This window comes from Furipterus horrens, unplaced genomic scaffold (assembly GCF_987537825.1).
Source record: "Furipterus horrens unplaced genomic scaffold, mFurHor1.1.pri manual_scaffold_17, whole genome shotgun sequence".
Taxonomy (NCBI): Eukaryota; Metazoa; Chordata; class Mammalia; order Chiroptera; family Furipteridae; genus Furipterus; species Furipterus horrens.
The window spans coordinates 112087086-112231264 of NW_028327187.1; the positions used below are offsets into that span (position 1 = coordinate 112087086).

Below are 144179 nucleotides of genomic sequence, written 5' to 3' on the forward strand. Positions count from 1 at the left end.
CAAGACACCAGCGCTGACTTTGAGATTCGCGACATATTAGGAATTCACATAAAAGGTTAAACCGAAGAGTAATGCTATCAATACAGAGACAACAATTGTTCCGTTAACAACGTGGAGACACGTGCACGCGCGCTCATGTTACATCCCACGCTAAAGGGCGGGGCCTGAGCGCCGCTCGTGCACGTGATCCCAGCGTCTCTTTGTTATTGGCTGCTTCGGGGGCGCGGTGCTCGGGCGCGGACGCCCGGGGTTGGTGTTTGGGAGCAGCGGGGTGGGACTCCAGCCGCTACCGCGGGAGGTCCGGACACTGGCGGCCATAGGACTCGCCGGTAAGTGCGCGTTTGACCTCTCTGTGCAGGCGTTCTCAGCCGCTTCCGGTTTGGAGTGGACTGCCCCCATGGGAGCGTGGCTGGCAGTGGAGGGGGTGAAGCCGGCCCGTCTTGAGGCGCAGAAGTCGGGGCCGAGGGTCTCTGGTCAAATAGGACTGAGGATGCCCCGGGGCGGACTTGCTGGAGCGGGGTCATCCCTTCCGGGCACTGGTGCTCCCCGGTGTCGTCCCAGTGAATGGAGCCGGGGCAGTGCCCAGGGGGTGGTGGGTGGAAGCACCGTCCTCTTGACCACAAGCTCCTGCCGCGTCTCCCTCGGGCACCTCGGGAACCTCTGCTGGTAATTACTGCTCAGGGACTTCTTAATCAGGGTCGAGAATTTTACAGCCACTTACGTGGCTGGGTGGGCACTTTGGACAAATTGCTCAACTTATCTGGCTTTTGATTTGTGGAATAAAAAGTGTTTACTAGATCTCCTAGCCTCTCTAGCTTTTAAAGCTGAGGTTTTGTAATTGTGCCGTTTGTTGAGCTCTTACAACATAAAGATGTTAGGTGTGATAACGATGAAAGTAGGCAGACTCCTCACGGAGCATTGCAGGTCGATGAAAAACTGATTTCATTTGGTTCGTTACTCACTTTTCATTATCGTTTATCTTTTTAAATTGACTAGAACTGGAAATTAAGGTTTAAGTAGCAAACCACAGTTAGTTAGTGAAGCCACTTAAAAATGCAAACGTGAAGCATTTCAATATTTGATAATGTTGAATCGGAATTAGTAAATCCAGGTCAACAAATATTATAGAATATTTCTGAGAATATATTTAAAATATAGGTGAATTTGTTGGCGAGAATAAGCAAGACTTTACCCTGCAGTTCATTTGCATTTTCTGAGTTTGCAGGAGAAATTGGAAACAGACAGGATGGCTTCCCATTGTGTAGTTGAGTTTCTGGATGCATGGAAATCTCATTTGTAAAGCTGAGGAGGAGTTGCAGTAGGTTTTCAATACTCTAGCTTTAAAAGTCCAAGTATTTAGTAGTACTGAATATTGAGTGGGCATTTGCACTGATAAGAACCTAGGAGTCCCCTGAGATAAACATTTCCTACTTTAGATGAAGAAAATGGCCCCCGATTCACCCCATCTCTAGTACAGTCTTTTATCTTCAGACTCCAGGACACTGGAGGGACACTTGTGGCACAAAGGCCCACGTAACTGAAAGAAATGTCAATAAAATGAAGGGAGCAGCTTTATTATCACCATGCTTGAATAAGGAAGGAGAACGTGGATGTCTGCAGCATTTGCCACCAGTGGCACTTGAAAAAGCTGCTCTCAAAAAGACAGCTCTTAGTTTGGACCACAAAGATAATACTAGCAGGACTTCATGAGAGCCATGGAATCAGTGGCTAAGTTCTTGAGTGAGGTTGCCACACTTTTTCTGTAAAGAGCCCTAATAATGTAATTATTGAAATGAACTGGTTTGCTAACATGGAAAATTATTACATACTCTGGTATTTTTTTTTAATAATTTATTTGTTTGTTTATTTTTAGAGAGAGGGGAAAGGAGAAAGAGAGGGAGAGAAACATCACTGTGTGGTTGCCTCTCACTCATGCCCCCAACTGGGGACCTGACGTGCAACCTAGTCATGTGCCCTGACTGGGAATCGAACCAGCGACACTTGGCTCGCAGGCTGACGCTCAATCCACTGAGCCACAGCAGCCAGGGCTTATACTCTGGTATTTTTTGAAATTATATGTAACTGCCTTTTTAAAGCAAAATTAAGATATAAGGACATTCATTACAGAATGTAGTTTTGTTATATGGCACATAGTAAATGCTAAACATGTAAATGTCAAATGAGTACATTCATGACATACTTTGTTTTATTTCTAGGGGAAAAGCTAACAAATTTGCATTAACGTTAAAAGTGTATATCAGGATTTGGAATATGGAATGTATTTTCTCTGAGCTGAGATCTTCTTTTCCTCTCTTTTTCAGGTACTAGATGACACATATCTTACGTGAGTTGCTGTGAGGACTAATGCCTGAACTGTGTCAGCATGGCCTGTCGAGGCCGAAGTGGACATGGTCACAGTCCCTCAGCTGTGCTCTCCCACATTAGCCTTGGAAATGCTTTCACATGTAGAACTCGGACCCATAATGTATGCATGGTGTCGGACTTTTTCTACCCGAATATGGGCGGCGTGGAAAGCCACATTTACCAGCTCTCTCAGTGCCTGATTGAAAGAGGACACAAGGTTATAATTGTCACCCATGCTTACGGAAATCGAAAAGGCATCCGTTACCTCACTAAAGGCCTCAAAGTCTATTACTTGCCCCTGAAAGTTATGTACAACCAGTCTACAGCCACGACCCTCTTTCACAGTCTGCCATTGCTCAGGTACATATTTGTTCGGGAGAGAGTCACGGTAATTCACTCACATAGTTCTTTTTCTGCCATGGCCCATGATGCTCTCTTCCACGCCAAGACAATGGGGCTCCATACAGTCTTCACGGACCATTCCCTTTTTGGATTTGCTGATGTCAGCTCGGTGCTTACAAACAAGCTTCTAACTGTATCTCTTTGTGACACAAACCACATAATCTGTGTTTCTTATACTAGTAAGGAAAACACTGTGCTAAGAGCAGCACTGAATCCTGAAATAGTATCCGTCATTCCTAATGCTGTAGATCCTACCGACTTCACTCCAGACCCATTTAGAAGGCATGATAGTATAATAACTATTGTTATTGTCAGCAGGCTTGTTTACAGAAAAGGTAATGAAACATTAGTTACAATTGCACTGCACAGACTTTTTTTCTTGTAGAAACCTGTTGTATACGTGTATATAATAATTGTTTGGCTTTTTAATTTTGTTTTATGGTTTTATGACTACTTTGGCATTAAATATAGCAAAGAAAGATCGAATGTTTTATACATTCAAAAAGAAATTTTTGGAACTGGTGGATGCTGCCTCCCCCCCCGCCCCCCGCAACCTTTGATGCTTTAATAGTGACTTAAAAATAAAACCAACCTGATGCCCTTTAACAGGTCAGGTCTTTTTAAAAGTAAAACAGACCTGCGCATGATGTAAGAAGTACAGGGCTGAGCCCACCACCAATTTCTAATTGCAAAAGTAATGTCTTTGCAGATATTTTGAAAACTTAAGAAAAGCACAAAGGCGAAAACTAAAATCAGCTGTTACTGTACTATTCAGGGCTGACTGTAGTGAATATTTTAATTCATAGCTTTCCTGTTTTTAATGCATATACTCAAAATCTTGGAGCTTGTTCTGCACATTACTGTTTTGTAGCTTGCCTATTTCATTTAATCATAGATAAGACATTAGTAACACAGTGGCAGGTAAGTGATGAAGGAACGGGCTAGCTCTGTCCCGTTAGGTGATGGAGGACAAGCTACATAACATCTCTGGGTCTCATTTTTTAAATTTGGGCAAGAATGGGGATCTTGTGAAGGTTCAGTGATGGTTGCTATAAAGTACTTAACGCTGCCCTCACTGCCGTGGCTCAGTGGATGGAGCGTCGGCCTGCAAGCCAAGTGTCGCTGGTTCGATTCCCAGTCAGGGCACATGACTAGGTTGTATGTCAGGTCCCCAGTTGGGGGCGCGAGTGAGAGGCAACCACACAGCGATGTTTCTCTCCCTCTCTTCTTTCCCCTCTAAAAATAAATAAACAAATAAATAAATTATAAACATTAAAAAGTAACACCAGTTTGTGCTAGGTGTTTGTTATTAAGAGGGACTTCTTTTAGTGCCTCTGCAGCACTTCATGGACACTGCAGTAGAATTTGTCTGAAACAGTTTGGTTAGTTCAAACATAAATGTTCTGGATGCTCTTTGTAAACCTGTCTAGTAATCAAAATTAAGAAATCACTTAAAAGATAATATATAACTTCTAAATATTTGAATTCAACTCAAAATTATTATTTTTAATCCTCACCTGAGAATGTTTTTATTGATTTTTGAGAGGAAGGAAGAGCGAGAGAAACATGGATGTGAGAGAAATATTGATCAGTTGCCTCCGGTATGTTGCCCCAACCGGGGATGGAACCTGTAACCTTTTGGTGTACAGGACGGTGCTCCAACCAACTGAGCCATCTTGGCCAGGGCTAAGTTCAACTCAAAATATTAACATTCACCAAATTTGCCAATAGTTTGATGTAGGCCTGGAGGCTTAAGAGCACTGATCCACTTATGTGAGCCTCATCATCTTTCCTGCACAGGTACCTTCAGAAACCATCATTTATATTTTCCAATTTAGTTCTTTTAAATGGGGTGAGAACCTAAAGCCATATGGAGTAACGTGCTTCCAGATTTTCGTTTGTTTTTATGTGCAGTGGTTTAGGATACCTGCTAGCAAGACCTTTTTTCTGTGACTTTATTTTCTTCAAACTGTTGTGCTTAGTTTCATAGAAACTCATTTTGCCCGTTTCTGCACTTTTTACTTAAATTACCCGACTTAGTAACAAGTGCAACTGGTAGCAGACAAATGTGTACACAACACAGCCAATAGTGCGATCAGAAGTGTACCAGGGAGTGTACTATGGAGCGGCCGGAAATCTGCTTTGGCTGTTGCAATGGAGAGCTGTGGTTGATCAGGCTCGTGAGCAGAGGTCGGTGAGAAAACTGTTACTGAACTGTGTTTTATGAGGCGAAACAATAACACGCTGTCATTCTCGCATCAAGGAGATGTAACGGACCAGCATTCCGTATTCTGAATCCCTGGGGATATTGCTGATGCGTCTGTTGTAACTTAGAAAATGTGTTTAACATGTTTTTTTTAATCATAGTATACCTCTGTGAGATACCTAGCTAGGAAAGTACGATGCATGCATGGTGGAGGATCAGAGCAAAATTCACTATTTGTAAATCAGTTAAACCTGTACCTTGTTAATTATGATTTTTTAACCAGCTGAGCTAACCACCACCAAGGGGAAGTTACAGCCTTTCTTGTTCTCAATTCGATAATTTAACAGATACTTACTGAACCCTCTCTATATGCCAGGCACCATGCAAAAAAATAGCATTATGAAAAGGGGTGGCCACATCTGTAGCCCCAAAGTTAGTAGTTGTATTAATGGTCCATTAATGATTAACAAATTAATTTCCTTAGGTGTTCATTTGGACCAAATATCAAAGGCCCACTGGAATGTATTAAGGGACAGGATAAATCAAAATTCTTATCACCCGGTTTTCCAGAATGGCTTCTTCCCTCTCTTGAGCCCCTTCTTGTGCAGGTAGGGTTTCACAGAGCTCCTGTGAATGCAGGCATGCCCCACTCGCTGTAGTGGTAACGACAATTTACATTTATGTTCTGCAGTTGATAAACCCTGTGCATGCCTCACTGCTTCACTTGACCCTCCCAACAACTGTAGGGTGTATGTTATTTGCGTGTAACAGGCAAAGAAACTGAGTCTCAGAGAGGGTAAGTAATTGCTCAGGTTACACAGTAGGTAACAGAGATGACAAACATGAGTACAGCTCTTCCTGAGTGAAGGTCTCCTGGTCCTTCCACCCCCCGGTCCAGCCACCATTTTCTTAGTTACAGATTCAGAAGATTCTTTAAAATATTGTTAGACTTAACCTTAAAAGCGGTACAAATCAGGGATTTTCCTTGTCCATTTGGGTGACTATAGAGATTGAAAGTTTTTGTATGGTCCATTGTGTTAAGACTCCTTACAGGCACTAGAACATTTTCTGTTGTGGGTGACAAAACCCTTATTTTTAGAATAATTTTATAGATAATTAACAATATTAATCAGTTTCACTTTGTATGAGGTACCAGTCAGGGCTAAATGACATACTGTATTTAAAGTATATTGCCTGAGTTAGTAAGCGCTCAGTAAATGCTGGCTGTGATTAGCAATTATGATTATTACTGTGTGTGTTGTTTTCATTGGAAGAATGGGTTCTTAACCTTTGTATTAGAAGGGAGAGAGGAGAAGAAAAGTAGAATGAAAGCGCTAAAGGATGATAAATGTTAAAAGTCATTAAGGCTTTTATCCAATTGGTAGAATAGGTAATAGACTTGAAAAAAAAGATAACTAAGATTTTAATGAGAAGTCTTCATAATTCAGAAAAGATGCACATGGATTTATGTTTGCTAATGGAATAGTTTTGAAAATACTAGCAGAGTTCACACTTAAATCCTGTCTTGAATTATTTAATAGAAATGACCTGTATATATGATACCTTCCACCATATTTTTTGTGATTGATTTGCCTATACTTGAGTGGATTTAAAGTGCAGTTCTCGTGTGTGTGTCTGTGCATTTTCTTAAATTAATAAACTAACTGGGTGGTTTTGCATTTTGACTCTATAATAGTTTGTAATTGTTGATGAGTTAATCTTGGTGTCAACATTGCTGTCACTCTGGATAGCCACTTTCAGACCAATAGGACGTGATTTATTGTTTCCCGTTACCTGAGTATGTATTTAAGTGTTGTAAGAAATGTGTTTGGTTAGAAAACAAGGAACAAAGATGCATTCTGTTCTCTGGAATGTAATGGCCTGGCTGATGGGTCCTGCCACCTTCATTACCCTCCTTGAGGGAAGTGGGCTCTAGTGGACTTGGATGGACATAATGTTTTGCTAATACCATGTATTCACTGCATAATCCTCTGTATAAATTGCATTCTGCACGAAGTCTTGACAGAGTTGTATTTTGTTGCATAGCCCTTTTCTGTGGCAGGAAGTGGAGTCATACGTAGTAGAACTTTCTAGCTGACCTTGGACTCCGGGTACACAGGTCTCTTGATATTCTTTATTAGGAAGCTTTCCCATCAGAAAGAGCTTGCTTGTTAAAATGCTGGGTGGGACAAGATCTAGATTTCCAGTCAGCTGTCCTGCCCTGTAGAAAACTTTTAACTCAAATGTTAGCTACCTCAAATACCTTTTCTACAAGTGGCAGTGTGTAAACACAAGCGAATAACTTAAAAGAACGTGATGCTGAAATGAAACAAAAGAGTACACATATTGGGAGGGTAATAATGGATGTCAGTGTGTGTATCTTCAAGAACTGCAACTCTTGGGGGACCTCTGGCAGTTTGTGAACATTCTACTCCCAGGAAAGGTTTTAAGAGAACTCATTTCTCTACGTAAGGGGGGGTAGGGCATAGCTAATACTTTTCAAAGTGAGTGGAATCTCAGTTCTGATGATTTTAAGAAAAGTTTAAGTTTAAATATCTCCAACATTTAATTTTTATTTTCTGTTTACAGGTACCGATTTGCTTAGTGGTATAATACCTGAACTCTGTCAGAAATATCAAGACTTAAATTTCATAATTGGGGGAGAGGGACCAAAGAGAATAGTTTTGGAAGAAGTACGGGAAAGATACCAACTACATGACAGGTATTGATGGATTCCATATCGTCTTGAGTGAGAAAATACCAATTGCCTATTCGGTTTTAGCTGCGTGCCTACATTAAGTGGGCTGCTTCTCCTGCATGTATTTGATGTAAAAATGTAATGCAAGGCCTGTTTTTAAATATTTTATATAAAATGGGAAACCCTAGCTAAAGAATTCACAATTTTATTTATTTTTTTGTTAGCCCACTATTACTTGGCTCTATGGGGCAGTGTTTGCAAGCACTCTGGAAGGTACAAAAAACCAACTACTTTGATTGGAAAATTTGTAGATTTTCAAGTTATACTGAGTTGTGATTTAAATAGCATGGCCCAAATCATGTCAGTTCCTCTTCACACACAGATTTGAGCATTTCTCTTCCTTAGTTACTGAGATAACATGTGAGGGTCGGGCCTGTGAAACAGCAGTTGAAAAGGGGGCATTCTCCTATTTTTAAATGGCACTAACATTTATTTACTTATCAGAGTATTAATATTTTCATTAAATTGCAAACTCATTTTGGAAACAGTGAAATTTTCTGTGTGTGATAAAAGTTAGAACTATGTCGGCTATATGAGTTGTAACCAAGTAGCTTACTAAGACTGTCTCTTTCACATCAGTTTGGCAGTACTAATCTTTTGAGGTGGAAAGCATTAGAACCAGTAAGAATCTTAAGTATAATATGAATGGCACACTTGGCTTATAAATTATATTTCTTTTGTAGTGTGATTTTTCACTGTCCTCTTTCTTCTCTCATTTCAAAAATCAGAGTGCGTCTCTTGGGAGCCTTAGAACACAAGGATGTTAGAGATGTCTTAGTTCAAGGACATATCTTTCTTAATACTTCCCTTACTGAAGCGTTCTGCATGGCGATTGTTGAAGCGGCCAGTTGTGGTTTACAGGTAAAAAGCTTTGAGGGCTTACATTGTTGGGGTTTCTGTACATGTACTTTGAAAACTAATCAGACACATTCTGTAGTAATTTTTTAAGTTGGTTTTGCTTATTTTCCTGAGGCATGAATTGTTCTTTTCTTTCTCTTTAAGGTTGTAAGTACCAGGGTTGGTGGGATTCCTGAAGTACTTCCAGAAAATCTTATTATTTTATGTGAGCCTTCTGTGAAATCTTTGTGTGAGGGATTGGAAAAAGCGATTTCCCAGCTGAAGTCTGGAGCATTGCCGGCTCCAGAAAAAATCCATAACATAGTAAAGACTTTCTATACCTGGAGGAACGTTGCGGAGAGAACTGAAAAAGTATGTCACCTGCCAAGAAAAGGGTATTTGAAGATTGTGTCTGAATTCCTGATGTTTCATGCACATGCTAGCTTTTTCTTATAGAGGGTTATCGTTTCTGTTCTATTGCTTAAGTTTATAAAGTCTCTTCCAAAAGAAAAGAAGTGAACTGTGTGCTTTTGGTATGTGGTATACTGTACATTTCTTATCAAATCATTGCATCTGACACCTGAAAGGAGCAGTAATGCAATCTACACCTTTCGTTAAGCAGGGCAAAAAGAAGTGACAGAATTTCCCAGAAGTCACAGCTATTAGGGGCAGAGCTAATATTAAACCTACTGTGAGCCATTTTCTTGAGGCTGTTTATAATTCTAATGTGTATAGGTCTGTTAGAAAATGCATGGATTTACTTAGTCTGATTGCAGCAACTCTTTAACTTGCAAATACTTAATTCAGACTTATTTCCTAAAACCCTTGCATCACTTTTGCTAACTGCTGTGATTTTCTACAGGAAAAGGATTTTTGCACCTTTGGGTTGATCGAGAGCATAATAAGTTAGAATTCAAACTGCACATGACAAATGTCGGAAGTGTGATCGCAGATAAAAAGCAGCAATAGAGAATTTCCAAAAGGCCAGGTCCAGGACATAGATTAATACCCTTAGGTGGGAGAGTTTGATTGTGGGAAATGCTCTCTGGTTTCAAGTTAGGGACTTCATTTATTCTACTCGGTTTTGTCCTTTGTTTAATCTCATGACTTTGTCTGCTTCATGCCTCTTGTTAACACTGGATGGAAACGCTCTACTTCTTAGTATACAGAAATCATGAAGCAGAAGGTCATTCCGTTGGGAGCATGGAGACAAGAAGGGAGGAGTTTAGACTAGTGCTTTACGCTCTCTCTGTAGGTAGCGGAGCAGCTCATTTCTAGCCAGAAATAGAGAGCAGGATGGGGTGGCTTAGTGTGCAGAGTAGCTGTTTACTGTGAGGCTCTCTGACTCGTTTTCAATTCTAAGTCCCGTATGTAAGATGAACTCACATTTGAATATAAGTGCAGCAAAACTCTTTTATCTCTTCTTTTTCCACTGAAATACGAAATATTTGAGGGAAGAGTTTTGACTGAAACATCTTTGAGACACACCTAGATGTTTTGCAATATCTCCACCCATATGAAATAACTACCCTTTTTCTTTGGAAGTTGGAGTGTAGTGCTCACTGCCTGCTGGGAATACGTGTCTACGTGTCAGAATCACCTAGGAAACCTTTTCAGGAGCTGTTCATTCCATCTTCCTGTCCTCCTGCCCTGTCCTTCCCCACTCCAGCCACTCCCTAGATTCTAATATGACCCTTTCGGAGCAGAGGTAGAATTTGGGAACGGTTGGTTAGACAGGTTTTGGGGGTTTTTTTTAGTGATACTCTATCTGCTTGAGAACCATAGCTCTGTGAGTTGTAACTTCACCTTCTTGATCGATATCATGTGAACCTTGGAAGTCTGAGCTACTATAGATAATTCAGGTTGGGTCAAAGAACTCTGGTGACGGTATGTTAGCATATGTTAAAGGGGCCGATTAGGATTTTGTAACCACCAAGTTTCTTTTAGCTTTGCTTCAAGTAATAGTAAAACATCTGCATTTTTTTCTGTTGTGCTCTGGTGATTTATACTATACATTTCAGAAAACAAGTTAATCCTTATCTGTAATGGGTTGTTACACCTATCATTCTTTTCACAGTAGTAAGTTATTTTGTCACTAAAGGTCATAAATTAATTGACCTAGCAATAAAGGTGGACACACGGGTCAGTTTGTAGTTGCTTTTTTAGTTGTACCTGTTCCACACAGGACATTTTGATTCTTTTGAACCCCTCCACCTTAGTTCAACAGTGCTCAGCATCATTCTCAACATAATTCTGATTAAAAGGTATTCCAGATGTCTTCAGGGTTAGAAGAACTAAAGGAAAACATCCTGGACCTTTCAAAGGCCAGTGGCCTACCAAACGTGCACTGCACATTATAACTTTCTTGAGTTCAAAAAGGGATTGTTTGCAGATCCGATACACGAGAATGAGCAGAAGTAACGGTCAAATGCAATTGAAAAATTAATGCTGGTCCTTTTGATATATTCCAAATAAGTATGTTTAAAGATCTTTGTTTTTTAAAAATATTTCTGAGTTCAGTGCTTAGCAGTGCTTTAAAGAGCAAGCCACCTTCTACCAATTATCAGCAATAAACTGTGTTTTCTTTGCCAGTGTTTGATCTCCGCCATCTCCTAAGAGTTCCCCGTGTCTTTTCCCTTTCTTTTATGCGGAACTCGTGAAAGGTTTCTGTACATTCTCACTGTCTGTACTCAGCAGCACAGCCTCATGTGGCTGTGGAAAGAAGAGCCGCTTTGTAGCCAGAAAGAACCACACTAGATTGTCGCTGATTGTGGTTGGTGTCTACTGCACAGCAGGGAGAGCTGCTCGGCCAAGCCAAGGAATCTTAGAAGGTCGGTCCTGCTTCAGGGAGTCACTCCTGAATTAATTGTGGCCTCCACAGAAGGGACCTGAGGAGCGGTTCCAACCTCTCAGGTCTTTCGAATTCTCATAGTTGGGCTAAAACTGATGGTGACCGCCCCTAGGAGACAGGAGCCGTGGCATATTTGCCTTTACACCACATGGCGTCTAGCCTAGTGTTTTTGTCTAAAATAAGCACTCCATGAATGTAGAATCAAAAGGCAGTAACTAATGTAATGAATTTATTAACTACATAATTCCTATAATAACAACAATGAAATGTAAGCGACTTCTGTTTACATTTTTAACACGTCCCTGGTCGTTCTCTATTGTGGATTAGAGTGCTCATTCTCGGCCTCTCTCCCACCAGGTATACAACCGCGTGGCAGGAGAAACTGTGTTACCGATGGACAAGCGACTGGACAGACTCATCTCTCACTGTGGCCCAGTAACAGGCTGCATTTTTGCTTTATTGGCTGTATTTAACTTTCTTTTTCTCACTTTCCTGAGATGGATGACTCCAGATTCTGTCATTGATATCGCAATAGACGCCACAGGGCCAAAGGGTGCCTGGACTCATCAACATCCTTATAGTGGAAAACGGGGCAGGAATAACGAGATGTTTAAAACCAGATAGAAAAAAGCCTGCATTGGACTATTTTAAGTACTTGCAATAGTTCCGTTGACACAATTGAAAATAACCTTGCTTTTTTCCCCTTTTTTAAAGTTAATTTAGTAAGTTATGCTACCTCTCTATCATTCGATGTTTTATTTTGAGGAAAGATAACTTATGCAATTCCTGAGTGTAGAAACTCCTTGCACTTATTTAAAATTTAGGAGAGAACCTATTTAAGCTACTCAGGTATGACATTTTTTCAGACTACTGAAATCCCTCTAGCAAAGATGTTTTCACATATTTTGGGAGCTTTAGGTGCTGAAGGGCCAAATGTTTTCTGGGCATTTTTTTTATTTTTATTCTTGGCCAATTTTAAATGTTCTACCATTAATGAGATAGTCACCAGATGTTTACACGTTTTCTTTAGGGAAGTACAACAACACTATGAACTATTTTAAGTCGTGTACATGGACCCTTATTATGTATTTAAGTGATGTTTTTAAACATTTATTGGGTACATTCAGTAAGCTGCAGGTTTCTTGAGTAAAAAGGTCTGTCAGTTACCAGCATGCTTTGAGCATGTATTTTGTGTAGAACATGGAACTACATCCTTCCTGCCACGAAGGACCAGGGTGCATTTAAGTGTTCATCACTGAAATGGCTCACTTCACTGTAGTCACAGTTGATGTGAAATTGTAAAATATTCAACATGCCAAAAATGCTCCTGCTTTTAATGCCAGGAAACAGTTGCTGATATGCTCCAAGTACGTACTTCTCTGAGCTCATGCGCATTCTCCTAGTAGAGCCTTCATTTTTGGTTGTGTTTATGAAAATGCTTTTTGTCTTTCTAATTACCAGGGACCGATATCACTGTTGATGAGAGTGCAGAGAGAAACCCTCCACATCTTTCAGTGCATAGTTTAGTTCTCTGTAAATGCCTTCGTGTTTTCTGCGCAGAATGTATGAGGTGTGCCATCTCAAACTCAGCTGCTACTCTGTACCTTTGAGGGATGTCATGTCCCTTCCCCTGTGACCTAGCTGATGTCTGATAAGTATTGTCAGAGTGCAGAAAAAGTCTTTACCCCAGAACGTTTTATTCAGTGAATTGAGTCTGAAAATTTTAGGAATATAAGTTTCTTGGTGGATGAATGTGTTATTAACTGTAATTGTTGCCTAGAGCCATGGGTTTTTAAACCCCAAATTATCCACATGGTTTGTCTTATTCAACTCCTTCGAAGAAGTTTGTGATCAAGGACCGACATCAAAAGACTGAGGAATGTGTGGGTGCACTTACATTCTGGCAGTATTGTAGTTCTGTACAGGATTTTTTTAATGACAACATTTACAAAACTTTTTAAAAAGTATCAACATGCCTATTAACCAGTTGCCACTGATGTAAAGAAATATACTTGTGTTTCATACTAAAACACAAATGAAAGAGTGCAATTTTTAAAATCTAGAAGTTAGGAGTTCTTTAGTTAAAGAAAAATGGACTGACCCAAATCACTAAATCTTACTGGGATTTTTATGCACAGAAATCAACTTACATAAAAATGGAATAAACAGTGCCAATAGTCACGATGAAGCAAGAAACAGACATTTGCTTTTATTTGGCAATTTTAGAAGGGATACTATTTTTTCTTAAATTTTGGTTTCTTGGCATTTTTTTCAAAATATTATTAAATCGTCATTTATTTTCAATGGACATAGGATTTAAAGTTCTTTTTGCATGTAAAATATGTAATTTGCAAATTAAAATTATTTTTTTAACTAATAGAAGTAAATTTGCTTGTTCTAGTGAATCTTAGGTTTCAAGCTTCCTGGCTACGCTACTTGTAACTGTCAGTGTTGCACTGGTCAGTATGCGGAAGCGCATTGTTCTGCCCTGGTAATTATGTTTATTTGAAAGTGAACTTGAAGTGATGAGGAACTGATGAAAAATGTATTGTGTTTCTTTTGATGTTACAAAAGTAGCACATGTAAAACTGATTTATGAAAACATGCTACATGCCCTATAAAAATAAAGACCAAAATGACATTTTGACCATTTCCTGAGTTTGTCTTTTTTACGACCAGTATTTTACCTCCTAGTTGATAGCGCTCCTCCCTCCTATGCTTTCTGGTTTTAAATTTCTTATCGAATTTATTGGGGTGACATTGGTTAATAAAATCATAGAGGTTTGAGGTGTGCAATTCTGTAATACATCATCTTTTCAGTGCAATGTGATGTGTTGCTAGGTCTCTTAGTAAAACAGGACATATCCTTCTGATGATGAATTACTCTGTTGTCTTTTCTTTCTAGAATACATTCTCTCTTACTCGTGGGATAGCACGTTCAATTGTGCCTTTGTTTCCTAATGCAAACAAATCCTTGTTTTGTATTGTGCTTGAGTTACCACATGAGACAAATGAATACATCTCTTAATTGTTGTGTATGTGAATTACTTAATTATACTTTGTCTAGTGAGCTATTTTAAGAGAAATTTGAATTTTGATTTTTTTTTTTACAGAAGCCCAGCTTCTCCCACCCCTTGTGTTGGAAGCAATGGAAAGCTCTCACCTACGTTGGTACGTTCTGATTTACCGTACACCAAAACTAATTTTTTGCCAAGTTGGTATAATTGGTGTGCATGTACTTTTTTGAAATATTTGTAAAGCCCTCTTTATCCTCTCCATTCCCAAAAGAATTGCCTAGATGTGGTTATATTATATCATCCTGTGGCTGGGTTTTTTAATTATGATATTCTGAAAATTAAAGTTCTATACAGAATTTGATTTGTAGTTATCAGTGCTTCGGGGAGTTGATTTTTCTCTATCATTATGTATTGGCTGTGGCTCAGTGGTTCTTAGCTGGATGTGGGCGGCAGTGGAAGCGGTGGTGATTTTGTCCCTATGGGGACAAATGGCAGTGAGTGAGTGGAGACATTTCTGATTGTTTACAGCTGGATAGCAGTAAGGCATTGGCATTGAATGCATAGAGATCAGGGTTGCTGCTAGACACCCTACAGCGCTCTGGGACAGTCCTCAACAACAACGAATTATATGGCCCAGAATGTCATTGGTGCTGTAGATGATTTCATCTCCTGTAAAGACTGTGAATTGAGTTCTTACTTCAGTAGTCTTACGCCCACCTCCAATGTAAAGATAGTCTCTCAGAAATAGCATATGGGGGGAGGAGCCCCCCCAAATGGAATTTATTTATAAAAAATGTGTATTTCTTCTTACAGGTTTAAACTTCCGTCACCTTCAAAGTCCTCTGCATTTGCTGCAATACCCAAATGGAGACCTTTTTCCCACCGCTCAAAGCAGTTTTTGAACTCGTCAATTCTGATGCCTTTTAGTGCTTCTGTCATTTTTTGATTCACCTCTTCCACATCGGCAAAACGTTTCCCTGTGAGGACCTGTTTTCATCTGGGGAAATAAAAAAAGTCATTGGGGGTAATACTGGGTGAATAGGGAGGGGGGGCACAGGGGTCATGCCGTTTTTTTGACAAAAACTGCTGCAGGGTGGGGCATAGCGGTCATGCCATTTTTTATCAAAAACTGCTGAACACTCAGTGTGGTGTGGGCAGGTGCACTCATAAATCACCCATCATGAAATGGGCAAATGGGTTGAAAGAGTCTTCAGAAAAATTCATTGAAGCCAAACGCAACCTCTCACAACAATGCCAGCTGGTCCACTGATACAGATGGGTTTCCAGAACACCCACCTAGTGGGGGAGACCTGTACTCTAAGGGGCCCGCCCTCCAGAAGGTAATTCTGGGTTTTTTGGATCCCCCCCTCATAGACATCATTTGAAGCTTTAAAAAGTTAAGCTTCATATGGCTGACTTTTGTCATATGTAAAACAAAGTACAGCCATATTTTAAATAAAAACCAAGACCAAATAATGTTATACAAGATAATATACATCACTGGGATGACATGAGTAATCACCTTCACAGGGTACAGTCGAAGAAAGAGATATGGAAAGACCTAAATTACTTGTGTTCGTCCATGTGTTTTCGTACACTGGCCCTCTGCTAGGTAATTAGTGAAAGCTTGGTAAAGCCAACCCTCTGTGTTAATATCTATTCTTGAAAATGGAAATGACACAAGACCTTTATGGTTCTCTGACATTGAAATGATGTGCTGTGTATTAAGTGAGAGTCGAGACTGTATTCTCATGCATCAGCCTTTTAACCAAGCAGAGGGAAACAGTTCTTACATAGGTAATCATTCTAATTTGATTTATAGGAGAAACTCCCATATTTTTGCATAAAACATTTCTTATTTCATCTGGGCCTTATGATTTTTTTTTGGCTTGCCTTTTCCGATTGGTTGTAGAAATTTAGAAAATATAGCCAAGAATGAAAGAGGAGACCTAATTTTCTTATGTGTGGAAAATTAAATTATTTTCACTTGTATTGGCCAGCTGATGCATGTTCAACAGTTAGCCTTACAACTAACCAACTAAGCAAGATATTGATTAATGCAATCTTTGGGTAATCCACCCAGAACCTAGGGCATCTTCATCATCCATTTCATTATGACTCTTCCATGATCAAGGAGAGCCTATGTTTCCCAGTAAGAGTTACCACCTTTCGTGACACTTGAAATGGGGAGTGAATGATCAGAAATTTTACTGGAAGCCTTGTCATGGATAAAATGATCACAGTACATCGTCTAATGCTTCCAATATGACACTTGTACGTGGTGAGGCATCCAAGCTTGGCCTCTTACAAATACTGCCTTAGAGTAAATGATCTTTTTAAATGAGTCATAGTTTAGATTTTGGCTTTATCTCCCATTAACCTCAAAATGAAGAAAAAAAGGAAGTGCTCCAGGGGCTAGTACTTCCCACCAAGAGCATAGGATATATTTGTACTTCTTTGCATGAACTTCTGAGAGGTTGGTTTTATCTTTCCAGTCCTGGCTTCCAACATCATGTAGCAGAAGTTGGGATTTGGGAATAAAAAAGGTTTGGATGTGCATCCTGTTCGCTAGGTAGCACCGAGCAATGCAGGCCTGGAATTATCGGGTGTTTTCTGGTTGGAAGGCAGTTTGTTTAGTTCGTTGAAGCTTGCTGTGAATGTCAGCACATGCGGTCACCAAATCACAGTTAGCTTAGAACCTGCAAACTGAGTTCTGGTGACAGGACACCGAGGGCTGGAGAGTTTAAAATAGATGTCAGATGATACCGGTAACTCAGTGAAATTCTGCAGTCGTGAGAACCTATACAGAGGGTGAGCCCAAATGGAAGGTGGCCCTGTTTTCTGTGGCTTTAAAACCATTTTCATGACCACGTTTGCTACTTTTTTTTCTTCAAGCTTTTAATTAAAGTTTTTTTTTGCTCTCCTAACCCATTTCTGTATTGTCAAAGGAAATGGAAAAGAAGCAACTAGGACAGCAGAAGAGATCTATGGTGGAATTTCAGGTAAAAAAGGCAACCTTTGTTAAAAGGCTGATGCATGAGAACACAGCCTTGAGTCTCAATATACATTTTTTAAAAACCTGGGTAATTTATGTGAATAATATTTCTAGAAGGCAGATTTTATTTATACTTTGGATTTGAGTGGGTGGTTATAAAAAATTATTTAAAGTAGCAAATGGTGTTGACTATATTTTGTGAAGGATTTTTAGCTTTATTTTTTGCAAGCTAGTTCTTTAATTAGGAGTTATATAAGAAGCAATGGAAGTAGTGGCTTTCTAAAAGTATTTTGAGAAACCTTATTTTTTTAAAAAGATTTTATTTATTTATTTTTAGAGAGAGGGAGAGAAACATCAATATGTGGTTGCCTCTCACATGCCCCCAGCTGGGGACCTGGCCCACAAACCCAGGCATGTGCCCTGATGAGGAATCGAACCTGTGACCCTTTGGTTCACAGGCTGGTGCTCAATCCACTGAGGCACACCAGTCAGGGCAAGAAACCTTATTTTTACTAAAGTAAAGAATTACTTCCCTAAGATTATTGTTGTTAATAGTTTCAATCAAAGTTTAACAATGCTTTCTAGCAAGACTGAGTTTCCTCAGGAAATGGAATGACCAAGAAGTTTGACATAAAGCAGCAAATGTGGCAAGCTGTATTTATTCTGGTGCTGTCATCTGCAATTTGAATTGATTAGCCACTTGTCGCTGTCAGGAAAAACCTTTTACTAAACCCATTTATATGAGGTACCACTCAAAGCACTGCGAGCAAAGGTTATTATAATACGAAATGCCAACATTGGGTAAAACATTTTGAAGTCTCCTGCTTTGGAGAACTTAGTTTCAATTTCTTTCAAGAAACAATTCCTCTTAATTGTAGTGAATGAATCAGACAGCCTGTCTGCCGGGATCGTCACTTAATAGAGGGGTATTTCTTCATAGCAGAATTCAGAATTGCCCTCTGTGTTTTTGGTGTTCATAGGGCTTCCAAGATTACATTAGTCTATCTAATATCCATTTCTATTTGCATCCAGGATTCTCTTTCAGAATAAACTGAAGCTCTGTGATTTGAGTACACTAGCTGACTTTGAAGACACTGGATAACAGCAGTCTTATTCACGAAAAAAAGATAAGACCTCCAAAGACAAAGCGTCAGAATGCTTCAATTAACTGGGGAAAATGAGAAGAATCTTGACGTTTCAGAAAGTATAAGAAGGCCTGGAGTGTGGAAGGAGATTTCGTTTGGGGATTACATTTGTCACACATTTCAGGGAGGTATGTTGCTTAGACTGGTTAAAAAAAAAAAACAACTTTTAGTTTCAAGTTAAGCATGATTTGAAAAAGCTATTTTTTAAAATTTGATTTGTAAATCTGGGCAGGGGCTTTTTAAATGTTTCGGTAACAGTTTTGATGTTCTCATAGATATGTCATCCTCATGGTTGAAATTAGGTAAAGTCCAACAAAGTCAGTGTTGGCAAGAGCATTAAAAATGTTTCCTGTTGCTTGAGTGCATTATTTTTGTCTTGGTGGCTCTTAGTTAAGTACACTCTTAAAAGGGTTTTATAAGAGTCAGAACCTACATAAGCATGATTTAAGTCTGGGGCCATGATACAAATCTCTTAAATTGAGCTCATTTATTCTTTAGCTCAAATATATCTGTTCAAGCTCCTAGGGTAATATTCATTTAATTTTTAAATAGCGTGGTGTTTAAAAGTCAAAACATTGTTTTTTAATTCTCATTAACAAGAGGCAGCTGGGAGGAGAGTGCATGCTTATTTCTCAGTTTAATTTCTCATGTATATATACGCATATATGCACATACACAATAGAATATATCCAGATATGATAAATAAGGCTTTCTATAATAATACAGGTAGTAACCTACCGGACACAGCAATTTTTACACGATTCTAACGGTGTTTCTTTAGACATTGTTAACAGTCAGGTACTAGATACTTAAAGCTAGACATATTGAAAATCAAGAACAAATTTTTGTGCAAGTGTTCGACTCAAACCAGAAGTTCCCTTTACTGTTTATTGGTTGGACAAATGTTTGTTGCGCGAATGTGTGACATTTAATTAATAAGTTAGCCAATTAACTTAGAAAAGTCTCAGGAAGGTTATATTTCTTGATTTCCAATAGCATATTATGTTCCTGTAAGCTGTCAGTCATCGGTGCTGTCAAAAACAAGGGGAAGGCAGTAAAAAAACTCAGCCAGGACAGGACAGAGTTTAGCCTGTCATAGGTACTGGTTCTCTTCCTTTTGGAAATAGCACCTCCCGTCATATCTTTCCTTAAGTATCTTTTTTTTTTGGTGGGATGAGGGGAAGGGTTTTTTACCCCTGGAATTCCATTTTCTGGAATACTTCATTCAATACGTCTTTGTGGTTTCAACTATTACACTTGCAGGTAACTCATCAGGATTGAAACAAGCTATGGTTGGCTTATTTTTATTTTGCTTTTTTTAAGGCTACTTTGCATAGTTTATTAGTTAAATATATATATGAAACTTTGTCATTGGCTCTTGACATCACATCTAGAACACCAGACAGATCACTGGAATCATTGGATCCTACTTTGAGCCATAGATTTTCCTTTCCTCAGGCACTTTCTCCCCAGAGATGTGGTGTATGATTTTTCAACCTTTGCTAATTTGGCCAGAATTGAAGCTGTAATTTAGTCCAGTAACTTGGTTATCAAACTTGATAAATAAAGTGTAGATACAGGTTGATAATCTGTTTTCACAACCCTTGAACCAGATAGGATTCAGGAGTTTGGATGCATACTAGGAAGATTATACAGAATGCATACTGAATATTACTTAGCACTCCCAGCAGGGCCCCTCCCATCATCAAACGTTTGCCATTTCCAGGGTGAACATACAATATTCACACCAAGTGAAGATACAAATTAAAAATAATAAGTTGCTTAACCTGAGCCTTGGCCATGTTTTGCTGCCAAAGGAGTTTGTGTCAACCTTGGGGAAAACTTGGTTTATAGAATTTGAGGGATTTTTGCAATGGCAGATGTGAGATTGTAGAACTATCGCACCCTCCCCCCAACTCCCCACCCCCTGTTTTAAAGGGCTGTTTTGAGCAAAATCTTAAAAGATTGATTCTGTTCTAAGTGTTGCATTTAAAATTAGTTGTCCTTGTTCTAAATTCAAAGGAGTGACCTTGATTTGATGGCCATGTCTCTGCCTGACTCATCAGTCCTACTCCTTCTTCCTATTTTTCCCATTTGGTTAGGAGTTTCCTGCCTTGGGTACATTCTTGCCCAGTCCTCTGCCTAGCCTTCTCTTTTTGTTTAGTTTCTCTGGCTGTTTCCTCAGCCTTGGCCCAGCCATCCTCTGAGTGGTTATGTATCACTGCTGGCTTTCCCAAGCTGGGACAACCAGTCCTCAGCAGGGACCCTGCCACCCGACCTGTAACCTAGTTCAGCTCTCCTTCTTTCTAACACGCTACAAAAAGGTGTTCATCTCCTGACCAGAGCTGAGTGTTCTAGAGAGTGTGCATGTTAACTCAATTTTATTATAATATTTTAGATGTCTCAGGAAATTTATTATAATAAGTTTTTTTTTTTTAAATAATGACGTTTGTGTTATTTAACACATCATTAATTCTGCTAGGGCCTTGCCTGTGTTTTGGATCAACATTGAAATTCCTTTTGAATTTTCTTTCCTTTGATAAATGCAGGAGAAGATACTGCTTTGTATGATTTTAGGACTTGACTAAAGAGAATAAAGATAGTACCATGTGCACTAGAGATTATATAACCAGTTAGTGGATTCTTAAAAAAATAACAAACCAGTAATCTCAAATGCTTGTTGGAATTAGGAAGGGTAAACATTGCAAAAACTCTTAAAAAATGTAATTGATTTTTATCTTAAACAACGAACCCATTTTGTTATTGAAATCTATGGTTTTCGGAGTTGTCATGAAATTGTTATTCGGAATCTGAGAAGTAGAGAGAGAAATCATATTCTGAGAAAAAAAAACAAAAGCGGGGACCGAGAAGCGCTTGAACATTTTCCATACACCTCGTCAGGAACAAGTAAACAGATTCACAGAGTAAACTATCCCTGTGACATGCTTGCAGCCCTGTGACATAGGCGTTCTGCCAAGTCATTAAAAATAGGCTGCCTTAGAAGAGAGTGACTGATTCCCACTTAAGCATTCATTGATTTGGAGAGCTGGCTTGCATATTTCCTGAAAGGAATGGAAAAACTCTGTCGCTGCCAAATAACTTCCATCCTGAACTTCTCACAATTAGCTCCAATTTTCAAAACAAGAATGAGAAGAGAGAGAGACTGTGCGTTGGGCATAAGAGTTAGAAAAACAGGAGAGACCCCATTGGCAGAGTTTTCTGGAAAACGGATATGTGTGAAAGCGCTTCAAGGTCCTTCTGAGAGAGTGCTGAAAAACGTGATCGGAGAAGTGAGTTCCTTGAGAATGGTTTTGTTTCCGCTTGGGAAGCAAAAATGAGTTCTACGTGGAAGGCGATACAATTGGTTTAATTCACATGAGCCATAGGGAGGAGGTAGATATTAGTAAAACACTCTAGACAAGTCAATCTTCCGTGAGGACAGGCAGGATTTAAACACCAGTAGCTCTTAACAGCGGAAAAGGCTGTGTTCTGAAGTCTCAGCCCTTGGATTTCAGTCCTGTTTCTCCCACTTACCAGAAGTGAGATCTCGTCGTGTGGGCTAAGGGGGATGTCATACATTGGGGGTGCTGCAAGGCTCTTCCCTCGTCCCTTGAAGCCAAGGGATGGGGGCTCCAGGAGAAGTGCAAGTTCAGATAAGGGGTGCTGGAAGGAGGGGAGCCTGGTGTTTCACTCTCAGGCTGAAGTCTGCTTAGGCCATGTGAGGAACTGTCCCCTGTCTTAGTCAATTAGGGGCAAGGAGAGCTGGAGAGCAGTGGTGGGTGAGTGAGAAACCCAGGACAGCCCGCCATTCCCTCTCGGTGGAATGGAAGATGGCCCCGCAGGCTTGCCGTGACCTCAGAAACATGGGGTGGCAGTAGGGGACTTCAGAGGATGCTGCATTGATGGGGACACTAGGACAGGTGCTCAAATGACAGTGCATAGAAAGGGTCCCGGAAGTGAGACCTTCTGTTGAGGCCCGGTGAGCAGGACAGACTCCTCTTCCAGTTAATCGAGGAGACGTTTTCCCTGTCCCTCTCACTTCTCCCCACTCCCAAGGCAACAGAGGAGCTGGCACGTAGAAGAACAAAGTCGGGACACATGTGGGAACATGCCGATCGTCCGCCTCCTGCTGCTGGGGCGGCAGAGAGGGCCATGCCGTGTCCGGGGGTTGACAGAGGAGCAAAGAGTGCAGCTTGAAAGCGGATTGACCAGTAGACTGGTCATTTCTAAAAGCCTGTATGGAATTCTGATGTAAATACAGACAAGTGCTCCAGTCCTAAGGGAACAGTTGGACACGTTTTCACAAAGCAGACACAATAAGCTACACCACCTCCCAAGAGCAACAAACTGCATGTTATGAGCATGGCCTGCAGCAGGCCGCCTTCCAGTCAGCTCCTGCCCCTCCTCGGGGCACTGTGGAATCCTGTCAGCCAAGGTGAGTTTGGCCCTTTCTTGCAATGAATGGAAAGGAATCACACTGCACACACCCTTTTGTGCCTGGCTGTGTGCGCACAGCAGGTCTTAGAGGACTGATCAATGACAAAAGTACTGAAAATAGGAGGCAGATGTGGTGATGGCTCCTGCTTCCCAGGAAAGGGGATGCCACAGCCCACATGGAAGCAAGATTTAGAAATAATAAAGCTATTTCATATTGATATTCTAATTTAATAATGCAACTTACCACTTGCATCTGATTTTTATTTTTGATCAAGCACTTATAGTACGTTCAGGTGACTTTGGTTGACTGGCTATTGTTAGAACAAAAGAATAACAAATGGCTGTGAGTTTGCTCCTTACACTGGTCAGGGTGCTTCTGCATTGCCATCCAGGGGTGAACACTGTCCTTGCAACCTAAGTGCCGAAATTCATTTCCAAGAGCAGTTAGGCAAGAGGACAGCATGTAGCATGTGTGATGCATGTGTGATACATGCATCCCATTGAATGAGATGCAGACGTGTTAGAAGAAAACCAGGGCTGACTAATGGAGGATTATATGTGCACATTATGTCATTCCCAGTTGATGCAAATTCAAAATGTCCAAGAGATTTAAAAATACTCCACTCGTTAACTTTTAACTGACTCCTGAACAAGGGGAGATGCAAACAATTTTATCTGTTTTTCTTTTTTTATATCTGGAATGTGAAAACTAGTGATTTTATTTCTATGTTATATATACATACACTTTTATTTTGAAACTAATTTCAAAATGACAGAAAAGTTACAAATGGTACAAAGAATTCCCACTACTCTTCCCCCAGAGAGCACATTCATGCTTACCCAACAGTTCCAACATCCTTGATAGCAAAAAGATCTAATTCAGGTACATGTTGCCTTTACAGCTTATATCTCCTTCACTCTGGGACGGTTCCTCAGTCCCTCAGTCCCTCTTTGAACTTGTTCCAGGCCAGTTATCAGTCGGTTCGCAGCGTCCCTGTTAGATTTGGGTCATGCATCTTGAGCAGGAGTCTATATCACAGAGCGCCGGTGTGTTCTTTCTGCTGCATTGCTGCCCGTGGTGCATGACGTTGCTCATTGCGTCCCATCAGATGGCTCCCTGCCACTTTGTTTCCATCGCGTCTGATATTAACTTGCATCCCCTGGGGAAGGTGGTATCTGCAATTTTGTTTTACTGTAAAATTACTCCTGTTCTCTTTCTAATTAGTTATTTTGTGGGGAGAGAGTTTGAGGCAGGTTCTGTTATTTCTACATTTCTAAGTTGGAATTCTATTCTAAGGATGAACTTTCTCTTTTCCCAGTTTATACTCATTTATATCAGTGAGGACTTACAGGTTCCTATTTTATTAAAAGCAATTAAATTCGTATTTAATCTCTTATAATTATTTTGATGTTCATATTGTTCCATACTGGCCAGTGGAAGCCCTTTCAAGCCAGCTTATGTGTCCTTGACACTTTCCGTCATTCATTGGTCACTTCCTTCCTGGTAGGTGTCTGAGGCTCTGAGGCCCTTATATTTTTCCTCGTCAACCTTGGAGTCAACCATTTCTCCAAGGAGCTCTAGTTTAGGTTTTCTCAGTGCACGTTGTGTATGTATGTGTGTTTGTATGTATATATACAAACATACATACACATACTTATCCACATTTTCATACCAGTTGCTCCAATTTCAGTCCAATACTTTAGAGTTCATCCTAGCTTTTCCCCTATTTATGTATAAAAATTGAATTTCAATGTAAGAAGAGAGCATACTGAACTGGTTATAGCCCTGGATCTCATCAATTAGAAAAGGTGACTGAGGCCTCAAGCTATTTCAAATTTAAATTAATTCCATCTTTGGTGGGATCGTTTTTGCCAAGGTTACAGGTGTGGGGGAACTGAATTCTCGACACCATCAGGATCAGCTAGGGAAGGTTGGTAAGATGGACCCTTTTTTGGTTAAATCCAAATTGTATTACATCCTATTCAGTGCTTGACGAGCACAGTTATAATTTGAAGAATGCCCAAATTTTGCCCTTTGGCATGTTTAACGGAGGTTATTTTTTTTTAACTTTTTATTTATTGATTTTTTAGAGGGAGGAAGGGAGGGAGAGAAACATCAAAACATCGATGTGTGAGATCAGTCAGTTGCTTCTCACATGCCCCAAGCTGGGGACCTGAACCACAACCCAGACATGTGTCCTGACTGGGAATCGAACTGGCAACCTTTTGGTTTGCAGGCCAGCTCTCAATTCACTGAGCCACACCAGCCAGGGCTAGACGGTTATTTCTTAAATGCTCACTTAAGCTCGTTAACCTTGTTTGCTGACTAACAATTACAAGATAAATATGCTTCTAAGGCAGTTCTGAGGCTGTTCCCATATATATTTATTAGCAAGTTGTCTTGAGCACCTACCATCATTGGGCGTATATTATTGACCTCCTTAGAGACCAAAGCACTTGCTAAATACTAGGTTACTATACCCTCGTCTCACAGATCAGGAAATTGAGGCTCACATGATTTTAGCAACTTGCCCATTTTGGCAGACAAAGCGGTCAAGGTAGGACTTGAACCCAGGCAGTGGGGCCCCACTGCTCCCATGCTTAGCTGTCACAACAAAGCTGCTGCTCCCAACAAAGCTGGTTAGGGAAAAACTTTTGGAGGATTGCATCATCTTTAAAAAGGTATTCTGCATTATGATAATAGATATGCTTCATTACCAAACCAAAACAGACAATTACCTCAGGAGTTTGGAACAAGAACATTTCCCCTGCCCCACTAGAGTCTTCATGGTGCGTGATAAGCTGTTGAGAGTGAGAGGCGGGAGAAAGATGAACCTAGGGAAGTTCTTTATCCAGCCTGGCCCTTCATTTTGCTTTATTTAGAGCCTTGGATTCAAGCACTAGACTAGATCTATTCCTTGGTAAAACGGCCCCCCAAGGCCACAGAAAGTTTGTGCACTCTCTCCTCACCTACCAACAAACTAATAGGCTGTACGCTCAGAAGCTTGTCGTCCTCGAAGTGTCTGACAAGAGAGCCTGCTGCTTGGTACAAACTTCTGCTCTCTTCCCCCAAACCGCCTCTCATGGTGGGCGGGTAGCATGACTGAGTAGCTGCAGGAAGGAGACTCCAGACCTTGACTCTGAACTTGATTTGTGTTTCAGACTGTTGGGCTGATCGATCCCCACTTCATGAAGCTGCGGCCCAGGGGCGCTTACTGGCCCTTAAGACTTTAATTGCACAGGTAAGTAAACTGAAGACTCTGTCCTTTGTGTTAGTGTTATAAGCAAGCACCGTCCTTTATTAGCTTTGCCTATAGCAGAGGTCTGGCTTGCTGGGTCTCAGCGCAGCCGTTCCAGGTGTATGTGTCCTCTTATAGCTCGCCATCTCTTCCTCCTGCCTCTCCTTTCCTGGGAAGCTGGCGAATTTTCTGCCCAGTTCCATCTTTCCTCTTCCGGGCCTTCCTTGATCTCACAGGAAGTTTCCTTGTAAGGCTAATGGGGAATGCCCTCAAGTTTATATTGCAGTAACTCACCTTATACTCTCCTGCTGTGCCTTAGTGACAGCAACCCTGAAGTTGCATAAGGCAGGTATTGCTGTGTTATAAATTACCTCAAAACGTCGGGGCTAAAGCCCTGGCCTGGTGGCTCACTTGTTTGGAGCATTGCCCCATGCACCGAAAGGTTGCGGTTTGATTCCTGGTCTGGACACATACCTAGGTTGTGGGTTCGATCCCTGGTCAGGGCATGTATGGGAGGGAACTGATCAATGTTTCTCTTTCACATTGATGTCTCTGTCTCTCTTGTCTGTCTCTCTCAAATCAATGAATATATCCTCAGGTGAGGATTTTAAAAAAACATAGGGGCTGAAAAAAACAAGCACTTAACGATTCTCACAGATTGGCCAAGGAGTAGCTTAGGTGGGTGGTTCTGGCTGTGAGTTTCTTGCAGGCTCCAAAGTATCAGCCAGGCCTGCAGTCCTCTCATAGCCTGACTAGGGGAGGGTCTGATTCCAGCCTCACTCATGTGGTTGTTGGTCAGCCTCAGTTCCTTGTGGGCCTCTCCATAGGTCTGCGCCTGCATCGTGAGGTGGCAGGTGGCGTCCCCCAGAGAGAGCACGAGAGAGGGCCCAAGAAGGAGGTCTGAGTAGAACCTAATCTCCGAAGTGGTATACCATCACTTAGGCCAATAGATGTGAGTCAGTAAATCCAGCCCACGCTCAAGGAATAGTACAAGTGAGCAGTACCAGGAAGCAGAGATCGCTGGGAGCCATCTTAGAGGCTGCCTTCCCCCAGTGATACATCTTTTACGAGTAAACATTAAACTAGGTTGAGAAATGGGTAAGTCTTACTCCTTTGGGAAGATTTCTTAAAGTCTTAGTTATTAAGGCTACTTTGTTTTCATTTATGGCCGTATCCCTAGGACAGTGAATAGCAGCCTTGTGAATATTTGTGCAATGAATGAAAGCACACATGTTGCATTCACTTTGTTTATTTTAGCATCTGTGTGTGTACAGAGGAGGGGAGTCATTATTTCTTTTTTCCACATCCTGACTAATACTGACCCTGGCTTCCTTACCATTTTGAATTTAAACAGCTGGTCCCACTGCTCGTTTTGTGTGCGTGTGTGTGTGTGTGTGTGTTTGCCTTCTTTTTCTCTCCTTTATGAGTTGTATTAGTTCTCAAGAAAGTAGAGACAAAAAGAAAACAACCAGTAATTATGAAATTTGTACTTGATTTTATCAAATGCTTATTTATTTTATGTACTTTAAATTTGATTTGATTAGATTATTTTAAATATGTAATATATTCACATAGTTCAGAAATTAAAATAATATACAAAGGTACATAGTGAAAAGTCTTACATCCACCTTCTTCTCCCTCTTGGCCTCCCACTTTAATACTTTTATTAGAATTTTTAATAAACTAAATTTTAGAATGGTTTTAAAGAAGAAGTGCAAAGGTAGTACAGTGAGTTCCCATATACCCTTCACTCACCTTCCCGTGGTGTTAACATCTTACATGACCGTGGTCCTTTAGTCAAAAATAAGACGTGAACATTGGTACAATGCCATCAACTAAACTACTGACCATTGGGATTGCACCAGTTTTCCCACAGGTGTTTATTTTCTCTCCCAGGATCCAGTCCAGGAAACCACATTGCATCGAGCACATCTTTATTTTTAACTCTTCTGCATCAGCACGTTAGCTTCTGTAGCGTGCTTCAAAGTGTAAGGGGCATTCTTCTTTGAGTTTACCTTTTCCTTAGCACACCTCACTTCCTTGGCTTTACTCACTAGCCAAAATGTATTGCCCAGTTCTACTTTACATTAAGATAGCGTGGTGTGCTGTAAAACATTACACTCAGGATCAGGAGCTCTTGATTAGCACGCTGGCTGTTACCACCAGTTGGGGAGCCTCAAGTCTTGTGAATAATTTGAACTTCATGCTTCTCCATTTTCTCATGCACAGTGAAGGTGATTCACCCTCGATATTCCTTCAGGCCTGCCTGGTGTTGCATTTCCACAATTCCAGGGATTTTGAGTTTGCACTGATCATTTATTTTTTTCTAGCACGGTGCTGCCATCTTTTGGACTAACTTGTTTTTCTTTCCTTGAAAACAAATCATATAGGGGAAAAGGAAATGGGACTTTTGTAATTACATTCAATACCCAACTTGAAATATATAGCACAGCTCTGGAGTAATGATGTTACATTTGGAACATGAAAAGAGACAGGTCTAAGGAGGCATAGAGAGGCCCCAGCATGAAGGGACAGGCAGTAGTGGAAGAGGAGAGGTAGCACCATGGAGGTCTGGCAGGAGGCAGTGGGTACTGAGGTTGGGGTTTGGGGTCTAGGGTCATGCACTAGGTTTTGGGAGCTTTCAGCAGGTCAGTTATAAGGCAGGGAATCACAACCACCTCAGCTGGGAAGCATCCACCAGGGATCTAATTCCTTTGGCATATAGAAAATGGTAATCCTGGGGGGAAATGGTAAGGGCCAAGTTAAAATCGGGGCATGAAGTCAGAGGCGGCCAGCAGCTGGGCTGGTCCTGTCCTCTGTCACCTGGACTGTGAAATGAGGAAGGTAGAGCATGGCAGTATGGGGAGGGGATATGTGCTTGGACTGGACAGAGCCGCTGGGAGCTGAGTAAGGAAATGGTGTTAGGACAAGCTCCTGGGCCCAGAGCCTGGCACTGAAGACTTCTGCTCACAGTGGGGCAGTGGCAGACAGCAGCCCTGCTGCTCAGACCTAGGGGCCCTGGGAGTGCCACTGACTTGACTTTCTACTCTTTAAGCCTGGGGTCACCCTTCGTGTTCCCAATCCGATTCCAATTCCAGTACTGTAAGTATATTTTCTCTTCCTCAGGATTCCCTTAATAACATTTTCTTTTCTCTAGTTTACTTTATTGTAGGAATACAGGATGTAATGCATATACAAAATATGTGTTAATTGACTATGTTATCAGTCGAGTTTCTGGTTAACAGTAGGCTATTAGTAGTTAAGTTTCGGGGAAGTCAGGTTACAACAGATTTTTGACTGAGTAGGGTATTGGGGTCCTTAACCCCTGCATTGTTTAAGGGTCAACTATGTTCTTTTTTGTTCCAAGTCTTAGCTAAATACTACCTCCTATGCGAAGTTTTCTTTTACTCCCCAAGCCAGATTCAAGGATACGCATGCTCCCAGTGGAAATTTGAACATGCTTCCTGTAGAGCAATATATTCTTGCTGCTTCCACCCCCCATTTCTGTTTCCCCACTAGGCTCTTGGAGGAGAGAGACCTGTGTCAAAAACTTTGAAGACTCAGCTACCAGCACATTGCCCGGCTCAGAATGCTGAATAAGCCTTTGGTGACTAAATGAATTCAAGGCTCCCCTGTCATATTTCAATCCCCGTGGTCATGACCTCTTCTTCTTCTTTCTCTAGGACCCCTTGGGGCTTCTAAAAGCATGTCCAACAAGGTTGCTTTCATTGCTGTTGCTAATGCAGCCTTTAACCCACTTCTCTCCAAATTGTAGGGTGTCAATGTGAACCTCGTGACCATTAACCGGGTCTCTTCTCTCCACGAAGCGTGTCTTGGAGGTCATGTAGCCTGTGCTAAAGCCCTGCTGGAAAATGGTGCGCAGGTGAGTACTGCTCCTGCCTGGCAGGTCTGTCTACCCAGGTGCAGCTACTACCGTCTAAAGAGACACGGCCTTCCAGCCTGCTTACCCACAGTGGGTATGCAGGTCTGGCCCCATCCTTACCCACACTTCCGAATGGTCAGGAAGATACTGCTCCTTGCTCCTCTCTTCAGCCTCTGTGCCCATGTATGTATATTCCAATGAGAGAATCCACAGGAATCTCAACATGGTGATGCTGCCTTTAAAACAAATCAACTTGAACAAAAGTAATCTGAAAACTGATCTTGGGAAACTGATTGTAAAACATTAAAGCAGAACACATTTTAAAAGAACATCAACAACAAAAAAATCCCACCTTTAATTTCAAAACCCTAGACCAACAACTATTTTTTGAGCAAAATTATTAAACTAAATGAGCTTTTAATAAATAGTACATTGAAAAAACTACAAAATTATTTTTATTTTTAACTTTATAACAAAACATTTTTTTCTGTTACAGTTGACATTCAATAATATTTATATGAATTTCAGGTGTATGCATAGTGGTTAGACATATAATTTACAGAGTGATCCCCTTGACTATCACTTTTAAATTCTCCTTTTTTTCATGGAGTGACTGAAGTGCTATATGTAATCATATATCAGAATAGAATTATAAAATTAGGACTTCTGAAAATCTCAGTGACATTTGGTTGCCAGACACTTTTGTTGATAATTTCATTTTTAAATTCAGTCCTTGTGTTCTTTATTTCACGAGCTGTAATGTGTTTAAGAACTTAACGAAGACGTTCTTTAGATTTTATATGAAAGTTGGGTTTCTACATGTAGAACCGAAGAACAGACCCTCCTGTGGGCAAAGTGATTTTCCTGATGCCATGGTGGTGGTGTATTTTCATTATGTAGTGTTTCTTTAAGTTACCCTTAGTCACCTCACATGTCGTGTTTAGGGCAAGGCTGGGGGAGGGCCATTTCCGTTCAAGCTAGATGACTGGAGTCCCAAGCAGGCTGTGGGTGGGAAATATCAGAGGACAGTGTGCTGATACAACTGGGAAGTTCTTTGGGGAACAAACGCAAGAGGAAGACATGGTCCCTTGTCTTTGGCAGACTTAGGAGGAAACAGTCAATAACTATTATTTAATGTTTAAATCAGAATGACAGACAGAACAAGAGAAAAGTTGGTCAACCAGTATAAACTTCCTCAAAATTGACAGTCCCATGGGTACCTCTAACTCAGTGCATCCGAAACTCTGCTTATTATGTTCTTCCCTCTGCGATCGGTTCCTCCTCTTGGATTCCCAGCCTCAGTGACCAGGTGAAACGTAGTCCTGCTTTCCCAAGCCCCAAACCTGGGATCATCTTATTTCTTCTACCTCCTCATCTTATTAATCACAACATCCTGCTAATTTTACTTCCTAAATATCTCTCAAGTCTATGCTCTCCTCTGTCCTGTTCCTATACTCATGTAAAGCATTTATTATTGGATCCAAACGATCCCATGATCTCTTTTTGAGTTTATCTTCCCCGGAAGAATTCATTCAACCTATTCAATGAGAGGAAATAGTCTTACCTTTGTTTCTAAAACATTGGCACCTAAAAAGTGCTCAATAAATGTTTGCTGACCTGAACTGAGAGAGAAGCTTATATATAGGAAATCAAGTTAGAAGACCTCCTGGACTAAGGAAGAGAATAATACTTAGTAATAACAAATAAAATAAGTTGCACCAAATATTTATTAGGAAAAATGTAAGTAGGTTAGAAATCCTCAGAGTATAAAGTTACACACATGTTCCCCTGTCCTTGTCTGTCTCTGCCATGCTAGCATCTCATGTTTAACTTTCCAGTGTAATGAGGCTGTCCTTGTTTGTTAAACAAGGAATTCAGGATCCTGATTAGTGGTTGAAGCAATATGATTTGACATCAAGCCCTTCATTGTCCTGCATTTCAGTCCTATCAGAGCAGAAGCTTGAACTTGCCACTTCAGCCAGGACCCAGCAGAGGTGGGTGCAGAATTGCCCATAGCTGCTGGAGAGAAGCAGGACTTTCTATACGTGTCATTTTTAGCATGCTCGAGGTTGTGTATTAGGTTGCCATCGAATGTTCCAATTCTATTAAATAAAGGATTTGGGAGAGTTAAAAAAATAACATAATCCTGTAATGATGCAGTTTGCTCACTCATTCATTAGCACGGGAACCCTTTTCTCCAGGCAGGTATATAGGAATGCAACTTGGAGATGGTGATAAATAGCAAATCTTTTGGGTCTCTCTTTGTCCGCCATTAGGTCAATGGAGTGACGGTTCATGGAGCCACCCCCCTCTTTAGTGCTTGCTGCAGTGGCAGTGCCGCATGTGTTAACGTGCTGCTGGAGTTCGGGGCCAAGGCCCAGCTCGAAGTGCACCTGGCTTCCCCTATCCACGAGGCAGTAAAGAGAGGTAAAGGAGCCATCACTTTACACACAGAACATTGGTGGACTCACTCCAGTCTGCATGAACCAATGGTATAGTCTTCACCATGCAAGGATCCCCCAGCTCTTCACCAGCAGACTATGTGTGGTTTAGAAATCCCACAGCAATATCTTCAATTTGCCTAGATCTTCAGGGAATACCACTGGAGCACGAAACAGCTCTTCTTATAACCTGGGAATGGCTTTCTGTCTCAGATGTCCCATTTCATGGGGTCAGTCTCCTGACAGGCCTTTCTTGAGGCTCTTTGCTGGTGATTTGGTGGCACCCAGTACAGTCAAGACTGCAGGGGTGACTTCCATGAGTTGTACTGTGGTTATGTCTCTGTCCTTACTAGAAAAGAACCCTGAGCCCATAAATCATCAACCCATAACATAAAATGAATTATGAAAGTGTCTGAAAGCCAAGGCTGATAGTCTCTCTAATGGAAGATCAAACGTAACTGTTCACAATAGGCCATATCCTCTAGATGAGCTAATGACTTTAAGGTCATTAGTTACTGGGAAAAAGTTGCAAATTTAAAAAGCATGGCATTGGAAAACTTGAAGTGGACTCTTGCCCCTTGCATCCTCGTTACTTTTGAAATGAGAGAAGAGAAAAATTAAGGAATTCAAAAATTATATGCATAAACTAAACATGAACAAGAAGGTGCCATTGCAAGGCCAAGGTCATTTGTCAAAGATTACACTTAAAGACCAACATTTTTGTGTTATGCAGCAGTGGGTTTATTCTCTTATATTGAGATCAGAAATACAATGGAGAAGCTGATATAATTGGGAACGAAAGGCTTTCTTCCAAAAGGCAGTAGTGAAATATTTACCCCCGGGTAATTAAACGTGTCACTTGGTAAATTTTTTGGAGTGGATTACTTAAAATGATACAGAAGACCTAAATCTCAATGTATCTATGGTTTTGATATCCTATACATTTTTAATAAACATTTATTAATTAATAACTGATGTTGACCATTTGTCAAACTTCAGATAAGTTCTTTAAGTTGTAGGGAAATAGTCTACTTTGGAAATGATACAAAGGTCTTTAAATTTTTAAAAATATTGATTTGAAGTAAAAATTAATCTATTATTTGCATTTCATCCAAACATTTAAAAATAGATTACTCTGGGAATGGTTTGAATTAGTTAAATAATTCTGTAGTGCTTAGGTGGTTACATACAGAGTGTTTGGTATCTATATGTCATATATATATATATATATATATATATATATATATATTGCCCTGGCTGGTTTAGCTCAGTGGATTGAGCGTCGGCCTGCGAGCTAAGTGTCGCTGGTTCGATCTTCCAGTCAAGGTACATCAGAGAAGGAAAACTCTGACTCCAAAAAACCTCCGCTGCCTTGCGGCATACCTCTTCTGGGGAAAGGCTAAGGGAGTAAACCCCGACAGAAAATCCGGAGCCGGAGTCCCTAAGGCGGTTTGATGTTGTAGTCAACACCGGCAACTCCTGCGGCGCACCTGAAGCCAAGCTGTATCGACTCCGTCTTTCCCTTGGACCCTTCAGCTGCGAAGAGAGGGGGGGTCTGCTGCATGGGCAACAGCAGACCCTCCATATCAACCTGCCCAGGCTCTGTAGCTTCAGCTCCACTGGAGAGGACACTCCAGCGTCATCGCAAGATGTCGATTCAACACGGGAGGAGACAGATACCGTGTCACTCCCGAGTCGGACTGCACAGCCATTCTCGGCGGTGCAGATAGACACTTAAGAAGCTACACCATCGTCTCTCGAGATGGACGGCTGCCGACGATATATATATATATATATATATATATATATATATGTATGTATATATATCTTAAAACACATGAATTCAAATCTGTCTACATATTTTCTCCTGCCATAAAAGCATATTAGGCACCAGTGTCCACAGAATGGAAGGATTAATAGCAAATTCACTATTTTGGTTACTGTTATAGTAGTGCTAATGATTTGACTTTTATGTATTCACTTTTTAAAAACTTTCTGAGAATACTTAGATTTAATTCAAACTAGGCTCAGTTTCTTCTGTAAAAAAAAAAAGGACAGGAATTATTCAACAATGTGATACCGTGTATTTACCAGGCAGTTTTAGGTACTGATTAGATACTATTTCTGGATTCTTACTGCTCTATACCTTTGTGAACAAGCTAGGTCAGTCTGGGTAAATAATTTGACACATTGTCATCCAGGCATAATATTTACATATGTGAACAAATAAATAGTTTCAATCTATAGACTCCTTATCTGTATATTTTAGTCCATATTTATACTTAACTCAGAACTTGTGATAAATCAAGCAGGTTTGAAGTGAAGCTTTACTTTTTTGTTATCTACAAAGAAAATCTTGCTTAAGTTAATCAGTAATGATAAGATTTTTTTAAAGGAAACATTTAAATCTTCAAAGAGAACAAATTCTGTATTAGCTCAATGGATACCTCCGAAGCATTTGTTCCTGAACAAATCATTCGTACGCTGCAAATTAACCATGTCTATGTGTTCATTGGGCAGACTCTCTAAGGAGAGTATTTGTATGTAGTTCTTGTTAATCATTGAATTTGAAAGTGCATTTAAAAAAATATATATTCTGTACTTGAGGTTTTAAAATTAATTCTCATAGGTATCTTCCAGGTCAACCAAAATAAGGAGCTTTGACTGCATGGTGCAGTCATACCCCTGGCCTTGCATGCATGGGCGAAGAAGAGGAGAGATTTGCAATGGAGAGGGACCGGGCCTGGGCCTTGCATTTGAGCCCTAGCTTTTCACACTACAGTATTCCTTCACTTATCTTAGGCATTATGGTCTAGACCCCCCCGCCCCCCGCGCCCCCGCCATAGGTGAAAATCCGCGAAGTAGGAACCTTCCATTTATTTTAGTATTTATATATATTTTAAGGCTTTATAAACCCTTCCCACACACTTATAAACTGTTCCCGGTCCCTTATTAACCTTCCCCACTCCCTCGTTAACCTTTTCCACACTTTTATAAACACTACTTATGTTCTTGAACATACTCTACACTCTTAAACCTATGTAACTTTAACAACATATGTATACAGTACCGCAAAATCCCGCGATATAGCGAAAAATCCTCAATAAATAATTAAATATAATATTTTTAAAAATCCCGCGATACAGTGAGGCCGCGATAAGTGAACCGCAACTGTACTAACTGCACGAGTCATTTACCCCTCTGGGTCTGTAGCCTCTGTCTGTAAACTACTGTAGTGGCCTCATTCTAGAGGGTTGCAGCTGTGCTCCTTGGAGCCCTTAGTTTAGTCGGAGGTACCTCAAAGGCTGCAAATAGGAATTAAGTGGGGGAGTCGTGGGCTTGCTTCCCTTTTTAATAGTTTAATGTTGGAGATTTCTAAGACGTGCAAAAAAACTTTCTTTTATCCTTAAAAAAACCTTTTACTCCTAAAGCCCATTCCCGATTGAGCAATCCCGTAATTCTGTGAACAGTCAATATTGCACTCACTTGAGTGACGTTTTCTTGTGCTCCACCAGGTCATAGAGAGTGCATGGAGATTCTGCTGGCAAATAACGTGAACATTGACCAAGAAGTGCCTCAGCTCGGAACTCCCCTGTATGTGGCCTGCACCCACCAAAGGGTAGATTGTGTGAAGAAACTTCTAGAATTAGGTAACATCCAGAAATCTTGTCATGAAAAGAACCCATTAACCTTGTTGGTTTTCCATGGCTTCAAAGGTGAAGTTCTTGTCAGGCTGGACAAAATCCTGGCAGCGTTTGATGTTTAAATGCTTAAAACAGAACTCTAGAGAAATGAGTGTCCATGTTTTTTAGTCCCTTTGAAATTGGCCCCATTTACTTGGTATGGGTCTCCTTGGTGGTATGAAGAGAGAGCAAGAGTCTCTTTCCCATTTAAGTCCTAGGGGAAAAAAACAATTGTATTTCATTGGCTCTTTTTTGAGTCATATGCCCATGTCTGAACCAATCGTGGTGGCCAAGGGAATAAAATACAACATTGATTGGCTTAACCTTAGATGTTAGCCTGTACTGAAGTTGCTGGGCATCACTGACAAGACATTAACTAGGAATCACAGGGATAGTTCCCCAGGGGAAATGTAGGTGTGGTTACCAGGAACATGCTGGATAATAAAAACAATAGATATTTGCCATGGACTATTTAAGACCAACCCTGCTAAGTTATTTAGTGATTTATTTTTTTTTAATTTTAAAAGGCCTGTGGAGAAACTGAGAGTCCAGGGAAAGGTAAAAAATCTTGAAACTATACTTTGTTTAAAGATTTCACAAAATTAGCCACTGACACAAAGGTGCAGATTATAGTAAGAACTCTTAAATAAGGCCCTGACTTGTGTGGCTCAGTGGATTGAGCTCCGACCAGTGAACCAAAAGGTCACTGGTTCTATTCCCAGTCAGGGCACATGCCTGGGTTGTGGGCCAGGTCCCCAGTTGGGGGCGTGCAAGAGGCAGCCCATTGTTGTTTCTCACATCAGTCGAGGTTTCTCTCCCTCTCTTTGTCCCTCCCTTCCCCTCTCTCTAAAAACAAATAAATAAAATATTAAAAAATGAAACTAAGAATTTTTATCTCCAAGATTTTTTTTTAAATCTGCCATCATGCACTACTACCTATAGTAGTTCAGAAATCTTTTTTGTGAACCCTGAATAAAATAAATACCAACTAGACTTAGCTTTATCCTTTGCAAAAAAACAAAGTATGTAAAAGGACCTGCAAATATTTAATTTTGTATGTCACAAAGTTCACATGGGAAAGCAAGGTAAGTATTTAAAATGACTAAACATTTTTTTATTCACTTTTCTCATCAAAGTATTTTGAACGGGTCTTAATAGACATTGCTGAGGTTCTAGGCTTACGTCACGTTTTCAAATATTTGTCAAATTGTCATGGCATTTAAGATGTCTTCATCTACAGCTGCTATATTTTAGGCTTGTGTTTGTACATTTAACATTTAATGTTGAACTGTGGCCATGTGCTTTGTTAAGGAGCCAGTGTTGACCACGGCCAGTGTCTGGACACGCCCCTCCACGCTGCAGCGAAGCAGTCCAGCGTGGAAGTCATCCGCCTGCTGCTGGACTACGGGGCCAGCCCGAAGTGTAGGAATGCTGGGGGGAAAAGCGCGCTTGATCTGGCAGCCCCGAAAAGTGGCGTGGAGCAGGCGCTCTTGCTCTGGGAAGGTAAGGAAGGGCTGGGTGCCCACTTCTCTTCCTTACACACATCTGCCCTCTCTCCTTTCTGTCTCGTCTCTAGGCTTTCTTCCCTTTTTATTTGCAAGTGGCATAGAGGAGGGGGCAAGTCCTGGCATCACTGAGATGGGATTTTATATGCTGGGTATGTTTACTTATAAACGAAGGGCATTTAGATACAGCTACTTTGTATTTCTATAACAAGAAAATAATCAGAGAACTTCATTTTCGCCATGAAAATGTTGAACTGCCATATCCATCCTGGCACAAGAACACAATTGAGCAGACTGAAACTCGGCTTTGTAGTATCTGGAAGCAATTCAGAGGAAATTAGAAATACTTGAGTTAGCGATGGTATATACATGATGTGTGTATTTCAGACAGTAGACTAAATGAAGTTGTTCGCCTGTTCTCCAGATCAGGGGGTAGGTGCGTTCCTTATGGCCTCACTCCCATTTCTGCCATGAGTTAATGCAGCTCCAGGTGCCAGAGGAGGAAAGGCGGCCCTCTGAAATGCTCTGTATTCCAAATTGAAGAGAGAACCATCCTGTGCCCATACAGAAGGAGAATATTATCAGAGCCTAGAGTGATCGTGTATGCTCGGGAGAGTATTGACAATAGCAACTATTTGTTTTTACATGTGTCAGGCACTGAGCTACATTCAAAACAAAGATTTGGCTCCCTGAATTCTTAAAGCTTTAAAGCAGCAAGAACTTTACAGTAACTGGTGCTATCCTAGCTGTGAATGTGAAAAGAGAAACATGAAGGGATGGGCTTGCAGAAGGTCACATGGCCACTGAGAAGCAGAAGCAGGATTCTAACCAAGCCGTCTGAGCCCCAGACGTGCATTCTTAATGTTATGATTGGCCCAAACCTGAATCTTCTGAAACAGTTTCCAGTCGGGAAGGGTTTTCTTTCACTCACCAGTTGCATTTTGTGAAACCACCCGTATGTCTTATACAGTATTCCCTCACTTACCGCGGGTATTATGTTCTAGACCCCCCGTGATAGGTGAAAATCCACGAAGTAGGAACCTTGCATCTATTCTACACTCTTAAACCTACATCACTTGAACAACATATGTATACAATACCGCAAAATCCCGCGATAGAGCGAAAAATCTGCAATAAATTAAATATAATATTTTTTTAAATCCTGCGACATAGTGAGGCTGCGATAAGTGAACTGTGATATAGAGAGGGACTACTGTATACCTTTCAAGTGTAATGTTTGGTTCAAAAATTTTAGGAATACTTTCTAGGCTACTGCTTCTTCAGCTATAAGGATCATAGGAATCACCAGGGGATCTCATTAAAATGCAGATTCTTTTTCAGCAGGTCTGGGGTGGGGTCCTGGACACTGCATGCCCACCAGGCTCCCAGATGGTGCTGATGCTGCGGTCTGAGGCCACACTTTGAGTAGCACTGGTATAGATTATTTCCAGCCGCCGATACCCTTAATGATTGTTCTGTTATTTGAACCTGCACTTGAGGACTTAGGATCTTCCTGAACAGCTCCCAGTTTGGAAATGCCAGATGCTTTCCAACTATTAGCTGAGAATACAGTTTACAGCCGTTGTTCCATTTCCTCATGTCTGCCATCAAAAATGTTTCCAGGTCCAGGATTTGTGTTTTTTTTATAAGCAAATCCCTCTGTCCTCTGCCTTCATACATATAGCCGCTTGCTCTAGAAGGATGAACAGCAGCTGTGTCAGAGTTCGTGTTGGTGTCCGAATTTGTCTAGACAACCTGGGTAATTTGTATACATGACTGTTTCCTGGAGTAGCATTAGTTGGGGGAAAGGCAGAGACACTTTCTGTTCTTGTATCCCAAGATTTTAACCAAGGGCCATGGTTCCTCCCGGTAGCTTCGTATCCCACGGACGCCTCTTGGCCACGTCAGTGCAAGTGTTATCTGGTTCTTTGCGCATGTTGTCCACCATTTCTCATGCGGTGCAAAATGCTACGACAGTGGGATTCTCTTGCAAAGGAAAACTTTGTCCAGTAATGACATAGATCTACTCGGAGAGATCTTCATTGATTGGTCAGATTACAAAATATTGGGACATTACAAATGCCCCTGACTAACTAGTATCCCCGCCCAAATCTCCTTCATCCTCTTCAGCCATATTTTGGACTCTCTGTTAGTTTAGTTTCTTTTAGGACTCAAAGCTGCTCAAAGCCATGGGCATGATGAACCCATGAGACAGAGGTTCAGGGTATAATGAGGTCTACATGAGTTGGGTCCTTTCTCCTGATCTTCTACTGAGGTGGGATCCTTCCAAGAATGCTGGGTCCGCCAAGTGTGAGTCAGGACCCAGGCAGCACCACCTCCTGGGAAGCTGGAGCCGGGCGATACAGGAGGACCCAAGTGCCAGGGTCCCGGCACGTCTCCTGACACTGCCTCTGTGACCACGCAGGCCGGGCTTCCATTTGCGCTTTCTCTTCGGCCAACATATCACATCCATTGGCACATGCTGTGCATGCATGTGGCACGTGTTCCCTTTAGACCCCACACCTCATTCCTAACTTGCCTCTGATTAGCCTCATTCTTCAATAGCAGTAATATACTTACCACTGGAGGCTCAACTTAGAGAAACATGTCCCTGTCCAAGGGGCGAACCGGAATCCTGTGTATATTAAGCGTTTGCTACCTTACTCTAATTCCTCTACAGCTCCAGCTTCTCTTAATCTTTTAGAAAGTTCCAGTCTCTTCCAGCCTTCTGGTCTCCCCTTCATCCCACCCCCAGCTCACTAGCATGAGGTTCACACCATTTTAATTCCTTCCTTAGGCCCGCCTGCTCTTTCCCAGCTCTGCCGCCTGTGTGTCCGGAAGTGCTTGGGTCGAATGTGTCATCAGAGCATCCACAAGCTACATCTGCCAGAGCCCCTGCAAAGATTCCTCCTCTACCAGTAGTGCCAGCTGTCCACGGAAGGTCTTGGAAGTACAGTGATCCCTCACTTATCGCGGGTATCACGTTCCAGACGCCCCCGTGACAGGTGAAAATCTGCGAAGTGGGAACTTTTCATTTATTTTAGCATTTATATATATCTTAAGGCTTTATAAACCCTTCCCACACACTTAGAAACCATTCCCAGTCCCTTATTAACCTTTCCCACTTTCTTATTAACCTTTTCCACACTTCTTTAAACACTACTTATGTTCTTCAACATATTCTACTCTCTTAAACCTATGTCACTTTAACAACATATGTATACAGTACCGCAAAATCCTGCGATATAGCGAAAAATGCACGATAAGTAAATATCATAGCTTAAAACTTCCACGATACAGTGAGGCCGCAGTAAGTGAACCGTGATATAGCGCGGGACTACTGTTATCCGGTTGTTGCCTGCTGTACGCAGGGTAGCGAGTGTAGATGCCCAACAGCTAGGCTCTCAGTATTTTCAAATGAGATAATCCAGTTAGTTTTAAGTCCCCAGTGAATCGGAAACACTTAGGGAGTGAAAACTTCTTATTAGTTTGATATTCTCATTAACCAAGAGGCAACCAGAAACCTTTCATTTTTAGTTCTTGTTGTTAAGAAACTTTAAAAAACTGTGAAGTAGAGTGAGAATGATAAGCTATTTTTGATGGTGCATGATCTTCAGTTAAGTAAATGTCAATATTCTGAGTATCGTGCAGACACATATAAATCTGGGTCAGATTGTGATGAATGTGAGTATTCTAAGATGTGTTCCTCCTGATTTAGTTTCTCCCTCTTTCCCTCTTTCTCGCCTTCTATGAATAAATCTCTGCTATAATTTGATTTCCTTGCCTTTTTCTCTTTAATTGAATTTATTGGGGTGATATTGGTTAATAAAAGTGTATAGGTTTTAAGTGTACGTTTCTGTGATACACGATCTGTATATTACATTGTGTGCCCACCACCCAAAGTCACATCATTCTCCATCACTATGTATTTGACCCCTTCGCCCTGGTAACCACCATACTGTTGTCTGTGTCTATGAGTTTTTGTATAGTGGTTAGCATAGCTGCCTTCTTTGCCTTTTTTTATACATAAAAAGCAAAATACTTTCAAACCACCACAGTTCATTGAGGCTCCCAGTGACTGTGTTCCTGGTTGGTAAGAGAGATGTTGGAAGAGACTAGCTCCCCTGGAGGTTGGGGTCTGTTGCTCCTTGCTGAAAAGATAGTGTCATTTGAAGTAGACAGTTCTAGGATCAAGCAACACTGGGTGCTCTCCCTGACTGAAGCCACAGGCATGCTTTGATGCACGTTGCAACCCAAGCATCCATCAGCTTATTTTGAAAATCAAGGGTCTCAGGGTTTTTGAAATAAGTCAAGATGGGCTCAGTTGTAGGTCAATGTTATTTCTGTGAGTAGGAGCCCAAAATATGCTCAAAGGTATACTCGCAAAACTGCCTTCCTCTCCTTTTTTCTCTTCTTCTCCCTCTCCTTTTTCTTCTTCCCAACCTCCTCTCCTTTTTCCACTCCTCCTCCTCCTCCTTTTTATAAATTTAAAACATGAAAATTGGATAGACTCTAATTACTGTGAAGTACTCTTCTCATGGTTTAGTGCCTATAGTAATATTAGCTTCTAAAAAGAAAATTTTCTCTAGGATGATCCTAAGATTTGTACCAAACATGTATTTTCCCCCAGTTTTTCTAGACCTTTGATTCTCAACTGGGGACAATTTTGCCCTACTTCCACCCACCCTCGGGGACATAAGCAGCCTGGAGAAAGTTTTGGTTGCACCAATTGGGGGAGGATGCTACTGACATCTAGTGGTTGGAGATTGGAGTTGCAGCTGATCATCCTAGAAGGCACAGGACAGCTCCCCACACCAAAGAATTATCAGGTCCAAAATGTCAATAGTGCTTAGGTGAAGAAACACTGCTCTACACCTGTGCTAGTCAGTACAGAAGCCACTAGCTACGTGTGCCTATTGAGCAGTTGAAATGTGGCTCGGCTGAATTGAGAAGTGCTGAAAGTCCAAAATGCATACTATGTTTTGAAGATGCAGTCCAAAAAAAAGTGAAATATTTTATTAATGATTTTGATGTTGATTACACATTGAAATATCATATTTTGACTATATTAGCTTAAGTAAAATTCATCATTTAACTTATTTCCATTTTTTTACTTTTTAACGTGACTACAATAAAATTTTAAAATGTGCCGCTAACATCAAATTTCTGTTAGTACTGGTCTAGACCTTTTTTTTTCATTTTCACAACTTTGTAATATCAAATAAGTTAATCTTAATTAGTTAACTATTGGGAGAAAAGGGTTAAATTCTTATTTTACATCATATTTCAAAAACAAATTTCATTTTTCAAATGTTAAAAATTTTTAAATGATGAGCCTTGACTGGTATAGCTCAGTGGGTTGGGCATCATCTTGCAGACCAAAAGGTAGCTGGTTCTATCCCTGCTCAGGGTTCTGGGCCAGGTCCCCACTTGTGAGGCTGTGCAAGAGGCAACCAATCGATATTTCTCTTCCTCTCCTTCTCCCTTCCCCTCTCTCTAAAAATAAATAAAATATACATATTTTTAATTTAAAATGATGGCTCTAAAACAGTAGAATAAGGTGTTCATGAATATACATGAAAGGGAAAGTCTTTTCTAAGCATAATATCAAAGGCAGAAACTTTAAAGGAATATACAGTATTCCCTCACTTACAGCGGCTATTACATTCTAGACCCCCCCGCAATAGGTGAAAATCTGTGAAGTAGGAACCTTACATTTATTTTAGTATTTATATATATTTTAAGGCTTTATAAACCCTTCCCACACACTTATAAACCATTCCCAGTGCCTTATTAACCTTCCCCACTCCCTTATTAACCTTTTCCGCCCTTTTATAAATACTACTTACGTTCTTAAACATATTCTACACTCTTAAACCTACGTAACTTTAACAACATACGTATACAGTACCGCAAAATCCTGCAATATAGCGAAAAATCCATGATAACTAATTAAATATAATATTTTTTAAAATCTCGCGATACAGTGAGGCCACGATAAGTGAACCGCGATATAGAGGGACTGCTCTACTGATAAATTGAAATACATATCAGCCCCAGTCACTGAGCTGCTTCACAGTACTCAGCAACCTCCCCCCTTGAGTTCCCTCACTTCCAAGCGCTCAGTCCCCCCTGCCCGCCTCCTCCCATTGTAGTTTCCTTGGTGGAAAAGGAACCGTATTATATGTCTGCCATCCAGAACCTCCATTCTTTTGACCCCTTTGCTGATGGAAGTAAAGGTCATGATCTGCTTCCTGCTGGAACTGAGAATTAAATCCACAGAAGAATTCAACAGAGAAACAGCTGGAAGACCCTTAACACTGCCCTAGGGATCGCCTGTGATTAAGATAAAAAGAAACCAGTGAAGGCATTTAAGAAGAAATTTGCCTGCAATTGTACTGTAATTGAGCATCCAGAATATGGAGAAGCAATTTAGCTACAGCGTGACCAGCCCAAGAACATATGCCAGTTCCTCGTGGAGAGTGGACTGGCTAAGGACAACGAGCTGAAGGTTCATGGGTTTTACTTATCACAAGTTGAAAAACCTCATGGTTTGTATAATGTAACCATTTGGGGGTCTACTTTTAATTCAGACTAGTGTAAGGCCTTCATGCAATAAGCTGAAAAGAACCAAAAAATAAAACCCATATCATAGAACATTTAGGTATTAGAGTCTTTCTATCTTCCAAGTGTTCTCCTGAGGGCATTTTTTGGTCAGCTCAGTCCTGCTGAATGTCTGAGCTCTGTGTTCAGCCCAGGATGTCCAAGGATATTCATTCTGTCTGTGACTTGAAGGAACTGGAGAATCCTGCTGTTCTATCTACTTCCTGAACCTGCAGATCATGGAACTCACGAATCATGTGTATGGACCTCCCAGTTCTCGTAGGGGAGGTGTGGGGTGTGTGTGTGCGTGTGTGCGTGTGTGTGTGTGTGTGTCAGGTGGATGGCACTTCAATCCTGAACTGAGTGTTAAGAGGCCACTCACCAGAACCAATCCTCTGGTTTCAGTAGGATGTGGAAGCAGAAGAGGTCCCAGTGCCTCCATTTGGAATTGCTGCAGTGTTTTACGATTTACGAATGTAGAGATTGGACAGGAGATAGTATTTAACTTCCCTTTGAGTTCTACTTCCATCAAGCTAGAATTAGACCATCAGACAAATCATCTGGTTTATATGAGTTTATATTGCTTGCTTTGGGGTGGGGGCGGGGTTTAACGCAATAGAGATTATTTCATTATTCAGAGGATGTGGGATGTATTATTCCCCGGATGGTATAATTTTGTTTCACAATTTCAATCATATTTGAAATGCTATAGGATAACTTCTCAATTCATTCATTCGATATGTTTTTACTCAGCATCTATTATGTGGCAGACACTCTTCAAGGCTGTGAAAGGCATAGACAAGGTCCTTGCCCTCGAAAAGCTTGTTTGTTAGTGGACGCATCAGGAAATAAGCAACAGGTACATATATATCATTATTTCAGGAAGTGATAAGAAAAATAAAGATCAGGGTAGAGCTACTATTTTAGATAAGGTGATAAGGCAGAGACCCTGGCAGGGTGACTGCATTTGAAAAGAACTATTAATGTATATATCCAATATTAATTAATTAATTAATTAATTTTTACTGTTAAAGTTTTAGTGACCTTTTTCAATGCTTTCAGTACATCATAGTTTTGTTTTCTTTTTGGTTTCTTTGCCTGATTTATAATGATCCTGTTATAGAAGTATTTTTTATTTCTGCTTTTCCCACAAACCATATTGTAATGATTTTCTAAATTTCAAACCCTTTGAAACTATCCTTTTAAATGGTACTGTCATATTTCTTAGCTTTTTTCATATTGCTGGATACTTAGATTATTTCTGATTTCTTGCTATTATAAATAATACTAGTGTGAACTTTGTTTTTTAAAATAACTCTTAAATGTTTGAAGTATTTTTTAGAAGATTTTTAAAGTGGTATTTACTGATTAAGAACACTTTAAAATAATAGTTAAAAATTTTTATATATATACAAACTGAATCATTTTAATAACAAAATACCCAATATTACCTATTCATATACCATGTGTCTATATCTGCTGACATCTAAATATCTATATCCCATGTGTGTGTGTAGCATCTCTCAATTCATTATTTATTTGACTATATCCATCATCTGCCTTGACCCATTATTTTTAAAAAATGCTTGCCTGTGTCACTTGAAGATTTAAGCTTCAACTCTTAAAATCCCTTAAACTATTTACAAGATTGGGTATATCATTCAACATCTCTAAGTTATTTTGTTCCTAATTTATTAAGGAACTCTTTCTCCCAAATTCTTCTTCCTGATATTTATTTCCAATACTGCCATGTCAAATCAACCCGAGGTTTACAGATGATTCCTTTTTTCAGTAACAATGCTCATTGTTAAGATGTTCTGCACTTAACACAAAGAGAACAGCTGATGCTTCAGAGACATTGCCTGAAGCTGCTCTGGTGAGGGATGAGTCACTGTACGGGGGTGGGTTTGGGGGGACTGCGCTCTGCACTGGAGAACCTCACGTTTTCTCCTATCACAGATCATTGCTAGGGGCTGCTCCTACACAGGCATTTGCATATGGATTACATCATCTTCTTCCTTCAGCAGAGTCTGTGCTAGGACAAATACATGCTTACGCTCAGACTGGCAGCTTCAAATTTTAACATGAGTTTCATCTGTAAAACTTTTAACATGAGTTTAATCTGTGAAAAGCAATACCAGGTTTTCATTTTTGTGGATTAGTTTCTCTTCCTGCACCATGGTTATATCTTGAAAATTCCCAGGTTACAGAAAAGTTGCATGAATAATACAGTCAATAATTGTATATCCATCATCTCAATCTGCCAATTAACGTATTGCCACGTTTGTGTATCTCTGTATGTGTGTATGCACATAGGTTTGTATATGTATGTACGTATACATAGTGTAGTGTGTACACACACCTATATAATATGTGTATATATGTAAGTATGTATATGATTAATACATATACAAATATCTTCTAAATGAGCCATTTGTGAGTAAACCATGGGCCTCATTATTCTTCACCAGGGCTAGGATTAGGATGAGGTGAGTGTGGCAGAAAATTTAAGGGGCACCGGAAAACCCATTCCAGAAGAAAAATATTTTAGTGCAAATATTTAAAATTCAATGTTAACAAAAAACTCCAATGACGATTAAAACATCAGAAGTTTTAGACAGGCTGTTGTTTGTTTTGGGACCCTGCATAATTATGCAATGAGAACAGTGTTCCCAATCAGCCTGAGGTTCTGGGATGCGTGGTTTTTGAGTTTTTTGTGAAAGACAATGACTTGTGAACAGATTGGGTATTGTGGGCTTTATATACAGTGTTCCCACACTTATCACGGTTATTACGTTCTAGACCCCCCCCACGGTAGGTGAGAATCCGCATGTGTTTTGACTGTAGAGTTTGCACTATTTTTTAAAAAGTAATTTATTTATTTGTTTGTTTGTTTATTTATTTGTAGAGAGAGGGGAAAGGAGAAAGAGAGGGAGAGCAACATCACTGTGTGGTTGCCTCTCACCTGTGCCCCCAACTGGGGACCTGACGTGCAACCTAGTCATGTGCCCTGACTGGGAATTGAACCAGCGACACTTGGCTCACAGGCCAATGCTCAATCCACTGAGCCACAGAAGCCAGGGCTTGCACTAACTTTTTGATGCAAAACGTGTACATATGGGTGCACATTTCTCCTTTGCATCACGCTTTCACATGGCTCCGCACTAAGCACTTAAGCGTGCATCTCCCAACGACACAGAGATTCTTCTCCATAACTTGGTGCAGTGAGCATATGCAGGAAGTTTGACACCAATGTACTGTGACTTTGTGATTATACATGCATATGTAAGTTTCCATGATTGTGGCACTGATGTCTTTCACGCCTTGTCCTCCACCCCAAATCAGGATCCAGTCAAATATCATGCATTTTATTCAGTTTCCAAGTCCCTTTATTCTCCTTTAATCTAGAAAACCTCCTTCATTTTGTCCCTCACACCATTGACATTTTTTAAGAGTCCAGCCCATTGTTATGTAGACTGTCTCTCAATTTTGATTGTTTCCTCAATACTGCATTATGCCAGAGTTTTAAAGACACATTCTTGTTTGAGTCTTATTGTATAGCCAGACGGACTAGGAATGAGTGACTGCTTTCTAAAGTAGCAACATCAGATCTCTCAGTGTGCAGAGCCAGGTATGTGAGAACAGCTGAACGAGACAGGACTTTTGCAGGAAAAGTAGATCATTCCAAATTATCAGAGATGTGTTCCTTTTATGTTTTAAAGGTTTCGTGCTAGAAAGACTGCTGATTGGAAGGACAAGAGGTTTCAGCTCCTGGACCAACCTTGACTGATTGGAGGTGGCCTCCAAGGCTCCCCAAGGCCTCGGGAGGAAAGGGTTGCCATGAGTGATCTCCTGTGTGGACAGCCAGGTGAGAGGTGAGGCAGAAGCTGTAGCTAGTGTTAAGACTGCACTTGATAAAGAATGACAGTGGCCTTACTGCTACTGCAGGCTATAATTCTTACCTAAGTGGGCCAAGTTGCCTGAACATGCAGACACTCAACTTCCAGGACTGACTAGAAGTTGGTAACAATGTTCTTCTCTTGTGGCTCATTGTAAGTCAAACTGTTTTTCAATAATGACAGCTCATATATATGTAACTCAACTTTATCTGCAGACAGATCCTTAAAAATGCATGAGCTTCTCTTGTAATGGTTTTCTAATTCCCAACTAGAACTGCTGTTTAACGGTTCAAGGAAATTCATTCCCATCCTCCAATATTCACAAGCATCATTCAGCATTATAAATATAACGAGAAGGTTGAAAGCTGGTTAATTTCCACCCAGGTACTACGGCAACAACCTGAAAACCTTCTTTATTGTCATTTTGGACAATGACCTTAAATTTGAATATGGAGTAACCTTATCTTCTTGGAATTTAATTAAAGGTAAATAAAAAAGCTGTACTGTGAAGATTTTACTCAGAAAGAAAGGTAATGGCATCCAGCCCCCCCATCCTGCCCAGTCCAGTTGGGAGTAAATTCCTCCTTCTCTGCCAAATGCATATTTTATTGTTCTTCAGATCTTTCCTGCTGGAGTAGTGAACCATGTATATGCTCACGGCCTTCTCAGTTAATTCTGCAAATAGAGCCGAAGGGCCATTTGGAAGTGTTACTCTCAACTTTAAGTGGACAGCCCCTTTTTCAAATTGAAATTTATATTGAGATAATTGTAGAGTCCTGTGCAGGCGTAAGAAACAGTATGGAAAAATCTTCTGTGACCTTGCCTAGTTTCCCCCAGTGGTAACTTTTGCAAAACTGTAGTATAATATTACAGCCAGGAAGTTATCATTAATACAATCTACTAATCTCATTCAGAATGACTCAGCATTTCCACTTTTAGGAATCTCTCCTTCAGCAACATTTGCATATGTACACAAAGCCATATGTACAAAACTAGGGACTGCAGTATTTTTGTATTTATAAAAGAAATTGTTACAGAAACAGGGGAGTCCAAAAGCAAACCCCAGAGTTTGCGGCTGGGAGATAGGGAGCAGGAAGCAGCTTTCAGGATGCCCTTGCATGGCTGGAGGTAGCGGCTGGAAACATTGTTGCAAAGATCAGCTTTACTTCCAAGGCTCAGGTCTGTGAGGGGTCTTGGACTGTGGGCTGGTACGGAAGAAGCAGACAGAGCCTACGTGGGGTTCTGTGAATGGTCAGAACTGTTTGCAACACCCACTGCGTGAGAGGACGCAGGGGGAGAGAGGAGCCAGGGAGGGAGAGAGAAGCAGCTGCGGAGATTTTGGGCTGGCTCTGGCTCTAGGAGGCTCTCTCCCTCAGGCTCTCTCTGGCCCTCACGCCCTCACTCTCTGGCTCTTGTGGGCTCCCTCCATCTGGCTTGGAGCAGGGGTCTCCAGGTTGCTTTAAGAAGAGGCTCTTGCCAGGCTGCTTGGAGAAGGAGAGGAGATCCATGCGGTTTGCAGGAAGAAGGCAGTTTGCAAGGAGGCTGAGAATCCAGGCGGTCCTGCATTGAGAACTGGAGGGCACCACAGCACAGAAAGGACCTCCCCAATCAGAACTGAGTGATTGGCAGCTACGGGTAAAGCTGAACTGTGCCTAGGAAGTCGGGAAACGGTGTCTCTGACTTTCCTAAGACTGGCCAGGTCTGGGAGGGGGAGGCAGGACTATGTGTAAGTAAACAATTCTTTTTCTTTTCACCAAACTCTGGTATTGAGAGTTATGATTCTGGCGGCGGGCAATCATACCCCTAACTAAACAGCCCGTGGGTTCTGTTTCAATCGGAGCAGCCCGGGGGTTCTGTTACAAAATGGTAACGTTGTGCCCCCATCCTACGAAAATGATGAAATACTTTCAGCACAGTGTGGGATACTTGCAGCAGTTACTAAAGAAAGGGACATAGCTCTCTATATGCTGAAATGGAAAGATCTCCAAGACAAAATAAGTGTAAAAAGTATAGAATGATATGATCACATAATTAAAATTATAATGTAAGCAGATAAATGTGTATACACAGAAATGCATTAGAAAATATGAACAACTGTCCTCAAACTGTTAACAATGGCCACCATGTCTTTCAACTGAGGACCCAAAAGTCTGAAAGACTGAGGCTACGTCTTGGACACTAAAGAAATGTGCAATCATTTCACAGCCAGACTGTGCTTGAGACTCACTCAAAGTCTTCCCTGATGGGGAAGCAAAACTCCCTACCACCTGGAAGGAAGGAGTAGCTGGAGTCTAGGGGTGGCCTTCAGCCTGAACCAGCACCCAGGGTTGCCGAGAAACGGGGTATCTGCAAAGACACGTGTACAGAAAGCCAAATATTTTGTAAAGACAAAAGTCTCACAAAGCAAGAGTTTTTATAATTAACAAAGGTAGCAGGGCTCCTTCATGCCCCTATGCCAGCCAGCAGTCCATTTCGCAATAGTAACCATTAATTATTTACTTAGAAGTTAATGTATAATGTGTGGAGGAAAGGTGAAGCGGGGCATTTAATGAAACCCTTGCAGTTGGAAAGGAAGAAAACAAAAGTCCTTTGCAAGCTTGCATGTTTTTAACATATAGACACATTTTCCCATAAGAAACTCCCAGAAAAATTGAAACCACATGTGCAGATGGCCAGGGCATGCTGGGCATGTTGCTGTGCAAGCCGTTCTGCAGGGCTGCAGCAACCCCAGCTTTGGCTGCTCTTGGGTTCTGGAGCTTGTCTCAACAGGAAGCCCCCAAATAAAGAAAGGATCCCAGCAGGGGAACAAGGCTTCCTTCACCCCCACCCTGTCCCTTCCTCTCCAAAAGTAACCAACTCTGAATTTTCTTCCTGATAACCCCAAGGCTCCCTCACTGATTGGTCTCAGTTTTGGAAAGGACGTGACATCAGCAAGTCTGTAGACTTGGGGCTGGGGTGCTGTTGGGGGCTTTGACTAGCTCCAGCCAGCTAGGTGTCTGTGAGTGACACAGAGAGAGAGAGAGAGAGAGAGAGAGAGAGAGAGAGGGAGGGAGGAACCACAGGTAGTATTCAGATTACTCTGCCTATTCCGTTCTCTGTTGCAGACAGCTGTCCTACCATCTGACCAGGACAGCGCAGCTCAGCCAGTCACAGAACTGGAATTTCGCAGGAGCAGGGACGGCATGGAATTTGGAGTTTTCCTGAGCAACTGAAGCGGAACAAGGAGTTTGTCTGACCCAGGAGAGCGGCATGGATGGCGAGCCACCAGGCGGGAGTGGCAGCAAGCCCTTGAGGCCAGGAGACTCTTCTGACACCAGACTTCTTTCAAACCCACTGATGGGGGGTGAGTCCAGGGGCTGTGGCGTCAGTGCTGGGGAGGTTGGTTAACACGTACACACAGAGAAGAGGGCTGGGCAATTCCAGTGGCTCTGTCTGAGGTGTGTCCAGGGGTCAGTTACTGAGCAGATGTCCAGAGCTTGCTAGTATATACTCTTTACATGGTTGTTCAAATATGTGTCTGCCTCCATCTGCAGAGTCCTATAGACCATGCAAAACCAACTGTCACAGTTTATTTTCTAGTAAACACTTTAGCTCCAATGGTAAAATGTATCACATTACACTGGAGGTTTAAAGATTACTTATAAATAGGAACATTTTTTACTGCCAAAACATTTATTAAAAGGTTTTAGGTATTTGGCATTGAGGCAGGGCTGGGTTTACAAAGGATGTTCAAACATTGAGCAATGAAGTGATCGATTAACTTGAAAAGGAAACTTATTTTTAAAACTTTGGAGGTGAGTCTTGCTTATGACTCTCACCTTTGAGGTGGTGCCGTTGCTAATGCAGAGTCTCATACCTCCAGGAAACTGTCATTTTTTTTGTTTGTGTGGGAGGATTCAGCAGGTTCCTGCTAACTGAAAGTATTCCAAAAAAATGGGTGTAGGCATTAGAGGAGAGATTATCATTTCTAGCACCCTGGCAGGCTTCCCATAACAGTTGCCATCCAAGGGACAATAAGCAGGGACCCTGCGGTCAGCTAGGATGTACTAATTTCCTACTGCACAACTGCCGAAAGGGGAAAACACAAGATGAAATAAAACACAAAAACGCCTTTCCTCTGGCTAATTGAACAGATAGGAATGCTCATTCATTTACTCATTTATCCCATTTTGCGCGTCAAATGAGCAGAGCCCTCAACGGTGAGTGGGATTTGGGTCCGCAAAGGCAGGCCTGGGTTAGTCAGATGGATTGAGCATAGATGTGGAGTGGTAGAAAGCAGAGCAGCACTGAAAATCACTTTTTTAAGTCAATTTGATATATACATTTTTAGTTTTTAATCGTCATCTAAGGATATGTTCACTGATTTTAGAGAGATAGAGGGCAGGGAGAGAAACATCAATTGGTTGCCTCCCATAGGCGCCCCGACCAGGCTCAAACCTGCAACCTAGGCCTGTGCCCTGACTGGGAATCGAACCTGCATCCTTTTGGTGTACAGGACGATGCTCTAACCAACTAAGCCACCCAGCCAGGGCCGATAAATATATACTTAAAACAGCAAACCAATAAATACGGGAAAGAACTATTAATTTGGTTTACTTCCACATGATTCTTTTCATACGAGAGAGGGGTGCCAGCTACTTTTTGCTATTGAGGCTTTCTAGAGGTCCTAATGCAGCCCCTCCTGGGGCTGCATGAGTGGTTAGGTGTCGGCAGGCATAAATATACTCCAACATACAGTAGTTAAAAAGTGAACTCACTGGTCCCGGCCGGTGTGGCTCTGTTGGTTGCAGTGTCATCCTGTAAAATGAAAGGTTGCCAGTTAGACTCGCTGTCAGGGCATATGCCTGGGTTGCGGGTTCAGGCCCTGGTCGGGGCGCGTAGGAGAGGCAGCTGATCAATGTCTCTCTCCATCACTCTCTTCCTCCCTTCTCTCTCTCCCAAATCAATAGACTATCCTCAGGTGACAATTAAAAAGTAAACACACTGTCAAAACTAGAATGCAGAATGTCTTAGGGAGTCTAGTGAGAAAAAGTCTGGGGAGATGAAACCCAGTAATGAAGATTCAAAAGCTAGATGGCCGAGTTTAGCCTTTATGAAGCAGAGAACTGGGAGCCATTGATGATTCTGGAGCAGATATCTGGTGATAATAAAGGCTGTAGTAAATTAAAGTGGTAGCTACAGTCAGTATGTATTGTGGTAGGATCACAGGAAATTCTTGCAGGAACCCACATGTACTCAAACTCTCACGTGCATCAGCATCACCTAGAGGGTCTGAAAAATGCAGGTAGCTGGGCCCCACCCCCAGAGCTTCCGATGCAGTGTTAGGGCTGGGGTGAGGCTGGGAATCTGCATGTATAACAAACTCCTAGGTGATGCTGATGATGCTGTTTGGGGACCACACTTTGAAAACCAGTGCACTAAATCCAAACATGAACCTAACATTTGGATCAAACTTGGAAATAACAGAGAAAGGAAAAATATGAGTGATCATTTCAAGAGAAAGAGAAATCAGACTACATTGCTTGATTGAATATTGGGGCTCTAGATGAGAAAGCAGCCCCAATGGTAAAGTTTTCAAGCCTATAATTAATGTCAGATAAGAGGGCTAGGCAAGAGAGAAGTTGGGAAAGGGAGCTGCTTGGGAGCAGAGTGATGAGGGAGAGCAAGGAGTTCTATTTTGAACATAAAAGTGCCAATGGCTAATACACAGCCTTGATGGTGTAAGAATGACCCTTCCCTGTGACGTCCCAAAGACATCCCATCTTCTCTCTTTTCCCCTGGACCTTGAAAGACATTTCGCATGACAGATAGATTTCTGCAACTGCCCGGCATTTGCTGGGGGCCCTCAGAGCTTCTTGAATAGCTCTTTCTAGAATGTACCAATTAGCGCATTTTAAATGTCTTCTGAAATCATGGAAATTTAAAAAATCACTTCAGAAATTGCAATGAAAATGAAATGGCAGCGCAGCCTTCCTAATGGGCTGCAGGGTTTGATGGAGACTCAGTTTAAAAGAAAGGTAAGTTTAATGGCACTAATTGGAGGACTTACGGAGTGGTTTCGTTATAAGAGCTCCCTGCCCCATTTAACCATGAGCTACTGGAACAATGGCATTGCCATTGACCTAATTTTGTATCTATTTTTTGGCAGTAAAACCAATAGACCCTGGCTGGACAACTGCTGGGGAAGAATCTTTCATGTATATCAAGGGCTTGGATAATGTGTTCTATACAGATAATGCCCTTTGAGTTGCAAAGACTTTGGTGGGGTCAGTGGAAAGGGGATTGTGACCTTGAATCCCCCCTTCATCCATAGTCTCCTACTGTGATCATCGCCCGTATCCTGCGAGGAAAAGGTTCCCTTTCCCATTGATTTTGCTCTTTCCAGCATCAGCAGGAAGGCAGACAAAGCTGCTTCTGGGCCTAATTCACATGTGTTGAGCCCATAGCTCATTGAGTGTTTGGGGTGTGGGCTCGGGAAAACCCTGGAGAAACATCTCCTGGATATCTCTTCGGTGTTTTTAAGAGCTAAAGAAAGTGTGTGTGGACTAATCCATGGTGCAAATTATAGCATTTTCTAAACCATATGTGTATATGTGTACATATACACACATATATATATGCACATACATAATTCATGCTCTCAATGCTAGAAAGATAGCAACCTTTCATTGTCACAATGTTAAGGTTTTAATAATCACTAAATGGTTCAGAGACCTGCTGAGGCTAAGTCCTTGTATCAGTTTGAGCTGAATTTTGGCTTTACAAGAACCCAAGTTTTTCTTCTGGCAGTAGTATAGGCGTGCTGCGATAGTCTTACCAAGCTCTAGTCGGAAATCACTTTAAATTGGAAAGAGAAGTCTCATGCACTACTGATGGGAGCGTGAAGTGGTACAGCTCAACATTGCGTTACCGTATCATAAAGGCACTTCTACTCCTAGGTGTATGTATACCCAAGGGAATTGAAAACATACACCCACCCCAAAATTTGTATGTGAATGTTCATAGCAGTGTTATTCATAATAGCTAAGAAGTGGAAGCAACACAAATGCCCATCAACTAATGAACCAATAAATGAGATGTGATCTCTCTACCTAATGGATATTATTTGCCCATAAAAAGGGATGAAGTACTGACACATACTACAATGTGGATGGAGCTTGAAATATTATGCTCAGTGAAAGAAGCCAGTCACAGAAGACTGCATATTGTATGATTATTTTTATAAGCAAATCCACAGAGACAGAAAATAGATCGATGTTTTGCAAGGTTTAGGGGCAAGGGGTTTCTTTTGGGGATGATAAAAATGTTCTAAAATTGAGTGTGGCTATGGCTGCCCTACTCTGAATATACTAGCAACCATTGTATTGTAGCTTTAAATAAGTGAATTGTATAGTATGTGAATTAGAGCTCAATAAAGCTGTTAGATAGATATTGTCAGCCCCTTACCGTGTGTGCCAGGGCAACACCTCGTGCCTCTCAAAGACACAAACATCTCTGCTCTGTAAATACTACATTCTAAAGCAGGGGTACAAGACCTCAGGTAGCCTGTTTACTCTCAGAGAAGTGCATAATTCTTCATTTACCCTAAATAGAAGGATTAATGGTTCCATGATGAATGAATAGAAAGTAAAGCCCATTTTTGTCTACACTTGATAATATAATTGCATCATTTTAATGAAATCTGAACAGACCATTTAGAACCCAAATTACCTGCCTGGACTGTTCACACTGTCACCTCCAATTATCTGAGGTAGCTTTAAGAAAGGTTGAGACATGTGGAAGCTATATTTCTTAGCAGCTGAGCACTTGGAAGGAAAAACAGATTAATCATCATGCAAGGTGATCCATTAGGGTCCATTTGCAAATCTGTTTACAACTGATGTTCAAAGCCTTTTTCAGGTTTTGGCTCTTTCTTCTCACTCAAGATTTCATGTGGACGGTATTTTACATTAGCACCAACAGAGTAGAATTAGTTGTCCTTTTAATTGTAATTTGGGGAGAAATCTGTACCTGCAGTCTAGATTGTAGGCCCCTGGTGCTAGAAGCAGCAGTGTTTCTTCTGAGTGAAGTAGGAATCTCAGAGAAAGCTTTGAGGACACCGGGTTTTCTACTGAGCATAAGGTTTTGGAGGTAGGAAAAGCCACTTCCTTTAAAGGCACCTCAAGCACCTTGGTGAACCCAGAAGGAAAGCATCGCATGGGCAGTGTGTAGGTGGGCTCATTCGCCTCCCCTTACCTATTACACGCTCCGTGAACCCATCAGGAAAGATGGCGATTTGCTCCCTGGGACAGATTTTCATGGAGCAGACGGACCTCAGCCAGCCCGTGTGAAGTACAAAGTGTTCCCACCACCTCCTTTATGGCCTTTCCATTTGCAAGGCATCAGTAACTTCCCTGGTTCTCCAAGTCTCCACTTTTGGGAGGCAGCAGTCCCTTTACAAGTTGTCACTGGCGTTAGACCATGCTGCCCTGTCTGTGTGCAATCGTGTGTTTACTCAGGCGGGCAGAGCCGGAGCTGGAGCAGGGAGAGCCGAGCCTCCTCTCCTCCTGACATCCTGCGTTTGTTTCGGAAATCAGTCTCAGCTTAAGATGAGAAAAATTCAGGTCTGTGCCTCATTCGGGTGACATCCACACGCAGAAAGTGAGAGGAAAGCATTTCACGCGTGAGGATGTGTGGGGATACGGTTTACCGGCTTCCTTTCTAAGACTGTGTGTTCCATCCGTATGGTTGTGGAACACATTTGCTGTGTTAAATAGCACTGATTATGGGTTGTAATCAAGACTCCCTGTTTAGTGCTTGGGCAGGATAATACTAGTATCTAATAGATATTGCTCTCCTCACTTTACAGAGAAGGAAACTGATGGCTTGGGCCCTGTCTAGGGACCCACAGCTCCGAAGAAACCAAGTGCATCTGAGTTTAGAGCTTTTTCTTAACCACACTGGCATACTGCCTTTGGGGATAAATGATGCCCCTGTTACAAGGTCAGACTGAGCTCTGATTTGCACTTCATACTGGGACAAGAGATATATTTGATTCCAAACCTAATGGTGCATGTAATCACCTGATTACTACTATTAGTATATGGTACTGTTTGCTGAGATGCCAAAGTTTGTATTTCATGCAGGAAACTACATTGGCAGTCACAGCTTAACACATTAATGCTAGTAATTAGTGAAGCTCTCACTTAACTAAATGGACCATTTGCCTTTGAAATCAGTGTAAATGGAAAAACAGTAGTCCATCTGTTATCCCAATCTACCTCTTTTGTCCTTAGTTTGGACACTGGATGTAGTTTTTAGCTACCTAGACAGTTCAACTAAACTGTGTACAAGAAATGTCAATGGAGCGGAGAAATGGTGAACTTCTGGTGGGAGTTTTGGTTGATTGACCCCAACCATTAACACCCATTAGGCTCTTATTGACAGGCAAGGATGAGCCTCTGGGTCTAAAGCACACTAGCTGGTGTAAGCTTTTCCTCCCTTTCCGTACAGATGTTGTGTCTGATTGGTCGCCAGTGCATGAAGCTGCGGTCCACGGGCGTCTGCTGTCTTTGAGGAATCTCATCAGCCAGGTAGGTAGCTTTTGGGAAAAAAAAGATAAATATTAAGTACATCCTATTGCTTACCACACTGAGAAAAAATCACGATCTGATATTAAGATAGAAATTCCTCTTTAGCAAAGTGAGGTGAATCCTGTCCTATCCAGCCAATTTTTTATATTTGGAGGCTGACATAGTACTAGAGTTTAGTACAATTCTAGGGACATAGTAGGTACTGTAATAAATACCTATTAAATGAATAATGGGAAAATCAGTGCATTTAAGTTCCCTTTACTTTATTCAGTAGACTATCTTCTTAAAGATTATCATGTAATTTTGATTCTCAGCTGAGGTGACTTTGCCCCTTAGGTGACATTTGACAATGTCTGTAGACAGTTTTGTTGTCACAATGAGGAGTGGGTGTGGGAGTTTGATACTGGCATCTAGTAGAGACTAAGGATGTCACTAAACACCCTACATGGCACAGGGCAGCCCTGCACATCAAAAAATTATCCAATCTGAAATGTCAGTAGAGCTGGGGTTGAAAACCCTGATATAAGACAATGCTTAAAAATGTCTTTTTACATTCGTAATCTTATAACTTCAAAGACATTTTCAGTTCTGTTGCAATCTCCAGTTGATATAGTGGTTCTGCCCAGTTTGATATTAATTTCTCTGTAATTTCAGTCACCATTGAAAATTGTAAAAAAGTTTTTAGTTCAAGATGTTCTGTTCTCTGAAAAGACAACAGAGCTTTTAAGTTAGGAGCTCTTGACACTTTCTGTACCATAGTCCCCTTTGGTAGCCTGGCAAAGTGTCTCAAACTAATGTTTTAAACACATCAAACAATATGGAAGAAAGCTATGAAGGTATTAAATGACAAATGTGTCACATAGTAATATCTGGATTCCTTTATTAATTTGTTAAATAAGATTTAGTGGTGATTCTAATGACCACAGTAATTTGTAAATAGGATGAACATATATTTCGGATATTTTAAGTTTCTGTAACAATTGTAATAAAATTATCTGTGATTCCTCTCTCTGATAGTCCTATATCCTGCTATTACTACTGTGGTTTGCTGTTTACATTTATAATTGAGTGCATAATTGAAGGATATGACTAAGTAATCCTTGTACAAGAAAAAAGATTCTAAAGAAAAATTTCAGACTACCCCAAGCCACTATATTAAACTGTTTTTTGATAGCAACAGCCTATTATAAGTAGAAATGTAGATAGTAACTCTAGCTAACAGAACTTAAGATGCTTCTAGGATAAAATGAAACATTTACCTTAAATAATCATTGCAGCTTTTATATATCAGTTATTAAATTGGACTCATAGTCATTTATATTTAGTATTTATATGTTTACTGAACAGCAGCCGGAACCATGCCTTTATCTAAGCTCTGTCACGTTATTTGAGCAAGTTATCTCGGCACCTCAATTTCTGTCATTTTAAAATGAGCATTCCAATACCTACCTGCATTAGTCAGCTCTTCCTGTGTACCAAACTGCCCCAAACTCCGTGGTGTAATGCAATAAACATTTCTTGCTAACGAGTCTTTAAGCCAGCTGATCTAGGCTGGGTTTGGTTCCAAGCTGTGGGTTGGGTGCAGCTCTCCTGCACATGTCTCCCATCCTTCTTTGACCAATGGCCACACGAGAAGTTTTCTTCTCATGGCAAAAGGCTGGAGCACAGTAGGGCAAGCCAACTCAGCAGGAATACGTGCAGGAATAGCTCCTTGCCATGGACCTCATCAAAAACAATAATCCAACAAGTGAGAGGACAAGAGAGAGTGAGAGCAAAATGACAGTCAGTCTTGACTGTGCGTACGTAGGAGTCAAATTTCTGAGTCATGCGTATTTGTATTGTCAGACTCTAAGAGATACTGTCAAACTGTTTTCCTAAGTGGTTGTACCGTATTACACTCCTACCAGCAGCGGTATGAGGGATCCTTTTTCTTATTGTTGTTTGTCTACATCATTGTCAACACCTTAGTGTACTGTCAGATTTTAAGCCGAATGAACTTTTAAAAGTATTGTCATAGTACTGGATTTGTGGCTGAAAACCAACCCTAATGGGACTGGTGTTTGCACCCCTTACTCTGCCCATTCTCCCTCCTCCAGGGGTGGGCTGTGAACGTCATCACAGCAGATCATGTGTCCCCGCTCCATGAAGCCTGTCTTGGAGGCCATCCCTCTTGTGCAAACATTTTGTTAAAGCACGGAGCTCAGGTGAGTGCCACTTAAACAACATTTTAGAAACCATGAATGAAAAATGACTCTTTCTAACCCTCCAGAATAATTTCCAGCATTTTTGATTAACCTGGTTTGAAATATGAAGAGTATTGTACAGAGGTATATGTCCATCAAGCTTGTCTGCTTTAACCATAGATGAAGTACAGAATTTCAGCTAAAAAGCAATGGTTCCTGTCTATATTATTTTATTTAATAGTTACTACTAATAAATAGCTGTTAGATTTCTGTCTTTATTTGTATGTCTGGAAGGCTGTGAAATATTGTAGAAAACACAACATTTGGCTCCAGAACAGAATAATGGTTGCAGGCCATCTCTACCATTTAGTAACATTGGAAACTTGAACAAGTTAATTATGCTTTGAGCTTTAGAGTCTACATATGAAAAAGAGAAGAAATAAAAAGTTGTGTAACTTATTGTACTATTGCAAGGATTGAAAAAGATGAAGTGTATGATTATTATTTTGAGAATGAGAATCAGGATAGCATAATGAGAAGTCTTAGACAAAGGAGGACACAAAGGCATCGAATTTGAGAGTAGAGACCAGTAATTCTTCCATTAACTAAGTCTCCTTGTGCTCAAAAGTGATGGAAAAAGTTCTCCAAAAAATTATATGACTTTCTTACATTTTCTCAACCAGTATTTATTGAGCATTTATTATATGCCTAACTCTGATAAGACTTTTAGGAACTTATAAGCTAAATGAGGAGACAGCCAGATAAACAAATTTTTTAGTGACTGTAACACTAGCTGTTTCAGTAGATAAACCCTGAAATCTCAGTAGCCTGGTACAATGAAAGTTTATTTCTTGCTCAAGTGAAATTTCAGTGTGGGTATTGCCAGTTGGTTGGCTCTTTCCCAAGCGTGACTCAGGAATATGGACATCTTCCATCCTACTCCACTATTTTCCACAAGTAGTTTTCATGTGTGCTCTCAGCCTAGTCTCCATTCCAGGTAGTTGGAAGGGGAAAAGGCACAGGGGATTGTGCATGGAAAACTTAAGGACCAGTCTAGGTACCCAAGAGAGAGAAAATAGGTTTGTTGAATGCATAGCATCGTAGCCACAGAAGGCATTTATAATATACTGTTTTTATTCATTAGTTTTTGCTATATAGCAAAACTTAACTTAATGGCTTAAAGACAGTCATTTTTTTATCTCACAATTCCTTGTGTTGGATGGACAGCTCTTCTGGTCTGGGGTGGTCCAGCTGACCTCAGCTGGTCTTACTTCTGCTTTTGACGTTAGCTGATAGATTGGCTGGAGCAGGCTGGTTCCTGATAACCTTGACTGGGTTGGCTGAGATGTCTGGAGAGCCAGAAAATTTCTATGTGGTCTCTGATCCTTTAGCAGGCTGCCTTGACTTGTTTATATGGTAGCAGGGATTCCAACGGCAGCAAAAGAGGGCATGCTCTCTGCTTGTAATACCTTTGTAACTGTTCCGTCAGTCAAAGCAAGTCACGTGGGCAAGCCCAGAGTCAAGGGCTGGAAAAATAGTCTCCATCTTATGAAGACTTGCAAAGCCATATTACATACTGTGCAGAGACTCTGTAGCCATTTTTGCAAACTACCCAGATGTGGGTTTAAATGTAAGAGGTGCGACAGCTTTACCTAAAGCACAGAGGCAAACAAACACAGGAGCCTGTTAAGATGAGGAGACAGAGAAGTATGGCCCAAAAGAGGGAACAGATCAAGGTTCCAGTGGGAGAACTAAGCGACGAGGAGATAGCCAACCTAACAAACGAGGAGATAGCCAACCTAACAGATGAAGAGTTCAAAACACTGGTGATAAAGATGCTTGCAGGCTTGACAGATATGTTTAAGTATGGCAAACGCATAAGGGAAGAAGTGAATGCTATGCTAAATGAAATGAAGTATAATTCACACAAAACCAATGGTGAAGAGAAGGAAACCGGGGTTCAATTCAATGATTTGGAATGTAAGGAGGAAAACAATAGTCAGCCAGTGCAGAATGAGGAAACAGGAATTGAAAAAAATGAAGAGAGGTTTAGGAACCTCTGGGACAACTTTAAACATGCCAACATCCAAACCTTAGGGGTACCATAAGGAGAAGAGGAAGAGCAAGAAATTGAAAACTTATGTGAGAAACTAATGAAGGAAAACTCCCCATATTTAGTGAAGGAAATAGACATACAGGTCCAGGAAGCACAGAGAGTCCCAAACAAGGTAGACCCAAAAAGGACCACACCAAGACACATCATAATAAAATGCCAAAGGTTAAAGATAAAGAGAGAATCTTACAAGTATCAAGAGAAAAGCAGAGTTACCTACAAAAGGGTTTCTATAAGACTGTCAGCTGATTTCTCTAAAGAAACTTTGCAGGCAAGAAGGGACTGGCAAGAAATATTCAAGGTGATGAAATGCAAGGACTTACGACCAAGATTACTCTATCCAGCAAAGCTATCATTTGGAATGGAAGGGCAGATGAAGTGTTTCCCAGACAAGGTAAAGCTAAAGGAGTTCATCATCACTGAGCTATTATTATATGAAATGTCAAAGGGACTTAGTTAAGAAAAAGAAGATTGAAATTATGAACATTAAAATGACAACAAACTTACAACCATCAACAACTGAATCTAAAAAATAAGAACAAAATCCAACTAAGCAAACCAGAATAGGAAGAGAATCATACGTATGGGGATCATTTGGAGGGTTATCAGCTGAGGGGGGGTGGAGAAATGGGGAAATGGTGCAGGGACTATGAAGCATAATCAGTTGGTACAAAATAGACAGGGGGATGTTAAGAATAATATAGGAAAGGGTGAAGCCAAAGAACTTATATGCATGACCCATGGACATGAACTAAGGAGGGTGGGATTGCTGGAGGGAAGGAGGGTGCTGGGAAGAGGGGAGCAAAGGGGAAATAAATTGGAACTACAGTAACAACATAATCAATAAAATATACTTAAAAAATATGGTTAACATGTATTTCTATTTTCCTTGTCTCTCTCTTTTTTAAGGGGCCCAATATTTTCTTCTGTGCCTGGGGCCTCAACTGACCTTGATCTGCCTCTGAAAGTACCGCAATGTATTAAGTGTTGATAGTAAGGGGGCCCCACTTATTTCTCATAAAGAGAGAGAGAGTCAAAACAGGCTTCCTGTAGGAAATGATGTCTAAGCTGCATGGTGGGTTGAGGAAAATTATGGACTTCCCTCCCAATTGGAAGAGCAAATACAACGGCCTGGAAGTGAAAACTACATGTTTGTGATTGCAAACCATTCCTTATAGCAGTAGGGTGGGTGAGAGGGATCCGAATACACACAGCATTGCTGTCCATGCCAAGAAAATGGGCTTTGTCCTGAGAACAGTAGAGAGCTGTAGGTGGGTGCATTATCAGGCTTATATCTTGGTGAAGGAAACATACCCCAAACTTGGAAACAGGGCCAGGACTAAGGAAAAGCCTGAGGGGTGCCTAGCATACAAACTTCGGAGACCTTCTCACTCTCAGAAGCGTGAAGCTCTTTTGTGCCCCCAGGAATGGGTGTCTTCTTAGGTTTTGCACCCCTGGATATCTTTTGTGCCTCGCTAGTCCTGCCCTTGCCTCGTAGTGTTATTGTTTAACAGTTCACCAAGGAATTTCTTAAGAAAAAAGAAAAGTGCACCTGCATTTGGCTTTGTTCTTTCCTATTAGAAACTTCCAACATTAGAAAAGATAGTCCCACAGATTATAGTATTATGGCCCAATAGGTCATTAATCAGTCTGTCTAGCAAATTTATTTCAGTATTTCATTGATTGACTATATAAGTTCTCCTTTGAACCATCCTTACTGTCTTACTGCTTCCCTCATTAATGAATAAATTGAGAAAACTCTTTGGCATGTGTTCACTCTATATTTATGTGAAACTCTTGTTTTAAAATTTTAAAAAAATGACACATTAACAATTTTAGAAGGTTACTCTGGCTGCTGTGAAGAAACTGTATTGGTCTGGCATGAATCTTGGATGAAATGTTTGAAGTAAAGAGATTAGTTTGTAAAGTATTGAAATTATCCTAACTGGCTTCAGTAACATTCTTGGTGCTGAACATTCCATGCTTCATTCAGTTTTTCAGAAAAACCTCACGGAATTTCATTTTTTGTCCTCATTTTGTGGCTGTGGAATTTAACGTTCAGGGAAGTTAAATACCAGCTTGGAAGTGGTGGAGCCTAGATTTGAACGCAGGACACCCCGCTTCCTGCCTTCATTGTGGCACTTTTCATTCCAGGTCAATGGCGTTACCACGGACTGGCACACGCCCTTGTTTAATGCTTGTGTCAGCGGCAGCCGGGATTGTGTGAATTTGCTTCTGCAACATGGAGCCAGCCCCCACCCTGCCAGTGATCTCGCATCTCCTATCCATGAAGCTGCTAAGAGAGGTAAAGTTGTTGAGAACTGAAGTTTTCCAACCACTCCTTCAAGGGATCTCACTCTTCAAAGAAGGAAGCGGAGGTCTGTTTTAGAGCAGTAGTACTCAAGGTGGGGTCCCGGGACCAGAAGCTTCAGTGGGACCTAGCACGTAAATGCAGATGCTTGGGCTTCACTCCAGACCTATTGAACCAGGAACTCTGGGGGTGGGATCCGGCCATCTGTATTTTGTTTCACAAGCCCGCCAGGTTATTCTGATGAACAGGATATTTTAGAACTACCCTTTTAAAGCATTCCAAATGTTGATCCCAGGACCTGTCGATGGTGAGGTTGTAAGTGAGTTTCCCTGTCCCATGGGCCACACTGTGCCCTTTTTCCTTCAGGTCCACCTTCAGTCCGTATTTGTCCATACCTGTCCCCAACTCTCACTTTCATTTTTATACTTAGACTGATTACAAAGCCCAAACACTTGAAAAATGCAGATGGTTGCTGGTTGCCCACCGTGGCTTGTAAACTCAAGTGGAGTTGCACCCAGAGCCACAGATCACATCTGTGATCAACCCATAACTGATAGCAGTACTTAAAATCATTCCCTATTCTAAGCAAAGGAAATAGCTTTTGGTCCACTGGATAAGTTGCTGGCAGACTTGAAAATATTACCAGAGGCAAGGGAGGTGGGTGGGGACTAAGGGGAGGTCAAATACATGGTAACAAATGATTTGACTTTGAGTGGTGAGCACACAATGCAGTATACAGATGCTGTATCATAGAATTGTGCACTGGAAAGCTGTATGATCTCATTAACCAATTTCACCCCAATAAACTCAATTAAAAAAACCTTGAAAGATGAGGAAGGCATTGTTTCCCTAGCTAAGAAAAGTCATGTAACTATTTTCCCCTGCTGTGGGCTACAGGCCACGTGGAATGCATTGAGTCCCTTGCAGCTCACGGGGGTGACATTGACCATCACATCAGCCACTTGGGCACTCCACTCTATTTGGCTTGTGAAAACCAGCAGATAGCCTGTGCCAAGAAGCTTCTGGAATCAGGTAAAACAAAAGCAAACTGAAACAAGGAAAGCAAATGAAAAGTAAGCTAAATATATTTAAAGCTGTTTCTATTGTAGCAGTTGAAAAAGTGTGGGCAGTGGAGCTGGAAAAGGTTGGGGTTCATATTGACTGTGTTCCCATGGGAATTATTTGAAACTGTTTGAACTTTAGCTTTCTCTTGTAATGAGGATGAAGATGATGATGATGATGATGATGATGATGATGGTGATGATGATGATATCTCCTTCAAGGGTGGGCCTTGGTCATGAATACTTTCTTCTCCCTTTCCTCTGCCTCCATCCTCCAGGCAATCATATTATTAGGCCCTGCATAATTGCCAAAGCTGCTAGATTAGGACTGAGTCTTCTTATTTGGGGCCGCCTTTACTACTTCTCTTCAATTTGGAAATTGAACTTGCCCCATTTTTAGCCTAGCGTAAAGATTGTCTTTGAAAAGGCCTATGTAGCATCATTCTTTTTCACCTCCCTGGTATTGTCCAGTCTCTTCTTCAACACCAGGAACACCATTTCCTCCCCCTCTTTAATTATTTGACCCCTGTGGGTTCTTTAAAACTCTAGTAACGTTTCCTACCGTGAATGTTTTTATAGTTCTTATTGCCTCCTACTCATCTGGCAGCCATTGCCATGGATTAGGAGATTCATATTTTTGCATTAATATTATTTCTATTTCTTTCTACCTCCCTCCCTCCCTCTCTCCATCTCTATCTGCCCCCCCTTCCTTTCTCTTTGTCCCTCTCTCTCTCCCCTATTGCCCTAGGTAGATTTTAAGGTCCTAGCCAGGACGGGGCCAGGTTTTGCATCCCTCACAAAGCCAAAAACAATTGAAGAACAGTGCAGTTAACATTTATTGAGTGGACAGAGATTCCCATTTCACTAAAAGGACAGCAGCTACAGCAAAGCCACATGTCCCCACATGTCACAGTGTGAGCCAGCATCCAGACTGCGGTAGGGATTGGTTGAGAGTGTAGGGATAGAATTGGGTGGGGCGATCCTAGAAGTCCACCTCACTTCTGAAGAGGAAGACTTTGCCACCTTCCCTGTGATCTTGGGATTGGCCACCCCAACGCAGGAGACACCCTTACAAGTTGGTTGCTCTACACAGTCCCAGTCACGCGGTCCCAAGTCCCAGTTTTAAGACCCCATGGTAGTTCCTCAGTATGTGAATGTGACTGCTTGCTTTAGATGGGATTTCACCAGGTAGCCTCACTTCTAGTCAGTACTGGCTAATATCAGGGCTCCATTAATGTGCAGCTTTCAGGCCACCAGGGTTTTTCTTGTCTGTCCACTTTTATGGGTAGTGCTCACAGGTGAGGTTTTAAACCTCAAATGCTATATAGGTCATGTTGTACATTCAGTGACATGGACAAATGACATGTTTCCCATGTTATTAAATGGAATCAAGTCATCTTTTGTTTCCTCAGAATTGCCGTGCCTAGTATGGATGCCCATTTGTTAGGGAATTTTGAGGCACAGGACTTCGAGAGGGGAGATGCTTGGCCTTTGCTTCTTGGCTGACTCTGTTGTTGTGACTGTTTAGGAGCAAGCGTGAACCGAGGCCGAGGTCTGGACTCCCCTCTTCATGCAGTGGCCAGGGTGTCCAATGGGGAGCTAGCCCGCCTGCTTGTGGACTTCGGAGCAGACACTCGGGCCAAGAATGCTGACGGCAAACGTCCCGAGGAGCTGGTGCCTCCGGAGAACCCTCTGATCCAGCTCTTTTTGCAGAGAGAAGGTGCTTCTCCTTTGCCCGAACCTAAGCCCTAATCCATAAGACTTGCGGGCTCTAGCAGGAGGCAGGTATTGACCGGATTCTGACTTCTGATCCTACCAAAAAAAAAAAAAAAAAATCATTCTCTGCCATTACCAAATGTGGGGAGCTGAGATAGTTTAGTATTCCACAAGGTACACCATTGGTGATGTAATAAATGTTCGTCTGTTCTTTGGCACGTGGGAGAAAGACTGTTTTGGATGATCTAATATTCCTATGTAGGTTAGGCCTGTTTTCAAAGAATGAAGGTATTGTTTGAAAATTTTAATATTAGCATTATCTAAAACATGCTTTAGAGTGAGTAGAAGCCTCTTTGGGGTTGTACAGTGCCCCAGGATGTTTTACTGAACCATTGGGCATTTGCTTTCGGGGGTAAGAATGCAACTGATGGAGCATTGTAAGGTATTACTTTAATGACTCACAGCAATCTACAAACATTTACTATTATAAGTTAATCAACATTAAGTTCACATCCTTCCATAAATAAGAACTGACACTGCTGACGTAAACAACTGAACCGGGGGTTGAGCAGTATGCAAGGGGGTAAGGACAATTCCCTGTGCTGCTTATCAGGGCTGGGTTGGGGTGGGGAGCAAAGACCCCCTCTGACTGCATTCTCAATTGTCCAGTGAGGAGTAGAGCAGCTAGCTTAGGACCTGTTTTGTTTTGGTAGCACCGGAGCGCAGACCCTACGTTTTAGGGCTTATGAGACTTTGAAGCGGGCTGCCCTACCAGAAGGATTTGGATGTTGTAATCGGCTTATTTTCTCCCCACCTGCTGAGAATTAGGGCTGGCTCTGGGCAGAACTGTAAAGTGGCCATGGAATGCCTCTTCCTCTTCCTCCCACTGCCCAAGGATCCTAGCAGTCAAAGCCCTATCTTGGGGCTCCCAAGCAAGGCTCATACGCCCTGAGCCTTGTGTGCAGAGGGCTAGGGAAGACTGACCCCAGGCTCAAGGAACAGTCCGCAAGAAACCCCTTTATGTTAGCCACTGAGGTAATCACCAGGCAACTACCTGCATTTTGAAGATTTCTTGTTTTCAAAAAATTCTATCTTTTTATACAGGGCCGTTTTTGAAGCCCATGTTGCTTTTAGGAGACTACAGAAATGTTTTGATTTCTTTTAAAATTGGAAGGAAAAAAACAAATAAAACTCAACCTGGGTTATATGGATCTTTGTACCAACATAGTTGTAAAATACCATTTTCTTAAAAGTTGAGAAAGCTTTGGATTTTCAGACTTCCAGCACTGACTTTTCCTTTCTACTTTATTTCCTATGTTGCCTTTAATTTTGTTAATTCACATTTTGGTGACACTGTGGCCAGTGAGCCCACGGATTCATAAAATGTCAGTTGCTGTTAGAGAGAATAGCCACTTCTTTTGCCTCTGTGAGTTATCTTTGGGGTTCAGGTGAAGTCACCTCTCAGCAGGCTGGAAGCCCACAGGAAATGGGGGCAGGAAAGAGCAGAAAGCCAGACCTATGAATTGAACACAGTAATATCTGTCTCTGGGTGGCCTCCGAATGGAATCCAAGAATACTACCATCCCACCACACCTTGAAAAGCAGCTAAAGCAGTATTCTCATGGCAACAATGAAAACTACAATGACTGTCTCTCAGCACAGCAAGGAGCCATCTCTGAATGTGCTTTGGCCTTAAAGCATCATGAGTGTTGCTGAGGAAGAAAGAGAGACAGAGACCCCAGCAATATTCCAATTCACCAACATAGAATGAGCTGACTTTATTACGGAGTGTGGCCAATGGCTACAGAGACATACTGGGTTTTCACCTCTATATGCAATTAAGGCCACAGCTCTTGTACAGCACCCAACTTGTGGGAGACAGCAGATAACTATGTTTGCGTCTGTAGTTACGCTGAGCTTGCTCTGAAGTCCTGCGTTCACTAAGTCTCCATCAGGCTTACTGTCGCAGCTTGTTCTTCGTAATTCTTTACCAGTGCCTCCTTCCTGTTGTCCTTCACAGATGATTAGTCATGGCCGTCCACATCCCTCAGGGAGAGGAGATGCAGTTGTTTTCCCATGGCGCACGTTTTGCAGTGTGTTAATACATGCCTTGAGTACATTAAACATGATCTAGAAGGTGCCCTAAAATTCCACCAGGGGCTTCTGAATGTGCTGTGAGGACCTGATTGGAAATATTGCCTTCAGTTTTTGGTTGTATATGTGTCTATTTCCACCTCTCCTTGGCCTCCATCACCTGAGAAATATGCAACCCACTTTATCCTGTAACTTGTGGTGACACTACAGGAAATCAGAAGCCACTGTATGCTTTTGGTTCCAATCTCATCCCTGATGGCACAATCAAATCACCTGGGGCACGTGCCTTTAACAAATCGAGATGCATGGTCCCCACCTAACTATAACTGAAGCAGCGTCTCTGGGGTGTGACCCAACATTGTATAGTTTAAAGCTGCTCTCCCAAGGGCCTGGCTGCTGTGGCTCAGTGGATTGAGTGTCGGCCTGTGAGCCAAGTATCGCTGGTTCGATTCCCAGTCAGGGCACATGACTAGGTTGCACGTCAGGTCCCCAGTTGGGGGCCCGAGTGAGAGGCAACCACACAGTGATGTTTCTCTCCCTTTCTTTCTCCTTTTCCCTCTACAAATAAATAAACAAACAAATAATTTTTAAAAAATAAAGCTGTTCTCCCCCAATAGGTGATTCTCAAGTCCTACTCTACCGAATTCTTGAGGGTACATAGCTTTGCTTTTTAAAAATGTTTCTAAGAACTAAAAGAGTATCCCCATTACAATTCGGTGCAGGGGGTGAGGGTGGGAAGTCATTTCCCATTCTTTTACCCTGTAACAGGGTTTCTCCACCTCAGCACCATTTACATTTTGGCACATTGTGGTCCATCCTGTGCATTGTGGGATGCTGAGCAGCATCTCTGGGTTCTACCCACTAGACACCAGTGGCACTTTCCCCCAAGTTGTGACGGCCAAAAGTGTCTCCAGACACAGCGAAGTGTCGCTGGAGAACATCATACAGGTCCTTTTTCTTTCTCCTCACCCCCTGTTGAGAACCACTGTCCGAAAGTATAAACTCTTGGCTGACTGTCTGTGCAAGGCTTGTGCCAGCTCCCTTTCCACCTATGAACTGAAGCGTCGGGCCAGCTCTGAACGCACAATATACAAGCAAATATGACGTAAGGTAACAGACACTCGTGATTTACTGGTCGCTCATTCTATTCAAATACCTTAAAGTTGCTCAAATTACAAAACTGTTTGCGTCTGGAAAAGCCGTGAAACGGGAGGTTTACTTTCATATTTTGTATAGCTTTGTAAATTCAGAATTAGCTTCCTCAAGCCTCCATTAGTGAGACTAAGTGCTGATTGTGTGTGTGTGTGTGTGTGTGTGTGTGTGTGTGTGAGGTCAGTTCTAAATTAACACCGAACAGGCTCATTTCAATTAGACCAGAAAAGTGAGAACATAGCCTAAAAATGCCTCCTATAAGAAACAGAAAATGGTCTCAAACAGTACCATATTATTTCCTTATAATAAAGGTTATACAGGGTGGGGCCAAAGGAGGTTTACAGTTGTTCTTATGGAAAATGGTACAATAATTACTTAATAATACAAGAATGAACTGTTTTGCGCACTCACAGCTGTAACCGTCCTTTGGCCCCACCCTGTATCCTGCATGCTTTGAAAGAAGGAAATGAGCTGTCATCTTAGATCACCGAAACCAATGTGTGGCTTGTCTTTATAATCTTTCTCCAGGGCCTGCGTCTTTGATGCAGTTATGCCGACTTAGAATCCGCAAGTGCTTTGGGATCCAGCAGCATCATAAGATCACCGGACTCCTCCTCCCCGAGGAGCTGAAACAGTTTCTCCTACACATTTAAACGCGTCAAGGCAAACATTATTATTGCGTGCTGTGGCCGCGGGAACTTAGAAATAAAGTTGGCTTTATTGAGCATGGCCAGTGTTTTCAATTGGATTTTTCTCTTCAATGGAAACATACCGGGTACTTTTGTATGACTGGTTGGAAGGCATGGAGACTGTTATCCCTCCTGCCTGGAAGAAGGTGGCTAAAAGAATAACTGTTGTTTGGAATATTTACTAAGTGCTGAAAATTGAGCTAGGAACACTTTGTGCATTATCTAATTTAGCCCTCACAGAAGCCTTATCAGAGGGATACTATCCCTGCTCTTCTCCAAGTGAGACTCCGAGATCAGGGAGGTCACTTTGTCTATTGCCCACAGCAAGGACAGGAGTGAGGCAGAATTTTTCAACATCACTATTCTGGCTCTGTCTCCATTGCACGGGAAGGCAGCTAAAGAAGAAAGCTGTTTCTTTGCTACATCTGACTTTTAAACAAATCTTTCCTACTGTTATGACAGAACCACTATTGCCCTAGCATAGCATAGGGGCCGTTTATTTTTTCTCAACCCAAATATTATATACGTATTAGGCATATTCTAGAATGGTGCTGTCCAATACAGTAGCTACTCGCCCAGTGGTTCTCATCCAGGGGTGATTTTGCCCCTTTAGAGGAGTCTTGGTGATGTCTGGAGACTTGGTTGTCACAACTAGGCATAGATGGCATCTGGTGAGTAGAGCCCCGGGGTGCTGCTAAACATTCTACAGTACCCACAGCAATTATCCAGTCTAAAATGTAGGTAGTGCCAAGGTTGAAGTTGAGAAACCCTACACTAGCCATATGTGTCTATTTTAAAAAATGTAAATTAATTAAAATGAAATAAAATTAAAGATCCAGGTCCTCGGTCTCATTAGCCACGCTTCACACGGCTAGTGGCTATTGTATTGAACAGCACAGGTATAGATCCTTGCAGAAACTTCCTTCGCTCATTGTTACAGACGTTTTCTTTTGGAGAAATTTCTCTTGGCAAGAACTCAGATGCTCAAAAGTAGATTTTAACTGCCCTTCGGTTTCTGATTTACACGAGACTTGTGACATAATTTAGTAGTGGTGGCTGTAGTTTCAGTTTTTTCTCTGAGAGGTGAATTTGGAGTTCCATTCAATCAATAGAAAGAAAACAAATACTGTGCCCACTTAAGGCAGATATATACCTTTAAGATGACATATGGCCTAGATGATCTATCTCTAAAGATATTTTTATATCATTTTCTGTGCTTTTTAAAATTGTTGATCTATTACAGTTGTCCTATTTCCCCCCCTTGCTCTCCCCTGCCCTGCCCTCCCACCCCTACTCCCACAGTCAGTCCCCACTGTGTAGTTCATGTCCATGGGTCCTTTATACTTGTTCCTTCATAAGACCCTTCCCTTTCTTTCCCCCGTTTTCCCTCTCCCCCTACCCCATGGTCACTGTCAGTATGTTCCTTGTTTCCATGCCTCTGGTTCTGTTCTGCTCATCTGCTTGTTTTGTTCATTAGTTTCTTAATTCAGTTTGCTACCGGAAAAAAAAAAAAAAAAGTACTTAGAACGTTGTTCTAAAATGCCCACCTAGTTACCCAGCAGATGGCGCTGCTGTCACATAGACAGGTAAGCGAAAGGTTTGTTCCTCACAAATAACCCATTGTAAAGTGGTTTACAACATAGGCTCTGGAAATTTCCATCCAGGAACGAAAATTTTGTAGTGATAAATTCCATTGACATTGGGTCTCCTTTTTTCCAATGTACCCAAAATTTCAAGTGAAACTTTATAGAACCTCACTCACCTCCCTGCTTCTTCTTTTTCTTCTTGATCTGACCATGTTTACATCTATAATTTAAACGGCATCCTGCCACTTGCTAATTCATTTAATTTTACTAATTCATTTACTCAGAAATGCCTGTGTCTGCGATAGGCATTATTCTAGGAACCAGGGTGGTCACAGTGAATGACAAAGGCACAGATACCGACTTTCTGGATCTTATGCTCTAGTCCGAGGAGTCAGTCGCTAAGGAGAAAGGGACTGTCGGCATATTTCTATAGTTTTCTTTTTCAAAACACTAGTTTAAAAAATAAGCTTTTTCTCTCATCTAAAATACACTGGACAGACTCTTGCTTCTGTTAATCTTCCCTTGGGAAAATCCTCTAGTTTAATCCAGGATCGCACAGAATTACTAGAACAGCATTTTTCTTCTTAAATCCTCCAGACAATTAACCAGTTGGCAAAGCCATATAATAGATGGTCATATCCTCAAATGGAAAAAGTATTCCCATTACATCCCTTCTTGCAATTTAGGAAAAATTCCAATTCCCTCACTTAGCAATGCTCAGAAAGAATGTTATATTAATAAGAGTAAGCCTATGAGTCTCAATGTGGTTATATTTATAATTGGCATATACATTTGAATGTTTTATCATCACAATCTGGCACAAGTTCATAAATTCTATCATTGAAGCTGGTTCAGTGTCTTTAATGGACCTCCAGTTTCATGAATGAGGGATGTAAATGGTTAGCCTCGTGAAACCATCTTTTAAAAATGATAATTACTTTGTCTGTTTTTAGAGTTGCAGACTTAGCCCATATTTACTCTAGCCTACTCTCATATTGTCAGTTTACTACATTCCCTCGGTTTTATCCAACAGAAACACTGAGTGGTCAGTACACATCGCTAGCACAGTTCACGTTATAATGAAGGAAGAAAGCAAGAAGAGGCCAGGGAAGGACAATTAATTTATCCTGGGTTTAAATCGGCGCTGACTGACAAGGTCTGCTACTCCATATACTAGGCTGGAATGGTTAGTCATTAGGTACTCGGAGCTCAGAAAGAAGGGACCAAAATGTACTCAGCTGTCTGTTCTGGGGCATGGGGTTGAGCATTTATTATATGATGAAAGCCCAGCATTAGGGCTTGAGTGTAAGACTGAGTCAGTATCAAAAGCAAATAAACAACTTCCATATTAGAAGGCTCGTTAACAGTAGGCCTCGTCACCTCAAAACTTCACAATTCTGTCATCCCCATTGTACAGATGGGGTGAAGAAGGGTTAAGGGATTTGTAAATGTTGCTCATAACCATCGCACTTTCGGCCTTCTGTTTTCTTCAATAAACCTCAATGCTCTGGTCCCTGGGTCCTCAAACCCCCTGCCTAATTAAGTGGAGGAGGAGCCGAGTCCGTAGGTTAAAGCTCTCGGCATGATCTCAGACGCCTGGGCCGGTTTTAGGGTGGACATCAGAGCTTGCTCTTACCGCACAAACCAGCCTGGGAGGCCCCAAACTTGCTGCTCCTTGGTGCAGGCAGGCCAGCCTTGCCCCGCTGGTGATGCTGGTGAGTACAGAACACCTTGCCAGAGCACAAGCCCAGTGTGGCAAATGAGATTTGTTTTTTCTGAACGTAGAGTACTGTGTATTGATATCATCAGTGATAAAATCTTTATCTTCAATGTGGCAGGATGGAGTGGGGAGCTGCCTGGGCTGTGAACAAAATGGTCTGACTGCTGGTTTGCTAGTTGTGTTTTTTTTTTTTTTTTTTTAATCATTTCTTTCTTGCTGTATTAGAGTTCTGTTGCTGCATAACAAATTACCGCACGCTTAGTGGCTTAAAGCGACATGAAGTTATTTCATAGCTTCTGTAGATCAGAAGTCCAGGCACGGTGTGACTGCATTCCCTGCTCAGGACTGAATTCGAGGTGTTGGCTAAGGCTGCAGTTCTCATTCATCTGGGGTCTAGGGGTCTTCCTTTAAGATCACTGGTAGTTGGTAGAATTCAGTTCTTTGCGGTTGCAGAACTCGGGTCCCTGTGTTCCTGTTACCTGTCAGCTGAGGATGGCCGTCAGCATCTAGGGACCACCCACATGTTCCTTGCTAATGTAGCCCCCTCCGTGGGAAGTTCACCACATGGATGCTGGCTTTCTCCCAGGCCAGGTGGGGTACATCTCCCTGAGTGCCCATGCTGTGGCCCAGCTGGAGGAAACTGCTTCTGATTAGGTCAGACCTACTTGGATAATCTTCTGATTTGAGACCTTAGTTACATTTGCAAAAGCCCTTCAAATGAGTACCTGTATTAGTGTTTAATTGAATAACTGGCAGAAGGAATGTGTATAGCAGGGGCCTAGGATCTTGGGAGCCGTCTTAGACTTCTGCCTACCATATCTGCCAATTGCTAATGCCCTTCAATTTTGTGTAAATTTGACCTATTCAACAGCCACAGGAGGACTCTCTTGTCAGAAAACCCTGCAGCCCACAAATGCCAGAGGCACCCATTGTCACACACAGGATAAGGGGTACTTCTGTTAGATGTTACCTGGAGGCTTGTTCTGGTAAGTCAAGAATAGGCACTCCTAGGACTTCCTGTGTCTTGCTCCAGTCTTCCTCTTCAGGTGTTTGGGCTGGGATCAAGGAGGTCACACTTAAGTTTGACTTTCACCTTGCGCTCATCTTGATGAGGAACATGGCGAAAATCCATAGCATGGTCCCCTCAGCAGCAAAAAGGAGTTCAACCTTCATGCTGTATGTTCAATGATATGATGGAGGAGAACATTCTACTGCCTAACACACCCTCCAAGACCTTTAGACTCCTTCGAGTGTATCAATTCTCATTGATTTGACAAGATTGATTTTCTACCCTTTACTTTGTAAAATCCATTGTAAGGCCAAGGCAAGTAAAATTGATTTTCACTCACTTTCTTCTCCACCCAAGGCCTCTTTTCTCACTCCTGGTGATATGAGATTTTTCAACTTCCTCTGCCCTTTTGAAAAGCTTGTGTTTTTTTTTTTATTTTTTTATTTTTTGGAGTACAGTGAAATCAAGAGGTTCTACAAGCCTGTGTTGGAATTTTAATGTGACGTTTTAGGTGTTGAAGCTCTGTTGGTATAGAAGATACCTCTGCTGGAAGCCTTGGGCTATGACCGTGGAAACTGGGGATGGTATCACCGTGCTTTTTCTCCAGTTCACATCTTGTGCATTTTACTTAAATAAGAATGCACTTCCAAAAGTCAGCAGTGAAAATTGTACACAATCAAATGTAATGGGTATACATTTTACTCTTCAACAGAACACATAAAAAATGTCCCATTTCCTTTAATTCTCTAAAGTGAATTTAATTGGTCCCAAACCACCATCAGCATGGCTGGAAATGCAGCCTCAGTCACAATATGGATCCCTCTGAAGGGTTAAACAGAGGTCTCAATGGTCTTATGTTGCCCAGAACATGCAAGGAGGGTCTCCTGGTCTTAGGTCTAGGTGAGCACTGATCATATTTGTTGCCCACACCCATGTGGTTTCTTGGAGACAGGAGGCTCTGAGGCAATTCTGTAACCTAATGCTCAGGGTGGGGCTGGGAGCCCTAGTGCCTGGGACCCAGCCTCCCTAGAGAGGGGAGAGAACCTGTAGCCATTGTCTGTTAATGATGTGCCACTTCCCCAAGCTGGTGGGGGAGAAGGGAACATGAGCACTTGCTTGTGGCACCGACCCTAAAACCACAGTGCCCTTACGCTCTTGGGGAATTAGTCTCTCCCCATGTTAGCAAACCCCATCCTTGGTCTCCAGGTTTTCTATGCCTTCCAGATCTGGGAAAACCTAGCATGGTGCCCTCAGTCAGTTTGAAAACCACACACAAAGAACATGGGCACTTAACTCAGAATGTGCCTGTTTCCAGGGAACCCTAGCCTTCAACCCTGATTCATAAATGTTTGTGAGCCCAGGGAAGTATAGGTTTGGGCATTTTCTATTTTCCCAGGGAAACATAAAGAGTAAGTAGGATGAGATGAGAGGTTGGAAAAGATGTGAAGCAGATGTCTCCGAGAGCAAAAAACTTGACTCTAGTACAAGAGAACTGTGGTAGGGTTGTTAGGCATGCAAAGTACCCGCTTGAGAGCCACAGTCACGATTGTGTTTTTCTTCTAGCCACACTCAAGTGCTCAGGTGCGGCTGTGCCATGGGTGCGGAACTGGGAGAGAGGGACAGGGGAGTATATAAGCATATGATTACTGGTTATTATTGTCCTAGCTGGTTTGGCTCAGTGGATTGAGCGTCGGCCTGCGAGCTAAGTGTCGCTGGTTCGATCTTCCAGTCAGGGCACATCAGAGAAGGAAAACTCTGACTCCAAAAAACCTCCGCTGCCTTGCGGCATACCTCTTCAGGGGAAAGGCTAAGGGAGTAAACCCCGACAGAAAATCCGGAGCCGGAGTCCCTAAGGCGGTTTGACGTTGTAGTCAACACCGGCAACTCCTGCGGCGCACCTGAAGCCAAGCTGTATTGACTCCGTCTTTCCCTTGGACCCTTCAGCTGCGAAGAGAGGGGGGGTCTGCTGCATGGGCAACAGCAGACCCTCCATATCACCCTGCCCAGGCTCTGTAGCTTCAGCTCCACTGGAGAGGACACTCCAGCGTCATCGCAAGATGTCGATCCAACACGGGAGGAGACAGATACCGTGTCACTCCTGAGTCGGACTGCACAGCCATTCTCGGCGGTGCAGATAGACTCTTAAGAAGCTACACCATCGTGTCTCGAGACGGACGGCTGCTGACGACTGGTTATTATTATTTTTCATATTAATCACCTGAGGAAATGTTTATTGCTTTTAGAGAGAGAGGAAAGAAGAGACAGAGAAACATCATTGTTGAAAGAGGAACACCCTGACTGGGGATTGAACCTGCAACCTACGTATGTTCCCTGAGCAGGAGTCAAACCCCCAACCTTTTTGGTATATGGGATGATGCTCCAACCCACTGAGCTACCTGGCCAGGACTGGTATCATTACTGTTTAAACTGGGTTAGGAGGGATAGGAAAAATATGGGAGGCCAGGGCTGGTGCACAGTGAAAAAGTGAAGTTCTCATGACCTCAATGAATCAAATAATTATTGGTATATACAGTAAGTGGGTTAGAGCAAGAGGGGTTGATTGTTAGTGAGAGTTTTGAAATTAAGATTTTGGAGGTAGTTTTGTTATTGGAAATGACAGATTCTAGGAGAACACGGGTGGATTAAAAAAAAGATAATTGGAAGTGAAGGCTGCAAGGGACAGAGAAGAGAGGATATAAGGTGAATTATCTTGTACATGAGCAGAAAAGTTGCCAAGAACAATGACAAACATGAAAGATTAAGAGGAAGACAGCCAGGCCTAAGGCCAGTTATTTGTTGATGACCATAATAAGGAGGTGTGGTGGGTTGTTTCCTCTGATGGTATACATTTCAAAGGGGATAGAGCTTTGAGGGAAGAAGAAGAGAAATGATCCAGCACAGAAGTTGGCAAACAATGATTAGCAGACCTAACCCATCTTGCCTTTGTTTTAGTAAATAAAATTTTATTGGAACACAGCTACGCTCATTCATTTACATATTATCTATGCCTGTTTTGGCACTACATCATAGTTCAGTAGTTGTGCCAGAGACCATAAGGCCTGCCTGTAAACCCTAAATTATTTGCTACCTGGTCCTTTACAGAAAAAAGTTTTCTGACCCTTGATCTAGAATTAGCAATGAAGAACATTAACCTCACAGTAAGAAGTAAACATGATTAATTCCACAATAGCTTATCTTGCCACACCAATGTCAACTCCTTCTGTTCCTTTCACTCTGGGTCTGCTCTTGGTCACCAGATCAATCACTTTGACTCGACTGATTTTTTTTCTCACAGTTAATCAACCCATTGGATGGCTGAAATGACAGAATGGCTGGCTGCTTTAGCATTGTGCATGGATATATTGTTCCATGTAAACCGGAGCCAGCATACATGATTTGTAGTGTATGAAATTCACAGAGGTGAATTTCATCATGTGCAAATTCAGATTGCCATTTATTCCAACATAAACTGCAGGCTATGACACTACGCTGGTTTGTTAGGGTGCTGAGTAAAGAGCTAATGAATCTGTCTTCTACACCCACTTTCCTGTTCCAGCTTACCTCGTCCCTTGCTATTAGCTTTAAGATTGGGAAACTGCCCTACATGGCATTCCCCAATATAATGAGACAGACATGGACAGCATTCACAGAGTAGCCAATCTGAAGCTTGCCAGGTTAGAAATGTGTCGCTCACATTTCTTCTCTGGGAAATTTGAATCAAAATCAAGCATTAATGGTCAACAGAGTCAGGTAAAGGGTGGAACACCAGAGTAAGTGTTCATGTCTGTCTGTTGTTAAACTTCTTGAAATGATCTTCTTTTTTTAGTCCTGGAACTTAGCATCTAATACAGCCACCTCTTTTATGAGACTTTTATCCTCCTACTTAAACTAGCTTGAACAGATTCTATTCCTTAGAACAAAGTGATTACTAAAACAGTCTTGGTCATAAGTGGGTGCATTGTCTCTTCTCTTCTAGGATTTAAGGTAAGATGTGTTCCCTAGGCCAATAGTCCATAATGCCCTTTGTCATAAGGAGAAAAGAATACGGGGAGGGAGCAACACAAATGCAAATCAGTCTTTACTCTTGGGAAGACCACTGACAGCATGAACCCAGCTGAAGCAGAGTCAGCAGATACACTTCCTGTAACAAGAATACTTTTCAGTCTTAAGGGAGGACTGACACTCAAGCAGCAAGAGCCACTGGCATTATTTGCCACACAAAGATAGCCTAGTGATTCTCTCAGACAAAGCTAAGGGTGAGCCTTCGAGGTGCAAATGGTTTCCTTGGAAGATTTTTCTTAACTAGACAATTACCTTGGCTGTTTCCCTCCTTGCACTTTCCAGCACTGATATTCACTGTGGTGTTTGTAGAAACATATTTAAAATGCGGTTCTATGAGTTATGCCCTGGACCTGTCAAACAGCAGTGATGAAAAACACTAAAAACTTCTGTGCAGCCGCTAGCTACCAACAGTTACTGATGGAAATAAGCCCTGTTGTGCCCTTTGGCTCACTAATAAGTTCTTCTGATCCAGTCACTCCCTATGTTAGTTGGGTTTAATGAAAACACACTCTTCTGTTTGGGGATTTAGCAGCAGAAGAGAGGAAAAACCCAAACACATGTACTAGTACCAGCTATAGCAAAATCACTACACCAGAGATTTGGAAAGATTTCGATCAGTGGAAATCCTGATGTCTCAGGGTCCAAGGCTCTTAAGTGCACTCTCCCATGCCTGGTCAATGATGACTCCTTTCCCTCTGATTAATGAATAAGCAGTTGTCTGTCCTTAGTTCAATAAACTGTGGATTGAAGGCAGCTGTTCTGCAATGAATCCCATGAGTGGCGGTAATGCCAAATTGGTTGTTAAATGAGGCTGGCAGATAGTTTTCCTTGGGCTGTGAATTTCTGCGTCTCATGTGCTTTCCACTCTAGGTCAGGACTGGAGACAGCTACTTTGAGGAGGGAGAAAAACTTTAGTCTGATGTGAGACTTCCAACTGTACTGTGCTGTAACTAGTCATCAAAACAAATGCCTTTTTTTTTTTTCTATAAACCTTCATCTTCTTAGGCTTGTCATAGGGGCAAAGTTTCCTCTATAAGTGGAGAGTCATGGACTAATTAGCTTCACTGAATTAGTTTGTTACTCATGAGAAGAATGACTCAGAAATTTGTGAAGAGGATTGTTTTCCCCGATGTGGCGTAACAGGACAATGTTTTATAGTTGGCTCTTTTCAATGTAGAGGACCCGCTTTATCAAGCACTTTACCTGACTAGTGGAAGCGACATAATGACATTTCCGTTTTGTCTACCTTGGCCATGGGCAATAATAGCTTTTGAGTAGGGGTCGTCGTCGTCGTCGGCAGCCGTCCGTCTTGAGAGACGATGGTGTAGCTTCTTAAGAGTCTATCTGCACCGCCGAGAATGGCTGTGCAGTCCGACTCGGGAGTGACACGGTATCTGTCTCCTCCCGTGTTGAATCGACATCTTGCGATGACGCTGGAGTGTCCTCTCCAGTGAAGCTGAAGCTACAGAGCCTGGGCAGGGTGATATGGAGGGTCTGCTGTTGCCCATGCAGCAGACCCCCCCTCTCTTCGCAGCTGAAGGGTCCAAGGGAAAGACGGAGTCGATACAGCTTGGCTTCAGGTGCGCCGCAGGAGTTGCCGGTGTTGACTACAACATCAAACCGCCTTAGGGACTCCGGCTCCGGATTTTCTGTCGGGGTTTACTCCCTTAGCCTTTCCCCTGAAGAGGTATGCCGCAAGGCAGCGGAGGTTTTTTGGAGTCAGAGTTTTCCTTCTCTGAGTAGGGGTATGCTGGTGAATATTTAACATCCAAGGCTCCAGGAAAAAAAAAAAATACTAAGATCTGATCTGTAGTGTTGAGTAATTTCTGTGGTGTCAGCATGCCCACAGTGACCAATAGCAGGCCACCAGCCTGACGCCATTCAATGCAGAGCTGGAAACAAATGCACACAATTAGTTTTTAGGAGCCAGTATACTGGCTCCAGCCACCGCTGTCTTCCAGGAATGGTTAGAGCATATACAACAAGGCTGGCTCCTGTCAACTGCTTCAGAAGAATATCTGCTGGGAAGGAGAGTTAAGGGTTCTGTCTCGATGATGTCACTTACTTGTGCTTCACCGTCATGACTTAAGCACAAGCTGAGGAGAAGCTGTCTAACTTGATGCAAGTCACCTAGTCACTCCAGGTGAATTGTATATTATCTCTGACTAAGATCGTTTTTTATTCTGGCCGTACCGAACTGTGGAAAGAATGTTGTATTGGAGTGTGTGTGGTGCCCATTGAGGGAAAGATCTTTCCTCTATCTCCAGTTCTTCCAATTATTGACTGTTTAAGTCTTGGACAAATTGTATGTCACCGACCCCTTTGCCTGTATCCCTAACAACTTATAAATAAACAACCAGGCACCAGCTTCTTCGCAACCAACACAAAAGCAAACATATAGGGCTGTGGATTTTACGCTTTCACTTCTCAACTCTCTCTCTGTTTGGAAGTTCCAACAATAGGACATTGAAGGAAAGACGGAAACAAGATGTCAGCAAACTCACCAAGGCAGGAGCAAACGGCACAGGCTCCACTGAAGGGATGTCATCACTTTGACCCTTAAAAATGTAAAGTACAGCGTGGTGACCATAGTTAACAATACTGTGTTGTACAGGGGTGGGCAAAGTTAACCTGTGTTTTCTAGATCAGCAGTGCATAGGAGAGACCAGAGAGAGTGAACCATTTACAGGTTAATATTGCCAGGGATTAGCCAAACCTCTGTATCAGTGGGCCATCAAAATGGCTCCTGGTCAAAGGTTTAGATTCCTAAACTTCACTGCTAGTGTCTCTGACTGACAAGCCTTGTGCTGTTTGCAAGCTGCCAGCTGCCAGCCATTTTGTTCTCTCACCCCTTAAACAAAGCCCCTGAAACGCAAACACTTCTGAAAGTGTTAAGAAAACCGAAAGAGATGCCACACCTGGGTGATTCTGATTGCCTTCAGAAGCTGGAATAGCTGTGAGAAAGAGATGCTCTTAGCCACTGTGGCCCTTCATGGGTATTGGTTTTTGGTCTCTGAGTCAATGGAGATGAGGTGCTTCAATTCCTGTTGCAGCTGACTGTCAGTTAATATCTCTGTGCCGTATGATAACTGACTTGAGTATAATCAGCAGGTGAACACACTCTTTATCATTGTCCATCTTTCTAAGCTGCTGTGTATTGATTTTCAATCTCTGAGCTGGGGCATAACAGCCTTGAACTCTAAAGTGATTTTTCTACTCTGCCTCTTTCTTCAACCCATTCATTTATTCATCAGATAATAAATGCAGAAGGTCTGCTATGGTCCAGAGATACTGCAGTTTAAAAAATAGACCAGAAACCCTGCCCTCCTAGATTCCCCTTATGGGAAGACAATAAAAAATAATAATAAACAAGATAATAAATAAATAGGTTAAGGTGGTGAACAAAATAATATACACATGTCAGGTGGTGCTAAGTGCCATAGAGACAAGGGGGAGGGAGAGTTGGGATAGGGATTGTGCACTAATGGTCATAGTTCAATGGGATTTGATTGCTAAAGAAGACTCATAGGACCCTAAATGACAATGTGTACAAATATGAAGTTTGTTACAGGAAAAGGGAATGATAGAGAAATAACATTAAAATGAGGATATGCATCATAGCCAAAGACTTTCATAGCAAGAGATATGGGGAGGTTGGGATGGGGCTCTATTGTCCTCTTCCTGTAAGGGCTGTGGCAGGATGCATTTTTGCTTTCTGATCAGGAGCCAGAGATGTGTACACAGTATCCCTGGGAAACAGAGAACCCAAAATGCAGTCTTGGCTGGGGTTTATAATATTTTCCTACTATGTATGTATGCATATCCTTGCTATGTATCTGGCCTTAACAACAGAGACCTCTGAGAGTCTCACCCTGACCAGGTGCAGATCATCAATGTCACTGTTACCAATAAACAATGCCGACAAGCTGGTACAAACTTCCCCAAACTCTTCAAACCCATGGTTACACAGCAAAACAATGAATAGGTTTCATGACTTGGCCAGGGGTCAGTGCCATACAGGTGGATTTCTTATTTCAACAGAAATTTAGGCTAATTCTAGGCATGCTGCAATCAACTCTCACAGCACAGATACTAAATATCAAGTCAGGGAGAGCTTAATGAGAAGGTGACATTTAAGCCAGAATCTCAAGGTGAAGATCGAGCTAGCAATGTAGAAATCTGAAGGCAGCTTTTTCCCTCTTTAAGGCAGGGAGGTGAACAAGCAGACATGCCCTGAGGCAGGATAGTGTTTGGGGAAAAGCAAGGGGTCTCTGAGGCCAAGGCTGAATGTATGATGGGGAAACAGTAAATGATCTCAAACATGTGAGCGGGTGCCGGGTGGAAACCTGAATCACGTGGCCTTCAAAATGTTCCTGGACTCTGCTTTGCCTTGCCCTTCATGTTGTAATGGAATATGGAAGTCCATTAGAATAGGGATTCTTAACCTGGTAGTCTATGGATAGAATTAAAAAGACCTGTAAAGTTAAGTTCAAAAAAATCTTTATTTTCACTAACCTCTAACTGAAATTGAGCATTTCTTTCTATTAGGAATGCAGGCAACCAGAGAATTATTAGCAGTGCTTATAACTTTGCCATCTGTAGATCTCACGGATATTTTCATAGCTCCAGGTCAAAGTTGAATATTTTCACAACCATATTTAAACTCAGAAAGCTCTGGGGAATTCTGATGTCTTTGAGAGAAGACAATCTTCACTTTGTAATATGAGCTATGGAAGTTCAATCCCATTTGCAATAATGTATCTCTATAAATTGGCTTTTCAGCATTGGTAACCATTCAAACAAACAAAAAGTGATGCTGATTGGATAGCCAACAAAATGTGCCTCCAACCTTTTGAAAAAAAAAAGCCATAGTTTAATGTTCTTTTTGAAACTAAGCAACAACAGTTTTCAGACAAAAATGCCTTTAAAAAAATCCTGTAACTTGCATAGATGTGTTGTATTTTATTTTATTTTGTTATTTAGAATGATTACCAAAAAAGCATTTAAATTAGTATGCCATGAATGTATTCCTTTCATTTATTCTTTAGGATTCATTGCAGTATACTTTCTGTACAATATAACTTTACTGGCTGCAAAAAAAAAAAAAAAAAAAAGTCCAGCAAGAACATTTCCTATTAGCTGTTCCAAACAGATATGCAAGGTCTCTGGGATAACAGCTGGTATCTTGAGAAATTGAATTTTCCAGTGCCAGGTAAGGTTGATGAGGTATTAGCTCCTGAATGGAATATATCATATAAGATTTGACAAGCTTGAATTAATACCTAATGTTCTCGAAAAGGGGCGGGAAATGATTGGAGAGCAATCAGGGAGCACTCCCAAAGAGGCCATAGATAGCGTAAAAGCAGATAAATATGAAAATACACCACATTAGCAGGTCACAAATGGACTGACATCAGCTTGTTATTGCTCTGGGCAAAACGAAAGCTTAAGGAGATGTGTGAACACAGCAGGGAACCGGCACCTTTGCTGATTTCTCCCTCTCAGGTAACCAAAGATTTGTTTGTAGGGCTTGGCTATTCAGAAATGCTTTTGGCTGAAGGTTCTATTTAAATAATAAGAAGGGCTTGCTCAACCATGCCCTCTATGCTGAGAAATATGTGCCCGTAGTTCTGTTTCAGTTACTGATCTGGGATCTAACCTCATCAGGCAATCGTCTGAATTCAGTGATGACAATCAACAGCAGCCCTTTCTCCACCCTGTGCAATGCAGTGGAATCTTCTGGGGTCCTCTTGGGCTCACTGACTTCTTGGGCCTGCAGGTGTCCACAATTAGGGGGGTATATAATTCACCATCCAGGGCATATCTGGCAATGTCAAAAGATATTTTTGGTTGTCACGATTGGATGCTACTTGCTTCTAGTGCATAGAGGACAGAGATATGCTAAACATTGTACAACGTTCACAAAAGCCCCCACAACAAAGAACTCTGGTTCAGAATGAGGGTTAGTGCGAAGGTTGAAAGACCCTGGTGCAGAGGATGGTGCACGTAACTGCTTTTCAGTGTCAGGCCTGCAGAGAGGAGGGTATCAAAGGAGGAGCAAAGGTATATCATTCTGTCTGTTTTGACATTTTCTAAACACAACTCTACTGTTGACTTCAGACTATTTCATGGAAATGACTCATTTCTGATCTGCTTTCATCTCTCCTGTGGGTGCAAAAGGGTAGCCATGATCAGGGAAATTTACAAAAAGAGCCTGGTCCCATCCAGAAAAGTACCCACACTTGGGGCTCATTTGCTCAATTAATCTTCTATTAAAATCTTTTTAGCCCAGCTGCTGTGGCTCAGTGGATTGAGCATCGGCTTGCGAGCCAAGTGTCGCTGGTTCGATTCCCAGTCAGGGCACATAACTAGGTTGCATGTCAGGTCCCCAGTTGGGGGCGCAAGTGAGAGGCAACCACACATTGATGTTTCCCTTTCTTTCTCCCTCCCTTCTCCTCACTCTGAAAAGAAATAAATAAAATCTAAAAAACAATAATTTTTAAAAAGCTAACAATAGAAAATATATTTAAAAAAATCTTTTTAAAGAGATTTTATTTATTTTTAGAGAGAGGGGGACAGAGGGAGAAAGAGAGGGAGAGAAACATCAGTGTGTGGTTGCCTCTCGCATGCCCCCAACTGGGGACCTGGCCCACAACCCAGGCGTGTACCCTGACTGGGAATCGAACAAGTGACCCTTTGGTTCATAGGCCAGCACTCAATCTGCTGAGCCACACCAGCCAGGGCTAAAATCTTGATATATTAATAATATTGATCCATTGTATATCCATCATAATATATTGTGCATACTGATATATCTCATCCTCCTTCCAACTAATGTTATTTGTAGCTCCTAACCAAACAACGAACTTGAATGCAGTCATAACTCACATGGTGGAGCAGCTGGTGGTAAAATGGTTTTCAAACAATATTTTAATGCGGACCTAAAGTTAGAGGTAGAGGTGCTCCCACTTGCCCCATAAGAAAAGGGCCATATTGGGATAATGAAAATGGATGGGAAAGAAGTAAGAAAGCACATTCTCACAGCGTTTTGAGAGAGGAATGGGACTGTGACCAAGCCTGCAGCAGATTAAAAAGTAGAACAAACTTGTAATGAGCAGCTGTCCTTAATCACCTCTTGTGGTCCCTCTTCCTACCACAGAGTCCATGACTCATTGGTTTAACAATCTTGTGGTCTACTAACTGCTGACTATTCCTGCTCTGATGCTTGCTATTGGAAACCCAAGATAATTTCCCAGCAAAGTATTTGGAGATTCTGGGAAACCGAAAAGTCCTCAAAATACGAAGGAATGGCTTCCAATGTCATGCTTTTGTAGCTTGGGGAAATAAATATCGGGGCTAAGTGGCACATTCACAGAATCGCTTCCCAGGGCATCCACTATCTCTTAAGCAGCATGGCTTACTCTTGCACACCACATTCCTTATGATCCATTAAAGCCTTAGGTGGTCTTATCCAGCCCCATGACAGTAAATGCCACCTTTATGCCAACAACTCCCAAACACAAGAACTGGAAAGTGACCATTTGATTTGGCAATCACAGATACAATAGTCAAACTGTACCTCAGCTTCATCGAGTTTGAAATTTGGTTATAGAGCATTGAAAACAAATGGCAGTAGGTTGAAATCAAATGGTAGGTCAGGAAGTGGATTTAGAGATGTTTGCTCTTTCAAGAAGAAACCAGTGATGAAGTTCAGGGGAAGAGAAGCCTTTGCCTGTTGTCTTAAGGAAGCTGTCTCTGATACCTGTGTCATGTCCACTTGGCCTACCTCTGATTTCAGCTACAGCTGAGATGAGCAATTCCTTGCAAATCTGGACTCAGCTTGCCCCTCAAGCACACATCTTTCTGTGTTCTCTTCCAGGTCTCTTCTAATACCTTGGAAGCTCACTAGACCCTTGTAGGAGCACATCCCAGAAATATGAGTGAGGTAACCTCATGGACTACCCTCAATATGAGGGAAGGGAAGGAAGCTAACGTTTAGATGCTCCAAACTGCCATCTTTAGGGCGGTCAATTTTTCTGCTTCTCTGGTGAAATGGAGCCCATGTTTCCACACAGCAGTGACTTTGAAAATGCACCCTGATATAGGCTTTTTCTTCTTGCATGTCCCACTCTCCCACTCACTCCTTTATGTCTGATTACTATGGCCAAATACTTTTGCTTAGATCTTGTCATTACCTGTACTGAATGAGCTCTTGGCTCTGCAGTCTTGGAACTTAAGAATTCTACTGAGCATGTTCATATATAATATCAAATACCCTTTCTGGATACTGACTAGCATGCCGGCTCTTCTGAGTTCTCCCTGTACCGCAAGGGCTGAAAGACTAGAAATACCTCCCAGACTCCTTGCCATCAAGGTTCCAGTTTCATTCTGTTAATGAGGCCACAATTTGGAAACCCATTATGTTCCAGTGGTGGCTGAAGGAAAATAACACTAGTCGTAGATGCACCTTTGAAAACTGGTTACTTTAGCACTGCAGGCATCTGAGGTCATTGGTGGCAGTTCTTGTAACTCTCGTACTCTCTGATCAGTCTCCCTGACTTGAATTCCTCCAACCCTTCCGGGAGTTGTCTAGGCCTCTAACCACCTATGGTAAATCCCTTCCTTTTAAAAATACCTAGAATGGTTTATGTTTTTATAGCCAAACCCTAACTGATATACATATATTATCTAATTTTACTAAGAGAAAGGTCTAAGAATTTGATTTGCCAATGTTGATGGCTAATAGGAGAGGGGGTGATAACAAGATCCTGCTCAGTTAACAAAGCAAAGATAATTTGAGAGATGTTAGAACAATAAAACCAATGCATTACAATTAGAAGTCAAGGCAAAAATCATTTAAAGAGAAAGGGGATCCTTGATGATGAATATTCTCTTGTCTCCCAAGAGATGCCAGCCTGTATCAAACTAACGGATATAAAATAGTGCAGGTTTTAAAGTCGAGAAATTGAAACCCTCTATAAGTCCATGCAAGTCAATGAAAAAGGAAAGAGGAGCCAACCATGTAAACTTCATTAACATGCACGCTGTGGCTCTGTTATCTGACTTCTCATGGGCACTGATGCAGTGATACCGGGGACTGTGTATAGTGTGCGGTGCTGTGAAGTGGAAAGTACAATTTACCACAAAAACTAAGAATTCTCAGTGACACCGCAGTTCACAAGTCTGTCATATAATGCTTCCTTGACACATCAAGAAGGTAACATTTTAAAGATAGTTTTTTGGGGTTTTACAATTTTGTTTTACTTCTTTGGCATGCTGGAGAATAGGATGAAGTAAAATAATGCTTTAGTCATGAGTCCAGATGCCTGAATCATATAAAGAATGAACACAACTTAATGTTTCCAAGGTAGCCAAGTGCTCAGTATTCTGTATAAATGGCTTTTCTGCACTATTTGCCCAGAGATTTGGGGCAAAGTTTTGTAACCAATGATTCTAATTCATGATCTGTGATTTTGGTGAAATATGGAGGGTAATCTGTTATGCATAAAAGACACGCATAGTAGTCAGGGTTCTTTAGAGAAACAGAACCAACACACACAGACCCAGAAGAGCTGATAATGGAGTTCCAGTCTGAGGCTGAAAAAGCTTGAGAACCAAGAGAGTGTATGCTATAGGTCCAGTCCAGAAACCTGCAGGCTTGAGACCTGGTAAGAGCCAATGTTCCAGTTCAAGTCTAAAGGCTCAGAAAAATAACTGACATCCCAGCTCAAAGGCAGTGAGACAGAAGTCCATCTGACTTGCAAGAGAATTAGCTTTTTGTTCTCTTCAGGTCTTCAACTGATTAAGGCCTAACCACATTAGGGAGGGCAATCTGCTTTACTCGGTCTACTCGTTCAAATGTTAATCTCATTCACACCCAGAATAATGTTTAATCAAATACTTGGGCGTCCTATCTGTGACCCACTCAAGTTGACACATAAACTTAACCATCTTAGTATTATGAAAGGGAACACAATTTCTGGCTAAGAATACTCAGAACAAGTGTATGAGTATATATTCATTTGACAAGCATTTCCAAGGACAAACTCAGGAAGAGCTCCTCTTTCAGTTGCTAGAAATACAAAAGACAGTGACCCTTTTTGCAAGGCTCCTCTCGTCCACTGAGAGGAGCAGATAACAGTTGAAACTGTGCATTGCAATGTGATAGAGGTATATACAGGATTCAGAGGGAAATGGAGATGGGCTCTTAAAAGAGATGGCACCTGATCTGTGTCTTAAAGGACCCGCAACATTTAGCTATATGGAGAAGAGGAAAAAGAGTTACGTGATATGATAAAGCAAGGAAGAGGATGACACATTCAGAAAATTACAAATAGTTATCATGAGACTGAAATAAAATACTACATTTAAGCACCAATGAAATAATGGCTCTAAGCACCAATATTTGGCACTTGGTAAATGCCAACCCTTGTCTGTCTCCCCCTTTTCCCTTACAGTTGCTGTATATTCTTTGGGGGAAACCAGGAGGTTTTCAAATGTCAGGCAACATTTGGGTAACAGAGAAGTACTTTCATGTAATTCACTACACTTAAACAAATCACTGCTGTCTTGTAGAAAGTGCACCTTAACAGATGCTTCTGAGTGAATTTATTCATCATATCAAGCAGAGCTTTGCAATGTGGGATGCTTTTCAGAAGCCCCTTTTGCATGAACAGATTGTGTTACTGCTGAGGGAATTCACAGGAATGAGGCAATCACTGTAATTCAAACAATTTCTCCTCATTTAAGAGCACCACCTGTTTATATTAACACTGACATGATCCACTTATGAAAGATCCTAGCACAGTTGTCTGAGATGTTTGGCTGTCAAATGGTCATCAGAACTGAGTAGGGTCTAATTGCAAAGAAGATCCTTCTGATCTCTTTATCAAAACCTTTACTGAACAGCCACCATGTTTGAGTTCAGTGGGCTGGCTTGTGTGTAATACCATACTACAATATGAGAAAAGTGTGGTCTAATTTACTTTTTTATTCATTGAGCAGCATTATTCAAATGCATCCCATAGTATGCTCATACTAAGAACATAGGGATACATAAGACATCCTTTCAAAGAGTTCTTAATCTAGTAGGAGAGAAAGATACATAAACACGTGATTGCAGCAAAATGTGGTCATTTATACAATATATAGAGATGAGGATGTAAAGGGAAAGGAGTCCTTGAACTGGATTTTTAATGTAGAAAAGGCAGAGAAAGAAGGAGGAAAGAAATGTTAGATAATGGGAACATTGCGCCAGAGGAGGGAAAGGTGATGCAATGTATTCCACTCAGAAAAAAGAAGTTAGCTTACGATACTTGTACCATGTTGAAAAAGAATAGGAGATGACGTTGGAAAAGCAGACAAGGACCAAGTCATTCCTAGCAATTGTGTGTGTCTGTGTATACACAAGGTGTGTGTGTGTACATGTGAGACTTTGAAGTATGAACTGGATTAACATTTTACCTTTGACCTGCACATACCACATAGTCACAGTGGGTGCTATGTCTGCTTCATAAACATTGTGTTTTCTTGAATACATCATTATAAGAAAGTAATAAATTCTTTGCAGCTTGGCAAGGTGACAAAGCTTTCAATAATAGCTTCTTGATAATCCATTGAATTCCCAATTTAACTTTCACTTTTCCTTCTCACCTCTTCTACTTAGAAAGTTACTTCATGTTGAAAGGAGCCCAACTCAGCCTGTTTTCTTTGGTGTTACTGAATATGAGAATAATAAGGGGACATTTCCAGCAAACATTATGAGAGACCAATACACGTGTAAAATGGAAATGTTTTAGATTATGGTGATGTCGGTGGTAATGACAAAGAAGCTGAAGAAGATAACATTTTACTTTTCCCTTTTTCTGATTTGATCATTATAACCACCACATTAAGTGAAACGAAACTGCTGTATAAATGGTGGAGTCCTTTGCAAATGCCAGGTATTATTATGAAGGGGGTACAGGATCACCTCCTTTGTCTAACACATCTCTGCAGCCAAGGACTATTCCTGAAATCAGAGGTTGACCAAGAAATTAAATAGCTGGCAATGCCGATTTATGTGCATCTGAGGATTTACTTATGTTTTGCTGTTTCTGCATTTTTGGCAAAAGTGTAGCTGTGGCGCATGGTTTGTTAATCTGTACACATGTGCAGTGCAGCTGGGGTTTAAATAAAGCCCCTTTATTTCATTTCTTGCCAATATGGAGCTGCAGCATCTTTTTGAGTCCAGGGAAAATATGAGCACTCATCCCTGAGGACCCCAGTTTGTAATGTCATCAAATAACAGTACCCTGGTGTCTTTCTCATTGTTACCAACTGCCCATCTCACGGTTAAGAGTCACCTGGGGCAGCTTCTCTCTTTTGAAAAATCACCAAGTCACAAGATCTCACTTCTCTGCTTGTCCTTTTATAGGCCCAGAGTAAAGGGGCTCATTTTCTAATAGCCTTCAATGTTCTGGGTGGGCTTTGGGTTTGCTACAGGATCACTGTCAGTATCACAGACCCTTGACTGAACAGTTGGTAACTGGGCCTCACTGGAAAGCTCCTGTCTGTCAAGAATATCTCATTCTAGCATATGGATTAACTGCTGTCAGATTTATAGTTGATAAAAGTTTTAAAGCCATCTGGAGGTCACCTGATATTTCTGGTCCTAAGCTTAACAATAAACCTACAAATCGCCTTTAGGGTCCAGCATGCTCCCAGAAGGCTATAGAGAGTTGGGGTGCAGAGAAAATGAATTGAGTAGATTGATTCATTTCTGTTCTTTTGCAAATATCATGCCAGCATCAGCAGTTGCAGACCATTTGAATGAAGTTCTCTTGATAGTTTCTCCTGCTTTGCAGGCTTATGGCTACTATCACCTGGTGCTGAAAAAATTTTTTTCTTTGAATGAGCTGTATGAAGTGGAGACTGTTAACTTTCTGTGAAATCTTCTGCTCTGGCTAGACTATGTATCAGCATTCCTTGAGGTTACGTGTGGGTATGTGACAGACTATGACCAGTGCAATGGAAACAGAAGTGGGAAGTGCCACATTCAGGCCTGACACATGAAAACTTCTTGAAAACTTCTGCTGTGGTCCTCCATATTCCTTTTCTGGCAGGTTGGGAAGGAGGACACCCCATGGAGGATACTTTGGGAGCTACAACTTGAAGATAAGGCAGCCACAAGATGGGAGGGGTTTGGGTACTCAGTCACCACTGTGAGAAATGTATGACTGCTTGCATGGCATTGAAATTTTATATGAGTGAGAAGTAAACCATTACTGTGTTAAGATACAAAATTTTGGGAATGTATCTGGGTTTCTTTTGTTTGTTTGTTTTTCCTGTATTTTTAAGTATATTTTATTGATTATGCTGTTATAGTTGTACCAATTTTTCCCCCTTTGTCCGCCTCCACCTAGTAACCCTTTCCCTCCAGCAATCCCACCCCGCTTAGTTCATGTCCATGGGTCCTGCACATAAGTTCTTTGGCTTCTCCCTTTCCTATACTGTTTTTAATATCGCACTGTCTATTTTGTTCCTACAAATTATGCTTCTTAATCCCTGAACCTTCTCCCCATTTCTCCCCCTTCCTCTTCCTCAGTGATAACCCTCCAAATGATCCCCATACCTATGATTCTGTTCCAGTTCTGGTTGTTTGCTTAGTTTGTTTTTGTTTTTGTTTTTCAGATACACTTGTTGATAGTTGTGAGTTTGTTGTCATTTTAATGTTCATAATTTTGATCTCCTTTTTAAAAAAATAAGTCTCTTTAACATTTCATGTAATAATGACTTGGTGATGATGAACTCCTTTAGCTTTATCTTGTCTGGGAAGCCCTTCATTTGCCCTTCCATTCCAAATGATAGCTTTGCTGGATAGAGTAATCTAAGTTGTAGGTCCTTGCTTTTCATCATTTTGAATACTTCTTGCCAGTCCCTTCTTGCCTGCAAAGTTTCTATTGAGAAATCAGCTGACAGTCTTATGGGAACTCCTTTGTAAGTAACTGTTCTTTTCTCTTGCTGCTTTTAAGATGTTCTCTTTATCTTGAACCTTCAGCATTTTAATTATGATGTGTCTTGGCGTGGTCCTCTTTTTTGTCCAACTTGTTTGGGGCTTTCTGTGCTTCCTGGACTTGTATGTCTATTTCCCTTGCCAAATTAGGGGAGTTTTCTTTCATTATTTTTTCAAGTAAGTTTTCAATTTATTGCTTTTCCTCTTCTCTTTCTAGCACCCTTACAATTTGGATGTTGGTACATTTAAAGTTGCCCCTAAGGTTCTTAAGCCTCTCCTCATTTTTTTGCATTCTTGTTTCTTCTTTTAGTTCTGATTGAATGTTTATTTCTTCCTATTTTTCCAAATCATTGATTTGAATCTCGACTTCTTTCCCTTCACTGATGGTTTCCTGTGTATTTTTCTTTATTTCACTTCAGGTAACTTTCATTTGTTCCTTTATTTTTTTGCCATACTCTAAGTTCTCTGAGCATCCTGATCACCAGTGTTTTGAACTATTCATCTGATAGGTTGGCTATCTCCATTTAGTTTAGTTCTTTTTCTGGGGTTTTGTTCTGTTCTTTCATTTGGGTCATGTTTCTTTGCCTCCTCAATTTAGCAGCCTCCCTGTGTTTGTTTCTGTGTATTAGGTAGAGCTGCTTTGACTCCCTGTCTTAGGAGTGTGCCTATGTAGCAAATGCACCTGTAAATTGTGTGGGGTGGAGCCTTAGGTAATTTCCAGGGCTGGGCCACCCGCTTCACCACTTTGTTGTTCTGTTTTTGGCAGGGGGCTCAGAGAGGGGACAGTGCCACTGCCTGGCTTCTGACAATTTTCCCAGCACTTGTCCCATTTCCAGTCACTTCACCCATGTCCTGTATGCAATTAGTGACCTTCCAGTTGCTACCCCAGAGTTTGCATATGTTCTAAGACCATGTGGGCCCTTTAAGTGGTGAAAGTCCAACAGTTTCTTTCACTGTCCCAAACCCCACTGGTTTTTACAGCCAGAGATAACGGAGGTTTATCCTCTCTGTGCTGGAACCCTGGGCTGGGTAGTCTGGCCTGGGGCTTGGATCGCTTGCTCCCAGGGTATCCCTCCCAATTTTTAGCCACTTCACATGAATGTGGGACCATCTGTTCTGCTGCTGCCACTGCTGCTTGTCCCAGTCACACTGTCTTTCTGCCCTGTCTCTGATTTTGCCCCTCCTACCCATGTGGATGAATGTGGCTTTTTTAAATCCTTGGTTGTCAGACTTCCATATAGCTCAATTTTCTGATGGTTCTGGTTGTTATTTGGTTTTGAGATCTGGTTGTAATTCTTTCTATGATTTTGCAAGGAGGCAAAGCGTGTCTACCTATGCCTCCATCTTGACCAGAAGTCTTGGAATGTATCTGTTAAAGCGGCTAGTGTTACCTTGTCTCATTGATGGCATGAGGGACTGAGAGTTGTATAGACTTGATTGATGCTGGAAGGGAATTCTGCAATAGGAGGAGGGTAGACAAAGCAGATTGGAACTCCATGGCTAGGGAATTTCATCTGAATGCTTTATGCACTTGCCTAGGTATCACAATAATACCTGAAAAGGTTATCACAGATTCGAGTCCCTGAGCTTTACACGTTCAACAGAGCTGAAAACAGGCTCAGGATATGCATGTTCATCATTAGCCTACATGATTTTTTTTTTTTTTTGCAGGTAGACCAGGAAGGTGATTTTGAGAAATGGGGAGAACATGGTCTCTCACAGTGCTGAAGAGATGTTTGTCAAATGAATAATTAAGTGAACAAGGAGCAGGGGAAGAGAGAGTGAAAATGAGATTATAAATGGGGAGATGTGAACAAAGAAGCAAACAGCTGGGGTGATCCTAACCCTGAAGCACATTAGGAGGTGGGGACATTTTGTCACAGGTGGCAGTGGCTGATGATGGTAGACAAGGCATATGGAGTATGCTCCTAAGTTTGCCAGCCCTAATTTCCCAGGGGAAGTCCTTTGTTTTGAGGAGCCTGCTTTTCATCAGTCCTTTATGGACATCCTGCTGTCACTGTCCTCTAACAAGCTGCTCCTCTGCTAGAGACATTTTCATGGCTAATGGCATTGACTATTTTGGAGATCCTTGGGGCAATGGAAAACAGGGACCACTGTGTAGTTAGATTTAAATTAGTTGCCACATTCCAACTTTTGCTCATTTCCAGCACACATTTAATTTAAGCCAAAGAGATGAGATTTCTCTGGTCCTGTAGCCTTATCATGCTTTCCTGATGCCCAGATAATAAGGGTTCTTCTTTACTTTGCTGAAATAAATACCATTTTGCCATTAAGGAGGCTGAAAATCTACCCAGGGCCCTTACGGTGCTAATGGGCAACAAGGCTCAGGCAGAGAACAAAGGGACTCAGCTAACATCAGGAGCTAATGGGTCAGGAGGCAGTGCACCTTTAGCAGTGTGAGCAGAAACCACTCAGAGACTGGATGTGAAAGATACAAATGGGCAGGGTGTGAGGCTAGAGAACCTGGACAGGGCAACCTCAGGTAGACTAAGAACTCCAGCAGGCTGCTTAACTACTGCTATGGGCATACAGGTGTTGCACTATACACACCTTTTCAATCACCCTGTCTTAAAAGTCTCATGTGTGTTCTGCTAGAATCCTAATAAGTTCCTTTCAAAATAAGTGAAGTGCCTTTATGTGCAAAGGTCACCAGTTGATTATTGATATTGTATCTTTAAGAACTTGAAGTATGCTAGTATACTGGATCAATGTTCCTCCGGGAAAGTAAATTAGAATTAATCTTCACTTCTTAAAACATTATGATGGATATATGGTCATTATAATATCACACCAATCCATTATATCAAGAGCAGTACTCAATGTGTGGCTTGTATTGTGCAAAGTACTTTAAATTTGTTGCCTTATTTAATTCTAACAACAGTCTTGTGAGACCAAGAATTTGACTCTATCAGGTGAGAGTCAAGGAAAGTGAGTCTTAGAAAACTAAGAAACATGTCCACGGTCTCAAACCTAGTAAGCAGCAGAGCCAGCATTGGAACCTAAGCCTGAAGGTAATTGCTTTAATATCAACATTTTTTTAAAAAAGCACATTACGCTAAGTGAGATTAGCCAGACAGGAAGACAAATACTGTATGATTTCTCTCTATATGAAATCTAAGAAAAAAGCCAAACTCATAGAAATAGATAATAGAATGGTGGTTACCAGGTGTTTGGGGTGGCTGAGTGGGTGGGGGAATGGGGAGGTGCTGATTGGAAGGTACAATGCTTCAGCTATAAGATGAATTAGTCTGGAGATATAATGTATAACATGGTGACTATAGGTAATAATACTGTATTGTGTACTTGAAATTTGCTAAGAAATTAAAATGTAGGTGTTTCACACCACACACACACACACACACACACACACACACACACACACGCACACGCACATACACACGGTAGCTATGTGAGGAGATGGCTGCATTAATTAACCTGATTGTGGTAATTATTTCACAAAGTATACATATGTCAAATCATCACATTGTACACTTTAAATTAATCACTTTATCAGTTAATTATAGCTCAATAAAGCTGAAAAATATAAACTCTTTAAAAATATTTTGCAGCTACTTTTTATTGGGGGACATAAAAGGAACCATTATGTACATCATATCCTTTAATCTTCCCAACAGCCCCATGGAGTAAGCTGTTGAGTTGACGGGAATAAGGAGTAGAGAGATTAAGTGACTTGCCCAAGATCATACAACTCTTAAGTAAGACAAATCTGTGATATGTTGACCCCAAGGGTGTCTGACGGCTTGGCTTTTAAAAGCTCTTCTCTGCTGACTGTCATGTAAGTCAAGCTACAATTTGGAGCTCCCAAATGCTGATATCCAGTCTCCATTTGCCCAGCCTGTCAACGTGTTATACTTACCACTGAGGAAGGGTATCCTTTATTATTTAAAACTCCAGTCTCTAAGTTGTTGATACTGCTGAAATTATGAGGCTCTGGGGCACTTGTATGAGGGAGATTAGTTTTCGTGGAAATGCTGGCAGAAGAGAATATGAAACAGTGGATGCTTCTGAAATTTAAAATAAATTGTCGTGTGTGTGTTATTTCCTTCTCATCACACTCTGGGGGATTGAAAAAAGGAAAACTATGGGATGCTTGCTCCAGCCCCAGGGCTGTCCCAAGAGTGATAAAAGGTCTTGTCTGAACTGGGGCCAGGTATTTGTCTGAAAAAGGAAGTTAGGCATATATAGAAATATTCATGCAGCTGGCATCAAATGGGAGGAAGGTTTAATCTGTCTTTTTTTGAATGGATTAACAGTTGGTTTTAAGAAATCACTTCTGACTTTTGGCTGTGAGAAGACCAGGAAGAGAGGCTATGCTACATAATGAGGATGAGGACCAAAGGGGAATTAGTTGTGTTTCTGAAATCAACAAAAAATAGCCATAAAATTATTTCCAGGAAGGGTCAGACTTCCTCATGTCAAACTGGGATGAAAAAAGATCACCCACATAGGATTCTTTCTAACACTGTTGAAAAGTATTTGCTTTCAAAAGCAGTATGACACAGAGCTGGGCTGCCCAATATGTGGCAAATATCTCCTTGATAAGTTTTTCACATTGATTACATTGCCAAAGTGATAGTATTTTTTTAATATATTGCACTAAATAAAATGTTATTAAAATTAATCTTACCCGTTTAACTTTGCTTTTTAAAATTTGATTATTAAAATATTTCGTTGTCGGCAGCCGTCCGTCTCGAGAGACGATGGTGTAGCTTCTTAAGAGTCTATCTGCACCGCCGAGAATGGCTGTGCAGTCTGACTCGGGAGTGATACGGTATCTGTCTCCTCCCGTGTTGAATCGACATCTTGCGATGACGCTGGAGTGTCCTCTCCAGTGAAGCTGAAGCTACAGAGCCTGGGCAGGGTGATATGGAGGGTCTGCTGTTGCCCATGCAGCAGACCCCCCCTCTCTTCGCAGCTGAAGGGTCCAAGGGAAAGACGGAGTCGATACAGCTTGGCTTCAGGTGCGCCGCAGGAGTTGCCGGTGTTGACTACAACGTCAAACGGCCTTAGGGACTCCGGCTCCGGATTTTCTGTCGGGGTTTACTCCCTTAGCCTTTCCCCCGAAGAGGTATGCCGCAAGGCAGCGGAGGTTTTTTGGAGTCAGAATTTTCCTTTAAAATATTTGAAATTACGTATATGCCTATCATTATATTTCTATTGGAAGGCAGTGGTCTAGACTCTGTGTGGGCTTTTGTATCTAACAACATTAAACTGTAAGTATCTCTGCCACTTACTTGCCGTGTAACTCTGGCAAGATATCACCTATCTGAGCTTCAGTTTCTACTTGTGTAAAACAGGCAAACTAATATCTCTACTTTATCGTAGTGGTAAAAATGATGGTTATTATGATGGTAAAAAAATGGGCATGTTGAAAGTAGCTGGCAGAGTGGCCCATATTAGATAAATATTAGTTTTTTTCTTCCCTTCCCTTTCACCACTCTTTTTTAAAGCTTGAGGGAAACTATTTTGAATTTGAGGCCTATAACCTGGCAAACTACCATTCAAGTGTAAAGAAAAATGAAGACATTTCTGGATATGCAGGGACTCATGAGGCATTTTAAAACCATTGCTTAAAGACGCATACCAACAGAGTGAAAATGTGAGTCAAGATAGGAAAAGATGTGGCACAAGAAAAGCAGTGGTGCCCTGGCCAGTGTGGTTCAGTTGGTTGGAATGCTGTCCCATAATTGAAAAGTTGCAGATTCGATTCCGGCCAGGGTATATACCTAGGTTGCAGGTTCGATACCCGGTCCAGGTGCATACAATCTCCAGTCCAGGTATATACAGGAGGAAACCAATTGATGTTTCTCGCTCATGTCAACATTTCTCTTGCTCCTTTCCTTTCTCTTTAAAGGGAATGAAAAAATGTCCTTGGCTGAGGATAAACAAAATAAAAAAAAATTTTTAAGAGTAACAGTGGTGGGAGGGGGGTTCTGGGTAGAGGGGAACAAGGGGGAGAAAATTGGAACTGTTGTAACAATATAATCAATAAAAAACATTAAAAAAAAAAAGAGTAACAGTGGTAAGCAAAAACAAAAACAAACAATCCCCCCCAGTATTGATACTTGTACACAATTATAGATGCAAAAATAAACTAGTAATACTACTAATAATACAATCTAGGGTCAACCCTGGCTGGTTTGGCTCAGTGGATTGAGCGTCGGCCTGCGAGCTAAGTGTCACTGGTTCGATCTTCCAGTCAGGGCACATCAGAGAAGGAAAACTCTGACTCCAAAAAACCTCCGCTGCCTTGCGGCATACCTCTTCAGGGGAAAGGCTAAGGGAGTAAACCCCGACAGAAAATCCGGAGCCGGAGTCCCTAAGGCGGTTTGACGTTGTAGTCAACACCGGCAACTCCTGCGGCGCACCTGAAGCCAAGCTGTATTGACTCCGTCTTTCCCTTGGACCCTTCAGCTGCGAAGAGAGGGGGGGTCTGCTGCATGGGCAACAGCAGATCCTCCATATCACCCTGCCCAGGCTCTGTAGCTTCAGCTTCACTGGAGAGGACACTCCAGCGTCATCGCAAGATGTCGATTCAACACGGGAGGAGACATATACCGTGTCACTCCCGAGTTGGACTGCACGGCCATTCTCGGCGGTGCAGATAGACTCTTAAGAAGCTACACCATCATCTCTCGAGACGGACGGCTGCCGCCGCCGCCGCCGACGACAATCTAGGGTCTAAAATTCTAGATGTTGAAAGAAGATAAGAGGGAGAGAACAAAGAGAGATTTCTGTTTGGCTCAGGAAGAAGATTTAGGAACTGATTGTGTAAAACTAAAACACTATAATTATAAATATACTTTTGTTTAAAATTTAAAGGTATCAAGTAACAAAATAGAAAAATGATGACTAGTTCTAGATTATTACAGGAAAATTAAATAGAACAAAAGACAGTTAATAGCACAGCAGTGGACAAGGAAGTAAAAAGAAGAAATAAGAAAAAGTCATGATGATAACTAGAAAAAGTGAAATACAGTGGCATGAATTGAAGAATATTAATAACTGCATTAAATGTAAACAGGTTAAATACACTTTTATGAAAAAAGAAAAAGAAAAACTTATATTACTTAAAAAATTTAAAAATCCAGCTGTATGCTGTTTAAAAGAAATAATCTTAAAATAGCATAGAAAAATGAAAAAATAAAAGATGGAAAAGATGTATTATAAAGTGCTAAAATAAAAAAAGAACAAATAAAGAATGAAAGTGCAGAAATATTAATATTCTTAAAAATAAAATTTAATTTCAAATGTAGTAAGAGTTCATATTGACAGGAAACATTTCTTTAAAAAATAATATCTGTGAACAATAGAATTTTGGAAATATATAAAGGAAAACTGAATAGAGATAAACAAATTTTCTAAGTATATTGTCAAACTTAACACAACTTCCCAGAAATCAATATCAAAAACATGAAAATATTGGTATCTAGAGCTTTTAATTGCACATTTATGAAGATTAACTTTATATATTTTCATAACCAACAGACTGAAGATAATATTCTTTACAAACATGTATGACAACTAATTCTTCAAAGCAGAAATCAGAGGCCATATTTTCTGATCACAATGTAATAAAATTAGAAATTAGTGATAAAATAAAAGCCAAAATAACCCAAATTATTCTTGCAATGAAGTGGAAAATAAGGCAAATTATATGATCAATCAGGGTTAATGAGAACCCTACAAAAAACAAAATGTGGAGTACAGCCAAAAAAGTACTTGAAGAAAAATGTACACTGATAAATACATTTTCTAGAGAAGCAGAGAAAATGAAATTAGCAGGAAAATCTAAAATCTAATAAAAGAACAACAGAAAAATCTTTAAAAAGTAGAAACAAATATAAAGGTAAAGCAGATGTTAATGGTATTTTTCTAAAAAATTATAGAGTTGATCAATAGAAGACAAGCCTGATTGTTTTAAAAAACCTCCCAAATCATCTATCCTTTGGCAAGTCTGATGTCAAGAAAAATGTAAGACATAAATAGATAATTGTACACACAGGTGCCATTTTTGAGTATATTTGTAAGGTAAAACCATAGAAAGTATTATAAAAGAAGGATTGGAATAATATATAACAATTTGTAAAAAATGATGGCTTCGCCCTGACCAGTGTCACTCAGTTGGTTGGGCATTGTCCTGCAAACCTGCTGGTTTGATTCCCAGTGAGGGCACATGCCTGGGTTGCAGGTTTGGTCCCCAGTCAGGGTGCATGCAAGAGGTAACCGACCTATGTTTCTCTCTCACATTGATGTGTCTCTCCCTCTCTTTCTCCCGTCCTTTCCATCTCTCTAAAAATAAATAAATAGAATCTTTTAAAAAAGGAATGATTGCCTTTAGGGGGTGTCAGTGAAGGGGTACGGGCAGTGATTTTAGTACTTAGATGTTTAACTTTTCAGTGCTGTCCAATAGAACTTTCTGTGATGAGGGAAATGTTCTGTATCTGTGTTGCCCCATTCATTGCCCACTAATGACATGTAGCTGTTCAGTACTTGAAATGTGGCTAATGTGACTGAGGAAATGAATCTTTAATTTTAATTAATGTTTAATTTAAAAAGCCACATATGACTAATGGCTGCTTGTTGGACAGTGCAGCTCAGCTCTATATACTTTTGTATTGTTTGGAAATAAACCCTGATTTTTTAACAATAAAAATGCCTACCTTTGTTACGGTTTAGGCTACACTGTAATGACCAACTGCCCTAAAAATCAGTGACTTAACAAATGCTTATTTCATATTGCACATGGTCATTATGAGGTGGTTGGTGGGCTCTGCTCCATGTCTTGTCATCCCAGGATCCAGACTGATGAAGCCTACACCTGGAGCTTCACAAGTCACCATTGCAAGAGGAAAGAGATAATACGGGGTCTTGCAGTGACAATTTAAAGCCTTTCTCCTGCAAGGAATTAACACACATACTTCTTTTAACTTCATTGTCCAAAGCGAGTTTCATGGCCATCCTGAGTCCCAACGGGGAGAGGGGAATACAAACAGACCATGTGCCCAGAGAGAGGAGAACAGCCCTAAAGTCTGCCACATTTGCATAATTTTCTTTTTTTTTAATTATTTTTAAAGTTTATTGTTATTCAATTACAGTTGTCCCAATATTTCCCTGTTGTTCTCCCCTGCCCCGCCCCCTGCCCCCCACTCCCACAGTCAATCCCTATCCTATTGAAAGCCAATTAAGAAAACTGGAGCTCAGATCTCTGCATTCATAAAAGCTTAATCAATATTTGAAAGTTACTCACCTACTTCTTTCCTTATTTGAGTAAAGAATAGTCATCTTGACTTTCGGCCAAGACGGAGGCCTAGACTGACATGCTTCATCTCCCTCCACAACTAAGGAGGACTACAACTACCTCAAAACCAGAAAGAACCAGAAGTTCCAGAAAATAAAGCTACACGGAAGTCCAACGTATGAAGTTATAAACAAGTGGTACTCATTTGGACAGGTAGGGGGGGCGAAGCCAGGGCGGAGAGATCAAGCTGTGCTGGTGGCAGCAGCTGCAGCGATGGCAGTGGGACGGCGGTAAGGACAGACACCCATATTTAAGGGGAGGCGAGAAGCACCTGGGGAGCACCCCTGGCTACAGAACAAACCCGTCAGCTTGTGATTCCAATGCTGGGGAAGGCAGACCCCCCATTGCCTCAGATTGTGAGGCCCAGAGGGCGTGGAGATGGAGGAGGAGACTCCCGGTCTCTCAGCAGAGAGTGAATGGCAGGAATCCATCTTGGACCCCTGCCCCCACACAAAGCATCACAGTGTGGTGAGAAGGGTTGCCCGGTAGTGACAAGTGCATGGGGCTTCACCCCCTATAGCACAGGAGGTATGACAGCCCCATCCAGGAAGCAAAGGTAAACACAAAACTGTCAGGATGGCAGGGATCATGATAGAGATCCCAATCATGCAGCTGACCAGACAGCAAATATATGATTTATCGGACCAGCAGATAGATGATTTTTCTGAGGCTCAGTTCAGAGGTAAAGCTGTAACACAGCTTACAGAACTAACAGCGGATCTTAAACAAGATGGGGAAGGAATGAAGGCTAGTCCTGCTGAAGTGATGAAAACACATATGAAACAAGTGGTAAGGGAAGAAAAACCAGGGATCAGATCAACAAGTCAGAACATAGGGAAGGAATAGTCAACCAGTGCAGAAAGAGGAAACAAAAAGTGAGGAAAATGAGGAGAGGCTCAGAAACCTCTGGGACAGCTATAATTGGGCCAACATCCAAATCATAGGGCTGCCAGAAGGTAAAGAAGAACTAGAAATTGAAAAATTATGTGAAAAAATAATGAAGCCGAACTTCCTTAACTTGGGGAAGGAAACAGACTTATAGATCCAGGAAGTACAGACAGTTCCACAAAAACTGGACCCAGGGAGAACCACACCAAGACACATTATAATCAAAATGTCAAAAATTAAGGATAAATAGAGAATCTTAAAAGCAGCAAGAGAGAAGAAGAGAATTATGTACAGAGGGGTCCCAATAAGACTATCAGCTGACTTCTCAAAGGAGACTCTGCAGGCAAGAAGGGACTGGCAAGAAATATTCAAAGTAATGAAAAGCAAAAACCTACAACCACGATTACTCTATCCAGCGAAGCTGTCATTCAGAATAGAAGGGCAGAGAAAGTGCTTCCAGGACAAAGTAAAACTGAAGGAGTTCATCAGATCCAAACCACTGTTATATGAAATGTTAAAGGGACTTGTTTAGGAGAAAGAGGATCACAACTATGAACATTAAAATGAAAACTGTATCACAACAACCAACAACAGAAGCTAGGGAGCCAAAACAAAGGCAAACTAAGTAGGCAACAAGAGTAGGAAAAGAATTATAGGTATGGGGAACATACTGGGGGGAGGTCAGCAGGGAGGAGACAGGGGGAAATGGAGGGAGATGGTGCAGGAATTAAGAAGCACAGTAGGAGGGAGTGAGTAGATAGGAAGATGTTGAGAAGAACTATATGCACAACCAATGGGCATGGACTAAGGGGGAGGGGACAACTGGAGGGAGGGATGTCACTGAGTGGAGGGGAACAAAGGGAAAAGAAATTGGGACAACTGTAACAGGATAATCAATAAAATGTATTTTTAAAAAAATAGTCATCTTCATTTATAGAACTGGAGCATTTAGAATATGCTGAAAAGGTAGGTCGTTACTTCTACAGTTATTTTGGTTGAATACCTGAGGAAATGTTGCAATAGGAGTCAACATTTCTTATCTGATAGGCTGATACCAAATGCATATCTATTTTTCCAAATAATGCTTTATTTCATGAAAACACAAAAATTACTGATAACATTATGATTAATGATATTTCTTCCATGGTGTGCATATGTCTTGTTGTACTATGGTAGTATATGATTTTCATGGTGTTTAGAAAATTGGGAGAAGTGAAAATTTACTACTCATTTCTATTCTTCAATGACTGAAAATGAAAGCAGTGTCATATAAGACAGTATAAAATACTCATTGGAAAAAATATGACGGTAAATGAACCAGAAATTAGGGCCATACTAACGCTAAAGAATAAGTCTCTGGGTCCCCGTAAGAACTAATTTTGCTTACTCTGTGCAGGTTTAAGTCTGATAAGAAGTTAATGTTGGGGGAATAAAAACCATTTTACCTATGGAATCTTACTTTATCTTGTTGGAGTCTAGGCACTAATGGGAAAATAAATCCATTCACTGAATACATTAGTGACTATTCTATTCAGAACTTATAAAAGAGGAACATCTTGCTTTATCAGTGACTGCTTCCTGCATCTGTCTAGTACCTAGCACATGGCTTAGCCTGGGTAAGTCCTAAATTCACATGGTGATATCATTTAACCCTCCTTTATGCTGTTGAGCTGTGCGCAAAATTCAGTGTATTTCAAACCAGGCCTATGTGAGAGCACATAACCCTTTGAATAGAAATAGATTACCAGAAAGACTGAGTTGAAGCCCCCCAACAAACACCCCCAAGAACACGCTTATACTCAAAGTTAGGTTTATTGAGTTGTTGCCACAGGAACTATTATCTCTCAAAAGAATTAGGAGCATCTTAGTAAGAGGTTCCTGGGAAGCCCTACTTAGAAGTCTTTGGATTGTGATAAATCTTCTAAGGATTTAAGACATCAGGACCTCTTCTAGCTTGCCTGTTATCAAAGAGCTGGGACAATTTGATAATTTGGTACCTTAGTAATGTTTACCTCGGAGGGAGGAGGATTAAATCAAGGCTTGAGTGGTCATTGGTAAAGAAGCAGCAGTCACTCATGCAGATCATAAGCGGGGAGAAAATAATTTTTGTGGTGGATTGGCCTTGTTCCAGACGTGGTTACAGGATGGCCTTGTCAGAGTAGAGTTCTTTTTTTTGGTCAACTTTGCTTATGGTCACCTGAGAATATCAGGGATGGCTCCAAGAGAGCTATTTATTACTTTCCCAGGCATGTGGCTGCCTCCTTTTTCAGGACAGCTTTGGGCCATGCCCCTAGCATCCTGTATTTAATTATTCCATTAGATTAAATTTCAGTGGAATTTCAAATAAAGAATAAGGTGTTAAGGTTTTTGGAGGAAAGAGGAACCTTACCAGATATTACCAAGGTGTCATAGGGTGTGATAGGAATTCAGGTGGAGAAAAAGCCTAGTCAAGAAACTGAAATAAACAACTATTCATCTCTATAAATGAGCTGACCACGTCCAGATGAGCACCAGCACATTCCTAATCATTACCTGTGCACACATGGAAAGGGAGTGTGGTGATTGCTCTCTTGGCCCCAATTCCTCCCTTTTACCTACATCCATACTTTTTCCTTGACATTATCACAGTATATATTCTCACCTTTTGACTTTGTACCTGGTCATATGACTTGTTTTAACAATGGAATTTTTATCAGACATAATGTAAACAAAAAAGACTTCTCTGAGGAAATGAATTAAAGCCAAGCTCGAAAGATGAGAAGGGTTTACTCAAGTAAAGGAAAGGGCAGGCTTTGGGATGATAAGCTTTCTACGAAGAGGGAAGAATACTAAAGAGATCCAGAAAAGGGCAGCACAGAATTCAATGGAGAGGGAGTACATTAAGACTGGAGAGAAAGGTAGGAACTAGAAAACAAGATCCCAGGCTATACAGGAGGTTTGGGAATTTATCCTAACAGCAATGGATACCTATGGAAGAAGCTTAACCCAGGAATGACATGATCTGATATACTTTTTTAAAAATTGCTTTGGTTGCAGAGTTGTTATAATTAGGAATAGAATTTGGGACAAATGAGTCCTAGCATTTTTTTTTTTCATCTTTGTCATGGTGCCATGCAATGCAAATTGGCTCTCTCATTTGTTCCATTAAAATCAATGACTTTGTTTAGGCAAAGTGGCTCCTGGACATCATCCCAGATAGGGGTTAGAAGGGTTCTTCATAGAATTCTAAATTTACTAAATAAAAATTAGAGAGTAGCTGAGAGGATTGATTTCGGGGACAGCCAATAGTCCATGGTGGCACTGGGCCAAGCAGAGAAGGGCCATTAGGATGAGTTTAGAAGGCTATGTCTGTGAGTAACTGGGGGGGTGCAATTTTCTGTCAATGGTGACTCATCGTGGAAATGAGGTTGATATGAATAAATAGAAGTTTTCTGTATGAAAACTAAGAAGATGTAACCCTTTCCAGTATAGCCTCTCTAATTATTCAGATTTGTATCTCATCTGGAGGTGCATTTTGAAGCTGTCATATATTATAACCTTATATTCTCTCATTTGGAAGCTCAAGAAGGTTGATATCACATAGCCTTTTGTAGGAAAACAAAATTAAGGCAAAAATTAGATCAGATGATAGACACTAAGTCTTAGAAACTTGAAATTCTGAGAATAAGAAATTAAATTACAAGAAGAAATTTGGCTTGCTTTCAAAAGTTGACTTATTTATTCTCAAAAATGAATAACTTTAGAAACATTCAAAAATAGGCTGTGAATTGTTAATTTTGCTGGTTCCTTAAGGTTTGAGGCCTGGTTTGTTTTCATAACCTGATGCTTTTATTTCCAGAATGAATGACTTATGAGGGGAACTTTGTTGGCACTAAGTTGTCTGCAGGCTAAAATGTTATGTAATTGTTAGGAAAGCACATTTTTAGAAAGTTGAATTTTGCAAACATAAGTTATGTTAAATGTTGACAGAGGTTTTAGGAGTTTCTCAAGTTCAACCCTGTTGACATTTTCGGCTATGTAATTTTTTGTTGTAGGGGCTATTCTCTTCATTGTAAGATGTTTAGCAGCAGTATCTCTGGCCTCTACCCACCAGATGCCAATAGCATCCCCATTCCCACCACAATAGTGGCAAATAAAATGTCTCCAGATATTGCAAATAGTCCCTGAGGTGCCAAGTCACCCCAGGTTGAGGACTACTGGTTAGATACTATCGAAACACTTTTTAAAAATGACTGTTAGACAGATTTTTACTGTTTCTTACTTTTTAAATTATGCCCAATTAGAAGACAAGCTATTTATAAATAGGTTCAGAGCTGATATCAGTTCAAGAAGAAAACTTCTGGGTGTGTTATCAAGTGACTTCCATCATGGCTTGAAGCTGTGACTTAACATTGGGGTAAAAAGTCAGAGGCGTTTGTTTAGTTTTAGAAACTATTTCACTGGTCTCTGATGAGGATGAAATAACTTAAAAGGAGTGTGTGTATATGTGTGCATCTGTGAGTGAGAGAGAGACAGAAAGAAAGTGCACACCTCAAGATATCTTGGACAGGTCTCAGAATTCAATGTATTTTATGCATGTAGCAGAGCATGAAAAAATAAATATTCATTGAATAAAATATTCATTAAAGTCAAATTTGCTTTTTCTATTGACCTTTAGGTATTAGAACAGGGATTTTGAAATGCTGTGGATTACCAGAATGAAGGGCTGCTGACTGAGGTCATGTATGATTAAGAACACGTAGGGCCAAATAAAACTCGTGACCACAAACAAGTGATAAAGGAAATTGAAAGGATGGTTTTAGGAATGACTTTCATTTAGAGAATTACTGGGATATGAAACAAGGAACTAGGCTCCCTAGAGAAATAGCGGAAGTCACCAAGTATCCAGTCATTTGAAATAGGGAGGATGACTCATAGCATGTCTTAGGAGAGTTTCTCTAGCCCTGAAATACTAATGGGAAGATTAGAAGATTAGTCCAGAGAAATTAATGAGTTAAATATACATGTTGCCAAATTATCAAGGACAGCTGAAGATTAAAATGGAGAATACAAATAGCCCACTCTTTTAAAAAAGAAGAGTGAAGCACCTATGTGCAAATAACTGCAAAGTGCTAATATGAAATCCAACTCCTATGGCTAGAAGGGGCCCACAGTGATTAGTTAAGGATGTGAGCGCTTGAAGCAGACAGCCTGTGCCTCAGTAGACTCATTTATAAAATGGGAAGAATAATATCAGTTTACCTCATAGGGTTATCGTGTGGATTAAATAAGCTAAAACATGCAGAATAGTTCAAACTGTTTTGTCCCATTTAGAAAATGTTGGCTTTAATTCTGTATAGGAAGTGTTTGTTATTATTATAATCAAAGCTTAAGGGGAATATGAGCAGCCCATAGTAAAAAAAATCTAGCCAGGTACAAAGTTAATCATTCTCTTTTATATGTAATGTAACTGTGCATATTGTGCATGGATTGGGGGACATAAGAGATAGACATGAAACAATACTAGTAAAAAATGTAATTTCTTATTTCAGATTACCTTTATAGCACTATCATATTTGAGTCTCAAACCAACTTCATGGTATCAAGTTAAAAATCCACATTGTATAGATACATGATATAAGGTAAAAAAAAAAATCCACATTTTATAGATATATAATAGAAAAGTAAAGTAATTTTCCTAAAATGTCAGAGCTGATGAGTAGTATAATTGGAACTCAAAACCAGGGATACTGACCTTTGTTCTGTGCCTCTCTTTGCACTCCACTCCCCACCGGTGGCTAAAGCTCAATGCCGGAGGATTGACAGTAGAAGGAGCATAAGTGAAATTCTAGGAAGCACAGTGGCAGGAGGCAAGGGCCATCAGGGAGGGCTTGTTGGAAGAGAGAACATCACTGTTAGTCCTTTATATTCCTCCTCCAAAGAGATTTGGAATCCAGTCATTTAGCTCCACCAACCTCCTTCCCCCTTTTCACATCTTCCACCACCTCTTATTTGGACTTCTATCTTCTGACTAGTCAATCTATACTCTACATGCAGCCATCATGATTATTCTGAGAAAAAAACTGATCATGTCCTTGCCATACCCACCTCCACCCTCATCCGTTCAGTGACTTGTCATCCCCTCCAGATCAAGTCAACCTCCTCCACAATTACAACCCTTCAGTTCTGGCCTGTGCTCCTTTATCAAAACCTGCCTCTTCCTACCACCCCACGCTTCCTCCATACGGAAATATATTTCATACAAAACACACTCCGCATCATATGTCATCAGGGAAATGCAAATTAAAACAACACTGAGGTAACACTACATGCCTACCAGAATCACCGAAGTCCAGAACACCGACGCCAAATGCTGGTGAGGGTGTGGAGCCACACGAACTCTCATTCATTGCCGGCAAGAGTGCAAAATGGTGCAGCCGCTTTGGAAGACAGTTCGGTGGTTTCTTACACGACTAAACATACGCTCAGCGTGATTCAGAAATTGTGCTTCTTGGTATTTACCCAAAGGAGTTAAAAACTTATATCCACGCAAAAACCTGCACTCCGGTGTTTATAACAGCTTTACTGGCAATTGCTAAATCTTGGAAGCTTCAAGGGTGTGTTCAGTAAGTGAATGGATAAATAAACTGTGATATGTATTCCCTCGCTTATCGCGGGTATTACGTTCTAGACAACCCCGCGAAGTAGGAACCTTACATTTATTCTACACTCTTAAACCTACGTAACTTTAACAACATATGTATACAGTACCGCAAAATCCTGCGATATAGTGAAAAATCCACGATAAATAATTAAATATAATATTTTTTAAAAATCCCGCGATACAGTGAGGCTGCGATAAGTGAACCGCGATATAGAGAGGGACTGCTGTACAGTAGTGAAATAAACCAACCTGAGAAGGCCGCATACTATATGATTCCAACTTTATGACATTCTGGAAAAAGGAAAATCTATGGAAACAGAAAAAAAAGATCAGTGGTTAACAGGGGTAGGAGGAGGGAAGAATGAATAAGGAGAGCACAGACAATGTTTAAGGCAGTGAAACTATTCTGTATCATATTATAATGATGGACACATGTCGTTAGACATTTGCCCAAATCCATAGAATGTACAACACCAAGAGTGAACTCTGATGTAAACTATGGATTTGGGTGATAATTATGTGTTAATGTAGGTTCATCAGTTGTAACAAATGTACCACTCTGGCCAGGGGTGCTGATAATAAGGGTGTGGGGGGGGGCGGGAGGTATATGGGAAATCTCTACCTTTTGTTCAGTTTTTCTGTGAACCTAAAACAGCTCTAAACAAAGTCTATTAAAATTGATATGTTATAACAACTTATATGATAGAATTAAATAATCTATCATAAAAATATATGTATATTTTAACCTTCTCCAATCTATCATGATGTCTTTTCTTCCTGCCCTCTACATGTAACCTTCTTGCAGCATTAAAAGCATTGCATTTTAATTGTCCCTGCAGACATTGAAAAATGGGTAGTTTCATCAGGCAGTGAAACTTGGGCAAAAGACCTTAGCAAAATCAGATATTATTAATATTTAACATGCATTAAACATTGCTCTGAGTTGATGCTATAAATTGGCCTTGTGAGAGTTATAGTTTCTGCCAGTGAAATATGTTTAAATTCTAACCTTTCAGAAAGGATCCTTCACCATTTTTGAATTGGAAAACCAAAAAGCTCTCCACAGAAATGTCTGCTCTTCTCGACTTCTCCATGCCATCTCCAACATAAGGCTTCTCTGATTTTCAGAGAAGGCACGTCTGGGTATATTTGTAGTCTGAGCTCCTGTCCTCTAGCAGGTTTGTTCATGCAGCCAAACAGTGTAGAATCCATGCCTTCCCATGGTCTTTCTTCCCTCACTTCTCAGGAGTGGAAATTGAGAGGACCTGGAGTTTCTGGCTTCATTCATAAGCCAAGGCCATTGACCCCCTCCAAGACCTCTTCTTCCAGTTATCAATTTCTTCTAGGCATGCTCAAGGTTGCTCACAGTGTCTCCTCTTGCCACTCTAACAGAGTCCCTGCCTCTCCTTCTCCCCAGAGTTAATTTGTATCTTCATGATCAATAGGAATGGCAAAAGAGATCATGAACACTGTGTGTAATTACATCGGTCATGGACACATTTTACCACTATAAAATATTAAATCAGTTTGCCCAAGAAAAGAGAGATTTATCTGCAAGACTCAATCTAGGTCCTTCAGATATACTCAATTGTGGAAGAAAATACACTGACAGAAAGTCAGAATTCTAACTGCAAGTGTCCTGGATCTTCAGGGCGATTTAATAATATAACACAAACTGAGGTTTTGGGCTTTCTAAAAAGGAAAAACTATAGACATTATAGAAATATCCTATAATTATATTTAAATTGTTCAAATCATAATTATTTTCTCAGTTAATTTTTAGGCTCATGGTAAAATCTGAAAGAACCTATTTTAGTCTTCTATAAATCATAAGTAACTATGGTTTCTTTTTAATATAAAATGAGAGTAGATTAAAATGAAAAAGAGGTTTTTACTTCAATTTGTATATAAGACATATTGATACAATGTTCACCTATAAATAATCTAGTAAACATAAGCAGAAGTTATAACTAAAAACATTATTTCAATTCCAACCGTATTATAGCTAAAAATATTTCCACTCATATTATAACTAAAAATATTTCCATTCATATTATAACTAAAAATATTTCCATTCATGCTTTGAAATATAAAATGATCTAGAATATAAACTTCATGTTTAATTATAATGTTTGATTTTTTTTGTATACTCTTTTTGAGCAGGTTATCTAATTTTGCTAAGATTTGAAATCTTATGTGTATTTATCTAACTTACCTACGTGACTTTAGCTTCCAGGTAATTGGGGATCTTTCTTTGTCATCTTGGTATCCAGCTCCATCTCTGGCAGGAACTTTAGTTAATATCCCAGGCGGGAAAGGAGAGTTATTCAGAGCATAAACTTCCATATCAGTGGTTCTCAACCAGGGGTGGTTTTGCCCCATAGGAGACATATGTAATATCTAAAGACATTTTGGTTTTCATAACATGAGGTGGGGCACTGTAGGCTCTAGTGGATAAAGATCAGTGATATTACTAAACATCCTACAGTGCCCAAGACAGCTCCCCACAATGAAGAGTTATCCAGGCCAAAATGTCAATAGGGCCAGGCTTGAGAAATTGATGCTGAATCATGGTTACAGGCTTTCCACACGCAAAAAATTAAGATTACATTGCTACTTCACACTACCTGTGATTGAGGTGCATAGAAAACTTAAATGTGGAAAATAAAACTTTGGACTACTGGAAGAAAATACAACAAAGTCTCCTACAGAAATACCAACTTGATATGAAATCAAATTAAAAATTAAATGGAAAGGAGAGAATATATATCACAATTATTTTTTGATTTTACCAATAAGAACATTGAAGCTTATGTAACTTAAGTAACTTAAAAATCACTTCAACAGAGTGTAAATAACAGAGTGAGGTTTTGAACCAAGACATCACAATTATGCCTCAGTGTTGGGAAGGAGTTCTTAAACAGGATACAAAAAGCACGAGCTAAAAAGAAAACTTTGATAATCTTGACCATATTAAAATCTAAAACTTCCATATGTAAAAATACCCCTTAACCAAAGTTAACAGACAAATAACAGACTGAAAAAGACATTTGCAATACAAAATAGAAAATACACTAATATCAATAATGCACAAAAATGCCTATAAATAAATGAAAATGAGTCAAATATTCCACTACAAAATGGGCTAAGGATGTTGTAATAAGCAGAATAATGGCTTTCCCCAAACTGTCCATGCCCTAATCCCTTCAATCTGTGAGTGTGTTACTTTACCTGGCAAAATGGACTTTGCAGATGTGATTAAGTAAAGGATCTTGAGATGGAATATTGTCTTGGATTATCCAGGTGAGCTTGGATGATTCAGTACAATCACATGTGTCTTTGTAAGTGAAAGATGGAGATGCAAAGATAGTTGCAGAGGTGGACTTGGAGGATACACACCCCTCTTTGCTGGCAGTTGACTATGGAGAGGGTAGGAGATGGGACTAGAAAGGAGGACAGAGAATTTCTATTTCATCTGTAATGTTCTGTTTATTAGATATGTAAAAACACAAAAATAAAAATGACACAAAATACTGACTTTTGTTCATACTTGTTGATTGGTACACAGATGTTTATTGTATTTTTGTCTTTCTTTTTGCCTTAAATTCTTTTCAAATTACAAGCATAAAAACCAAAACAATGGACATTAAAAGGAAAGAGATCATATCAAAATTGGTTTAGAATAAACCCTAGGTTAAAACTTATGTTCAAAACTCATCAACTCAATTTGTCTTTATGAACTCAGAAACTGTTTTACTGTATTACTTCAGACTTAGTATCTTCAAGAATCAAGTAGGTATTGGATTATTGGAATAATAAAATGGGTGCTGGATCAATGGAATGCCACAGGCATGGAATAACTCAGCATTATAAAAATTTGTGTCATGCTTTTCAATCAAGAAAATCATGTGACATGTATTGTCTCAATTGATTTTCTGAAGAACCACATCAATTAGGTAAGGCAGATCTTCTGAACAGTTCTGTTCTCCAGGTGATAAAAATGGAGGTCTAAAGAGGATAGTGACTTGTTCAAAGCTGATAAGCGGTGAGAGACAAAAGCCACAGCTTCAACACATGTCTTCTGATTCTAAGTATTTTCTGTACTATATCAACTACCTCCTGGAATGATAAATGGCTGATTCAATAGCTGTTCCTTAAAAAAGAAAAAGAAAAAGAAAAAGAAAACAGGATGTTCTAGTTGACCCAAATGCTGTAAAAGCCTATGGTGTGACCTGACTGCTTAAATAAGCAAAGAAGCAAATGATTCTTATTCTGGGTTTAAAATCGAGTATAGTGTTCCTAGGAAAGGAGGGTCTTGTCCTAATGTTTAAGCTTTGTAAGATAAAGTCCTGGGCAAGTAATATCAAGATATAGATATTGGTGAAAGAGAAACAAGAAAGGACTATTAAGATAAAATATAGAAATTATGTTAAATTTGGAATCGTTAAAGAAACCGGTAATACTTAACTTGGAAAAGGAAAACCTCAGGGGAACTAATACCTTCCTTTAACTTTTTGAAGGATTTCCAACTGGAAGAGGAATGAAAAAAAAGTATTAGAGTCAAAGTGAGGAAGAGATACAGTGATTCCAATTCTCACCTAAGAATATAGAACTTCCATCATGTAAATGTACCACAGCATTTTTATCCACTCATTTCCTGATGGACACTTGCCCTGTTTCCTGATCTTGGCTATTTTAAATAGTGCTGCTATGAACATAGGGGTGCATAGGTTCTTTTCAATTGGGGTTTTAGGCTTCTTTGGGTATAATCCTAGCAGTGGAATCGCTGGTTCAAAAGGCAGTTCCATTTTTAGTTTTTTGAGGTAATTCCATACTGTTTTCCACAGTGGCTGCACCAGTCTGCATTCCCACCAGCAGTGCAGTAGGGTTTCCGTTTCTCCACATCCTCGCCAGCACTTGTTGTTTGTTGAGTGGACTCCTACTGCTACTCAAAATCCCAAAGGAAACTCAGTATTTAGTTGTCTCTTAGGAATCTTGATTTTATATGGACACACACACATATATAAGATGCCCACCTCAATAGCCTCTGTTTTTTTTTTACTGTAAAAATATCAAATCATTTGATTAAGGAGAAGTTTCCATTATTAAATATAAAACCCAAAGCCTAAGCTGCACTGAGGAACTAAAACACAAATTTTCTTTTTTAATAACCCTAAGGTATGTTATTATAGATGCAAAAAAGACAGTAGACAGGCTTAATTAAGATAAAGATTGACTTTTGTCAGGGAGGATTTGAGCCTAGGGCATGACTACCTGCCATAAACTGCTTTTAGTTAATACGTTTTAATTTCAGACAATCCTTTGTGGTTACTAATCCTTTGTGAGTTTATGAAGCTGCCACATATCCGTGCCCTGAGCTTGTCAGGTTAGTATGTGGCCCCTTTTTTCCCACAGAACATGCGGACAGCTAATACACATATGAAAAGATGATCAATGTCACTAATCATCAGAGAGATGCAAATCAAAATCACCATGAGATATTACCTCGCACTTGATAGATTGGCTATCAATAAATCAACAAACATGTCTTTAGTGCTTAAAAGGCACGATGTAACTCCTGGACAACTGTGGGAAGAAGAAAGAGTACATGCAAAAAACAAGTTTTTTAAATAGATAAGTGTTTCACGGGTTGTATAAACAAAGTAGTTTATGTTAGAGGCAGAAACAGTTGCCTTTCAAGATAAATGAGGACCACTGACACCCAAAATTTACTTTCAATGGATAGTTGCCTCATGTTAATATCCTCTCTGATTTCTGGATTATTCTTTTGAGAAAGCATGGAATAAGAGATGCATCTAAACTGTGAAATGTGGATATGAATTCTGGCTCCACCATTTACTATCTGGGTAACCTTGGGCAACTCATTTAACATCTAACTTCTCATTTTTTCCTCAGCAACATTTTTCAGCAAAAGGAGCCTAATTATCTCCTCTATTATTCAATATTGTATATTAAGGGGCTAAGCACAGCTGAATTCTAGCTTTTCTCATTAAAGGTTGTTTCTGCTTTTGTTTCAGGAGGGTTTTTTGGTAACCAATTCCATTGAATGCCTTACTCAATTAACCAATGTTGGAAATTCATTAATATTCAGAAAAAATACCATTACTCACCAATTCCTTCAATTACTCTCAGTTAAGTCACTAAATGTAGTAAGGGAGAATAGAGACCATCCAGGAAGTTATCCAGTATTTCTAAAAATTATTTGACTGAAGTGTACATTTCTCATGGAACATGTCTGGGATGAATTTAGGGGGTAACGTGTGCTTGCATATTTATTAATGTTTACCAGGCAAATGCTCACAATGAAGATGAAAGATGTCAATGGAGTGGCTAAGCCAACTCTTGCCACTCTATTTGTTACAAATGAGATAACATATGCAGGAGACTTTGGAAATTCTAATGACCTGTGTATAGAGAACACATAGGAGGAATTTTGTTATCATGGAGTGGATAGAATAGAGCATGTGGATTTTGGGGGGGCTGGGGTGGAATTCTGTGTATCAAAAAGTACCACAAATAAATTAAAAGGAAAACAGTAAAACAGGAAAAATATTTATAATATACATCAGAAAGAACCAATTTCCCTATTATATAAATTGGCTATGCAAATCAATAAGAAAGGACAAACAATTCAATAGAAAAATGGTCAAAGGTCACAAAGAGTTAGTTTATAGAAAATGCAGAACAAATGTCTTATACATATACAAAAGAAAAATCAGTTTTGCTCTAGGTTAGGCAAATGAAAATAAAACAAGTTATCATTTTTCACCTATTATATTATAGTACCCAGTGTTGGTGTGGGTATGGGAAAACAAATGTACCCTTGAGGTGATCTTTTTGGAAGACAATTTGTTAGTTTTCGTCAAAACTTCAAAGTCCTATGCCATTTGTCCTAACAATCCCTTGCATAGAAATTTGCCTTACATATTTACTTGCATATGTGTACAAAGTCATATATTTGAGACTATTTATTGCACCATGGTTTACAACAGTAAGAGGCTGAACAAAGCCACACCATCCATCACTGGGGACTGATAACATACATTATGAGACACCTGAACAATGGTGAACAATGCAGGCAAGAAGAAAATAGCTCATTGGAATGATCTCTACTGAAGCATTATTCATTAAAACAACATAGAGATTAGATGGGACTGACATTTTAACCAAATGAATGTATGGAGCTTCTTTGAATCCTTATAACAAATCAACCTTAAAAGTGCATTTAAGAGCCATTTAGGGAAATTTGAACACTGACTGGATATTTTGGTGATACTAAGTCATTATTGTTATATTTTAGGTTTGATAATAATGTTGAAGTTAAATTTAAAGAAGAGCGCTTATATTTCAAAAAAGCATACTAAACATTTTGGGTGAAATGATATGGTGTTTGGTATTTGCTCATAATAAGCTATGGATTCTGAAGATTAATAATCTCTTAATCTGTGGGAAGGAAGGAGAGTATAGATGAGATATGACAGGCCATGACCTGAGCACTGCTATAGCTGAATGATGACTACATAAGGTTATATTATACTATTGTTTATTACTTCTTGAGTGTTTCAAAGTATCCATAATAAAAAGTCTAAACTAATAGTTAAAAATGAAAGAAAAGTTAAAATCTAAACCAAACAAAAACTAAAAATGAAAAAGCAAGGTGGATAATTCTAACAATCTAGCGATGAATCTACATAGAAAAATTCTGAGGAACAATAATGTTTTCCTTCTTGGGAGGGGTTATGGGGGCCTCAGATAGAAGAAATATTTATTTTTCAATATTTTGATAGTGTTCTAAAACAAAACTATAAAAATGAAGTCTTGTACAACTATTAATTCTTCGATAAGAAATAATGTATGCCACAGTTAAATCCAAATGAGTTAAGGTTCTCAGTAGGGCTATCCAATTAGCACATTTATTAATTCAGGTTCTGCTTAGACTTTTACTGTCATGGTAATTATTTTAACTAAAGTCTTCAGCTTGCTTGCAATCACTTAGCACTTGGTAGGAAATGATAACATAATAAATTCTATTATTTTATTTATAATTAAATATAAATTTAATTAAATATATTTATTTTATTGAATATATATTTAATTACAATGTATAATTAAATCTGCAAGCTTAGTTTAATTCATTAAACATTTATTGGAATATATTAATTTATCAAATAAACAAAAATAGAAATATAATGGACATTCACTGTCTAGAATTTTTTATATTTGCTTCATCTATTTTGTATGAAGTATTTAAAAATAACTTACAGACATTGTGACAACTCCTAAATTTCTCAGTATGCATCTCTCAGCTGTGTCCAGTCTACTAATAAGCACATCAAAGATATTGTTTCTGTATGGTGTCTTTGATCTCTAGCATTTCTTTTTTGTTCTTTCTTAGGATTTCTGCCTCTGCTTACATTGCCCTTTGGTTATTCCGTATCGTCTACTTTACCCTTAGAACCCTTAGCATATCAATCATAGTTGCTTTATTTTAAATTATATTTTATTGATTATTACAGTTGTCCTGATTTCTCCCCCCTGCTCCCCTCTACCCAGCACCCCCACTCCCTCAGGCAATGCCCCCACCATTGTTCATGTCCATGGGTCACACGTATAAGTTCTTTGGCTATTCTGTTTCCTATACTGTATTTTACTACCCCATGGCTCTTCTATAATTACCTATTTGTACTTCTTAATCCCCTTACCTCTTCACCCATTTCCCTACACCCCCCCCCACCTGGCAACCATCAAAATATTCTCTGTATCCATGATTCTGTCCCTGTTCTTCATGTTTGCTTGGTTTGCTTTTTAGATTCAATTGTTGATAGCTATGTATTTATTGCCATTTTATTGTTCATGGTTTTGATCTTTTTCTTCTTAAATAAATCCTTTTAACATTTTGTATAATAATGGCTTGGTGATGAACTGCTAGTTTTTTCTTGTCTGGAAAGCTCTATCTTTGCTGGATAGAGCAATCTTGGCTGCAGGTCCTTGCTTTTCATTGCTTTGAATATTTCTTGCCAATGCCTTCTAGCCTGCAAAGTTTCTTTTGATAAATCAGCTGACAGTCTTATAGGCACCCCTTTGTAGATAACTCTCTTCTTTTCTCTTGTTGCTTTTAAGATTCTCTCTTTATCTTTAACCTTTGGCATTTTAGTTATGATGTGTCTTGGAGTGGGCCTCTTTATATCCATCTTGTTTGGGACTCTCTGTGCTTCCTGGACTTGCATGTCTATTTCCTTCACCAAATTAGGAAAGTTTTCTTTCATTATTTCTTCAGATAGATTTCCAATTTCTTTCTCTTTCTCTTCTCCTTCTGGCACCCCTATGATCCAAATGTTGGACCTTTTGAAGTTGTCCCAGAGGCTACTTATACTATCCTCATTCAATTCGATTTCTGATGGTTCTGGCTGATGGTTATTCTATATTTTAGTTGTAATTTTGATGTGGTTGTGAGAAGAGGCAAGTCACATCTGCCTATGCCACCTATTTGACCCCAACATAGTTTTTAAAATTTCAGCTCTTATCATTCCAACATCCCTGCAATATCTAGTTGTGATGTTTTCTGTTTATTCAAATTGGGGGGAGGTTGCCTTTTGGTATGCATTGTAATTTTTTTTCTTGATAGCCAGACATTGATGTACCAGGTAATAGAAACTGATATAGATATGCCTTCAGTAATGTGGTGGTGAGGTGTAAGTGTAGGGGGAAGTGTTTTATATTTCTATGATTAGGTCTGTCTTTTAGTGAACCTGTTCCTCCGGACTGTGTATTTCACAAGTGCTTCTCAGTTTCCCCTTCCCACCCCTTGGATAGAACAGGATGGCTGGAGTGGGCTGGAGTTGGGTATTTCCCTTCTCTATGATCATTTAGGCTTTGATTAAATAGTTTTTCCTCAGGGTAGACCTTGTTAAGGAAAACAGAGCATTGTGGCACATTTCAAAAACTGTTTCTTTTCTCCTCCCCCTGTCAGAAACAGGAGGGTATTTTTCTTTGATATTTACTATGATAGCCAGGATTAAAATCTCGCAAAAGTGTGGGAGCCCTCCTACAACTGGGTCCCATTGAATTTTTAGCTCTCAGATTTGTCCACACTGAGCCTCCAGCAATCCAGCAATCACAGTTCAGGTTTTCCTGCCTCATTACTGGTTCCCACGGAGGTTGCATCTCCTAAGTTTTTGCTCTGGTAAGTTGTGATTCTCTGCGTTTGTCTCTCCAATTTCAGGGACAGTAGTTTCCCCTATAACCTTACTTCTCTTGTGGGTATAAGAAGAATTATTAATTTTTCAGGTTGTTCATTTTTTACTTGTTGTTAGGATGGAGTGGTGGTGACTTCCAAGCTTCTTATACACCCAAGCAAAAATTAGGACTCCCATTCCCCCCGCCGCCCCCCGCCCCACTGACATGCTGAAGAGACCAGGCCACAAGTCCGACTCATGGGGGATTATCCCCCTAAGAAGGCAAGTAGACTTATCCACTGAATGACACTTGGTGATTTTCTCCTGGTTTCCTGCTAGCTGGGATTGGTGATGCAGCAGTTTCCCACAAGACTCCTAGGCTCTATCAGCAGAGGCATCCAACTACATAATACTTGTTTACCACTTTCCTAAGTCCAGGATTCCCAGAATTTCTTTGCTTTCAAGGCCTCTCATAAAAGGGGATCTCTTTTTTTGTAATATCACCCATGATTTCTGTTGTGCTCACAACCTACTACAGAAGAACCCTCTGCCTGTGAGTTTTAGCCTACACCGTGCCAAGATTGTTGGCGAGTTTGTCCAAAGTCTTTGATAATCAATGGGACCCAACATGAAGCTCTGCTTCAAATAAAGACTTCCATAATACAATAGTTCCACTTCCTGGATTGTTCAAGTTTTACTCTGTGGGATCATTTAACTTATTCTGGTATGCCCTGTATGAGTGTTTCCTGTAAGCTGGAAGTCAGATGATTAGGCTTGATTTAATTCACATTAAACATTTATTGGAAGGAATACTTCATAAGTGATGGTGTGTATTTTTCTACTTCATCATCTCAGGGGGCTCATAAAGTCTAATTGTTCCATTATTATTTCAAAATGCTGATTGATCACTGGGTTAAAGTGGTGACAGCCTAATCCCTCCCTCATAAAGTTATATTTCCCCCCCGTAAGCAGTTTGTAGTCTCTGGGGTGACACTTTGGTACCACGTGATTATCCAATTCTTCATAAAAAATTCACCTAATGGTTTTAACATCTGTGGATAATATTTGCCCTAATGAAAGACTACATAAGAGGCTACTGATTGGTGGCTTTCTAATTCTGTCATTTGTTCGACATTTATCAGCTGTCATTCTACTTTGAGAAAAAGCTTTCTCATCAGCTGTGTCAATTTAGTTACTCTAATATATAATTTCTATTGCAAACCAGGATAAATTCCAGAGTAAGGAGTAGGTGTAATAACCTCCTTCGGTTGTGGAAAATGAGTGTTTTGTTGTCACTTTCTTCTTATTAGACTCATGGATTTTAATATAGTTAATGCATGTCAAACAATGGTAGTCATTATATTTTTGGAAGGCATGTAAATTTCATTTATTGTTGCAGAGTTTTATAAACTTGCCAGCTAATTTCAATTAGAATATTATGAAAAGTAGTTTGCATTCTTCAAATATACACCCTTATTATACTGTTTGATTCTCAATAGGTCCAAATTTAGTCAGAGGAAACTCCTTCAAGCTAGGTTTTTTTTTTTGTTTTTTTTTTTAAACTCAATCCTATTAGTCTTTGAGTACTTCCTTCCTTTCTGGCTCACCAGTCCATCCCATGTTTACATAGCATTTGATATGTCCCATACCTAGAAACAGCTGCTTCTCTAAAGACCCATGCCTTTTCTAACTGTTAATGGCATTTAGAAATCATAGTTCAGGGCATGTCATTGCTTCCAGGTGGTAACAGCAGACATCCTTAGAAGGAACACAGACACACACACACACATACACACACTGAGTTTATATTGATTTTTCAGCAGTCTTATTTGATTTCATATTTATGGCTCTTTTCTCTTACATTGAAAAATCTTGAATTCTGTCACTTATTTGCTTTATTCTTTAATATAAAAAATAGTTTCAAAATAACAATATATTATCCTTTCCAAGAGTTGGTACTAAGGTTATGTTGGCCACATAAAATGTGTTAGGAAGTATTACCTCTTCTTCAATTTTCTGGAAGAGTTTGAGAAAGATAGGTATCAAATCTCTTTGAATTTTGGTAGAGTTCACTAGTGAAGCCATCTGGACTTGGACATTTATTTTTGGGGAGGATTTTGATGGTTGTTTCAATTTCCTTACTGTTGATCAATCCATTTATATTTTCCAGTTCTTCATGATTCAGTCTAAGAAGGTTATATATATTTCTAAACACTTATCCATTTCTTCTAGGTTACTGAGTTATGTGGCATCTAGTCTTTCATAATATTCTAGCATGATCCTTTGTATTTCTGTGATGTTTGTAGTAACTTCTCTTTCATTTCTTTTCTAAAAAATTATTAAGTTAAGAGAGAGAGAGAAACACCCATTGGCTGCCTCCCATGTACACCCTGACCTGGGGCCAAGCCCACAACCCAGGCACATGCCTTGACCGGGAATTGAACCCGTGACCTTTTGGTGCATGGGAGGATGCTCCAGCCAATTAAACCACACTTGCAAGGGCAATTCTGCTCTGATTATTATTATTATTTTTTTATTTTGGACTGTTTTTGTTCTTCTTCTTTTCTTTGAGATGTAATGTTAGGTTGTTTACTTGAAATTTTTTCTTATTTCTTGAGGTAGGCCTGTAATGATACAAACTTCCCTTTTATTACTACTCTCTCTGAAACCGAGAAGTTTTATATGTTGGATTGTCATTCTCACTTGTCTCTGTATATCTTTTGATCTCACATTTATTTCAGCTTTGACCGAGTAATTTTTTAGCAGTATGTTGTTTAATCTCCACATATTCATAGAGTTGTTTACTTCCTTTTTGCAGTTGATTTTTAATTTTAAAGCATTGTGGTCAGAGAATATGCTTGGTATGATTTCAATCTTAAATTTGTTGAGGCTTGTTTTGTAACCCAACATATAGGTCATTGCTGGGTCTGCTGCATGGGCAACAGCAGACCCTCCATATCACCCTGCCCAGGCTCTGTAGCTTCAGCTTCACTGGAGAGGACACTCCAGCGTCATCGCAAGATGTCGATTCAACACGGGAGGAGACAGATACCGTGTCACTCCCGAGTCGGACTGCACAACCATTCTCGGCGGTGCAGATAGACTCTTAAGAAGCTACACCATCGTCTCTCGAGGCTCTGTAGCTTCAGCTTCACTGGAGAGGACACTCCAGCGTCGTCGCAAGATGTCGATTCAACACGGGAGGAGACAGATACCGTGTCACTCCCGAGTTGGACTGCACAGCCATTCTCGGCGGTGCAGATAGACTCTTAAGAAGCTACACCATCGTCTCTCAAGACGGACGGCTGCCAACGACGAGGTCATTGCAGCATTATTTAGGATGCCAAGACGTGGAAACAACCCAAGTGTCCTTTGAGAGACGACTGGATAAAGAAGGTGTGGGACATATATACAAAGGAATACTACTCGGCCATAAGAGAAGACAAAATACTGCCCTTTGCAACAACATGGATGGACCTTGAGAATATTAAGCTAAGCAAGATATGTCAGTCAGAAAAAGCTAAAAACCATATGATTTCACTCATATGTAGGGTATAAAACTGAACCTCATAGACACAGACAACAGTATGGTGGTTATCAGAGGGAAGAGGGGTGAGAGAGTAGTAAAGGGTAAAGGGGGCCAAATACATGGTGACGGAAGATGATGTGACTTTGGGTGCTGGGTACACAGTGCCATATACAGATCTTGTATCATAGAAATGTACACTTGAAACTTATATAATTTTATTAACCAATGTTACTCCAATACATTTATTTTAAAATAACAATATAGTATTACCACTAACCAAAAACACTTCTGAATGAAATTTAAGATATTTTAGCATTTCTTTTTTCCTATAATGTATGTTCTAAGGATGCAAAGTCAAAATACTGTATTTTAGACAATTAAAATAATTATTTTCTCTGACTATATTGCCAATTTGATATATCATTAGGTTATTTTGTCTTGATTGGTTTTCAATTTTAGGAATCGTTTTCTTTTTCCTTTGACTTTCTGAATTTTTCTTTTTAATTATAGAGTAAACCATTAGTTTTTATGGACATGAGTTCTTAACCAACTATTAAATAGTTAACCTTTTCAATGGAATTATACATAGAACTTCTAATTCTTGAATTTTCTCTTGGTTCTCCAGTCTCTAGATAATGGCCTCTGTGTAAATTTTTATAGTAATTATACACTTATAGGTATTCAACTACAGATAATTATTGAATCTGAATACTTGCCTAAAATATTTCCTCTATTTGCACCCCTTTTAATTTCTTCTCCACAAATTCCAGTTATTTTTAAAGCATATACTTAGGGGGGTTTAAATTGATGGTAGAATGCCAACTAAAAGAATCATAAGATTTAAACAAAGAGGAGCTAAAGACTCCTAGATGTGTCTCACTTTATGAGAGATGTCTTCTCACTGGCAGCACTTTTTTTCAGCTACTGTACAACCATTTGCCTAGAAACACTGTTTGCAGTTGGTGTCTATCTTAATTGGTTGCTTTCTGTGCCTAACCTCATCATGAAATATTTTTAATATCATTCCTGTTTGGAGGCATAGGGTTTCATTTCTCAAATCAATTCCTGTCCACATTGGGATCCCTTCCAAATAAAGATAAGCAAGAACAAACTTCTCATGTGATTAAAAACTTCACAAGGAGTCTGCTGAGCATATCTGAACTGATTGAGTTCAGTTCATATAATTTTCTCTAAGAAGATTAAATATAGTTGTTTTCTGGTGCAAGCTAATTAGCTTCTCCCTTGTGTCCATTAATGGAACACACATTTTGCTTTCATAAAGACAACACAGTTTTCATGGTAATATGCCTCTGGCTCTGGAGGAGAATGAGAAAAGTTGCTCTTAAAAAATGGATTGCCTTCTTTTCTGTCTTTCATCTGTAGAATAGAATACTGAAGGTTTCCATGCAATGTGCAATTTGGTTGTACTTCACCTTTGAAGAGTAAAGGTGAAAAAGACCAAAGAAAGAAATCAATGGAATGCTAAAATCCCTATAGAAAAATAAGGACACTAGAAATAAAAATCAGAAAATGGCAACCATGTATAGTACTGATGGTCAAGTACTATAAATGTAATTTATGCAATAGTAAGGAATATTTTGCCTGTCCAAAAATGTGATTAAAAAACATATAATACTTGATAGTGGTAAGGGATGTGGTTAGTCACTTACAAAATGGATGTTGAGAGTCTAAATTTGTCATCCTTTCTGGAGGGCAGATTAGAAATGTGTATCTAAAAGTTAGGTATTCATTTCCCAGGGATATATCCTAAGGACATAATTGGGATGTGAGCACATATATATGGAAGGCAATATTCATTGTAACACTATTTATTATGGCAAAGAATTACAAATAATAGAGGTCTTTAAAGGCAGAAAATGCTTATATAAATTATGGTACATCTATGTAATAAACTCCTATGTAGCTTTTAAATATCTTGAAAGATTATATGATGGCATAGGAAATATTATTATTGGAGTAAGTGAAAGGGAAGATATAAATTATGGTCACAGTTTTGTAAATAAAAAAAAAAACCTAAAAATAAAAAATCACTCCTTCCCTCAAACTTACATACACATATATGAAACACTGGAAAGAACTATACTAACCTGTACAAATAATTTTATTTTATTTTACGTATACCAAATAAGGCAAGTCATGAGTATAGTTCTGTGGTTGGCACAGGAGGCAGACTCATTGTGCTAGGTTGCCTTTAAGTTTTGTGTCACTGATGCTGGGAAGTTGGTTTCAAACAAGTTTGGGATGGCTTGCTTAAAATTCCCATGGTCCCAGGGTCAGTCAGTGGATGCGCTCATATTCTTATGCCCAGTGCCTAATAAAGTTTTCCATTGATAGGTGTCACCTTATCTCTCTATTGAGACCATAAAATTGGACCATATCTTTGTATTTTGTACCTAGATAGCATGTTATTCTCCCTCTTAATTATCATGCAAAAAGTTAATTTGCATGCAAAATGAGGACTGGTCAGGTGGCCCCTATAATGGAGTAAAGAATTCTTCTTTCTGGAACCTAGGGTCAGTATGATACATGAAGTTCCATGATTCCTAGCGGTGGAAGGTAATCTGCATGTGTAGTTTAGGAGCAACTACCCTCCTGAGGGAACCTAAAGATGGGTCTTCCTTTGGGTACTGCTATCAAACTATCCTGTTTTTACATTCCTTGATTATCACCAGCTTTACAGGAAAGTTTTGTGAAAAGGATAGTCTGGTTTGTGATATGCTGATGAGAGGTATGGAAGAGGGTATATCCTTCATTTGTGATGAAGACGGTGATGAGATAATAATATTCTCTTGTGAACAGTTAGAGTGAGGAATGAGCAGCTCTTACCTGGCAAAGATAGCAGTGCCCTGTAGGGCTGGAATCCAGCTCACAATAAACACTCTATAACAGGGAGGCAGCAGGTTGGCCGTGAAACAGGGATGCTGGAGTGGAATGTACTCCCCAGAATGTGAGAGGTGTTCCCTGGAACCTCTGATAAGACTGGTGGAGGACCCTTGACAATAAATATATACAGATACATGATCCAAATAATTTCATATATGGGTATGTGTGTGTACATATATATGTGTGTGTCTGAGTGTGTGTGTGCATGTATGTGCATGCATATGTGTGTGTGCAGACCATGAGAGACAAAGTGGAGGGAAATTGAGAGCAAGCAGTTTGGAAGGATGTTTAAATATTCCAAGTTAACTGTGCCATGACTTGGACTGATTTTTAATCTCTTCTTTGTATTTTTCTAATTCTTTGACTTCTCTTTTTAAATAATGGGACTGTCATTAAAAATTTTTACATGGGATGAGAAAAGAACCAAATTCCTTTCTAGCAACACTTGCAGGACTTGCTTTCATGGGTAACTTTGGGATAGACCTCACCTTTGGAAAATATTCCTTACAATGTAGAAAGATGAGTGGGCTCTTTCATGACACAAGAGATCAGATTTTCTCCTTACTAGTCAACAGCCACATAACCTCAGATGAGTTTCTTTATTTATTAAAACTATTTCCATACGGGTGAAACAGAAAGGTAATTTTTACCTTATGGAGTAGTAGTACGATGTAATTGAATTATATGTACACGCTATGAATTATTATGAGAAATTAAGGTTTTATTAGTGTTATTATTGTTGTTGTTGTTACTTGTACTGGGATTATGATGATGTCAAGTTTCAGGGAAAGAATTTGCTTTCCCAATTGGATATCTGGCTGTTAAAAATGATGAAAAGGCTTAATACCAGCTGTCAAAGGAAAGCAAATAAAACTAGGTCAAAAAAAAGGAATTGGATTTGTGAACTGGAATTTAATATGTATGCATGAAATACCTTAGAGATAACTTAGAGCACTCAATAAAGGCCTGTTGGTTCGTTGGCTTGATTTAGAACTGCAAAATCCATGAAAATAAACACTGACCCATCTACCCAGGAAGGGCTTTGCAAATCAAATAGCTTTTGGTCAACAGGGCTGATGACAATATGAGAAATTCAATTTACTCCACATCTATTTTTATATATTGGATTGGAAGATTGTGGCTTTTTGTGGGAATCTGTGGCAGAAATTGAGTGTTTCAACAGCAAGTTGAGAGTACAAGTCAGTTTAGTGAGCAAAAAAATATAAGTTGTATCACTGCTTAGGAATATGATGTGGGATATAAATTATATATATATATATACATATATATATGTATATATATATATATATATATGAGGCATTAATGAAATACTGTGAGCCAAAATACATTTATTCTGGTCAAATGTTCAAAAAACTCTTTGCAAAATCTCTTTTTAAAATATGGCAGGCTCTAGGACTCCTGTATCCCAATAGAAAGACACAGCGCCCAATTAAAAATGGGCCAAAGAAGGGGAAGAGACAAAAAACTTGAACTTCACTAAGGATGATATATGACTGGTCAAAAAACACATGAAAAAGTTTTCCACATCATCAGTCAACAGGAAAATGCAAATTAAACATGTGTGAGGTGCTCCTTGGACCCTCTGACTTGGTTCCGGGGAATACTATTACCCACCAAAATGGCTAAAATGAAAAACACTGACCATATCAAGTGTTGAAGAGGATGTGGAAGAACTGAATTCTCTCATACGTTACTGGTGGAAATTTGAAGTGATATAAACACTTGGACAAACAGCTTAGTGTTCTTATACAGTTAACGACTCACTGACTTTTGTCCCAGCAATTCTACTTCTAGGTACTTATCCATAAGGAATGAAAATATATATTCAACAAAGTGGAGTTGAACGCGCTCTGACTCAGAGCTAAGTCCCAGCATTGACTCCGGGGGTTTCAGTGGGTTCTGTCATCTCTCTGAGCTATACCTTCTCATTTTACAAGAGTGGGTTTAGGTGATTTCTAAGGTTCCTTAAAGCTCTGTTTGCTAAGATTCTATGAAGTACGACTCCCTTGTGATGTGACTCATCTCAGAAGCAATGAAAGTTGTGCCAACCTGTTGCCAGCATGAGTAAGGACTTGGATTGCAAGTAGTCAAAAATGTTTAGTGGGTCTTCAGGAATTGTCCCTTTTTCAGGGGTAAGCTCTTCCCCATGCCTTCCCAATAGAAGTTCCAAGGAAACAAGGTTAGAGGTATGTTGGCATATTTTAAAGTTGCTCTCATGATGTGTGTGAATTTCTTAATAAATCCATTCATCAACAAGTACTTACTGAACACCTGCTACATACAAGGCATTGTGTTAAGAACTGAGTGAATACATAGGCATGAATGAAACACATTTTCTGTCCTCACAGAGATGACAACCCTCTGATTAAAATATAGATAAAATATAATAATGATATATGACATTAATATGTTACACGTGAGGTATATAAGAAGGGCTGTGAACTAGAAGGACATGAGTGGTTTGTTCTGACTAGGAGAATGAGTCCAACAAGAAATTTTTCATGAAGGACATGACATTGGGATCTGTACCTTAATCCACGAGTGGATTTTTATAATATAGAAATGGCAAAGAAAAAGCAGGTAGAGAAAAAGGCATGGTGATATGACACATCCATGGTATATTCGAGAATGATGAAAAACCAGATACACCTGGGTGAATTATGGCTGGAGTATGGTAGTGGTATTTACAATAGCCAAGATTTGGAAGCAGTCCAAGTGCCCATCAGTAGATGAGTGGATAAAAAAGCTGTGGTACATTTACACAATGGAATACTACTTGGTTGTAAAAAAGAGGGGACTCTTACCTTTTACAACAGCATGGATGGACCTGGAGAATATTATGCTGAGTGAAACAAGCCAGTCAGAAAAGTAAGTACCATGTGGTTTCACTCATATGTGGAATCTAATGAACAAAATACACTAGCAAACAAAATAGAAACAGTCATGGACACAGAGAACAGACTGACAACTGTCAGAGGGGAGGGTGGTTGGGGGACTGAGTGAAAAAGGTAAAGGGATTATGCAAAAAAAGTCATATGCACAGACAACAGTATGGTGATTGCCAGAGGGAAATGGGGGTGGGGGGAGGTAGAAGAGGGTAAAGGGGGATAAATGGTGATAGAGGGAGACTTGACTTGGGGTGGGGAACACACAATACAATATACAGATGATGTATTATAGAGTTGTACCCCTGAAACCCATATAATTTTATTAACCAATGTCACCCCAATAAATTCAACTTAAATAAATAAATGATAAAAGTTTAAAAAGGAAATAAAATGACTCTGTTATAAAATAAGGAAATAAGTCTGCCATGTATACTAGCTGGAGGGTTTCCTTATCTTCTAGACAGAAATGAATCAGAAAACCTAAACATCACCAAAAGGCCCTTAGTATTGGAAATTCCCTTCTTTCCCCTCCTGTAGCACCTTGCAACAACAACAGCAGCAGCAGTAGCATCATTGTCATTGTCATCATCATTATAGCCATAATCTTTTGAGCATACTAGAAACTTTACATTGATGATTACTTTTAGTCTGATCAATGTTCTTACAAGCTGAGTGTATCATAGGTGAGGGAGCTGAAGCTTAGAACCTTAACTTGCCTGGCACAATAGAGCTGGAAAATGCCAGGGTTGGATTTGAGCCTTGTTCTACCAATGCTTTGGTAGACCAAATACTTGGTCTACAAATGCTTTGTCTATTCGTGGCTTACTTATTTCACTTAGTATGATGTCTTTAAGGTTCATCTAGATTTCTTCCTTTTTAAAAATCATTAAAAAATTTTTTTTCATTAAAATTGTCCCATTTCTTCCAATTTCTGACCCCTACCCCACTTTCAATCTCCATTCTATTATCCATGTTCATGGGTCATTTATACCAGTTCCTTGACTAGACCCTTCCCCTTCTTTCCCCCCTTATCCCTCCCCCCCACCCCGGTCACTGTCAGTCTGTTCCTCGTTTCCATGCCTCTGGTTCTGTTGTGTTCATTCATTTGTTTTGTTCATTAGTTTCCTGTATTTAAGGCTGAGTAACATTCCATTGTATGTATCTAAAGTAGTCAAACTCCTAGAAACAGAAAGTAGAGTAATGATTGTCAGAGGTTTGGAGGAGGGAAAAATGGGAAGTTGTTCAATGGGCATACAGTTTCAATGTTATGCAATTAAAAAGTTCTCGACATCTTTTGCACAACAGTGTGAGTATAGCTAATATTGAACTGTACACTTAAAAATTGTTAAGCTGGTAAATTGTGTGTGTGTTCTACCACAATTTTAAAAGTTTATTTAAAATAGCTTCACTAATCTTTATGTATGTCATTCATGGAGGCTGAAGAGGTAGTATGCTGTAGTGGAAAGACAATCTGGACTTTGGCATTGGTAGACCAATGTTCAAATCCAGCTATGTTGTGCCAGGCAAGTTAAAATTTTAAGCTTCAGCTCCCTCATCTCTCAGCTTGTTAGAGTGTTGATACCACATTTTCCTTATCCATTCTTTCATCAACAAATATTTGGGTTACTTTCACCTCTTGGCTCTTGTGAATAATGTCACTATGAACATGGATATATAAGTATCTATTTGAAATTCTGCTTTCAATTCTTTTGGATATATCCAGAAGTGGGATTGGTGGGTCATATGGTAATTCTATTTTTGCTTTTTTGAGGATTCTCCATACTGTTTTCCATAGCAGCTGCACCATTTGACATTCTCTTTTGGTGAGCATTTTTGTGTTTTTTTATTTATTTTTATTTATTTTTTATTTTTTGGGTTTTCAATTGCAGTTGTCCCACTTTTCCCCCATTGCTCCCCACCACCCAGCCCATCCCCTCTCCCACAATCATATCCCTCCCCGTTGTCCACGTCCATGAGTCATTTATACACGTTCCTTGACTAGACCCTTCCCTTACTTATCCCCCTTCTCTCCCTCCCCTCTCCCCCCATTGACTGCTATTCTGCTCTTTGAATGAATGTAAGCCTGAATGTTTTCATTGCCCTAGATAGACCAACAATACAGCGATTCCAAAAGTCCCAGTCAACATTAATCTACATTAATTAAAAGAAAAGGCCCATTAGAACCATTAAAACATGAATTATAGGCCATTTAAAAAGAAATGCTTTTTGTTCCATGCAGATATTTAGAAACAACATAAAAAAACAATCAGCTTGCTATTTCACCCAGACTCTTCAAAGGGTCTTCAGGCTCCGTTTCAGGAACAGAGAAAATGGTGTAGAACTAGAAATAAGTCTTTCAGTATGAATAGAGTCCATAATAAATGTCTGCTATTAATTGTTTCCAATCAATGTAGAGTTTACTCAGGAGAGGCAAACTTTGGCCCAAGTCTTAAATCATTCACCAATGATGTTAAATCAGTGAAATTTGAAATTGAGGGTGTTATGCATTTAAATGTGTGCTCTAAATAAAATTCAAATAGTTGTGTCTAAAATTGATCATTGACCTACCATGTTGTGTCCATTTTCTCCGACAGGCTAAATTATGTTAGCAGGAGTCATCTTTTTTATGTCTAAATTGATATTTTTCATTCATTTTTAAGCAACCATTCTTTAAGCTGATCTTGCCAACATGGTCGATGAATCTCTGGCATTATTTAGATTTATAGGCCTTTAAGGGTCCTCCAACAAACTATGTCAGCTGTTCCATCTTCCACTGACATTGCATTTGCCCCTCATTACTCACTGTATTGTTAATAGCTATCTGGGCTCTTTGGGTATGTAAGTAACTAGCTGTTTTTTTCTATGTAAGTGAGGGTTGGAAATCTTCTAGGTGGGCAGTAGGAAATAGAGCAGGGAGACTATTTGGAGTAACGTAGCTCTTTGTTTGATTGAGAACCATAGGGCCCTCCTCGTAATTGAGCAACTTTGTATGGGTTGAAATGAAAGGGAAACTGCAACTTAGCCTGGAAGTTCCAGAATCTTAAATTTAAAAAATTGAGAAGGAACAGACTGTCATGGATCAACAGCCTGACACAAGATTAGGAGTTTAGAGGTAGAAGGGTTCTATCTCTACCCGGACAGAAAATCACTTGGCATGTGATTGTCCAACCTTCTGAGCAGACAAAAAGTTTCAAAGCAATAGCTGTGGCCTTCCAAGAAGAGTTTAAGGCATAAAGTCATTAACATAGACTGTGAAATTTATACCACATGAGGGAGCATCACTGGACTAAGAATGGCTCTCACCCTAACTGTCTGGATGACACTGAACAGCTCCATTTTCCAAGTCTCCTTACTTATCTGGAAAATGAGGATGAACTTAGAATTTAGTCTCACTTCTCAAACTGTATGGATGAAGGATTGGATATTTTATTTCCAGTTCATCATTGATACTTTTTTAAATACATACAAATGAATTACTGAACAAATCGTGTGCTTGGCTGTGACCATGTGTAATAGCAATGCAAGTTTCTAAGTGTTAATTGTCAATTTCTGTATCTATCTCATTGTGGACTCAAACATTGTTTGGGATAGGTTCTGGTCCACAGACCACATTTTAAGTAGCACTAGTTTAGAGCAGCAGTTGGCAAACTAGCCTACAAGTAAAATTTGACCCACTGCCTATTTTGGAAACTAAGTTTTCTTAGCATGAAGCCACACCCCTTCACTTGCAAGTTGTCTATGGCTGCTTTCACTGCCACAATGACAGGATTGAGTTGTCATGACAGAGACTCTGTGGCATCCAGAATATTTACTGTCTGGCCTTTTATGGAAAACAAAAAGTCCACCCTGGTTTAAATGGAACAGAAAATAAGGGAACTGAATTAATTTTCTAAGGCTGTTTTAAACACAAAGAGATAATAATTCTGCCAAGATGTTGGTAACAGGGACAATTGGCTGTCTGACCGTGAAAGAGAAATAGCCAGAAAACTGTTCATTTTGGTAAATTAAATCAGTTTGTTCTATGTAGACATTATGTTCCAGAAGAAAATATTTCATTTTTTTTCTATCCCCTTGTATTTCCAATATTCCAGTGTATCCCACCTATACACTCTGATTGCATACATAATTATATGTTTGGTCAACTGGGGTTATTCAAGGTCAAAGCTCTGCCCATATTTCTGATTTATTCCTTTCTTAAATTTCTGGACATGTGTGCTCTCTTTTTCATTTTTGAAATTAGCGTATTCCTAAGTAATTACTAAGTCTCTTGGTTTACCACAAAGGCCTTTTGGGAATAAGCTGCAATTTGTGGGCAAGGCTTTAATGGTTCTTTCTAATAGAATGGCTTTCATTTGTGGGGGTTCCCTGTTTACTACCTGGGCTCTAAACTCACAAGGAAAACCAACATTTAGGATATTGGAGAATGTGGTTTATATTTGTAAAAAAAAAAAAAAAAGGGCTTCTTCACACTGATCTCCAGAATCTATCAGACTTACTGAACCAAAGCTACCAGCACCCCTGGAAAACCACAAGCATCTGATACAAGGGTGGGGCTGGGAGAAATCAAAAGCCAATACTGTCTTCCAGGCAGGTTGACTTAAGAAAGGAGGATAAGGAAGGAGCAAAGTTATGGAAGCACATTTTTATAACACCAGCCCAGACAGGTAAGCCATTCTCCGATGGGAAGTCCAGAAGGACTATACTAATGGATGCCCCTCCGTGTGGAAGGAAACATCAGACACGGAGAGGATGCAATACTCCCAGCCTCAACCTCACTTAGTATGAAACCTATTCATTGAGTCATCTTACTCCTTACTTTGCTGCAGAAAAGGAAGCTCTACTAGCTTCCCGTTTATTGGCTGGGTTGAGAATGGTGTTGCCACAAGGAATTGCAGAGTTCTGTAATGGAATCATGATGCTAAGGGACTTACCTTTCTGAACATTGTGAAAACTAGAAAGTGAACAGGTTCCTTGTTATCAACAAAGTATTGCCTAACCCTGGTCTCTTTATTTTCCTTCAAGAAAATTGTCCTGGTACAATATTTACTACCTCAGTGATCAACTCAATTATTTATTTAGCCTTCCATGCTAGAGGTATGAAGTCCATTGGATTTTTCTATTTGGCTAGTCATGAGCCTTGTAATTTCCACCTCAGGTATCTTAAAACTTTATACCCTCCCTATCCCTACCACAGCCACCTTAGTTCAGGCTGTGAACAAAAAGCATTTAAAACATATTTTCTCTAACAGAGACCTTCATGTCCCGTGTTATGTCTCTCTGATTTCAGCACCTCTGAGGTGGGCAGTTTCATTTAACCTAAAGGTATCCAACCTCAATAACATAGAGCATTGCTTTGCTTTTCTGCCCCAGGGCCCTAGAGGCCCTTTTAAACTCTGGGTAGCAACAGCTGGAGGTGCAAAGGAGTTAACATATGCTAGCAACCTTCAACAAGTGGAAAGTCTCTAGATAAATGCCTAAGCCACTGCCTTCCTCCTCTTCCTTTACAGAAGCAATTCTGAGAATCATTATATACATGGATGCTCAGAGAGTCTGGGGTATTTCAGTTCAAGTTACTAACTGTGGTAACAAGTTCATTTATGAAGTTTTTTTAATTGTATTTTTCTTTTTCCCTGTCTCATTCTTCCTGCTCTCTCACTCCTGATTTCTGACATTACCTCCCAAGTAAACCACCTACTCTCTAGTCCTTGCCTCAGGCTCTGCTTTGGAGGGAACAGAAACTAATATATGAGGTCTGTCTGGAAATAGTCCAGCCATTGTTAATATAATGAGAATGGTTTGCACGACATTGATATGACCTGGCAGCCAAGGAGAGTGGACTGGAATGTGCATGCGTGAACAGTGACGACTTCACTGTACTAGTCAGTGGGGGCGGTAGATATCACTGAGGGAGCATGTGTACTGTGTGTGTGGCCTTTGCATTCAAAATGACTGAGCGAGTAGAGCAACACATCTGCAGCAGATTTTGCATTAAAGCTTGAACATTCCTCCACAGAAACTACTAGATGATGCAGAAGGCCGCAGCTATGGGCAACTGGTGATTGGCAACTTCATCCCAACAACGTGCCTGCTCATGCGTCACATCTTGTGCAGAGTTTTTTGATGAGATATCAAATCACCCAGGTGACTCAGCCCCCTACAGCCCAGATTTGGTGCCCTGGGGCTTCTGGCTTTTCCTAAATTGCCTTTGAAAGGGAAGAGATTTCACACCATTGATGAGATTTAAGAAAATATGATGGGGCAGCTGATGGCAATTAGGAGGACTGTGTGAGGTCCCAAGGTGCCTGCTTTGAAGGGGACTGAGGTGTCATTGCCCTGTGTACAATATTTCTTGTATCTTCTTCAGTAAATGCCTCCATTTTTCATATTACATGGCTGGATTCCTTCTGGACAGACCTCATATTTACTCATTATCTATGAAGCTGGAGGGCTTTATTGTTGTTGTTTCAAAGATGAGAAACCTGAAACAAGGCTAGGTGCAGCATCTTGTTCAAAGTTTTATTTCTAGAATGTATGATAATTAGTAATAGATTCTGGTCCACTGTTTCCACAACACCAAGGTCTCCTTTCCACCTAAGATCCAAAGCATTTTCCACCTAATACTTAATTTATCTGTATAAAAATTCAGTTTTATAGGCAGGCATAGAGTACTTCATAAATCATTTGTAGAAAGTATCCCCTTTTCTGTTAGTCAGAATAGTAAATACTAATTAGATGAGCTTTGTTCAAGTGCTAGTAACCATTTACAGCGATTCAGAGAATGAAGACTTTATTAGCTCTTCATTTGTTTGTTTTGTGAACCATTCATATTACAAGTATTGTTTGCCATGTTGCATTTCTTGAAATACAGCCAAATGAAGCACTTTATAAACAAAATAAGCCACTCAAATGATTTATTATCATTCACAAATAAAAGAAAATGCTCTGAAGTGGCACAATTAAGCTTTCAAATATAAGTACTCAAGGTTGGTGTTCTCATTAAAAAAAAATCAGATTAGCTTTAAAGTCTTAGCTCTAATTTCTACTAAGCAGAAAAGAAAATCCCTGTCCAATTGTGAACTCCTTTTATTTTGCCTGTATAAGTCTTTTAAAACATCAGATGTATAAAGACATGAAAAAAAGACTGGTGGAAGAAATGTACCTAGCATCAGGATTGGTGATAAATGACAGGCAGGAGCGGAAGAAAGTCTAGGAAAGCCTTCTCAGGTTCTCTGGTCTTGTAATCACACAAATGAAATAGGAAATTGGGCCAAGGAAAATGAGTATGTATATAGGTCAGAAGGAGTCCCAGAAGAAAATAGCACACTCAGCTGGGAGTTTTAAAGAAATCTTTCTAGTGAAGAAATTATTTAGAGGAATTTTTAGAGGTACAGGTAGAGTTAAGGGAACCATTAAAGGATGTTGGGGAACCAAAGTATAACAACATCAGAGAGCTGTTAACACCCTTAGTGCTGATGAAGCAAAAAAGGAAGCAGAGCTATCAAACACAGTGATAGCTGGAACCATGGAAGTGGGGCTCTGATAGGAATTGTCATCACAGAAGAATGGTATGGAGCTAGGAGAGAGCCAGGGGAACAATTACTTTGACCTTTTTAAATCGCCTGTGCTCTGATCACTCTCCATGTATCTCCTGTTAGCTAAACCCAACCAGAATCCAGAGGTACAGAGGTCTCGCTAATATAATCCATAGAAGTAGGCCTCTTGAGGGACACAAAATGACATAAAGATGGAGAAGTGATCTAGGAACTGGTGAAGAAAAAGGGAGGTCCTCATTTTGCTTACTCAATCATGAATCAGATATGAAGTATACCCAGGAAAACTCGGTTTCAGGGTTTCTTTTTAGCTCCCCAAAGAATAGGACTTAGACCCAGCACTTTTAATAACCAATTGAGGAACACTTGAAATAGATTTCAGCCTCAAGTTTAGATTATCCATTAACATGTATGTGAAAGTGTATATACATTTGACTACCTATTTATGCAGAGAACTGTGGTGATAGCTATCATATTGATAGATAGTAATAAATGCTCAGGGAGCAAAATGGTCTGTCTTTAATATTTGAAACACTGGTGTTAACACAAATCCTTTTTTCAGCTGAGTGGCTATTTCATCCACATCTCTAAAGTTTCTTTATTGAAATTGGACAAAACTTTTTATTTTTTACATATTCTTTTTTTTATGTTTTTTATTGATTATATTGTTACAACAGTTCCAATTTTCTCCCCCTTGCTCCCCTCCACCCAGCACCCCCCTCCCCCATCAATCCCCCCCAAGTCCATACCCCTGGTTCGTAAAAATTAACTATCCCCCCCCCCCTCAAATATTAGGACCCTTTGTAATCTTGTAAAGGACAATGGGCGAAGGTCTCGAGCTCTAGCTGCTTCAAGCTGGACATGGTCGTCGTCCTACCTACCCTTGGGTCCAGAAATCCCTAATAATAGTGGGGGTGTGGAGGGGAGGGTGGCCTTCTCACATGGGGAAGGATCGTGCAGACTCCAGGTCGGTCGGCTGTCTCCGGTCAACGGCGTGCTTCGTTTAACAGGCTGGTGTCCTTGTGTTCTGGGGGCAACAGATTTGGCGAAAAGGGTTAAAAGACATCATTCAATCCATAACTACTAGATGACAAAAGGCAAGGATTAATTTTTCAATGTTCCATGTTGTTATTGAGACTATGGAGTGGTTATCAGATGAGCTCCTAGGGAGTGTTTTCACTCTAGTGGACTTTGGTTTTTACTGATGTGTCACCATGCTCGTAGGTTCGCTGCAGTTCAGTCATTCATTCATTCAATGAACACTTGTTGAATATCAAGCAGTGCGCTCAGCAGAAGGGATAGATTGCAAAAGGGTCCTTGTTTTATTCAATATTACATGTTAGTTTAGAAGGTAGATAAGAAACAAGTACATTCTTTAATAAAATATGTGTAGATTACAATCGACACTGCACAGGAAATTAAAACAGTGAGGAGGCTGAAATATAACTAGGAAGAAACAATCTCAGGTAGATAGCGTGGTCATGGACGATCCTTTTGAGAAGAGAATGTAAAATCTGAGGTCTGAGGGATGGGAAGGAGCTGGATCTGCAAAAAGCAAGGGGAGGTATAACCCAGGCAGAGGGAACAGCAAATACAAATGCCTCATGGCAGGAGAGGACCTGAGTCCTGTTACAGTGTAGCTTCATCTTCCCTTAGGATAAGGGAAACCCCACACCGACATCTAGAGGTTGCTTCCATTGATCTTGAGTTATCAGGATGCCTTTTGGCAAGGCACTTGCACTTAAATGCTTTCCATTTGTTACAAGTTGGGTTGCCTGGGAAGCAGACTTGAGGATGGTACAGGATGGTACTTGGAGTTAAGGGCAGAGGCATTTCGTAGGGAGTGTTTGGGATCATCCCTATGGAAGAGAGGGGGAGGAAGCAGGAATGGACTAGGGAGAAGCTGAGCCAGGAAGTAATCTAAACAAAGGTGTCAGCTCATTTCATGGGGACATTAGAGATGGGGTGGACCTTCAGACTTGTCCAGGGATATTCCAGGTTTGGGAACTTTATGACCCCTGCATTGTTCATCATTGGATGAAGTTTCCCTGGAAAGAGTGCATGAGCTTGGTCCAATCTGTTAGATCCAGCAGAGGCAGTCCCTGATGAGGGCTCGCAGCAGCTGGAGGTGTAAGTCCTTCATTCTTGAAGGGGCATGTGGGAAGTCCATCGAAGTGTTTGTCATGACCTTCCTGATCTTTGTGGATCTACAATAAGAGATTTTTCCATCATACCAATAAAATATCTTCTCCAGATACTCCTTTGACATCTGAATCTTTCTTGTGTGTCAGAAGTTCACTCTCATGCAAGACAGATGGTGTTCTACTATCAATATGTATTCTACTTCTAGCTCTCAATAGTCTCTTGAATCAGCCCATTCTTTAGGTCCTCCTAATACTCACAGATTTTTTGGCCAGATTGGAGCCTACTTCAATACTCTAGCATACGTGTCTGTCAATGCTGTGTCAAAGAAATAACAGTGGGAAGGAACTAAGGAGGAGAATCCCTTAGGATACCACCTTAAAATACCTTTGGGTTAAATGGTTAAATGAACTGAACAACCACTGGGGTCCCCAAGGCTCCAATTTCCTGTGCTAAAAGAAAACATTTTGTGCAGTGGCAGCCACAGAATTTCAGGAGAGTTTTAGGAGAGGCGTTTTAATATTTCATTTTCTCAAGCCTCTTTTCTCTTTCAAGTGGCATAATCAACAGAGAATGTCTTATGACCTTGAAGTGTTTTTATACCACACTCTAAGCCTTGCAAGTTACCGTGGAATGTGAGAGCTGAAATGTTTTGGTAATGTGTGATTAAGAAGGAAGAAACTTGAGTAGGAAAGGAAAAGGATGGAAGGGACATACATTTTAAACATCTTGTTCAGTTCTATTCTCCTGCGTACCAGTGTGTGCCTTTAGAATCAGCATTAATTCTTCCCTGCCTATCACAAATGTTATTGTTTGGTTACTCAAGGGAGTGGAAAATGCTAATCTGCACTGAGACCTTCAGCATAATTGAGAAAACATATTTTGACTCTTGGGATTTTTGGTAAAGACACTTTTCCCAAGTAATTTCCCAAATGAATGTTGTTCCCCCAACAACACTACAAATAACACATACTTCTAATTCTTAGAGAATTATAGATAAAGGGAGAGTAGAGAACACATTATCTTGATTTCTACCCAGATGTCCTATAGACAAAGCATTTGTCCAAAATTGACTTCCTCACCTCATCTGCTCCTCCTTCTGTATTCCCTGTTTTGAGGAGTAGCCTGAATATCCTCTCAGTCACCTAAATCATAAACTTAGGGATTAAAGAAAGCGAGGATAGAGAAAATGGAGAGTGGGAAGGTTTCAAAGAAATTAGGGAAGATAATTTTCTATAGCTGAATAAGAAAAATGCCTTCAAATTGAACGGGACAACTAAGTGGCCATCACAATAAAAGAAAAAAAGTCTATGCATCCTATGATTTTTTAAAAGAAAAGTGAGGATAAAGAGAAAAGTCTAAACATTTTCAAGAAGAAAATACAAGTTATCTAGAATGGAACAAGAATTAAACCACCATTTTTCTTTTCATCAACAACACCAGATGCTAGCTGCTACTGGTACCATGAATTTATTGTCTAACCCAGGAACTCTCACTGGGACATATGGACCAGTCTTCGGGATAACAGGTACAAACCATGACTGTCCTAGGTACACTGGGATAAATTGTCTTTCTACTAAATGGTGTTAAAACAAGAATTTCAAAATTCAGACGGAAAATGATTTTAACATAAAATTTCATAAATAGAGATGATATCAAATCATTATGGGGACAGAATAAAGACTTTTTGACATGCAAAAAAGTTTGGGACTCATATATTTTTAAAAATATTTTTAAAATTCATTTTTAGAAAGAGGGGAAGGGAGGGAGAAGGAGATGGAGAGAAACATTTGTGTGCGAGAGAAAAGATCGGTTGCCTCTCACACATGTCCAACTGGGGACCTGACCTGTAATCCAGGCATGTGCCCTGACCCGAAATTGAAACAGCAACCTTTTGTTTTGCAGGCTAGCACTCAATCCTGAGCCACACCAGCCAGGGTGGTACCCATGCATTTTTTGGTAAGATACTTGAGGATATATTTTATTTAAAATGATGAAATATAACCAATTATATAACATTTATTTTTATTTTATTTTTTATTGTTTCTCTATTACAGTTGTCCCACTTTTGCCCATTGCTCTCCCCTGCCGTTCCCACCTCCTTCCTCTCCCATAGTCAATCCCCACCCTTTTGTATATAATATTTTTAAAAATTAAGGAAAAAGATGTTATTCTTAAAACCAGAAACTTGATTCATCAATCAGCCAATTAATCAGTAACATCACTGCTTATGACTGTTGGCCAACATTGTTCATGTATCTGACATGTCGTACTGGTTGAGAGTGGAGAGGGGTGTATTAGATGAAGAAAATGAGAAAATGAGCTGAGAGATAGGAAGATAAAGATTGGAAGATAGGGGACCTAATAAAGAATAGATATAAAAAGAAATTCCATGGTGATGGGAAAGGGAAATCTGCGCTCTCACAAAGCTGTGAGCCTACTTAGAGAACATCCAGCTCAGCCAGAGGAGGAAGGAGGCAAGAGGATGGAGCACTTCAAGAGGAAAGTGTTCATATATAAAGCGAATCAGTAGAAGAGACAAGATGAACAATTTGGAGATGATATAGAATGAGGGAAAGGCCATTAGTCAAGTATATAAAAAGGAGATAATGTGAACCTGACAGTAGGGACATGCTTCTCTGAAAGCCATGGGAAGGAAATGTATTATGATAAAAGCTAGTATTTATTGAGTTACTATGTATAGGCACTGTATAGTTTACATGTACTGATTCACTTAAATACTCATAGGAACCCTATGGGGGAGGTAGGTTATTAGTCCCGGCTTTTCAAGTGTGGTAACAAAAGCACAGTGAGCTTATTCATCCAAGGTTAAACAGATAGTTACAAACAGAGCTTATTTCAGTAGTCCACTTCTGGCAGTCTGCCTCCAGAAAACAACATTTGGTTCTAGGGTGAACAATATTTGGTTAGACCAATGTCAACAAACCTTACAGGTTTTTAACCTTTAAGATCACTCTATAAACACATTACAAGAAACTTAACTATGGTGACAACTCAGGATATAAATGTTACCATGCAAAGAAAGATATAATTGACCATAGCTCGGCAATGAACAGGAGGGAGGAGACATAGAAGGAAGGATGAGGTAATACTGTCTTCATCTAACAAAATGAGAGAAAAGAAAAACAATCTGTGTGTGATAGTTCCAGACATGGAGATTTAAAATGCTACTTAATGTTGCCGAGGTGACCATTCTTGTCACTTTCTTGTGTGGACTATATAGGGAAAGTGAGGAGTAGATAAGTGGGTTAAGTTTACATCTAAAAATCAAGAAATTGATACAAAATGCTTAAAGTTGATACATACATGAGTAAAAATATCAGTATAAAAAATTATTGAGAAATAAAGTGGTACCTATCAGAGAAACAAAACTAAATATAGTGGTTTCTTCAAAGGTAGGCAACTGCAGTTTTTCATCTTATGCTCTCCAATACTATTTCATTTTTATGTATATTACTTAGGACATATTAGTTTGATAAGCCAGAGAAACAGAAGATGCAACATCAGCAACATCAGCATTTTGGTTTCAGGAAAACAACATCATCAATTACACTAAATAAAATGTGACTAATTTGGAATCCACTGGTATTGTAGCTTTGATCATATTTATTTTGTAAATTTGTTTTGATTTTATAATGGAATAAAGGCGTAAGGATTTTATGCCTAGAATTATGTATGTACATTTCAAAATATCATTAGAATTTTAAAAATTTAGGTCAACTCTGAGAAGGCAAACCATTTCTTTCTGTCATTTCATTACTCCAGTTTGACAAATACCACTTCACTGTTAGGGGTCAAGCTTCCTTGGTACCAAGTCATTACTCAGGGCTTAGTTCAATTTCATCTCTTCTGTGAAGCCTTTCCTTAATCTTTTAGGCAGAATTGATGATGGTCTCCTTCGGGTCTCACTGCACACTGTACCGGCATTTATCACAGCTTATATCTTGTTTATAGAGTTATTTGTTTACAAAGATGCTTGTTTATTATTCCTAGACTAAAAGTGCTTAGGAGTGGGGCCCATAGTTTATTCATCTGTATTCTTAGCACCAAGCTCACAACCAATCACATACAAGGAGCCCAGCAAATGTTTGCTGAATCAATGGGTGGCAACAGCAATGATGCTCTCTTGGCTTTAGAATCTCCTTTAAGGGTTTGCCATGTAATTGAAAAAGCACAAGGCGCTTTAGTCTAAAAGCTTTTTAGAAATAAAAGAACATCAAGATGAACTTTAAGTCTTTTAGTTAGATTTATGGCACATTAAGGGCATCATAAAAGGAGTTGTCTTAAACTCCTCTCCTGAGTGTCTGTACCCCTATAGAGATAAGCTAATGGTGTAATTATACTCAGGTATAGTTAAATACTGGTACAATGTTAGAGCAACACCCTAGCATATAATGGCATACCATACTTATTTACACAAGACCAGCTTCGTTAAGATAACTTGGCTACACTGACATTTTCACTGCTACTGCAGGCAAGGAGTTTAACATATTTTCTAGCTCCATTCTTATGTCCTGTACAGTTTTTC

General features: G+C 40.3%; 3 protein-coding genes and 1 pseudogene across 7 annotated transcripts; all 4 read left to right on the plus strand.

Moving 5' to 3' along the window:
• Window positions 1–279: 279 nt before the first annotated feature.
• On the plus strand, window positions 280–13903 carry PIGA (phosphatidylinositol glycan anchor biosynthesis class A). Of its 2 annotated transcripts, none has more exons than XM_090264816.1 (6): window positions 280–329; window positions 2322–3101; window positions 7562–7694; window positions 8459–8591; window positions 8733–8939; window positions 11776–13903. In XM_090264816.1, the coding sequence occupies exons 2-6, from the start codon at window positions 2384–2386 to the stop codon at window positions 12040–12042; spliced, it is 1458 nt and encodes a 485-aa protein (XP_090120942.1). In that variant the 5' UTR covers window positions 280–329; window positions 2322–2383; the 3' UTR covers window positions 12043–13903. The 2 variants fall into 2 exon arrangements, with proteins under 2 accessions (XP_090120942.1, XP_090120943.1); XM_090264817.1 differs by lacking the exon at window positions 280–329 and adding an exon at window positions 339–666.
• A 1345-nt stretch (window positions 13904–15248) lies between these two features.
• Window positions 15249–40981, plus strand: ASB11 (ankyrin repeat and SOCS box containing 11). Of its 3 annotated transcripts, none has more exons than XM_090265031.1 (9): window positions 15249–15414; window positions 17384–17437; window positions 18463–18703; window positions 26175–26254; window positions 30027–30134; window positions 32411–32561; window positions 36091–36225; window positions 37570–37761; window positions 40561–40981. In XM_090265031.1, exons 3-9 carry the CDS (start codon window positions 18586–18588, stop codon window positions 40683–40685), a joined length of 909 nt encoding a protein of 302 aa, XP_090121157.1. In that variant the 5' UTR covers window positions 15249–15414; window positions 17384–17437; window positions 18463–18585; the 3' UTR covers window positions 40686–40981. The 3 variants fall into 3 exon arrangements, with proteins under 3 accessions (XP_090121157.1, XP_090121158.1, XP_090121156.1); XM_090265032.1 differs by lacking the exon at window positions 15249–15414 and adding an exon at window positions 17112–17263; XM_090265030.1 differs by lacking the exon at window positions 15249–15414 and adding an exon at window positions 17112–17246.
• Window positions 40982–43947: 2966 nt separating this feature from the next.
• On the plus strand, window positions 43948–51477 carry LOC149991853 (eukaryotic translation initiation factor 1 pseudogene; annotated as a pseudogene).
• On the plus strand, window positions 47907–71196 carry ASB9 (ankyrin repeat and SOCS box containing 9). Of its 2 annotated transcripts, none has more exons than XM_090264995.1 (9): window positions 47907–47997; window positions 48089–48234; window positions 51370–51608; window positions 57758–57837; window positions 59934–60041; window positions 64288–64438; window positions 65342–65476; window positions 67034–67290; window positions 70996–71058. In XM_090264995.1, exons 3-8 carry the CDS (start codon window positions 51515–51517, stop codon window positions 67255–67257), a joined length of 792 nt encoding a protein of 263 aa, XP_090121121.1. In that variant the 5' UTR covers window positions 47907–47997; window positions 48089–48234; window positions 51370–51514; the 3' UTR covers window positions 67258–67290; window positions 70996–71058. The 2 variants fall into 2 exon arrangements, with proteins under 2 accessions (XP_090121121.1, XP_090121119.1); XM_090264993.1 differs by having other exon boundaries at window positions 47909–47997; window positions 67034–67225; window positions 70996–71196.
• The last annotated feature ends 72983 nt before the right edge of the window (window positions 71197–144179 follow it).

Coding starts and splice junctions, on each gene's coding strand:
- ASB9 (XM_090264993.1), top strand. CDS start 51,515: ATGGATGGCGAGCCACCAGGCGGGAGTGGCAGCAAGCCCTTGAGGCCA. Junction 51,609..57,757: donor TTCAAACCCACTGATGGGGG/GTGAGTCCAGGG, acceptor CTTTCCGTACAG/ATGTTGTGTCTGATTGGTCG. Junction 65,477..67,033: donor CAAGAAGCTTCTGGAATCAG/GTAAAACAAAAG, acceptor GTGACTGTTTAG/GAGCAAGCGTGAACCGAGGC.
- ASB11 (XM_090265031.1), top strand. CDS start 18,586: ATGCTTCAATTAACTGGGGAAAATGAGAAGAATCTTGACGTTTCAGAA. Junction 30,135..32,410: donor TGCTGGAAAATGGTGCGCAG/GTGAGTACTGCT, acceptor GTCCGCCATTAG/GTCAATGGAGTGACGGTTCA. Junction 32,562..36,090: donor CCACGAGGCAGTAAAGAGAG/GTAAAGGAGCCA, acceptor GTGCTCCACCAG/GTCATAGAGAGTGCATGGAG.
- PIGA (XM_090264816.1), top strand. CDS start 2,384: ATGGCCTGTCGAGGCCGAAGTGGACATGGTCACAGTCCCTCAGCTGTG. Junction 3,102..7,561: donor CAGGCTTGTTTACAGAAAAG/GTAATGAAACAT, acceptor TTCTGTTTACAG/GTACCGATTTGCTTAGTGGT. Junction 8,592..8,732: donor CGGCCAGTTGTGGTTTACAG/GTAAAAAGCTTT, acceptor TTTCTCTTTAAG/GTTGTAAGTACCAGGGTTGG.